The 114,393-nt window shown below is 33.3% G+C and overlaps 7 protein-coding genes, 1 non-coding gene and 1 pseudogene across 10 annotated transcripts; 3 read left to right on the forward strand and 6 right to left on the reverse strand.

Moving 5' to 3' along the window:
* Positions 1-4,935: 4,935 nt before the first annotated feature.
* Positions 4,936-10,675, forward strand: LOC110642257 (DNA-damage-repair/toleration protein DRT111, chloroplastic-like; annotated as a pseudogene).
* A 1,051-nt stretch (positions 10,676-11,726) lies between these two features.
* LOC110642254 (BES1/BZR1 homolog protein 2) lies at positions 11,727-13,028 on the reverse strand. Of its 2 annotated transcripts, none has more exons than XM_021794237.2 (2): positions 12,406-13,028; positions 11,727-12,309 (listed from the first exon to the last, which is right to left on the reverse strand). In XM_021794237.2, exons 1-2 carry the CDS (start codon positions 12,622-12,624, stop codon positions 11,839-11,841), a joined length of 690 nt encoding a protein of 229 aa, XP_021649929.2. In that variant the 5' UTR covers positions 12,625-13,028; the 3' UTR covers positions 11,727-11,838. The 2 variants fall into 2 exon arrangements, with proteins under 2 accessions (XP_021649929.2, XP_057995599.1); XM_058139616.1 differs by having other exon boundaries at positions 12,402-12,531.
* An 816-nt stretch (positions 13,029-13,844) lies between these two features.
* On the reverse strand, positions 13,845-15,565 carry LOC110638734 (kxDL motif-containing protein LO9-177). The gene is made up of 3 exons (XM_021789384.2): positions 15,397-15,565; positions 15,068-15,220; positions 13,845-14,201 (listed from the first exon to the last, which is right to left on the reverse strand). Exons 1-3 carry the CDS (start codon positions 15,510-15,512, stop codon positions 14,093-14,095), a joined length of 378 nt encoding a protein of 125 aa, XP_021645076.2. The 5' UTR covers positions 15,513-15,565; the 3' UTR covers positions 13,845-14,092.
* A 175-nt stretch (positions 15,566-15,740) lies between these two features.
* On the reverse strand, positions 15,741-15,812 carry TRNAW-CCA (transfer RNA tryptophan (anticodon CCA)). The gene has a single exon. It is a non-coding gene; the product is annotated as a tRNA-Trp (tRNA).
* A 6,188-nt stretch (positions 15,813-22,000) lies between these two features.
* Positions 22,001-30,152, reverse strand: LOC110638738 (homeobox-leucine zipper protein ATHB-14). The gene is made up of 18 exons (XM_021789411.2): positions 29,056-30,152; positions 26,847-27,006; positions 26,567-26,682; positions 26,386-26,476; positions 26,197-26,292; positions 26,005-26,118; positions 25,793-25,876; positions 25,535-25,690; positions 25,369-25,443; positions 25,177-25,283; positions 24,774-24,963; positions 24,395-24,583; positions 24,209-24,289; positions 23,982-24,116; positions 23,389-23,714; positions 22,828-22,939; positions 22,567-22,716; positions 22,001-22,281 (listed from the first exon to the last, which is right to left on the reverse strand). The coding sequence occupies exons 1-18, from the start codon at positions 29,268-29,270 to the stop codon at positions 22,135-22,137; spliced, it is 2,544 nt and encodes an 847-aa protein (XP_021645103.2). The 5' UTR covers positions 29,271-30,152; the 3' UTR covers positions 22,001-22,134.
* Positions 30,153-46,784: 16,632 nt separating this feature from the next.
* LOC110638735 (nuclear transcription factor Y subunit A-7) lies at positions 46,785-61,811 on the reverse strand. Its single transcript, XM_021789405.2, is given in 9 exon segments — positions 46,785-47,427; positions 48,314-48,478; positions 48,586-48,690; positions 56,057-56,202; positions 57,078-57,105; positions 57,108-57,141; positions 58,433-58,488; positions 58,704-58,834; positions 61,689-61,811. Coding segments are annotated over 7 exon segments (717 nt in total). The 5' UTR covers positions 58,483-58,488; positions 58,704-58,834; positions 61,689-61,811; the 3' UTR covers positions 46,785-47,238.
* An 8,498-nt stretch (positions 61,812-70,309) lies between these two features.
* LOC110638737 (ferredoxin--NADP reductase, root-type isozyme, chloroplastic) lies at positions 70,310-78,094 on the forward strand. Its single transcript, XM_021789410.2, has 5 exons — positions 70,310-70,544; positions 70,739-70,795; positions 72,565-72,897; positions 73,383-73,602; positions 77,260-78,094. The coding sequence occupies exons 1-5, from the start codon at positions 70,518-70,520 to the stop codon at positions 77,757-77,759; spliced, it is 1,137 nt and encodes a 378-aa protein (XP_021645102.2). The 5' UTR covers positions 70,310-70,517; the 3' UTR covers positions 77,760-78,094.
* Positions 78,095-79,428: 1,334 nt separating this feature from the next.
* LOC110638736 (probable ADP-ribosylation factor GTPase-activating protein AGD13) lies at positions 79,429-85,218 on the forward strand. 2 transcript variants are annotated; one of them, XM_021789409.2, is made up of 9 exons: positions 79,429-79,694; positions 80,138-80,227; positions 80,868-80,949; positions 81,045-81,120; positions 82,044-82,207; positions 82,483-82,618; positions 82,953-83,072; positions 83,556-83,651; positions 84,827-85,218. In XM_021789409.2, the coding sequence occupies exons 2-9, from the start codon at positions 80,191-80,193 to the stop codon at positions 85,106-85,108; spliced, it is 993 nt and encodes a 330-aa protein (XP_021645101.1). In that variant the 5' UTR covers positions 79,429-79,694; positions 80,138-80,190; the 3' UTR covers positions 85,109-85,218. The 2 variants fall into 2 exon arrangements, with proteins under 2 accessions (XP_021645101.1, XP_021645100.1); XM_021789408.2 differs by having other exon boundaries at positions 79,558-79,694; positions 80,138-80,235.
* Positions 85,219-87,134: 1,916 nt separating this feature from the next.
* LOC110638742 (uncharacterized) lies at positions 87,135-88,092 on the reverse strand. Its single transcript, XM_021789414.2, has one exon. The coding sequence runs from the start codon at positions 87,769-87,771 to the stop codon at positions 87,355-87,357; it is 417 nt and encodes a 138-aa protein (XP_021645106.2). The 5' UTR covers positions 87,772-88,092; the 3' UTR covers positions 87,135-87,354.
* Between the last annotated feature and the right edge of the window lie 26,301 nt (positions 88,093-114,393).

The raw sequence follows: 114,393 nt of genomic DNA on the forward strand, positions 1-114,393 counted from the left end.
TAATAAAATATTAAATTAATAAAATAAGAATTTTACTTTTGCTTTTTATAAAAACAATAAACTAATAGAATTCAAATTTTTTTATGATAATTTATCTTATTTTTAGAATTAATTTTTATATTTAAATTTTTAATTACTAATTCAAAATATCTAATAAATGTAATTTCTGAATTATTTTTGAATAATCAATAATTTAAAATTATAAATATAATATTAAAATTATAATTTTCAATTATTAGTTTTAATCTTTTAATTGATCGAATAAATTAAATAGCAAAGAAAATTTTATTTTGCTAATTTAAATAAAAATATATTGTATAAAATAATAAATTATTTATTAAAAAAATGTAAATTTTTTATATATAACAAGAATATAGTATAAAAATAAAAAAAAATTAATTTTATCAAATAATAAATTATTGCAATAATTTTAAATTTATAATTATTTTTAACAATTTTTTATTTTCTAAAATCATTATATCTTTACTTTATTATTAACGATGTTAATGACATTTTTCTCAATGTAACAAACCGATTCAGCGTAGACATTCTCACTATACCTAGTCCTTCTTATGTACACTTTTAACATTATTATTATTATTATTATTATTATTATTATTATTATTATTATTATTATTGTTATACTAAAATCCATGATATTTTTACTGTTATTAAGAAATAGTAAAAAGACATCTTTATCCCACATCTTTTATCTTACCTGCTGGCTACCACGTGACAAAATCTAGAGCAAGAATTCATTGCAGTTGGCTGGGTTTTGTCATTGAAAGACACTTTTACAATTTTTTTTTCTAATTTTTAACTAATTAAATTTATTTAATATTTAAAAATATAATTTAAATAAAATTTAATTAAATTATAAACTGAATAGCGAAAATAGTATTTTACTCTTTATCCTTTTTGTGTTAATTTTTAATTTTTTTTTCTTTCCTTTTGCTTTTTTATATAATTAAACTTATTCAATATACACTTAAAAAAATTATTTAAAATTTTTCAAATAATTCAAAAAATATAATTAAATTATAAATTGAATACAAAAGATATTTTTATTTTTTCATAAATAAACAATTTAAAAAATGAAATTATAAAATACAACAATTATAATAAATTAAAAATAATTTATATTAATGTCATTCAAAAAATATTGCAATATATATATATATATATATATATATATATAAAGTATTAGTCAATCAATCGCAGCTATTTATATCTATCGAAAACTCAATTTTATGTTACAGTATTGTAAATTTTTCATTAAAAACGTGTTTGGATAGGTGGAAAAAAGAGAAAAAGAAAAATAAGTAGAGAAAAATAATTTTGAAAATACATTTTTTTTATTGTTTAGATAAGAGAAGGAAGATAAGTTTTATTTTCTTTTAGTTATTTTCTGTTTAAATTTGAGAGAAAATAAGATATTAAAGAAAAAAATTAGATTATAATATCAACTTTTACTTTTTTAAATTTATTTTCTACTCATCTAAACACAATAAAAAAAATAAAAAATAATTTCTTTCTTTTATTTTATTTCTTCTCTTAAAATTTATCCAAACATAATGTAAGTGTTTTTTTTTCTTATTTTAATCGGTTAAATTCTATCTATTTCTACTATTTTTTCACTATTGAAATTTAAAAATTTATTTTTATTATTTTTAACTTTTAAATAATTACATTTATTTTAATCATTATAGATTATTTCTTAAGAATAAGTACATTAAATAACAATCATACTATAATTATAATGAATATATGAATTGAGACAATTTTTTTTATCAAAACAATTCCTCATAATTATCACTTTAACTTGTTAATTCATAAAATTATAGAATTATAATTTTTTAGACTAGACTATATATGAATATGTTTTACTTAAGTGAAAAATGAAAATAATTAAATAATTTTTTATAATAAATTATAAATAATAATTTTATTTAATATATATGTACATATAAATTTTACTTATTAATAGTATTATAAAAATTTTAATAATAAAAAAATTATATCCGCAGCATCGAACGGATATTTTATTGCTTGTTAACATATAAATTGCCATCTCATGCCAAATAGGCTCATCTTTCCATGGATATTCTTTAACATACTAACATGTTCTCATTTTGTGAGATCAAAGGTAAACATGGTTATTACAAATTTAGAATTCATAATATCACTATACTTATTATCATCTACGAGACATTTCAAAAGACATACACACTCAATGAGCTCCATAAAATGTCTAAAGTATAATACAAGATGACCCAAAATGATCAACCAACCTTAGAGCTCAAAATTTAAAATTTGTCAAATGTTTTATTTCTCGTTTTTTGAAGGGATATATTAAAAAAGGATGAGATGGTAGTCTAATGAGTATAGAAATAACAAAGGGATATAAACAAACTCTTATTTAAATTTTTAGACACATGAGATATAGCATATAAATACACATTACAAATATTAATATTTAAGATAGTCATATCATCAGTAATTCTCATAAGTTATATCATTATTATTTATGTTTTAATAGGCCAGGAACGTAATCAAGGGCTTCAATTAGTCATTTTCTTATTTACTTATGCATTCATAAATTGTCCACAATATTGCGAGTGTAAATGAAGACTACGATCGATTTTTCTTTGACGTAATGTTCAGAGCGTAGACTTTAGCCACCATTAACATTTTTTATATTGTATATAACATTTATCACACCCAGATTTACACATCACATAAGAATTAATCGATCATTCATTATCTACTATATACAGCATAAATACATAATGCAACATCTTCGTGTTCATAGATATAATAAATTATATATAATACTATGCACCTACGTAGCCATCAAAATAATTTTCATGATGCATGGCTATATATGCATATTAAACAGCTTTAAAAAAAATTAAAAATATAGTTTCTACTCACCTAGAAGGAAACTCTTATACTCTATATTTACTTTCTAGTTGAGGTCTATCCTCTTGGTTTAAGTCTCGGAAGTCCTATTTCCTGGCCAACAAGAAACGTATAAAAAGGTTCTTCATTTTATGTTTTTAAACAAAATTTTTTAAAATTATAATTTTGCAGGTAGGCTAACCTTTGGTCGTCAAAGAGTAGTTATTCAGCAGCCAAAGTTTGAATACACTGTTACGTTTTTGCATACATGGCTCGACTGCCAAAAGTTTATATTTCAGGTCCTCAATCCCAATTACTTATTTCTACCCATTCAACAATAGTAGTTTAAGTTTACCTTCAAACTCTTTTATTTTAAATATTTACCTGCAAACTCTTTTTTTTTTTTTAATATCCATGAGTTATTCTTAGTTTTAATTCATTAAAATGGACTTTTAAATATCTTGAATATAAGAATATCTTTAATTAATTGAATTATAAACTTTTCCATTATATTTGGTTCAATTCTACTATAAATTTTGGAATTTATTTAAAAAATTTTACTGTTTAGTAAGACGCAACTTAAAATTCATAATTCAATGGAATTCCATATAATTCATATTTAAAATAATTTAAAAATTAAAATTCATTTATCTTTATTTTCCAAATTACCCTCAAAAATAAAATTAAAAAAATATAATTTTCTATAAAATTTCAAAAAAAATCTTATACCAAATAAATTTATAACAATTAACAAATATAAAAACCAACTAACAACAGTGATAAATATAAAATAGTTTAAAAAATATTGTTGCGTGAGTTTTGTTCAAATTCAATTAATTTTGGTAGAAATTAATTTTAATTATCTCCAATTCCTATAATTGAATTATTATAATTGAATTCTTTTTTTTTTAAATTAAGTACGCAAAATATGAAATTCAATTAAATTCTCCAAATTTTTATGTTTTAGAATTGAAGCAAACAAAGTCTTAAGTTATAAGCTCTTTATCTATTCTTCTTCAACTATATTAATAGAGTTTAATTTAACTATCCATAGTTACAATACAATTAAATAAATTAACCCCTTATTTGGATAATAATTTATCATGATTTTATATTATATGGTGTGATTATATCTATATTTTTTATTTAGATTATTCCTCAAAATGATAGTTCTAAATTATAAATTGATAGTTTTATAACCATTACATCATTACAGATTTTTAAACCACTAAATTGGTAGTTTGAAATTATTTCAAATTTTTAAAATTTTATTTTATACAAAATAAATTATATATATAAAATAATAATAAATTTTTTTAATAATTTTAATATTTATTTTATTATATTATATTAATAAAAAATATTATTAAACAATTTTATATTATATTATTTTTTTAAAACGTTAATGATAAAATTATGTTATATCACTCGGAGGCCGAAATATAATAGGTCTCCACACCTCTCAAAGCTTTTCATCTATATTTTTTTTTTTACACCTCTTAAAGCTTTTCATCTTTTTTTTTTTTTTTAATAAAAGTAGAATAAGAAAAAAAAGTCACCTTTTCCTTTAAAGTTCCTTTAGGACATGTTTAGTATTCATGTATTTTTTTTTAAATATATTAATTAAAAAATAATTAAAATTAAATTTAATTAATTTTAATTATAAAAATATTAAAATAATAAAATAATTTTTTTTAAATTACTTTTCTCAACTATATCTAAAATAATATTTTTATTTAAAAAAAATTTTAAATTATAAAACTCAATTTCAAATTAAGTTTTAATATCAAAGATAGGGCAAATTATAATAATTTATTAATTCAATTTAAAAAATTATATTAAATTAAATAATCTTAAATGGATTTAAAATAAATATTTTTTAGCAGGGATTGAAAATAAACTTAAATTGAAATAAATATAAGATATCAAGGGAAAATTTATTTATTTTTTTAAAAATAGCTATTAAATTTAATTAAAATTAAATAAAATCAAAATAGAATCTAGACTGAAATCAAAATTAGGACCGTTAATCGGATCCTTAAACTTGGAACTAGAACTGCAATGTGGGCGGCCCTGCAGATGGCCTATCATCGGCTTGAGTCTCGAGCTTCATCAGGACTCCAGGACTAAACCTTCTCCTGCCAGTTCTTCTCAATTATTCTTTCAAATTTCGAATAAATATCACAAATTTAGCATATTCACTCCATTTTTTCCCCAATTACGAAATTTCTATTTGATAATTCCACTACCAAGCAGTGGAACCGCCGCGTGGCAAAATGTTAGGTGGTTTGTACGGAGATCTCCCTTGGGCAGAGGAGGATAAATCTACTACCAATTCCTCCACGGGGTGGTCGGGCAGCATCTTGATGGCGCCGGCGACCCTCCGTAAACCATCTGCAGCTTTGGCGACGCCGCAGACCATTCTAAAGTCCTAAAACAAGATGAAAGCCCAAAATTTTGCATCCAAAACCATAATGTCCCCAGCGGTGGCGCCAGTTCCCACGGTGCTTCCGGATGAGCATGCGCAACCTGCGTTCGTGGGGTCACTTTTGTGGTAATCGAGGAGTATGAACCGTTAAGGCTGAATGATTATGAAGAGTATAGGAGAGAGAGAAGAAGAGGAAAGCATTTGAGGCCGAGAGAATGAGGGAACTTGAGAGGAGGAGGCAAGAGTAAGAGGAGAGGGAAAGCAGGGAGGTAGCGAAGAGAGGGAGAGGGAAAGAGAGAGGGACAAGAATATTTCAGGAGAAGAGGCTTAGAGGAGGCGCGTGGTCATGGGCAATGCTGTCCCAAGGTCACCTTCAAACCCAAGTAACTGAGATGGATTTAATGTCGGGACGTCAGAAACTGGCGGGTAGGGAGTTGGTGCGTTTGGACAAATGACTGCTGCACAGAGGATGATGGCAAAGATGGGTTGGAAGGAGGGACAAGGGCTTGGCAAACAGGAGCAGGGGATTACAACACCATGATGGCAAAGAAGACTGATCGTAGAGCTGGAGTGATCGTGAATGTCAGTGAGAGAAAGACAGAGAAGAAGGTGAATAGTGTGAATTTCAATGGACCAGCTACTCGGGTTTTGATGCTCAGGAACATGGTATGTATGCATTTAGTTTTCTTTGGTGTGCAGTTGTTTGAATACTATAATTGCTGCTTGTGGGGTGGTCATATGAAAACCCATCTCATCTAAATGGTGGGAATTAGGATTACTGTAACAATATGCAAGGAGTATGCATGTTATGAGGAAACTATAATGAAAGGAAACTAATTGAAACATAGTAATATTTTTGCAATTTCTAGCCCCTTATTAATCTGTTTCATGATATTTTTGTCAATTTTGTTCTTTTGTAACGACGCAGCCTGAAGCTCACAGGAAAGAACTCAATCACATACAAGAGTGAAAATTGAGGGAAAATCTCTACTGGAAATTTTAATTATTAAATCTGAAAAACTAACTCAAATACATAGAATAAATAGGTTCAGATAAACCTAAATAAAGTCTAGATAAAATAGGAAGATAACTTATCCTAATAAAATAGGAAAACTAAAAACAATCCTAAATAGAATAGGAAACTAAAATGGAATAGGAAAACACTAGAATAAAATCCTAATTAGAATAGGAAACATTAAAACTGAAAAATGCAGCTCTGCATCAAGTAAGCACCAAAGTGTATTTGGTATTTGAATCAGCACTTCAGCAGTTGTTATTGTTGTTGCAGTTTTAGGTAGTTCACTGATATCAGGTATAGTGTTCATCTGGTGAAGTAAACATTAGGGACTTGCCTAGCTTCCTTTATTGTGTTCGTGTCGGGGCTTAAGTAGTCAGGTGATTCAATAGAGGTGCATAATGGTTATTATTGCTTCTTTTTTTTTTTTTGGTAATGGTTGAATGGAACAGCACAAGATTGTGGTAAATTCAGCTATTTATGTGAATTGGTTATTGGTAATTAATGATATTGTTGCTGCAGTGTTCACTCAGATTTGGTATAGTATTCACCAGGTAAAGTAAACATTAGGACATTGCCTAGATTTTTGGTTTTTATTTTTTATTTTTTGTGTCAAGGATTAAGTAGGTAAGTATTTCTTGAAAGGTATATGGTGGCTTTTTTTTCAATTGTTTTTTGTGGTTAGCTTTAGTGCAAGTCTGCAAGAGTGCTATATATTTCAGCTATTTACACGAGCTGGTCAGTAAGTATTGATGCTTATGATAATCTTAATTAAGTTTTGGTGTTGCCATCAGCTAGCTTGTTCCTTGGTAGGCTATTTATTGCCTATGTCAAGGCTTAAGTGGATAACCAATTTGAATCATTCGTTATAACTGCTGAAAATGTTTCATTATTTGGGTACAAGTTCAGTCGTCATTTGAGAAAAGCTTTTCCTTCTCAACTTTAAATAATTTCTAAAAACTTGTAGGGAATCTGATGTCATTGTTTCAGAGAAAAATGGAATTGAGGATTGATCAAATGAGTGGTTAGCTTTTGATCTTGTTTAATTATGACAAATCGGTTATGCGTTTGAGAGTAAGCATGGCCACAGTCTGATTCTAGGTCGGTAAAACTGGACTGATGGATTCTGATTCCCAATGGTACCGGTTCATTGTCGGTCCAAGCTGGGTGTTCAGGGTTTAGTCCAGTTTGTTTCCAGTTTAGGGTATGGTTTGGTTCCAAGCTGACCGAAATTATTTCTTAAAATGCATAGATGAAATTAAAAAAAATAAAATCAAAGGACATATATTATTAATTATAGGAATTTTTTTACATGTATGATTTAATTACAAAGATAGCAAAAAGACATATATTTGCAAATAAAAGGGAAAAAAATTACGTGGTGTTTTTTACATGTAGGAACTTTAAATGGAAATATTGGAAAAATTTTTAAAATTTAATTGGGCTTGATCTTAATTTTTGATAATTAAAATACCCAAGTATCCTCTTGGAAGTAAATGAATCAAAACCCTCCTAGTTTTATCACATTCATAAGAATCTCTAATTTACCTTAATCTTTATTTCATCCCTGTTATATCTTGACTTGTAAAGTCATCATCGATAATTGCAATTTATTTTGAGGAAAAAAAGGTTTAAAATTGACAGAATGGCAAATTCGTAAATTTGTCAAAAATATAAAGCAACAACAGTCATGGGTGTGGAAGGCTGGAAGGCCTCTTCCGAGTGTTCCATGTGGCATATGCAGGTAAGGCCACCTTTTAAAAAAAAAAAAATCTTGGTCAAATCAAGTTGGACTGTTGGGTTCTGTCCAATTCACAGTTCATTGAAGGGGAGACTGAGCCTGATCTTTGGAGGCGGCAGTTCCACGCTGGTTCAGAACCATGGACAGGTTAACAGGCCTGGGTCTGATCTGTCTGGTCTCGGTCCCAAACTGGCCCTTGGCCATGTTTACTTGAGAGTGCTTAGGAATTATTGCTTAACTATTTTTATGTTCTTCTTAAGCTATAATCGAGCTGGTGGTCAGCTGTAATATTTCTTGAACTGAAAAGCTTAAATTCATCGGATGAGACATCAATGAGTTCTAATATAAAGATTGGACAGCAATCTTTTTAGATCCTGTGATTTCTGCATCCTTGATTAGTGTCACCATTTCTTTCAAGCTGAACTAGCCATTGGCCATTGTGGAAAACCATAGATCACAAATTAGAGGCCATCCATTGACTGATTATGACTCTTCTTCACCCTGAAACTCTTTAATGCCTCTGCTAAAGCTAGTGTGGATTGGTAAATATTTGAAAGATTGATCATATGTCTACACTTCGATGGATAAAATATATACTGTTAAATATGGTTTGTTTTTATCTAGGGTTGGTAGGAAACAGAAAAATGTGACTCAACCATTTTAATTTGGTTCGGTCTCTTCCTCTCATTCAGATGCTCTCGCCTCCCTCTCCCAACCCTTCCTTGTAATTATCGCGGCCTGGCCTCCATTAATTCACTATCACACACACTAGCATATCTATCGGCTCTTGTGCCTCTTTCTCCTTCCTCTCTCCCTGTTGCCTATCCTAGTGGAAGCGAAAGCTGCAGACCTGTTTAGGAATCTTTTTATGGGCGGGATCGCTCCTTGAGTCCTTGTTCAGGTTCTTGGCAGGTCTTATCTCTCCTTTCTTTCCCTAACGCATGTGCGCTTCTCACCTCTCTCACTATCATTCTGCTGTTCTTCAACTGGGTTACTTATTTTTCTAATTTAATCCATGTATCAGAATTTGATGGGCTTGGGGATGAATTTTAGAGCAATAGGGAATCTTGTTGTTTTTAAATCAAGAAATTGATTTAGAATTGGTTTTCGAGAGTCTTTATTTTATTTATCAGGGATTCAAAAAGATGATTTTTTTGAATTGCGGTTCTTTGAATTCTCTTTTGGTTTATGTTGGCAGTAGTAGAGAAGGCTTCCTTCATTTCATTAACAATTGGAGGTATAATCTTCAAAAAAACTCGACCTATGATTCTTTTATTGAAATATGGGGTTTTTTTAGGAATTTATTTTATATTGTTGATTGTTTTTCAGTACTTTGACCATCTTTTAAACTTAAAAAATGAAAAACCAGAATTTTGGGATAAGAAAATTTATTTGGGTACCAATTAGTGATAATTTGTTTGTTTGATTGTCGAGAATTGATGAAATAAAGGGTTGGGTTTATGGAGCTTGAATTAAGGTTCCAAATCTCTGTTTCCTCAAGCAACTAGATAAGAAAGAAACTGTGATTAATGCTAGGATATCTAGCTTAAGTGATGGTTATTGTGATTGAAAAGCCGATGGACCGAATCAAACTGAATTATTTGAGTTCAATTTGGTTAGTCTCTTTAATTTGGTTCAATATCTCACAAAATAAACTTCGGTTATTTGTGTTTTTTCTTTCTTTTTTTTTTTTTGGCTCAGAGCCAAACCAACTGATCGCACACCCCTAGTTTGGCTTCCTTCCCAGCTAAGTTGAGACTCACTGATAAAACTTTGTTGCATGATTAGCAAGTTGGTTTCTCTTTTGGTGCCTTGATTGTTCTAATGGTAATAAAAATTGATTTATGATCTATTTTCTGCCCTTCATTATATGAATTTATTTAACCATTGAGTTGGATTTTTCAACATAATTTCCATTTGAGTTTCTTACGCTTGCTTGATCATCAATGATAAATAACAATGTATGATAGGCATTTTATTGTCTTAAAAATTAAATGTTGTTTTTCTTCTTGGCGTTTGATGAAGAAATGGGAGTAGAGAATTTTTGACAATTGCTCTCTGTCAGATGGGTCCTGGTGAGGTAGATGATGAGCCATAAGAGGAAGTTGGATCTGAGTTTGCATTGCATGGGTCAGTTACTCGGGTTCTCATATTTGAGATAACAGAACCAAACTTCCCCAGTGATGAGGCAATAAGAATTTTTGTGCGGTTTTAGAGATCAGAAGAAACAAAAGCGTTGATCAATCTTGATGGTCTGTTCTTTGGAGGCAATGTGGTTTGTTCAACTTTCTATGATGAGGAAAAGTTCAGTAAGAACAAATTGGCTCCCATGGCAGGTGTAATCCCAGGTTTTTGACATGTTTGTTTCAATAGTTTTGCCAAGTTTCCTTTACAAGGGATAAAACCAGTTTACTAATGTGAAGAAGTAAGGTGTGTTGTAAGTGCTGCTAACGAAATTAACCATTTCTTACATGAGTGAACAAACACATGATCAAATGGTGGATTATCAAGTTGAAGATTTGGTGTTCCCCCCATGGATTTGCTGTGAAGTTTTAAGTTGTAGCTGCAGTTGGTCAGCTTTCTTTCTTACGTCCAGATATTTAACAATTTGCGGATTTTTGATAACTTGGGCCATTCTTACATTTAGTTTCTTATCTATTTTTTTAAACCCAATTAATTCAGTGCTAAGATTGCGAAAAATAAATAGTATATAGAAAACGTTTTTCATGAAAAATATTTTTTAAGAATTTTTTTGTCTTGTGTTCACTTTTTAATAAAATTAAAAAATAAAGTCATTTTTTTAAAAATAGTTTAATTTTTTATTACATTAAAAAAATATTTTACATTGACCCATTATTTTCTATGTTAATTCATTTTTTTAAATTAAAAAATATAAAAAATATGTTTTTTGGTGTACTAAACGGAGTCTAAATATAAAAATTTCTCAAATCTTAATCACCAAATTTATATGAATTATGGATAATTACAAAAGTATAGGCGACAAAACAATAGACTAAAAGTGCAAAAAGCAAATTTATGTATTAACTGAATTAAAACAATCATGTCATATTAATTTTTATTTTAAAGAAAAAATATATATTTCATGTATAATACTTTTTAAATAAATCTTTTATAGCACTTTTAAAAATATATTTACACTATAATTATTTCTAATTATTCATATTACAAAGTGCTCATATTTTTACAATTAATATATTGTATAATAACAAAATGATGTGTTTAATAATAATAATAATAATAATAATAATAATAATAATAATAAAAGTTTTTTTTAAATGAATGTTAAAATTACAAATTAATTAATTTGTGTTTTCAGTTTTTACTATGAAAATAGTGTTACAAAAAATAAAAATTATTTAATGCTTTTATATTTTTTTTCTATTCATTTATTTTTATTTTATAATTTGATTTTCTAATAAAAGTAATTATATTTGCAAAAATGTAATATATAAAAATATTATTATGAATTTCAATAAAAAAAATAATTATAGAAGTGAAAAAACTTAATGATCTCTTTCTCTTTAAGAAAATAGCCTTAATTTGGTGTCAATAACTATATGTAGAAGAGTGTAATATGTTGTGCAAGATGAAAAATAGTCTTTAAGGCAAAAAAATAAAAATAAAAATAAAAATAAATATTTATAAACCAATTGAAAATAAGAAATGAAAAACATTTAAATATATGTATATATGTAAACCTTGGTTAGATGAGGGCAAATTCGGAATTCAAAATTATCCAAACTTCTGCAGAGGTGATCCCACAGGCGTGTTCTGGTTAGATGCCCTCGCCTCTTGCATGTACGTCCCTTGCTGCTGCTGCTGCTGACTTTGACCGGCCACCTTCATTCCACCTCGGGCCTCCATGGTGGACGGTTGGTTGAGCCCACCAGCTGTGAGTCCTCTGTACATGTAGAATGCAAGAGGGATATCAACATCACCACCAAAGCCATCACTGCAAATATAAGCAGAGGAGGTAGCGGTGGCGGTGGTGGTGGTAGTGGGCTCTCCATAGTTATTGTTGTTACTGCTACTGCCAGTCAACATCATGGTGGGATCAATCCGGCGAGGGGATGCAGTGGTTGAGCACTCTCCAGCTCCTCCTCCCACAAAGACAGTGCTACTGGTGGTGGGTGTTGCGGTGGTGCTAGTAGTAACATTATGTGGAAATGGAATGGCACCACAAGTTGGGCAGCGGTTCAGAAGCTTCGAAAAACAAAGCAAACAGAATTATATATACACATAAAAAACAAGATAATTAACCAAGTAGCGAGCAGCCAAAAGCGATGGGTACGTACGTACCTTATAGCGGTAGGTGGTGCCATCAGGTTCAACAACCCAGCCAGCCTCTTTGGCGAGCTCCCGGAGGACTTCATTGATATCAGAGCGAGGAGAGAGGTGGTAACCACCATGTCTACGAAGGCCATGGAAGATCTTGGTGGTGATAGCCCTTCTTTGTCTCTCTCTAAGTTTGGTTTTCTCCTTCTCACTCTCACTCCTTGTTGATGAGCCCCCCACCATTTTTGTTCTCTCTCTGTCTCTCTCCTTTGCTTCTTGTATGTGGGCATAGTACTGCAGGTTTGTTTATATATGTTTTTCGCATGATAAAGAAAGGAGGGCAATTGCATGAGAGAGAGAGTGAGCGAGAGAACGCGTGACTCCAAGACTTTAACAAGGAAGAAAGAGGAAGCAAGAAGTAGAAGAAGATGGCACTGTACGTTCATGGCTCAGAAAAGGACTTGACTGCCTATGACACACACCCACTTCGATAATTGGATCCCTCTCTCTGTCTTTGCTTTTCAGAGATTAAATTCTTAAAGCAAATTTTCTTTCAAGAACAACCCAATTTGCAACTCTAAATAAAACTTTTCTTCTCCAATTAATGCATTTGGTAATGTAGGAGAAATAAAATTTTTATACAATTAACTTAGTTAAATTGCGGAAAGAATTTATTAAACTAAATTATTTTTATAAAAATTATTTTAGTTTATAAGTGAATTTGTTGTTTACGTTGTTTACTGGAATTCAAGTCTTGGGACCAGACTATAAAATGAAAATTTCCTTCTTAAATTCTAAGAAACTAATTTAATGAGTTGTGCAAAAATTTAACTAGTGACATCATTAAAAAAAAAAGAAAGATTGCTTGCTTTTCTTGGGATTGCTTGAGCCATATGTTGGTGTAATGTACATCTCCAGTTTGCGACAGATAGATAGAAGGCCTAATTTTATCCCTTGTTCTAAAAAATCTTCCTCCAAGAAGAGGTATCACAAGAACGTTACAATGCATCGGAATCTCAAAAATGCATATATGCCTAAACCCATTTGGGCCTCAAAAATTCTCTAGAAATGCACTTCAACAAAAGGTGCCCCAAATTCATGGCAAAAAGCAGTAGAAACCAAAATAAAGTGCCTCAAATTCATCAATTTCTACAAACTTTGAAGCCACTTTGCATGAATTTGAAACCACAAATAAAATTCCCCCCAACAAAAAATTGATCAACTCTGCCAGTCGGTTGAATTGATGGAAAGGCAACCACTACACAGCATACACCGTAGGGCTTAAAATCTATTTCAAAAATGAAACAAAATAGATGCTCATGAGGATATGAGTGTCGCAAGCAGGCAGGATAAATGCCACACAGCAAACAATAGAAAGGATGATAAAATTTTGCTCAAAGCAAAACAAAGATACAATGGGATGGTTTTGCCCTGTAGCTAGGGGAAAACCTGCAAATACACAGTGGGCAATAGAGCCTAATTCTCATTTTCCATAATTGCGTTTAACAGATACAACCATCGTCCAGGCAAATGGCAATGCATCTCATGCATACTGACTAAACATTTTATGTTCCTTGTGCTCCCAACATTTCTCAATAATAATAATAATAATAATAATAATAGACATAATAAATTTTCAATCTAGTGTGCTCTCCTGAAGTTTCCCATCACTGAGGACACCATTAACAAATGTATGTGGAAACATTAAATGCTATCGAGTACAAGGCATTTCAAGGTTAGGTCTTCCATCGAGTACTTCTTGTGTCGATTCATCTGGAAATGCATCTGGGTAGGTAGCCAAAATTTTAGCCTTCATGCTCCTACAAAGAAAAGCAAAAGAAGAAGGATCATCCTCCAAATGACAACAAATTCAAGTCTCAAAAGATAAGAGTTAAATAGGACTACAACTAAACTACACACATAAGAACATCTTGATAGAAGAAGTGCGAGAACTTGAGTCTCCACTCTCTACTTCCCATAAATCTTCTCCTTGCCACATCATGGAGTTTTACAGATTTCTATCCTAGGTAGGCCAAAACAGTTTTAGTTACCTAGAAGAAAGGTTTCTAGCGTGCCTTGTCAGTCCAGATACACCACAGAACAGAACAAGAGATACTGAGAAAACTTTGAAATTACATTCTTCAATCTCATATTTACTGGGGTCTCCAAACAATACACAGAATACATCACTGATCACTCGAATGTGCAATCCAAATGATGTTATTTTCATCAATGGACTCACTTTATTCAGCAATTCTGAGATTCTTAAATTAGTTTTCAGATAATTCTAACTAACTAATGCTGCAACAGAACAATAATTTAGAATATTATTTACATCCAATCTGTCTCTCTCTGTTTCTATTGTGTGAGCACCTAGCTTCTTTTTTTTTTTCCCCACCTCTATCTTCCTTCAATTCTGCTGTCGCTGCAGCTCCGCAATTGCACATCAAGGTTGCCACCAACTTTCCATTTTCAATACTCATTCAAACCCACTGCATAAATCTCTAACCTTGGCTATTAAAATTAGACCATTTCAAACTGCCAATTAAATGCATAACCTAGTTGTTGCTAGAAATTCCCAATAGCCAGACAAGAATGTTTGCAGAGTAAGCCAAGTAATAATACATTCAAGACAACAACAATTACAATAATAATTGACCAGAAGCAAGAGCAGAACCCAAAATACCTTAACTTCTGAAATATGTAGTCGAGGTCAGACTTCATAGACCTCAAGAGACGAGTATTTCTTGAAAAATCACTCGAAACCTCAGCGAAGCAGTGCTCAGAGTACTGGTTAAAATGAGACAAGACAGCGTTACTATCCTGCAACCTTCCCAATCTGCAATTTGAGCACCAAAGATTATCAAAATACAACACATACTTGCAAAAATCACAACAATTCAATAGCAATCTAATTACGGAGTCTGTTTAAGCATCTGAATTGAAAGCCTACAACGAAACCAACGAATTGCAGAGAAAAAAAAATTAGAGAAGCAAAGAGATAGATTTGTGTACATGAGGTGCTGCAATTGCTTGAGGGAATCCAAATCTTCCTCATTGATTAGGGTTTTGAACTCTGCTGATACATCTTTTGAAGCCTCTCTCATCGCCTCTTTCTCCGATTGCTCCATCGCGACTCTGTACACAAACACCGATACAATGCACAGGACGGGAAGAAGGAGATGAAGATGACACGTAGCATGAATGAAAAGTAAGCCTTTGGGCCTGGTACTGGGCCTGTACCTTGGGCCAATCTTGACTTCAGAAACATGAAACTTGGACTTCGTTTTGGGCCTTCGCAGTAAACGATTGTTCGGTTCTTAAAAAATAATTAGTTGAGAAAAAAGTTAAGCGGGATTTGAACCCGACGTGAATCGAACACGCAACCTTCTGATCTGGAGTCAGACGCGCTACCATTGCGCCACGGATCCACTGCTTACGTCTCCGAAGAAAAATAAATATAAATAATTAATGAATATAAAAATATAATAGATTTAATATTAATGGAATTTGAAATTAGCCTCTTAAATTAAAAAAAAAAAATTATTCCATCCCATTAATATTCCATGTGTATATAAATATTTAACTAGTAATTTTGTACATAATTTTAACTTATTTTAAATGCTTTTAATTCTCTAATGATATTTTAATATTAATTTATTAAATATATAAACTCTTTTTTAAAATTTTCAAGATTTTTTGTATAAATTTTTTATATGTTTTATGATATAATATTTCTATTTTTTATGTATATTATTTAATTACATAAAATTAGGATTAAAAATATTCCGCTCAATTCCTTATTGTACTTTAATTTTACATACAGAACAACTATAGACTATAGTTACAATAATTATAAGCAAATAATTAAAGGAACTAGTGTAAACCTTGTGCCATAATCTTTACATCATCCTCGTTAATTATGAAGTTGATTAGTTGTGTAATATGATTAAAATATAATAATATAATTAGCAAATAAAAACTGATAATTTTAATTAAATTGTTAATTACTTCCTGCATTTGTTTTTATCTATTGTATTAATTTTTTTTCAAATAATCAGTCGCATTTGAATTTTTCTGTTGCTTAAAATTATTTATCATATTTAAAAAATTGAAGAATATTAATTTTTTTAATTTTATTTTTTATCTCAACTAAATATAATAAATATACAAAGATTAATTACGTAAATTAAAATGTAATTTAGTATTATTAATATATTTTTATAAAAAAAATTAATTTTTTTTAATTATTATATAAAATTTAAATGTGATAAATAAAAATAATTTTAATAATTATATATATATATATATATATTGAAAATAGGAAAAAGAGAGACCAAGGACGAAAGAATCTTGACAGCAAATTTCCAATAGGAACAAGTTCTAAGTTGTAAATCCCCAAAAATTCAAATCTTAAATTCATCCAACACAAAATCTAAAAACAACAACTCTCTATTCTCTAACCCCAAAAATTTCCCTGCAAAGATATGCCATTGCTGATACCCCAGTCCCCACCACCTTAAAACCCCTAAACCCTACAGTTTCCCCATACCTTCCTCCTCGTCAACAGCGACATGCAAAATATATAAAACCCATTAAATATTCCCGGTGCCATGATTCCCTCTCTGCAGACAACTTCCATCGAAACAGAAACCTCTCAAAACCCTAAATCTCTCCCTTTTATCCATGCACAAAACGAGAAAAACTCCAAAGCACCAGTCAAAAACCCTTAAAGAGTCGAGAGTTTCTCAGGCCATGATAGTCTATATGTCCTCGCCTTGCCTATAGCTACTGGGAAATCCCACGGCCTGAAACCTAGAAAAGATCCCTTCGTTTTTACTACACTACACACGCAACGAGAAAACAAAACCAAAAACTCTATATCCGACTAGCCAGTAGTCGCTAGGTTTTCTATTTTACCAGGCTTATGCAATCAATCGGTTAAACAAATGGGTAAATTAACATTTGATCTTTTTTCAATTAAATAATTTAATTTCTAAAATTTTATTTTATTAATAAAATAATTTATATATCTAAACTTTAAATATTCGTTTTATGCATTACTTCCTATGTTCCATAAAAATATATTTATTTTTATTTTCATACAAATTAAGAAAATATAATTAAAATAATAAATTTTATTTAATATTTTCCAATTAACTCAAATTACAATCCTATTTAAACAAATCTCCAATGCATTACAATTCATTTGAAATTCACAATCACATTTCACAAAGTCACACAATTCTAAATCTACAAATAAAGAGAGAATCTCTTTTAATTTATTAAATCAATTCAATTCATTTTTCTATTAAAATAAAAATATGCTAGGCAGCATTCTTGTCTATCTTTTTGAAGGAACTTGAATCACAATTATCTTTTAAAAAACTACCCCATGCACATCATTGCTCATTGTCGATACGTATTAATTATTATTTTTTTTTTATTTTTAATCAAACTGTACATATTTTTCAATTTTTTTTCTCGTCATAAATTAATTAAATATTTCTATTACATAATCCAAAAGCTTAAAATTTGATTAGAATATGTCAAATGTTCAAATTGAATCCTATTTGCTACTTTTATTTTGTAAAAAATAATTTATTTATAAAAATATTTTTTATTATTTATTTGTAATATTAAATTAATAATATGTGTTTATGTAATATATATATATATATATATATATATATATATATATATATATATATATATATATATAAGTGTTCTCATAATTTCTTTAAAAACTACTTAATTTTTTATTAATAAAATATTTTCTATTAACTTATTTTCTTATCTAAATATTAAAAAATAAAAAAAAAATTTTAGAAAAATATTTCTATGAAACAAAGGGAGCCCTAAATTTTGATCCAAAAGTCAATTAGAATCTCATGCTTGTTTTCAAATCAATTAGACCATCAAACTCTTAGCCTTTATTTGAATTGAGAGAAACAGAAATTTAATTTAAATTTAATTTTAACTTTTTTAAATTCTCTTATTTTTATATAAATAAAAAAGAGAAAAAGGAAAATTTTCATTTCTCAATTCATTGTAATTAACTCAAAATATTTCTCTCTAAAATAGAAAAATGAAGGAAAATGAGTGTTATTTATATTTAAATACATAAATGCCATTTTGCAATATGATAGACATAAAAAAAATAATATAACAATTATTTTCTCTTTTATTTTAAGAGATAAATTATATTTCTTTTAAATTCTAATAATTTATGCAAATAATATAAATAAAATATCTCTTCTATTCTCTTAAGGATCCAAATAAAGGATTAGAATTTCAGCAATTACACTTAAATTCTCAAATTAAGTCAAACGATTATATGTGATATTAACTCCCCGTAACATTTGTCAAAATTGAGAAGCTTGAAACCATTGCCTTCACCAAAAAGCCACAACCCTCTCGCCCTCACCTTACTGCCGTCTTCCCATCTCCTTCCTCCTGTCTCATGAGCTCAAAAACCAACACAACCACCACCACCCAATTTTAAAATACAAGTGCTAAGATTAGAGGATCAATAGTTTTATGAGACAGACGATGTGAAACGACTCACGAGAAAGAATTATTCTGATATCTCATTCAAAACTCAAGTCTAACCTTACTCTTAAATTCAAGATGATGTGAGGTAAGAAAAAAAAATTATTAATAACTCTAATGATTGAAAATCATAGAATTTAATGGTTTAATTAACTGAAAAATGTATGAAGTCCTAATTAATTATAAATAGAAAAACTTATATATAATTGAATTTTATCTATTTTATAAATCTTCTTATATATACAATGTTTTGACGATTAAGTGAATTTAAAAAAAAGGGATAAAAGCACGCTCATGCTCATCTGAATCTTTGAGACTGGAAAAGGCAAATTTTTTTAGTCAGAGTAAAGTTTAAGCATGAAATGAAATGATACTACAATCCACTAAAGTCGAAACCTAACCATAAAGAACTCCACGCGAGCCAGGAGAACCCTTCTTTATTATTGTCTTTTCTTTTTATTTATTTATTTTGGCTTTACTGCACCTTAAAAGATGGATGTAATTAATATTACAATTAAAAAAAAAAAAAAAACAGAGAGGTGCCAAAGGAACACGAGGCTCGAAGATTAGCACAGCGAGAGAGAGAGAGAGAGAGAGAGAGAGAGAGAGCCTTTAAAACGACTCGAATTTCAAACGCTGAAAAGGGCATACCCTATGACATCTCTATTCTTAGGCCTGTACCCTATGCTCTTTGTGGGGTCCATTTTTCACATCATCTTCGGTTTTATATCACGGCTATGCTTGGTATGTGACTCGCATGTCATCTCATCATGTTCCATATATACCATCCACAATATGTCTCCATACGGTGTGTATTTGTACGGTTTTTGTCCGTATGTGAGTGCTGTAAAACGTGCACTGTGCAGGTGGGACCCTAATTTAACAGCGTTATGATTTTGTTTTTGGCAGGTTCTTATGGAAATTTAATTATTTTTATTCAATGATAAATAAACATACATTCGATAATTAAAATAAATAAAATATGATAAAAATAAATTAATTATAAAAAAAAAATTATCTTTACTCTTCTTAAAGGAATGGTATAGATGCCCATTGTAATCTTTTAATTATATCATATTCGAAAATTATATAAACAAATTTTAGATATATGATAGTTATTATACTCATAGATTGACATATTGCCTCAATAATGACACATTTTTTATACCCAACTTAATTATGCATGCAAAGTTGATACAATTATGACATATAATTAATGAATTAATAATAATAGCCTTTTAATAAAATTTATTGGCAAAATATTCAATTTAATCCCTTTATTTTTTAGAAAAGTTTAATTTAATTTTTTGTCTAAATTCACCTAAAAGTTTTAATTTAAACTTAATTTAACTTAAAAATTAAAATTTATGAGCTAAATTTATTAATTTTTAATTTTAATCAAAATAAAAAAATTCAATTTATTAATTTTTAAATTAAATTGAATAAAAAATTAAAAATATATTAAATTAAACTTCATGTAATTAAGTTTTAAGTCAAAATTTATTATGATAATCCTTTACACATGCTCAATTGACAGATTTTTAATTTCATTTTAATTTTTTGAGAATATTAAGGTTAAAATTTCCATTTCAAAATAAAAGAAATGAGTATATATATATATATATATATATATATATAAAAGAAAAAGGATACTGAGTGATTTAAGCAAAGACGAGGGCATTTTAGGAAACAAAAAATCTAAAAATATGATCCCACGGGTCAGGCCAGAATTTGGATGGTAGCAAGAGCAAGTAATTATCAGCTTACGACAATGTCGTACAAGAGGAGCACCAAAGACGACGACGTACAAGCAAAAAAGTCTTGCATATTTGAGGAGAATGATGGTGACGTGGGCCGTAATGGCATCACCCTGCTTAGACTTTTTAATCGTAGCTAGGGAGGGATGGGCCTGACGAGTGACGTTGCATTAGATTCCACTGGTTCCTCTTCCTCAGCAATGACGCATCTCATCAACATAAATAACGATTCCTCCTCTCTAGTATTGTGGTCCCATCCTTTTGTTTTAACTGCGGCATAAAAATTACTTTGTTTTCTTCCATGGGGTATGCAAAACGACACCGTTTCTCTTCTTAAAATTTTTCAATTTTCTCCATCGACACTCGGGTAAGCTTATAATTTTTTTTTTTTTCAAAGATTTGGTTTGTTATTGTTAAATAAAAATATAAGAATTTCTCACTAATGGTTACTCCTTTTTCTTTTTCTGTTGTCATAATTAGTTACTAGCACGTGGAGATTTTGTCATTGAAACATTTGACTTACTCTTTAACATTTTTTGTTGAAATTAAAAGAAATTTATTGTACAATCAAGTCCATGTCTTAATGAGAAGGGAGTCTCACAAGCAATCAAGCAACATGCAACTCATAAGTCACAACCATACCCTTGATATTCCTCCATGATGGATTTTAGTTGCATTGTTTGTACTTGGGAAAGTACTAAAGTAGTTCCCATCGAACTAGAAAACAGATAATCACAAGAGAGAGAGAGGCGAAAAGGGTAGCTTTACTTGTCTATGCTGAATTGTGATTCACTGAAAGATCATTCATTTAAAGATCATCCCTAATAATTGCAGAGCAATAGGCTCCTTTAATGGCACAAGGGTTACTGTGGTCTTAAATGCTGACAATATGGCCAGGCCACTAGGGCTTTATGCATTTGCAAAAAATAATTATGTACCAACTACAATTAATAATGACAAGAAATAGTTTTCAACTTGTAACCAGTTCTGCTCAAGTATTGACCAGGGAACATATAACACTTTCACTGATAAAGACGAGCAAAAACACCATGATAACCTATCAAGAATATTACCATACATTATTGGGGATGTGAATACGACCCATTAAGAAATCAATCATCCAGCAGTAAAGAGTCGATGAGCTAGTTAAATAAAACAAAGCCAACAACCATAACGGGTGGGTCCCTCTTCTACCACCTACAATCACCAATCTTCCATTTTTTATTTAGATTTCACCAGTCTCACCAAAAGACACTTTGATGGGTAGAGATGGAGAGTGGAACCACACCCATCATGCAAATAAATCACCATGCACATAAAGACAAATTCATTCATGATATCCAGTCAATACTACATTCAAATGTCATAGTTTCATAGGTACTAAATAGAAGGAAACATATAACTTAAATAGATAGTCAAGTTCTCTAGGTATTTTTCTTAATAATCACACAAAAGACCAGTTCATGAACATGAAGGCAAGGCAGTGGTTGGAATCATCATCATTGAGTACTTTCCATGCGATGGCTTGGTCATAGGAGACTGGCCTCCCCATGCTGGACACACATACTCCAGCTGGTAGATATGCAAATCCCTGAATTCATAATAGCAAAATGTCAATGCCATTTCCCTGCAAACCTAGCCATGCAACTTTGAAGATTTGACATTCATGACAAGCAGAAATGATTGCCAAAATGAAAGAAAGAACAAAAGCTACATGTAAATAAATAATTTTAGTCTGGATTCAGGATCTAACTGGTGTGTAAACAAAAGAACCTTAACTTGGTTTCCAGATGTACAAAAGTCAGGTTGAGTAAATTCCGGATCCACTTAAGAATCTAATTAAAGATGTTGATGACTGGATGTTGAAAATTTTTACCTGTTGCATGATCTTAGAGAACTCTGAGCAGAGAATCTTCCGGCCTGCTTCATCAAGAATCTTGTCAAGCATAATATCTTGAAGTGCTACAAGAGTTGTTTCAAGCAAGTCGAGTCCAGCCTGGTTTGCAAAAGTGAAGACTGGAGATGCCTGCAATTGTATTTTTGGTGATTAACATTTATTTTACTTGCACAAAGAATGATCATAAGATCAGGACATGAACATCCTCTAACTAGTTGAAAAAAAAAAGTGCAAAATTACATTGGTTTTCAGGGAACAACACATAATTGCATCTGAATGGTGCCAAAGTTGCTTCAACAAAGCATCACCAGCTTGGGAGTCAACCTGAAAGAGGTCTCCCCCAGTGTGGATCCTGCAACACAATACCATAATCAGCAGACCTAACAATAAGCAAGGAAAATAAAGGGGAAATAAATAAAGAAGAATAGAAAACCAATCAGGAAGAGGAAATGAAGAAGAAACATTAATCCAGGACACAATGCCTTGGCCATTTTACTTGAAAGGAAAATATCAAATGTTGGCACCCCTCCCCTCAAACCCAAAAAAAAAAAAAAAATCTTTCAAGTTTTCCTCTATAAATGGCCAACCTCCATACAATAATGCAGAACATCTTCAATGGTCATTACTTCCAAAATTGGTAAAGAGTCGAATGACTTGTCACTAGTAGTCATAAAGTCATTAAACAGCCTTTCAAACAAATGAAAGATCAACCACAACTAAGCAAAACTTCAGGTCTATCTTTTTTTCCTACATTACACTTAAGGATAAATTATAATGTTCAAAGGAATAATATTGTCATACCTGTAGCTTCGGTAAATCCATCGTGCCAAAGTAAGAGCCTCAGGAGAGCCAGCAAGGGACTTTGGCCCTGGGTGGGAGCTAAGCCATGAAGGGGAAATAGCCATTGCAACCCTTTGAACAGACCCCACAACACTACGCACGTACTGGCGAGCCATAGCAGCCACATTGTCTCTCAAGTGGTTCTCAAAAGTAAATTGGAATGCAATTGTCAGGACTGACCTAAGGTTACAATTATTGGCGTCGGCTTCACTAGACGGACGTGCACCACCAGCACCTACTTCAAGCGTAGAGGCCAAATCTAATGTACGAGTTGCAGCAGGCCCATCCTACATCAAAATCAAATACAATAAAAGAAGTATCAGCAAAGAGGATCATGACCTAATAGCAATGAAAATTAGTCCATTTCTTAGCATGCAACACTTTCTAGAACTTATCACCAAGCTATAGCTTAAGAAGAATATGTGCACAACATCACTTTTTTCATTTTTAAACTCTTCATGAACAATGTCAAAAGAATCATTGATTACATTGTGTGTAGCTTCCATATTAATTTTTAATCAGTGAACACGGACTAAGATTAAAGGTCACCCAACTGTTTTAGGATCTAATGGTATGACACGAAAACCAGATGGCAACAGAGGAGCATCGTCAGCAAAAGATTCATCAATAGGTGCAAAGACAAGCTGGGCACAGGCACCAACAGCATTTTCATCAACTCCACTGCAAAGCTGTCAAAATGAAATTTTGTAAAAATATAATTAGTAAAACAGATGCCCAAAGGATAAAAAAGATTCACCAATTTGTTGGCTAGTAAACTAACCTGCAACAGGTACATATCCCGTGCCAAAGCTACATCTTCAGGAGAGAAGGCATGGCCCTCCAGCCGAACTACCTCCAAGAACTACATGTGAGGAAAATCCAAAATGTAATTGGTATTATATCAATATGTTTTGAGCATGTGACAAAAGAAAACAGAGATATATGAATTAGTTTAGAAAGTCATCACCTCCTCATGCTCCACAGTATAGGCAAGTGGTAAAATGACCTGGCTACAGGGGAAGCCACCAGGTCTTGCACAGGGAACAGCATAAGGACTAGCTTTGAGACATGCAGCAGAATAGGTATCCACCCCATAGTCAGCCCACTCTGATCGATGTTCCCTCAGAAAACGAACAAGCAGAGCAGGGGGGACATTCTGCATACCAACATGAACAGTAATTATTAACATACAACAGTCAATTATAAAGAAATCAATAATGCAATTGTGAAAGTAAAGCTTCATAACTGGCTAAGCAATATGCAGAAAGAAGGGCATATTTAGTGATATTTGGGCACATCACAAACGTAATGAACCCAGAATTATCTGCTTAATTCCTAGGAAGTACCTGCAGCAACATTGATGCCTTTGCACACAGCACCCCTCCTCCAAAAGTTGGGAACATTGACGCATTATATTGAGACCCCAGAATTTTATTTGGAGATGAATTTATGACAATGGTAACATCCTCCACACCATCACCACCAAGAAGTGACCAACCATCATCTGCAAATCCATTGACAGCATCATTGAAACCCCTGAAATCCAATTACAGAAACAAAATAATTAGAGACAAGGGAAGAGATGGGATTGACACAAGCTCAAGGACTACCCAACTCCAGGCTCCTATATTCCAATACAAGAGAGAATTAGCCATTAAAAGGAAAAGTCTAAAATAGAGATAATAAAATTTCCTAGTTGACCATTCAAACAACTGGCACATTCTAAACCGCATACTCGATAGGCCTTACCTACAGAGCCTCTGACTAAATGTTCTTAAAACAGCAGGCTGTCGACCACCACCATATTGAATTTCTCCACTAGTCTCTTGTGCTATTTGTCGTACATGCCGCAAGGCCTGCATGAATAGAATACCAAGATAAAAATAAACATAATTGACTCAATCAAAGGAGGAATAATTCAAGTCATAACGTAGTTCTTACGGCCATGGTCATTTTCTGAGCAAGAATTTTTGATGATTCATACAGGGGTCTAAGAACTTCAGGTACGCTCCAAGCCTAACATAAAAATCACATATTATAAGATAATTTGAAAAGTAAATACATCAAAACTAGAACACTGGAAAACTTGATCGTCTATGATTCTCACATCTAAATCAACATGATCAACAATGTGAATGATGGAGCCACCACCCTCACAAGGTCGAATTAGATGGCCACTAGGAAGCATTTCAGCTCTTACAAAGCTTGAAGCAGGAGGTCCAGTTGGGCCACCAGTAGCAATAGTTAATGACCTCTCGCATATCTGCATAATTTTGAGACAATACCTTTAATCAATTGTAAGCCTCAAAAACATTGAACTAAGAAAAAAATTATGTGAAAAGGAGGGAACCACAAAATGACTTACGACGAGACTGCCATCTTCCAAAGTTGTAGTGTATCTCACTGTCCAAAAGTCACGTGCTGCAGCCAAGGTTGTTGGTGCATAAGTCTGGTGGGGAAAAAAAAAAAAAAAACCAAAGAGATCAAAATGATGCACAATATACAGTACAAAATTAGAAGGTCAAAGACTCAAAAGGCCACAACTATGTATATTTTATTGTTTAAAAATCCACAAACCTGCATGTACATGAGCTCAATTGTGCCCCCATTTCCCGTGGGAATTACACTCAATACATCCAGGCATCGACAGTCACGAAACCAAGATGGACGATCTTTGAGGATTTCGGCAACCTATGGGAACACACTCATCATGTGCTTTACAACAAAACTAGCACTGTATACTTGATTAGTTGAGAGAGAGATAGATACCTTCGTGGGCTCTAGACTCACGAGGCCACAGGCTCGTGCTGCAACCCCACTACAATTGCGGGAAACAGCAACGATGCCAATAGAATCCGGACCAGGCTACAAAGGTATCAATAAGAAAGTAACACCTTAAATTAGAAACAAGGAGAAATTAAGCATCACAAATAATATGAAACCTTCACGAGTTGTTACCTTCATCCCAATCATCTGGACCCAGTCGACAGCAGTTCCAGTAGCCTTAGAAAGGAACTCTGCCAGGGTCTCCTCAGCTATTGCAAGAAGACTAACAAACAATACAAGGTTTAGAAGCTACTTGAATAAATTGAGACATGCAACATATTGTAAAATGGGTTAAAAAAAGTTGATTACTTACCCAGCTGGGTTGTTCGCGTCCCGTTGGGGATGCTGAGGTGTTGGGTTTTGCTGCTGTTGTTGCTGACCACTAACGACCACAGACTCACAGCTATTGTCTGTGGTCGTTGCTGAAGGCTGATTAGAATCCAACAGAATTTTTATTTTGGAGTGTAATATAAGGAAAATCATAAATGAATTGATATTAGATAGAATGTAGGGCATACGGGACATTTTTTCTTGAGTAGAGAACACATAAAACCTAAAGAACAGAGCTAGTTAATAAAGGTGAACAAGCTTACATTCTGCAGTTGTTGGCGCATGTATCCATTCTCATAAACTAACTGCGTGACCTGCTTCTGTAACCGGTCATTCTCTTCCATCAACAGCTTGTTCATGGCAGTCAGCTTCCTATTTACCGTCTGGAGACGGGAAGCTTCCTTCCTCTGCTTTTCACGGCATCTGCATGATGAAGGAATATCACTCAAAACACCAATCTTCTTTCTCAAATATCCATACACCAAACACAAGACAATTCAATAACAAATGTAGAAACAATCAGAAATTGGCCAATTTCACTTTCCAATATGTTAACATTTTACAACATATATTATTTATGATTTAAATAGAGGGCTTCTGCGGCATTGTTTTCTGCAAAGCGACAGAAAATATCCTAGTGAAAGAGAAGGAGAGAGGGGGGGGGGGGGGTGCGGGCGCGGCGGAACATGGAGACATGAAAACAAATGAATGTCAGAAACTTAACAAAAGACTAACTGCAACCTGGAGTCAAGTTAAGATAGTTTTATTCTGCCATTCATTTACTTTTGAGTCATAAGTACTTAGGATTTGGAGAATACCATATGATAACAAATGAGATAACAAACAAGAAAGGAAAATATCATGCCATTAATCTGAAAATGATTAAGAAAGAAAATTGTGACTCGTAATGGGTACAAAGAGAAGCAAAGCTATTTCAAACACACCGACAAAACATTAACACCATTTAAATGTTAATCAAAACTCACATCCAAGATATCTAAAAATTCTTCAAGCTCAGTAATCAAAGTTTGTCAAACCAATCCTTAAAAAAGAGACAAATGATAATTGTATCATTAAGTTTATATGTTTAGACACACATTTTATTGACTCAACAAAAATGTATATCAAAAATAGGCCATTTTGAATGTTAAATAATTCCATCTTTAGTTGAAAACAAACACCTAATTTATCATATTACTAAAGATGAATGACTGAAAAAAATAACAAAATGGAGAAGAGGTAAAAACCTATTGACCTTAGTCAACAGAGATTCATTTCTTGATCTTCATCAGTAAGAGGATTTATTTAAAAAAAAAAAAAAAAGCTTTCTTCCTTTGTAATTTGAAAAAAAAAAAGATATTAGACGAAAACAAGTGAAAGAATGGAAAAATGTGTATGGGTTACCAAAAGTAACTTGTTTAGTTGTCATCATCATCCACACAGTATAGGTGTAATCCATTTTGAGTGAAAGCACCCATCTGATTTAAAAACGCAAAAAATTTGGGGAAGTAACTGAAATAAATAAAGTTGCACTCTAACATCTTCTGCTGAAACATAAATATGTATACTCAGAAGCAGATAAGTAAGATCACCAGTAAGGCAAAAATATAGCCATCAAAAGCTAAAATGATTAGCCATCGTTATCTTCCATTTACTGGAAATTTACAGAGTAAATAAAAACCCTTCAAGGAATCATTCAAAAGAGACAATAATAACAATTAACAAATACATTACACAAGCCATTTACTAAAACAAAAGCTATTTCCTCCAAACAAAGTACAAGAGGTTGAAAAGAAGGAAAGGAAACCAACTCATCACTCTTCAGGGGGAAAAAAAAACTTAAAAAGTTTAATCTCAGCAAATCCATGAGGTCGTACCGTTTAAACTACTAAGAATAAAGTTGAAAATTCCAAAAACCAAGAGAAATGAAGAAATATTAAACAAAAGAGAGAAACTGACTTTTTCTTTTCAAAATTCTTTTTCTTTTCAAAATTTTTACTTTTCTTGAAAGAGATAAACTCAAAGGAGGAGGAGAAAGAAGAAGAAATCCAAAAGAAGGCGGCCACAATTTTCCAAAACCCACAATAGACCATATGTGTTTCTAAATACGAAGGCACACTAAATTTTCTTCCAATCCAAACACAGCCGCTCCTCTTAGTTTTTGCAATAAAAAAGCTGATTTGACTAATAACACAAAATTAACTAGGGAAAAACAAATTACCCAGTTTGCAAAGCCTAGGGGGGGAAATTCCTCATTCTCCTAAAATGTAAACTTACAAGGCACAAGTATGAAGTATTGTAATATGATACAAATACAACTCATTGATCGAAAAAAAAAACATTTTATTAACTGCAAAAAAGAAAACGGAGGTGGAACATATGAGAGAGAGAGAGAGAGAGAGAGAGAGAGAGAGAGATATCTGTGGTCTTGTTGTTCTGTACTTGTTGAACATGCACACAAAGTGTATTTACCTGCGGTTTTGAAACCACACTTTGATCTGTTTGGGCTCAATGTTGGAGAGGATAGGACACTCTCTGATGAGCTGCTGCCTTCTCAAAGAACTAGGCTTTGGGCATTCTGTGTACACCCTCTCCAATGCCTCCACTTGCTCAGGTGTATACCTCACATACTTGCTTGTGTCCATCTGCTTATTATTTCCTTCCTTATTGTGCATAGAAAGTGCCATATATACGCCCAGCCCAAAAAAAAAAAAAGGAACACCTGAAAGATTGAAAAGGCCAAAAAACAACAGACCCAGAAAGTGTTTTTGGGTGCTTAGCCTATCAATAACAACAAATAACCGAAAAAAAAAAAAAACAAAGTTGTGTTTTTGGGTTTTAAGGCAGTGAGAAAATGAGCTCAGTTTTTCTGGACAGATGATGGTGTTGAGTTTGGTTCTTGATTATCTTCTTCTTTACTGTTGATGTTGGTGGTATCAGGCAGGCTCTCTCCTCCAAGAGAGCCTCCTCTCTCCTTCATCAGAATGAGAATGATGGTTGAAGGTTTGTTTTCTCTGTGTATCTCACTCACTCTCTCACTCTTTATCTGAAAAAACCATGCTTTAGAATGAGCTTGAATAGGGGTCCTGAAGTCTTTTATCTGAGACGCCAATCTCGAGAATCTTATTTCTTGCTTGTTATTAGAGAAAGAGAAAGAAAAAGGAACAGAAAATAAAACAGAGAAAACCAAACCAAACGCAATAGGAAGACACAGGCTTTTGAGTGCTAGTATAGATAGCATAGAAAAGCAAAGCAAACAGAAACAAACACAACAGCCAATGATAAATGAAAAAAGCCAAAATGGATTGTAATTCAAACTTTTTCTTTTCTTGGTTTTTCTTTCTCTAAATCAAAAGCAAAATTATCTGGAAAAAAAAAACAAAGGGAAAAATGAAAAAGAAAAGAAGAGAATAAATGAGGGGCAGGCAGACAGGCAGATGGGTTTTGATATCTTTTAACCTGACGATTGCAGAGACGTTTTTTGACGAATGGAGTTATGCTCTTCTCTCTCTCTCTCTCTCTCTCTCTCTCATGAGATTATAAAGAAAAATTCTTTTTTAAAAAATCAAACAGTACTGATCACTGCTACTGTGCATAGCCTTTGTAGCCCTTCCAAGTTTCCACTGCGACTATGTATCTATGATGATGGATGGATGGATGGATGGATGGATACATGGAATGTGATTAGCTGTGAGCATCATCATGCATTGGATGAGAGGCGTGAAGAAAGAGAAGGAAACGAAAGGAAACGGAGGAAATGGACAAAAGATTGCACTGCCATTATTATTATTTAACAGAAAACTCTGAGTTCACCGAGTTGGCCGAGATTGACCCGGAATTCGGATCTCCCTTTACTTGTGCTTGGAGCTCCGTCAGCAAATCAACACATTTGCAATTTGAAAAGAGAGAAAAAAAAATAATTATATATATATATATATATATATAAGAGTAGAATATCATCAACATAAATGAGTGTACTATATAAAATAAACTCAAATATTCAAATTATAGATTTTTAAAACAGTAAGAGTGCTACTTTAAGTCAAAATGGTAAAACAATCCATTAGTATTGAGCGTTAAGAATATAAAATGTCATTTTAGGCTTATCTGCAATGGCGTATGAAGTAAAATCTCAATACCTGATGCCAATCTAATTTATATACTAACTGAGTACTTCTAATTCATAAATCGACTTTTGAATTAGGCTCAAAGGCTTAAGTAGTATGAGAGGGTGAAGGGCGTATGGAGCAAAGATCTCACGTCGCTTGAATACCTAGCTCATTTACTAACTGAGCACTTCTAACTCACAAGTTGACCTTTAAATTAGCCCCAAAGGCTTAAGAGGTGTGAAGAAACAACTAAACACCAGACTCACTAGCTACAAATATACTGTGAATACTAGTAGTGTGTAGGATTAATTCTCCAAGCCTTCTAAAAATCCATTGAAAAAAAATATATAGTAAGAGATTCAATATCCTAAATAAAAATAGAGATGCATCTAAAACCTTAGAGCAAAACCAAAAAAAAAGCTGATAAAAAAATAATTGAAGATTCAAGGGAGAGAGAGAGGAAGGGGGAGGGATAATTTTACATTTTACATCTAAAACTAAAAAATCTAATTTGTAAAAAAACATTAACTCGTTCAATTGAAAAAATTGAAGATTTATTGATAAAATTCATTTGAATAGTTATAAAACTAAACAAAATCAAGTAAATAAATTGAAGATTCAAGGGAGAGAGAAGAAAGGGGAGAGAGGGAGAGAGATATAAGTTGTATTTTTTCAGTCATTTAGATGTTTAGGTTTTAAAAACGATATTATTTTTTTTATCAAATCATCTGAATAAAAAAAAAAATGAAGACTCACTCGACATATTTAACCTATGATGAGTCAAATGATTGACTGAGTACTTGATCAATGCGATGAATTTTTTACTATATTTGGTGCTAGATGGGTTTTGATGTTGAACCTAACAATTTAAATAGCTAGTTTATAATTTTTTCAATTTAACCGATCGAATTGAGCTGAATTTTAAAACCATGATTTTAAGAGAGCCTATTTTGTAAGAATTCAATGCTTCAAAATTTCAAGATAATTAAAAAATAACTCACTTCAAGAGCCTATTTTTAATAGCAGCTTAAAAAAATAAAAGATAATTTAATACACATAAATTAACTTTTATAATTATTTAAACTACTCTTAATATTATAAAGAATATTTATTTTTTTTATGAGAGATGAAATATTATTTTTGTGTATATTAAAAATATTTTATAATCATCTAAGAAGAGAAGAAAAAGGATTTAAATATAAAAAAATATGTATTTAAAAATATACCTCTATTACCTAATTTTGTAAATATTATTTGTATTCTTTTGTAACCTAATTAGTTTCATATAACCCTTTTCTTTACTATTCTAATTAATTCTATCAAACATTTAATCCATATATAACTATTCTTTTAATGAGCTATATGAATATTTTTCATTTTATAATATTATATTAATAAAAATATAATATATATGTAATCATTGCATAAAGTAAAAAACACACGTCTCATTTTTCTTATGAATAATTTTTTTTTTAAAGAAAAAATCATCCATTAGAAAAGGGGCACTGAACAATGGCCCCCTTTTAATGGGCCACCAATTGAGCATTAAATTGTAATAAATAATTAATTAAATCATAATTAAATGACGACTAATTATAGATTTAGATATATAAGAGAATCTTTGCGTCGATTCAATGCCACCTCAGTGATTGATGCATTTTTTATTTGTCATTTAACAAAACTATTGTACTACTTAATATGTCCTTTTTAACAATTTTAAAAATATTTTAATTTTTCTTAAAAAAAATCTCATTTTAGGTTTTTTTTTAGATGCAACAAAAGTTATATTACAATGCTCCAGGGGCATCTTTACAGCAAGCTAATTGAAGAGGATGAGGAATGATAATTAGCCAATTACAAGGCAAAGGATTATGCTTACAAAGCTTAGCAAGAACATGGGTAGCCCCATTTGCAGGCCTCTTCACATCAGAAAAGTTTATCCTTCTAAACAAAGGAGCAAGCTCGGATTTTCCCATGGAGCATTCCTGCTATGATATGTCAAGGCTTTGATAAGCATAAGAGAATTCGATTCCAACACTATATTAGTGCACCCCATATCATAAGCTAGACGAGTTCCCTCCAACACAGCTGCAGCCTCTCCACTCAATGGGGAAGAATATCTAACTCTCTTAACACTAACATCAATAACTCTACCTGTCCAATCTCTAGCAATAGCAGCAACAAATGAGAAGGAAGAGGAATCAATCCAAGCAACATCACAATTGAACTTGATAAAACCCCTGACAGGTTTATACCATAACATTGGAGTGGATTGCATAGCAAGCGATTGATTTCTGAAGGAGAACCTACCCTCCACTTCCATCTCTTGAATTGTACTATTGATTCTCATCACAATAGAATGAGGGTTAGGAGTACAAGAATCAAAAAACAACCTTGTTCCTCTCCTTCTATATTTGCCAACTTGTAATGGCTGCATACTTCAAAGGATCTTGAGAAAAGGAGTCAGTAGTAACCTCTGAAAACATTCTACTCTACCACTCTACTGTTGATGAAAAGCCAACAAGATTTGGTTTGTAACTGCAAGGGCTAAGGAACCAAGCTGCCCTCGCATGATCACACCAGAAGATAGTGTGTTCTAAAGACTCCTCCTCCTTTTAACAAATTGGGCATAAGGGATCAATAGGCAGACCTCGCCTTCTAAGATTTAGCCAAATTGGGAGAGCATAATGCATAGTCCTCCAAATAAAATGCTTAATCTTTGGTTGCAGGTCTAGTTTCCAAATGCTTTTCCATACCTGAGCTCGAGTATGAATGGATGCTCTCAGCTGAGAATTGTGAAGAGCCATGGTTTCTTTAAGAAGCAGTTGATACCCTAATCTTACAATATATTTCCCATGTTGATCAAAGTGCCAATATATTTCCCATGTTGTTCAAAATGCCACACTATGTGGTCCTCATGTCCTTTGGGGCCAATAGGATAGAAGTGATTGCACTTGCCACATCTTGACTGAATAAACCATTGATCACATCTATCTTCCATTTTAGCCTTCTGTGATCAATCAAATGTGACACAAGATTAATGTTAGTAGGGCAATTATGAAGCCAAAAACTCTAAATTAGGGAATAGAAGGAATCTAGGGTTCATCCCAAGTCAATGTTTTACACCAATCTCCAATATTGAAATGGTACCCTTCCTTTAAAATTTTTCTACTTGCAAGAAGGCTTTGCCAAATCCATGAAGCATTACGAGGTTTTTGAGCTTGGCAAAAGGAATTATGTGGAAAGTATAATCCTTTGAGGATTTGAGCCCATTGACTGGTAGGAATATTCAAAAGACGCTAGCATTGCTTAGCTAGGCATGAAAAATTAAATTTCCCAAAATCTTAAAAACCCATCCCTTCTAAAGCTTTTAGGGCAGGTTGCTTTAATCCAACTAACCCAACACATCTTCTTCTCTTTATCTTTCTTTCCCCACCAAAAACTCAAATATAACTATTCAAGATAGAGCACAAGATTTTAGGAAATTTAAAGAGAGCCATGGAATAAGAGGGGATAACACTAAGCACTGATTTGATAAGTACCTCTCTTCCTGCTTGGGAGAGAAGCTTTTGCTCCCAGGATTGCGTTTTCGCCATAATTCCATCCTTCACAAAATCAAGGACTTGACATTTTGATCGTCCCCACAACGAAGGGAGACCTAAGTATTTCTCTGACTTATCCGTTTCCTACATACTTATTAATTGTAAAATCTCTCTCTTCAAATTGAAAGGAGCCTTCTTGCTGAATTAGATGCTAGATTTGTGAAGATTTATTTTTTGACTCGTCACTAGTGAATACTTAACTAGAATATTTTTAAGGATATGAGCTTCTTGGTGGGATGCATAAACAAACAGCAAAGAATCATATGCAAACAAAATATTAGTAATTCTTGGAGTGCTCCTTGCCAACTTAATTACTTTCAAACTCCCCTCCCTAGCTTCTTTTAGAATAAGATAGGATAATGCTTGGGACACAAAAAGGAATAAGTATAACGAGAGAGGGTCGCCTTGGCGGAGGCCCCTCAATGGGGTAAAAGCTTCAGTAAGCCGGCCATTGATTAAACTTGAGTAGGAAATTGTAGTTATGCACTAGATTACCCCAATGCACCCATCTAGGATTTTCCCATAATTCATATGAGCCCTTTGTAGAAAACCCCAATCAACTTGATCATAGGCTTTATGGGGATCTAATTTAATGGCCATGTAGTGATCCTTTGATTGAGAGCAATGAAAATAGTGGAATGCTTCATGTGCTACTATAATATTCTCCTGGATTGCCCTATTGGGGATTGTAATGACCCAACCTATGGTTCGGATCGGCACTAGGACCTGGGCTAGTCTAAAGCCCCCGAGACTTATAGTAAGCCTAACTATTCCTTAACCCAATCCTAAGGCCCATTTTAAGCCCAATTTCAAGAATTCAATTGGATAGAGTCTGGCCATAACATGGACTATATAATGGGGAGTTTTTGACACGCCAGACCTGTAAGCACAATATATAATCATTTGGGGAGCTCAGCTCACCCTCCACATACTCATAATATTATAAAATCCAATGGGAGCTCAGGTCCCTCATCCATTCCAGTCATGCATGAATTTAATGTTCTTACAGATTCAACATGATATTATATTACAGTCCCCAAATTAATTAAAATACTCATAATACATGTAGAGTCTAAAATTTAGCTAAATTGTACAAAATATATTAGATATTACTAATTGACCTACGAAGAAGAGAAGCAAGTTAGTCACAACAAGTAATCCTCCTGTAGTATGAAAAAATAAGGTGAACAGGAGTGAGCGTTCGACTCAGAGAGTAAAATACTAATTTTAACTATAATTTCTATAGTTACCTAGAGCTAATGTATCCTAAGGAGTGGAATACAACACCATCAAAATTTTCATACACATCACATCATAACAGTAAAAAAATAATTTGGAGCACTCATATACCCAATAATGTTCAAACAGTACATATATGGGAGTTGATCCCCTATACAACTCTCTTAATCGAACCTCTGCCAGTGAGTGTCACTCAAACCGGACTTTCGCTTGATAAACCAAATGCGAGCCCAAGCGAGATCATCTCGAGTCGTGCGTACCCCGACTTATCCACAAAAAGACCGAGTCCCAGCGAGTGTCTCTCAAGCTGCATCTACCCGTCCTATCCATATCTAATATCACATATCACATGCACGCCAATGCACACACACTGTTCCAAATTACCATCAACAACATCCATGATACTTCATCAATTAAGAATGAAATATAAAACATGCTTAGGGTTTAACTACATAGATACATATTTATAATTGATGCATGGGCATGCTTAAACATATAATAATATTGAAATTATAATTAAAATTAATATTTTACTCACAGACTTGAACCGAGATCACTGCGGCGGCAAGACGGAGGAGGAAGGCGGTCCCGGCTCACCTGACAATTTCATTGTAATTATTTAATATATTTGACTCAATACAAGTTTAGAAAAGACCAAAGACACCCTAAGTGGTGTTGAAAATTCGGCAAAGTCTCCCTTATACCTAGGACTTACTAACCTGCAAAAGGGCTCAAAATACACTTCTATATCCACAAGTCACACATCCACGACTCAATCATATCACATGGCCCCTCCTGGGCCCATCCAAATAGTCAATAACCATAATTTAAAAAATTATAATTTAATCCCTACAATTAACCCTTTTGCAAAAACTGCCCAAATGAGCTCTAAAAATTTTAAAATTTTGCCCTGCGGTCCTTAGCAATATTATTAAGCTAATGCAAATGGAATTATAATTTTCTAACCTACCACGAATAATTTATAGATTTTTAATGGAAATCAGGCACTAGATAATTAAGAAAAAGTAGAGTTCAGGTTTACCTATACCAATTTCGACCTTGGGGACGCCCCCGAAATGTCTGAAAATGATGGGATAGTCTATAATTTTGATCCAATTCTAAAACTTTTTTGGTAGCCTGCTTGCCCGGCCCGAAATTACAGACTTGAGCAACTGTTGAATTTCCAAAATTTGAAGGTATCTACGTGAAGCCCACAACATGAAAGTTAGTATATAATTTTTACGAAATTTTCTAAACTCATTTAATGTTCGGTAAAATACTGTGAAGTTTTGCTGGACCCACCAGAAGACGGTGTTGAAAAAATTCGAAATGGATATTGCTGCGAAGCTCTCATCGAGTGGAGCACTCTGGTTCTCTCGGATTTTTTGTGAAGTTTACGGTTTTCGAGAAATTTAGCCCAAAAGTCAAAATGGGCTAAAACTTCCCGAGCAAAAATTGGATACGATGGAGTTTTGTGTTCTTAGTTTCTATGGAAAGCTCTTGAGGTGTAGATGTGTTTTGGAACAATACCCGATCCAATAGGTGGCCAGATCAGCCGTAATTGACCTGGGAAGATGAAGAGTTGCACACGCGAAGGGGGAACTTTGGTGCAACTTTCCAGCCAGCTGGGGCTTCGGCCAGCGACGGGGAGGCGTCCTGAAGGTGCGCTGGCGATCAAGGAAGGCTGGGGTGGTGGCTGGTCGGCGAGGGGAGGAGGGAGGAGAGAGAAAACAGAGAGAGAATAAAGGGTGTCGGGCGCGCGAGGGAGAAGAGGAAAGAAAAAGAAAAGGCAGGTTTGATTTGACAGGTCCGACTCGGTTCTGTTCGATTCAGTCTGTTCGATTTATGATACCCAAAATTAAATTTTTATTCTGCCTTAGGATCAAAAACGATACTCAAAAATTTCGAAAAAATTCTAGAAAACTCGGAAAAATATTTAGGGTCTAAATATATTTTTAATTTTACCACGTGATCTTTAAATAAATTTTTAAAAATCATCAAAGTTTTATATTGTCGAAAAATCGAACTTGATTTTAAAAATTTGAAAAATTTTAAATAATTTCTCAAAATTTAAATAAAATAAAATATTAATAGCTGCCCATAAAATAATTAATTTAAAAATTAGGGGTGTTACAAGGATGAATGCCGCCTGATTTTGCAAAATAAGAGAATTCATCCATGGTTTCAAAAGATTAACCATAATTTTTGACACCACTTTGCAGCAGAAATTACATAGACTTATTAGTCTGCATTGATCAACTGAATCAGGGCTTTTATATTTAGGAATAAGAACAATATTCATTCTATTCATTTCTTTAGACATAAACCCTCTATCAAAAAAGCTTCTAATAGCACAGCATACATCTTGACTAATAACATTCTAACTATTTTGGTAGAATATATCAGAAAAACCATCTGGACCCGAAGCCTTCAAACCCTTTAACCCAAACACTACATCATGAATTTCAAGATCACTGATAGGTGCCAAAAGATGGTCATTAATCTGTTGAGTAACAAGAATTGGAAAAAGATCGATAACTGTGCTAGGATTAGTGTAGGTCTTTCAATTCAGTGGTCCTGCATTCTATTATTTTAATATATTCTTTATAAAATCTTAGGAATGAGCTGTTTACGTAAAATATTTATGAAGAAGAACAAATTCACAATTTCAAGCTTTATGAAAACTATTATTAATTATAACTATTTGAATTATAATTAAAATGCTATTTTTTTTAAAGAAGGGATATTTCATTGATAGTAGATAGAATATAATAACAAAAAATTACATACCAATATATTATATTTTTATATAAATAATATTAATTATTTATATAGAATTTATTTAACGATTTTGATTGAATTAACAAAGTATAGCATGATATCAGGATAATAATGGGTCAGAATTTTGTGGGTATCTGATTTAATCGAATTTTAATAAAATGAATTTGAGTTTAAAATTTAATACATATGATAGGTTCAAATTTTACATATTGAGTATCTATTACCTATACCTATTTATATAAATATTTAATTAAATATAAAATATATATATTTTAATAATATTTATAATTTTTTATATTATTTATTTATATAAAATAAAATTAAAATATTTTATAAAATTATTAAATTTTTAAAATATAAATTATTAATAAAAATAATTTTTATATAAAATTTTAATTAAAACATATAAAATTAAATAGAATCATATACTTCTCAGGTAATAATTAAATTTGAAATGTATTAAGTAGTTAAGAATAAATTTTAATTAAATTTAGAATATATTTAACTCTTAAAAATATTAATCAAATTTAAATTTTAATAGAGTAATTTTTACGAATACTTTACCCATTGCCACTCTCATATTACATTACATAAAACTTGTATTAAACTGAACAGTGGAAAAGCATTGAATCATTCGTTATGGCGAGTTACTGTGTAACATTTCATTTTGTTTGAGATCTTTTTACAAGTCTAATCGTCTTTTTAATAAATAAATTTGCAATAAAGCTGGTTGTATGTGCTGTTAAAAATCCAACTAAATTCTATAAAGTAAAAAAAAATATAAAATTACAAAACACTAACAAAAGTCATATCATAGAATATAAATAATGAATTAATAATCTCATTGCAAGTGCGGTTTGTTGACTTTATGTTGATTAAAAATAGTTAACACGTTTTGATAAGCATAATTAATTAATGGACCATCGAGAGATTAAGATTAAGATTAAGATTAAGATTACGTTATTTAGTGAAAAAACCATTATAGATTGGGATGCGTACAAGCTGTGACAAACTTAAAGAAAAGGTAATTTATGAGTTTTCTCTTGCTTTACCGCTGGTGGGTGATGCTGTTCTTGCATCCCTGTGAGTATGAGTATGTGAGTTGATTTGGGTAACCTTTTTGATACTTAAGGTTAAGGTTAAATATGTATGATTTAATTTAAAGGTAATAATTATAATATTAATTTTTTAAATAATTTTATCAATTTATTTAATTAGAAGTAATAAGCATGAAGCTAGCATGCATAGTTAATATATTAAATATATTTTAATTATATTTTTTTGAATGTATTTTATTTAAAGGACAAAAGACATTAGAATTTAATTTCATATTTAAATCAATCTATGTTTACTTTTATTTTTTTCCCTCAAAATTTAAAATTTAAATCAGAACATGCCTTTAATTTTCTATTATATATCAAATCATATTATTTTTTTATTTAACAAGATTTAAATTTGAAAAATTATTATTTTAAAAGTAATTTTAATATTACGTGTTGGTTTTATTCTAATAAAATATATTCTTTTTTTTATCTTTTTTTTTTTAATTATTAATCAAGTGAATTGAGATTGAAAACTTGAATCTGAATCTATGGGATCAAGTATTATATATATCTTCGATTATTATACCAAATCATTCGGCGTTTTCATCCTCCAAATTAAAGAAGTGGGTGATGGGTATATTCATGGATTAAAAATAATGATATAAAGAAGTGGCACTTAATGCATTCGGTAGACATATATGAATCTAAAGTAGTTTGAGCCAATAAAATGTGCTTATTATAATTCAAAGCAAAGTAAGAGAGAAGACACACAGCTATAAAACACTGCTTGCTTTTACGTGTCTAAGCTTTCATTCTCCATATATATATATATATATATATATATATATATATATATATAATTAGGAACTTGTATATTATCTGAAAATTAATTCTTTTAATTATTTGCAATATATAAGCAACATATTGAAGAGGGTATTTTTATGTAAAAGTCATTGAGCAGACAGAGTTGAGGTTACTTTTAATATTATATGCCGTGTCCTAATGAGCTTAGCTTTGTCCTTGCTTTTATAGCCCTCCGCATGCCAATGTGGCTTTTTTACGTAGTGTATACTAATTAGGGTTTCAAGATTAGGGTTAGATTATCACTATTTGAATTTTTTATTTTTCATTGATGAATTAAACACATAAAACAATAGTATTATAACTGTTAGTAATTCAGTGATTATATACTTGTATAAAACTAAAATTCAAATATCATTATGTTATTTAAAGAAAGTTCTGATATATTGAAAGAAAAATTAGGTTTTGAAACCTAAAAAATTAGGATGTAAACCCTTAAATTGAACTTTGTTGTTAAGGTAGACAAGTGCCAACCAACCACTCCTTTAAGGAGCCAATTGAGAGTGTTTCCCACCTAGCTTCATCCCTTCACTTATAAGAATTCAGGATAGAGAAAGAAAGAGAGAAGCGGAAAGCTATGAAAGAGTGTTTTAGAGCTTTGGATGCTTTATGAGGGAAAAAAAGATAGAAAAACACTTTATGGGCAAATGTCAACCTTGTGAAATCTAAAAGTCAATTGCTTTTCTCACCATCATCTATGATATATATAAAATTAATGGCTTATGATGGGAAGCTCTCAAGGAGGAAGGAGTCAATGGCTACACAGACTCACTTGGTGTCTTCTTGTCTCCCTATAGCTGTATGTGTGAATGTGATATGATGAGAGGCTCTTCTCTTCTTTGCTTGTAGTTTTATTTTCATGAACTTTAAAGGCTTTTTACCCTTTCTCTCTTTCTTTCTCTCAGTCTCTCTTCTTTTGGAAGAGACACAAAAATTAGGGGTTTGGAACACTAAAACCCCACCAATGGGACAGTTCACTCACCCAATGTTTCCCATATATCACATTGGTTGATTTTGCAAAATTTCCTCACAAACACAAAATATGTAGGGAGGGAAAGGGGGAGGGAAAGAGTCTCTTTCCATTCCCATCTCCAAAGGGACCCAATTGGGGTTATTGGGTGGAGAAATGAGGTGACCCCATTTTTTGTCATGCACCAAAAGAGAGTTTACACTCCCATAAAAAAAATTTTCTTTTTTGACCCCACCATGCACATTTCTCACTCTAGAATTGTGCGCCTTTGCTTTACTAGCTTTGCTTCCATTTTACACCTCCCTCTCTCTCTCTCTCTCTCTCTCTCTCTCTCGTTCTTGTTCTTGTGAGGTGGTGTTGGGGGTCCATGCATGATAGGAGGTGTAAAGGTAGATAAGGATAGAAAGCAAGAATCCCAGCTCTCATGTGAGGCAAAATCTTGATATCTTTGCTACTAATTATGGCACAATATGTTATACATGCCATGATTAGGAGTGGTATTAAAGTATATGAATTTTTTTTTGTCAAAACCTTATAAAAAGGAAAAAGGGGGAAAAAAGTTTATTAATTTCTTGCATTTGAGTGAGACTCAATATTGATATTAATTAAGGCCTAGCTTTGATGGCATTAATCACCTAGCTATCGACATGACAACATCACCATATGTATATTTATAATTTTCCTTTTCTCATGTGTGAGTGTATATATATGTATATATATATATATATATATATATATATATATATATATATATATATATATATATATATATATATGGAGAGATAATAGAGAGAAAACATCTTTATGTTTATTAATTAGCAGGTGGCGAATGCAAGACACTAAATCTCCATTTTCGACATATTCTCAAGGCTCCATGATAGCTATATATGCTTAATTACCCTTTTTATATTAATTAATATGTAATTAGTTCAGAGAAAGATGGAGCTTGTATGGCTTATAATGAAACATGCATATATTCCAAGCCAAGCTTTATTTTATGGTTGATAAATTAATTATAAGGATTTTGATGTGTCTCTTGCACTCCAGCACAATTGCACCCTTTCAATGCAACTTCTTTTTTTTTTTTTTTTTTTTTTTCATATTTACAATTGGCTCTAACTAGCATCTGAACTCGAAAAATCACATTTCTGGAGACAATTTCAATATCGTTGAGCTATTGATTTTAAAATAAAACTTTTAGTATCAAACAAGAAAATGGGTATCCAAGAATGTATGTATCCTTGGTTGGGTTTTGCTGTTTTTCCTAACCTCTTTGATTTTGATTCTTTAAAATGAGCTTATATGTCAAACATTAAGATATCATGGACTGTTTTGTTGTTTAATCTTTAAAAAAAAAATTAGAAAAAAGGGCTTCTTATTGAAGAAGACTTAATTGCTTTATGTTTAATTAGTTTCCTTGTACAAGGGAATTTTTTTTTTTTTTAATTTTTTTGAAACCTATCATGATCTCAACTTCTTGCTTGATTTTATTTGACTAATTAGTAATTTTAATAATTAAATATTTATTTCAAAATTAAAAAAAAAAATGAAAATTCAGATTTTGACAATCTCTTTAATTGTTTGTAAAAAAACTTATAGCCGGTTTGGTTTTTCTAGTTTTGTTCTAATATACTGTTGCTGCATTTTTCATGATTTAAGTCGATGTTGGCTCTCCTACACAAGAAAAGTCAACAGCTCAGATTGTGGCCCAACAGAATGGGAACTCGACTGAAGGGTCAATTTCATCCATTTTAGTTTCAGTTCAATCTGAATTGAAGTAATTAAATGGTTAAAACAAAATTTTATTTTTCTTTTAAAAAATAGTAAATCAAATTGGATTAAGACTACTTTGTTTGGCAAATATATATTTTCTTAAAAAATATTTTTATATTTTTAAAGTTTGAAATATTTAAAAAATATTTAATAAAAAATATTTTATTTTATCATTTTTAAGGAAAAAGATTTCCTAATAAAGAGGAAGTGATAAGATGGGAAATCATTTATACATTATATAGATTTCATTTGTTTTGTAAAAAATATCTTTTAAAAAAATATTTTTTACTTTTTTTAATATTTGAGATAATTAGTAAATAAGTTAATGAATAATGTTTTTTTAATTAAAGAAAAAATAAATTATTTTTAAAAATTAAAATCCATGAATTATGAATATTTTTCATATATAAATTACTTTTTATAAAATAAATAGACCGATAAATAACTTCTTATTAAAATGATTTTAATTCAATTGGAACCCATAAACCACTAATTATTTTCAATTCAGTTTCGAGCTCAACCCAAATCTTGATAAAGACTATGTTAATTTTTATAAGATACCTCAAAAAACAGACAAACATGTGATGGTTTTGAGGTTTGGTGGATATATATATATATATTAACAATATTTTTTTTTTTAAATAAAAAGAGAGAACGAACATAACGACTCTGAAATACCATTATTTTTAATGTTATTTTACTTATTTCATGTGAAATTTTGCTCTTCTTTTAGAACTAAGGCTACTACGGTGATGCTTATCATTATTGGTCTCTTATCTCCATTTAGCTTTGGATAGAATTTATTGCCTAATTGGAATTGCATTCCCAAATATCTCGACTCGTAGACAGTACCTTTATAATGCAATAGTATTTTGGGGAATAGGTTTTGATAATGATTCTTTCGTAGGTTTACCTATGAAAACCTTGTTATGATTTTTCCTTATTCTCTAAAAGATAAGGTTTAGTGGACTTTTTGTGATATTGCCTACGACGAACCGCTCACATCATCACGAAATATTTTAAGTTGATATTTTTTATCGAAGGTGCACACGTATACACACGGATCCAGATAAATGACACGTTCTTTTGTAAAACTATAATAATTTTATTAAGGCACATTAATTCTTATTAGTCCACACGCATATCCATCCACGATTGATGTAGGATCCCGAAAGACCACGCTAACAGATGGGTATGTCTGCAGTGTTTTTATCACAGATACAAGCACATTTTCTCACCCCTTAGCGTTTTACTTTTTCATATGAGGTAGACACACACAGTACTCTGAGTTGATCACTTGATAAGCGCTATGTAACACACACTGAACAGTTAACAAATCCCAGACAGTCTCATCCCTTGAATTATTGTCTCAATTTGGTAGAAATATACTTCACATCCTTTGAATTTTTGTCTCAATTTGGTAGAAATATACTTTAAGATCATTACTTAAAAGAAAAACTTGTAATATACACCGAATATGTAGAGAAAATAGCTTCTCTATTTAGATATTGTTCCCATGAAACTCACATGCAATTAATTCGAGAGGCAACAAACACAATGAATGAGCCTTTTCCATTTAAAGATAGTGCTTCCATGAAGCTCACATGTAATTAATTTGAGGCAACACTTATATAATTGGGTGATATACTCAAACTTCATTATATTATTTCAGAACAAAATAAATTCGAGTGTCAAATAGATGAAGTAGAAAATATAATATATATATATATATATATTTTGTGGGTAAAGAAGTAGTTTGGATTTGGGATTTTTTTTTTTTTTTTTCTTTTAGTAGGGGATTGAGAAGGTGAAGATTCTAACATATATTTACTAAGTGCATAATGTGTTTTTCACCATTAAATCAAGTCAGGCTATATTTGGATTTGAGAATTTGTTAAAAGTTAGTATAAATAGATAAATTTTGGCGATGGGGGTGTTTAGAGACAATGAGAATGTGAACAAAAGCCATAGCTACATAGCACATCACCTTGTCCAATAGCCAACAACCCAATTCCTCCAAAAAATGAAAGGTGAAAAAAGATCGTGAGGGTCCTAAAAGGGGAGAAATTTAAACCCATTGTTGGAAACTTATGGCAAATCGAAATGATTCAATGGTTGAAAAATATGGTGAATGAGATCATGTAAAACAAAACAAGGTAATAGTGATGCGTTGAATTTTAAGATTCCACACCTAGCTATTTGATGAACAGATAATTGAAACATATCATATTGTTTGAATGTCCCATTACTCTAAATCATTTGACATTGGTCAACAGTAAAAAGCCACTTTATTGACTTCATTTTCAATTCCCACCAACCAATTATAATTAGTCCATGCTAATCTGTAAATGTTGTTGTCAAAATTCAGTTTCAATTTAAATTAAAATCATATTAATTAATTGATTTCTGCTATTATTAGGGTTGAATAATCAGAATGTTAATGATATTATTACTAGGTATAATCTTTTTTAATGAATCAATATAACTTTAACATGTTTTGATTAAATAACAATTTTTTTTATAATACATCATTAATTAAATCATTAATTAGTTTGGAGGTAAAATGTCTGAGATGGAGGATTTTGTTTTATTTTTCTTTTTAGAGAACTTATCCATGCAAGAACATAGCAAACAACGTGTTTGGCACATGGTTTTGAAAAAGTAAAATAAAAATGCTTTTCTTGTCAGTGACTTTACAAAAGCCTTCACTAGCAATTGTTGAGACGTCTTTCACAAACACATTATCGGATATCCAACACAAAAGATTAATTAAAACCAAGCAAATGGAGAAAATAAACCCTTTTCATTTGTTGATTTCCCTGTTTTGTCTTTTCAGATAAAGGCTAGGTGTTTCAACTCTCAACAATTATCACAATTGTTTAGTAACTTCATTGATCAACCCATTTAAAGTTTCAAATTCCACTATCTCTATCCATTTTCCATTTCAAATTTAAATCTTAGTTGATACCAATTTTTTTCTTTTCTTTTTTTTTTCTTTTTTTTTTTTTTTAAGGAAAAGGCGGTGATTTATCACAGTTTCTTGTATCTGCCCAGTTATACTTCTCAACTCGAAGAAAATTCAAGTTCCCGGTCACAAGTGACAAACAAGGGATTTATGCTAAAAATGGATTCACAATTTCGCAATAACCCAATGAGGATCAGGATAGGCTTATCAGAGAAAAACTGAAGATTGTGCAGGGGCATTCATTTGCATGCTGAAGTGACCATAGCTTCTGGAAATCTAGAAATAATACCCATGGAATCAGCTCTGTGCTTTCTCTTTCACTGCCTCAGCAATCATAGATGATGAAATTGATGTAGTAATAGGGTGGCATTGCAAATTCCTATATTGGATCGGCAGCTCAATGGTAGAGTGTCTCATTCGATAAATAGTCAAACAGTTGAACCTCATCATCGTTCCCCTTCCCTTTAAACATTTCCGAAGTAAAAAAAAAGTATATTAAAAAAAAAAGAAATAGATACACATAGAACTTGTAGAGCAGCCGTTCAAATTTTAAATGGTGGGCTCTCTTGCAGGTTTTAAAGAGCCCACGCTCAACTCTTCTGCAGTCCTAACTTTTAAGCTGACTGATTTAGGACTGTAAACTAATCAAAAGCTTCAAACTAGCAAAGTTTAGTTTACTTGCAGTCGTAGGCTCAAAACCTAACAACAATAACATGACTCAACAGGAGGAGGAGAGTAATAACTAGAAAGGATAAGTTCAAATGAAAGGAGGATGCATTGCTGAATGTGTCAGTTCAATTTTTTTGCTGTGCAATGCAAACATGCTGCCATGACAAATATAGCGCAACACTGCCAGTATTAATCAAACCATCCATCTTATTTGAAAAGTTGACAATAATAAGTAATCAAAGGGCTAATACTAAATAGAAACAGCCAACCTAATTTCACTAAGCTAATGAAGAACAATCAACTCAACCAATTAACACAGCTCCAACTCTTTGTTAGAAAAAGAACTAGCTTGACCACATTCTTGAAAGCAAAGAAATGCCCACACACAAAACCTAACCATCACTCCCCTCATGGAAAGATGAAAAAACTACAAATAAAACCACTGTTGCAAAGACAACTATTCATGCCCCTTAATTACACTACCTCCATCTTTGCAACCTCCCTACAAACCAATTACTAGAAAAAGCTATACAAACTAATGGCTTGTATGTGAAGAACAAGAGTGAAGCAATACTGACTATTAGGGGATGGCCCTCCTGGAAGATCTGTGGTCCCAGTGTGTGCCCCACCAACTAGCTTTATATCAAGACTTGCTATCCGACAAAGCAATATCATTTTTATCAGAGTTAAGATTGATATTGGATTGTGATTTGTCACTTGGTGAATCTTCTTTCTCTTGTTGATTCCCATTCTTCTTGGAATTGAGAAACCGACCCCCCAATCCTCTAGCTCTTCTCAATGCATGTAGATGTCGAGATTCATGCAAGTATGACTGCAAGATTAGTATGAATTGTGAGTCATGAAAGGTCCAACACAAAATGAACTTGGAATGCAGAAGTCTATTCAACATGCAAAGTAAACAAATTTGAAGTTTTCCAGATTGATTGTAAACTAGCAAAATCATATAACAGATCATTCAGGGTAATTCAAGGAACACACTTAATTATTACTGACATAATAAGAAATTTAACATGGAAAATTTATCAACCTCAAGCTTTGATAAGGTGGATAACGATGTAGCGGAATTCATATGGTAGTGGAACAGCATTACACTATTCATATTACTATGGTATTTTAGTGTTTTTTGTTTATTGAGATGGTATGCATTATAATGGATTCTGGGTCTAAATCAAGTCTATTTACATTTTCAATGCTAATAAATATCTTAATTAATCTAATAGCCAAATAGATCTTTGTTCAAGTATCAAAAATCTGGAGCCCAAAAAGTTCAAAGTTGTATGAATAGTTAAATTCCTATACTTGTAACGCTTTTGCCTTTTTCCTGGTAATTACGCTTCTTTTGGAGTTGTGATGCAATTGTAACCATGGAAATTGTGAAGCTTTCTTCATAGGAGTGAGTCCTAAAGCCTACTAATATGAGGCTAGCTGTCCACTAACATCAATCGATCAAGTTTTTCCACTTGACATTCCACAGCACCAACATTCAGATAATGCTTGGAAATTATTCCGGTGGCCTAGACAAGCTTAACTTTGAAAAGTTCAAGCAAGAAAGGACAAACATATTCTAATAGAATGAGGATGCACCAGAATTAATAAGAGATAAAGCAGAGATAGACAAGCCCCTTACCAATCCGCTAAACCAAACATAACATCAAAAATGAGCAGCAGATATTTGCTCTCGAAAGGTCAAAATGTACCTTCCGAGATTTGATGACCTTGTTTTCTGATTCAGCTTTTGCACGGGATTGTCGACGTCTTAAGATGCCATGATATTGTTTGGCATTGACAAATACAGGTTCCTCAACTGCCTCTGATGGCAAAGGAACTCCAGCTTGCTGAATTCCCATTAACTGAAGATGGACCTGAAGCCAGTAGTTATTAAATAATTGTAAGATAAATGTCTGTAAGAGTTTACCAGTTTCACAAAGAACCAAGGTTCATGCATGTGTCATAAAAAAGAATAAATTACCATTGGTTGTCCACCATAGGGCTGTGGAGGATATGGCTGAGCATCATAGGGAGCAAAAATGCTTCTATAGTATGGATCCGAGTATGGGTAAGCTGCTGCTGCCGCCTTCAATTCCACCAGCCACGCATGGAAGTTAGTATGTGAAAGTGCCCAACTATTATGTGGTAAGAACAAATATAGAATTAAAATTTTTAATCTAGTTGCAGGAGAATTTCACCATCCAAAGGAAGGTAACCTTCAACATGAAGATTATAGAAGCCAATGAAGGATGGCACTGGGTCTCCCCATTAGGTGGGTGAGACGGGATGGGGAATGGCTGCCTGCCCTCACTGCGCCCCATTGCCAAAAGCAAAGGGACAGATCAAAACACTGCTGACTGCCCTCAAAATCAAGCGTGTAGTCCATGTGTCAAGTGAGCTATTATGTTCATGCTGGTTTGTTACATCCATGTACTTGTTTATTATTAGCAAAACAACAGGGAAATGTAACTCAGAAGGCACAAAACATCTATAAGACCAAAGACCATTAAATTATTTTCACCATAGTCATATATGAAAGTCTAAAGCTCCCCTTAAAACAAAGACTTCAGTTTGGCAAGCAATACGTAATAACATTAATAGTAATAAGCTACAAGAGTGGAGACCTGATGAGGCATTCCCATGTTTTTATAGTGGAGAGATCATGCATATCCATTCTTGTATTGTTATGTTTCATTAAGTATCTGAAGAAAAAACTTTCGCCATTTCTAGTGAAAAGTGGGTTTGCCCACTTTAAGAATTATAGTTGTTTCATTTGAAGGGTTACAAGACGAAGGAGGGAAAGGATTGTCTGGATAGCGTGAAATTTGGGTGTTTTGAAGAGTTTGTTTGGAGCATAATGCAAGAGTTTTCAGGAACATCTTTGCTATGCTATTACTTAGAGTTGAAAAAGGCATCCATGTTGTCTATCTGGTGTTCAGCATTTAGTTTTTTTAATAGGGATCTCTCCAGTAGATAATTAGATATATTGCAAGGTTGGAAAGTCCCTTTGTTTTGATAATAAACTTATGTTTTCGCTCTTAGCTTTTTCTTAGGAGGAAGTCTTTCCTCCTTGTACTCTATTTCCTCTCTAGCACTATTTATACAAACATTATTTTATCAAAAAAATATTTGAGCATAATCAAATTTGGAACTTTCTGGAACAACTGATAAAGTTTATTTCTTTATTCTCCAGAATTTTAATCTCTTGTACTAAGATCCATAAACCATATAATTCTTCCCTTAACGATCCTCTGAACAAACATCTTTGTAGAGGTTGTTGTATGCTGAAAGATGGTATTTCATTTGACTTGAATCCCACAGAAAAAGAGATGAGCCTAAAAAATTACCAAGCTTATTTATCTAATTTCTGGTTTTCTTCCTACAAATGGACATAGAAGTTGCACCAAAGCTCCAGAAATACACTAACATCCAAACAACTTTATTCGAGCAACTAGTGGTCCGACATCTTTTTGAAGATGTAGCTCTAAACCAGGTAGAAATCAGAATGAAAGGAAAATTATTTATATAGTAAATCTCAAATAGTTTGAATTTAATGTACAGTTGAGTTTGGTTGAGTGAATTTGTTATGAAAAGTCAATCACTATATTATTTCTTTGTATATTCTGTATTCCTATTTAGGATTTCTTATTTAGGATTTCTTCCTAATTAGTAGAACACAATTATAGGAATCAATTGTATATATATACCCATGTACAGATTAATTGAAATTAAGGAGAATCATCTCTTTCTACATGGTATCAGAGCAGGTCATCTATCTAGGGTGACTATTTGTTCTCACCACCCAGCTCAGGAGAGACCTTGGCCGCCGACCGGCCGTTTCGACTCCGATCAACATCGCCGGCGTCGCCTCAACCCCCTCATTCCACCACTGTGTGCTGTTGCCTGATCCAGTATACCATTAAAGGACTTCTGAGGTTTGGCTCTCAGATCCTATTTTGGTATTTGCTTGATTTGTGATTTTGGGTTATTTTGCTGCTGTAAGCACTTTGGATTAGCGTTTCGGTTAGTTTTCTTTGTCTCAACAAATGGCAGACAATAAGAATGTTATTTCTGATGTGATTCCGGTGATGACTAAGATCACGGAACACAAACTTAATGGTTCGAATTACCTGGAGTGGAGTAAGACTGTTAGGGTCTATTTGCGTAGCATTGATAAGGATGATCACCTTACTAAAGATCCACCTACGGATGATACATAACAAACTTGGCTAAGGGAGGATGCTCGGTTGTTTTTGCAGCTTCGAAACTCAATTCACAGCGAGGTAATTAGTTTAATTAATCACTGTAAATTTGTTAAGGAAATGATGAATTACTTAGATTTTCTGTATTCTGATAAAGGGAATATCTCCCGTATTTATGATGTTTGTAAGGCATTCTACTATGCTGAGAAAGAGAATAAGTCTCTCACGGCTTATTTTATGGATTTTAAACGGGTATATAAGGAACTTAATGTATTGTTGCCTTTTAATCCTGATGTTAAAGTTCAGCAAGCCCAACGGGAGCAACTGGCTGTTATGAGTTTTCTTGCAGGCCTTCCTTCAGAGTATGAGATTGCTAAATCTCAGATTCTCTCCAGTTCTGAGATTTTCTCTTTGCATGAAACGTTCACACGGGTCCTTCGTACAGAGAGTACCCAATCTTCACAGCCTGCCAGTAGTGCTCTTATTAGCCGTAATCCAAATGGACAACAAGGTAATAGAAGAGGAAGTTGAGGAGGAATTACAGGCAACAGAAGTAATCAACGTAATGGAGAGGCTAGTCCTAATCAGGACTCAAGAGGAGTCATTTATTATTATTGCCATGAGCCTGGCCATACAAAATATAATTATCTGCAACTTTAGATGAAAAATCAACGATCACAGATGACAAATATGGCAGCAGAGGATTCTACAGTATCTTCCTTTGAGAAAACTATTTTGGTATCTGCAGAGGATTTTGCACAGTTTTCTCAGTATCAGGCATCTCTAAAGCCGACCAGTTCCCCTGTCACTACGATCGCTGAGTCAGGTAAATCCACTACATGCCTTGTGTCTTCCTCATCCAAATGGGTTATTGATTCTGGTGCGACAGATCACATGACAAGTAATTCTAGTCTTCTATCTGCTTTTCAGTTTAATCTCACTTCCTCTACTGTTACTTTAGCTGATGGTTCTACTTCTTGTGTCATGGGTTCTGAAACTGCGAATCCGACTTCGTCAATTTCTTTGTCATCTATTTTGTGTCTACCAAAATTCTCTTTTAATCTACTTTCTGTTAGTAAACTTGCTCGTACCTTAAATTGCTCTGTTTCCTTTTTTCCTGACCAGTGTTTGTTTCAGGATCTTACGACGAAGCAGATTATTGGTAGAGGACGTGAGTTAGGTGGTCTCTACATTCTGAAAAATCATGTACCGCGGTCGCTTGTTTGCTCCAGTACCTTAACACCTCTTGAAGCTCATTGTAGATTGGGTCATCCTACTTTGTCTACCATGAAAAAGCTATGTCCTCAGTTTCAGTCTTTATCAGTACTAGAATGTGAATCGTGTCAGTTTGCAAAACATCATCGTTTGCCTTCTGTGTCTAGAGTCAATAAACGGGCTTCATCCCCTTTTGAGTTAGTTCATTCTGATGTTTGGGGTTCTTGTTCTGTTACTTCTAAAACTGAATTTCGTTATTTTGTTACTTTTGTTGATGATTATTCTCGTGTTACCTGGTTATATTTAATGAAGAATCGTTCTAATTGTTTTCTATCTTTTGTGCCTTGTGTAATGAAATCAAAACTCAATTTAATATTTAAGTGCGTATATTAAGAAGTGACAATGCCAAAGAATACTTTTCAGCACAATTTCAGTCTTATATGACACAAAATGGCATTCTTCATCAATCTTCCTGTATGGATACCCCATCCCAAAATGGCGTGGCCGAAAGAAAAAATCGGCATCTTCTTCAGGTAACTCGTGCTCTTCTTTTTCAAATGAAAATTCCTAAACACTTTTGGGCGGATGCAGTTTCTACAGCATGTTTTTTTATCAATCGTATATCGTCTTCTGTCTTTAATGGGGATATTCCTTATATTGCTTTGTTTCCTACAAAATCTTTGTTCCCTGTTGAACCCCGTATTTTTTGTTGTACCTGTTTTGTGCGTGATGTTCGTCCACAGGTTACTAAATTGGATCCAAAGTCTCTCAAATGTGTCTTCCTTGAGTACTCTCGGCTGCAAAAAGGGTATCGCTGTTTCTCTCCTATTCTTAATCGTTATCTTGTTTTTGCAGATGTCACATTTTTTTAGTCCACTTCATTTTTTCTTCAATCATCTGTGAATGAGAGTCAGGGGGAGGAGGATGATCTCTTAATATATACTGTCCAACCAACATCTAGTCCTCTCCAACAGCCTGTTCCTTCTGTCTCTAGACCTACTCGACCTCCCGTTGTTCATGTTTATTCCAGGAGATTGGAGATTCCTGACTCAGATCCTCCACCAGCTACTTCGTTAGGAGATCCTGTACCTCATACTGATTATGATTCTGATCTAGACTTACCCATTACTCTTCGTAAAGATAAATGTTCATGTACTTACCCTATCTCTTCTTTTGTTTCTTATAATCAATTGTCTTCTTGTTCTCGATGTTTTGTTACTTCTTTAAACTCTGTTCCTATCCCTAATACTGTTGGTGAGGCACTGTCTCATCCTGGCTGGTGTGCTGCTATGAAAGAGGAAATGAAGGCTTTAGATACTAATGGTACATGAGAACTGTTGCCTTTGCCCACTGGTAAGAAAGCTATTAGTTGCAAATGGGTATTTACAGTAAAGGTAAATCCCGATGGTTCTGTGGCTAGGTTAAAAGCACGCCTCGTAGCAAAAGGATATGCTCAGACATATGGGGTTGATTACTCTGACACTTTTTCTCCTGTAGCTAAACTTACTTTTGTTCGCTTGTTTATCTCTTTAGCAGCTACATATGATTGGCCCCTGCACCAATTGAATATCAAGAATGCTTTCCTTCATGGTGATCTTCAAGAGGAAGTGTATATGGAGCAACCACCTGGGTTTGTTGCTCAGGGGGAGTTGGGTAACGTTTGTAGGCTTCGGAAATCTCTTTATGGCTTGAAACAAAGTCCTAGGGCCTGGTTTTGGAGATTCAGTGAAGCAGTACAGGAATTTGGTATGCAAAAGAGCAAGTGTGATCACTCAGTATTTTATAGGCAATCTGAGGCTGGTCTAATTCTCCTGGTAGTCTATGTGAATGACATTATCATCACTGAAAGTGACTCTGCAAGTATTTCATCTCTTAAAACCTTCCTCCAAACCCAGTTTCGAACCAAAGACTTGGGATTGTTAAAGTATTTCTTGGGTATTGAAGTTATGAGAAGTAAGAAGGGTATTTTCTTGTCTCAAAGAAAATATGTCCTCGATTTATTGACAGAGACAGGAAAATTAGGTGCTAAGCCTTGTAGTGCACAAATAGCTCCAAATTTATAACTGTTAGCAGGGGATAGTGAGTTGTTTGAAGATCCAGAGAGATACAGGAGATTGGTAGGAAAATTGAACTACCTTACAGTTACTCGTCCTGACATTGCTTATGCCGTTAGTGTGGTAAGTCAGTTTATGTATTCCCCAACTGTTGCCTATTGAGAAGCCTTGGGACAAATCTTGTGTTATCTGAAGAGCGCTCCAAAAAGAGGTTTGTTATATGGTAATCATGGCATTTGAATGTTGAATATTTTTCAGATGCTGACTGGGCTGGATCTAAAATTGATAGGAGGTCAACTACTGGATATTGCGTTTTTGTTGGAGGAAATTTAGTGTCTTGGAGAAGCAAGAAGCAGAGTGTAGTTTCTCGATCTAGTGCTAAATCCGAATACAGAGCCATGGCACAATCAGTATGTGAGGTAATGTGGATACTTCAATTACTAGATGAGACAGGTTTTAAGACCTCTCTGCCTGCGAAATTGTGGTGTGATAATCAAGCTGCTCTCCATATTGCTTCTAATCCAGTGTTTCATGAGTAGACCAAACATATTGAGATTGATTGTCACTTTGTTCGTGAAAAGATTCAACAACAGATCATCTCAACAGGACACATCAAAACTAAAGAGCAGTTAGGAGATATTTTCACAAAAGCTCAGAATGGAGTTAGGATTGACTACATTTGTAACAAGTTGGGCATGATTAACATCTATGCTCCAACTTGAGGGGGAGTGTTATGGAAAGTCAATCACTGTATTATTTCTTTGTATATTCTGTATTCTATATTCCTATTTAGTATTTCTTATTTAGGATTTCTTCCTAATTAGTAGAACACAGTTATAGGAATCAATTGTATATATATATACCCATGTACAGATTAATTGAAATTAAGTAGAATCATCTCTTTCTACAGAATTCACTAAAAAAATGTTATATGGTAAATGATAATGAATGACTAAAGATAAGTTGAGGGGGCAAACATAGGCAATAAAGAAGCATGATTATTCATAATTTTTCTTGAACAGGGCTCAATACCATCCAATATGAGCAGCATAATCACTACTGATAACATTCAGACTATAGAAGGCAATTTAGCATTTCAATTTTCAACAAGCATCACTGCCTCCACAACCAAGGCAACAAGTAAAACTACTATTCTGTTACTGTCATCAGCACAGGTATCAATACTTTGACATTCAGAAACCGGTGCGAATTGAAGGGACAGCTACTAAGAGAAAAGTACACCTTACAAACAAAAACTGTTATAACCTTTTCTAAACACAAATATGTGCTCATAGACTACTCGTACCCACAGTTGTAGTTACTCTGACTTCTCACTTTACCCAAAAGTGCCACATCAGATGGGATACTTGTACAGGGGTAGGACAATTCAGCACTTAAAATTTAGGAGAAAACCTATGAAGATTTTGGAAAATTGGAGTGTCTAACCCCAGCATGTACTTGCAACAGATACTTGTACTCCAGTTCATGCACATAGGACCTAATTACCTAAAGTTAAAAAAAATGATGGACCTCATGTTAAATAAGGGTGACAAAATAAAGAGACATAGTACATACTACAGAAAGCAATTCAAACTGTCAAGTGGCAAACTCATTTTCAAAATTTAAAAGTAAATTCAATTAATCACAAATAGATGCATAGCTATATGCACAATAACATATGAAAGAATTGCTTTAATCATCTGGCTGGCACTAGCATCTACAGCTAGAATTCTTTTGCATACCAGGTTAACCCAGTCAAAGTATTGTATCATTAAATTGATTGCTGGTGTAGACTTGATCATAATAAGAATAAATTGTCTTGAAAATTTAAGTTATTATTTTCAAGCTGTTTAGGAAAACATATAAGAAACCAACAAATCAATATGTATAAAAACAAAGATGAAATAACAGAGTATTCTTTCACATACACCCACGGACACAAAACAATAATCAAAATAGTTTGTCCAGGATATATATATACCATTGCGTGCCCTGAACCAAGTTGCAGACTTGTTGCATACTGAATATTTGTGTTCGACATCCCAGGGTGCACCAGTGCAGCTGCAGGAGATGAAGACAGAATCTGAGATTCTGAGTGTTTCTGCTGCTCATTCGTCTCACTATTATCTGGACAACAGTCTTCATAAGTATCATATTGTTAAGGACGAAAAGTATGATGGACACCATACACAGTGACAAATAAATTAAGTTGCCTAATAGAGACTGTCAAATCATCTAGTAAGTGCAAGATCTTCCTAGGTGAAAATTAATTTAAGCTACCCAATAGAGACCATCAAATCATCTGGTAAGTGCAAGATCCTCCTAGGTGAGGATTAAATTAAGCTGCCTTATAGAGACCAGCAAATTATCTAGTGAGTACAAGATCCTCCTAGGTGGCCTGTCCAACCACAAGAAGAGCTAATCACAAAGAACGAAAATATGCATAGGGTCAACCTCATTGAGAACCACAAAGTAAGCAATTAATGATATTTCAGATATGTCACAGTCAAAACTCAAGTTCAGCTTTCTAATATAAGCATCAAGATTTTATCCAAAAATGAAAAGGGTCAATCACACTAAAATGCTTTTATGAAATATCAAATCACCAGAAAATTCCCATTACCAAATATCTCAACTGTTGATTTCTTGATTATTACAACAAAATTCCCTCCACTTCGGAATCTACTTTCCTCCCAAATTTAGTGGGCGTCTCACACTCTCATTTTTATTTAAATTGCAAAAACTGAAGAATTCCTACACATGAATGTAATTGCACCAAGATTCTGTTCTCATAAGAGCGTGGCTCTAGCTTAGGCAAGTAATTCCATGAGAACAAAAAATTGAAACAGATCTTTTTCCAAATAAAATCATTATAATATTACATAAAAACAAGTTAAGTTCCAATTCATCATCACAAAGGAAAACAAATGCATGCACACTCTCTAATACAGTTACCATTAAAACACTTATTTGATCAACAGTTACAACCAAAAAAAAAATACCTGAAAGATCATGCATGGAAGAAGTCATGAGGCTATTATGCACACAGAATCCCCAGTATCAGATCTGGCAGGGCAATTAAAATAATCAGGTCAATTTGACACCATAGAATTCAATGAGATGCTAGTCAAATGATACCCAAGCATACCAAAGCTACAAAAATATTTCAATGATTCATGAGAATTGAAAAAGCTTTATGCATGTGTGACAATCCTGAATCTAAAATTAACAATACTGGAAGAAGCTGAAATCCAGAACCATAAAACAAAACAATGGAAAGAACAAAGGGAAGGAGGAGGAAGAGGAAGAGAATTCCCTTCACATTGCTTACCAAAAAGTAAAAAGAAAAAAAAAAACATGCATTGGAATGAACAAGTCAGCATCAAATTACAGTACATCCATAACTAGCCATTGCCTATGCTTCAACTTTCAAATACTCCATGTGTGATCTCTTTTTTTTTTTTCAAGCTTAAACAAGAATATAACATCACTTCTATTTATTAAGATAAATAAACTTGGCCAAATATTTTTTTAGAATTAACTGCACACTCACTAATCTGCATTAAAACAATTTTCCTAAATACATGTAGATTCACAATATGTAAATGGAGTGGCCTCCTAAAATTTCATTTGCTATTGTGCAGCTTAATATTCAACTAAGAAACTAAATGAATTGATACAATAGATATAATTTTTTTTCCCATGCCTATGGTACCTTTGCAATTTTGCAATCATGGCAGCCCTGAGAAACTTCTTCATTTTCAATAATGAAGATTCATCATTTAAAGAACAAAAAAGAGGAGCCTTTTCTGAACTCACATTTTTCTATCAGTCAAAACTTCTTTGTGCAAATGTGTGATGCATGAATGATTTAGTCACAAACATCAACAATAAGTAGGCAATTTATGCTCGACATGTGAATATTTGCCTCTACCCAACCTAAATTGGATGGGTTTTTCATGCCCTGTCAAGAGGCAAGAGCAAGGGCCAGTATTTCAACTCACGCATGTTCTGTTCAAGTTAGAATCAAGTATTAGCATAGCCCAAACTTGACTCATATTTCAGAAAATACATATAGAATTTTTAAAACTTATATTTTTTTTTTCAATTCCCAAGTATAACATACCTCTCCCCTGTGGACATTTATATTTTAAACAAGTCCAGAAGGATTTTCTATTCTTAATTTTATGCATGTTGATAATTTTGTTAAATAGATTTGGTTATATGTGCATTCTAAAGTTATATATATATAGTTCTTAATTTGTTAGAATCTGCGTGCATAATTGGAAAGAGACACAGAATAGTTTTGAGTGGCTAGACAGTTCATTTGTTTGTTCTTTTTTTTTTTTTTTCCTACCTGCCTTGTTCCACCCAAGGGTGGGCACGCTTCAGGTATGAGTGGGTCATTTCTAGCTGCAAAAAGGAGTAAGCAATGATATATCCACGCTATATCTAACCCTCTTACACAGCTTTGAAAAAAAATTAAAGGTCATTGAGCCTACTTTTAACTTCAATTAGTAGTTTAACATAAAACATCACTAGACATGGATTATATGCTTTCCAAATATTTTTATGTCAGTAACTAAATATTCCAGCATGCATTATAAACAAATGCCTATTCCACTCACAAGGTATCCTCCCTCCAGAATTCTGCACCTTCTGCATATGGTATATTCTGCAGTCTGCACTACTGATAAACAATGCTTAAATTAAGCTAATCAATGACTTCAATCCCCTTGGGATATGAGTGAATCAAGCGCTAATCAAATAGTGATAAAATCATAAATAAGCAATCAATAAAATAAAATACTATTAAAATAAACAATCATGCAACTAGAGATAAATTAAAGGTTATTCTACGATTTCTTCGTAAACCATTTTGAAATTGCAAAGATGAGAAGGCACACATAAAAAAATGACTATGAAAATAGAGAGGAAAAAAGAGCCCACTAACTATTCGGTTAATTCTAAAGATGAGCCACAACAACAAGGACAACAATATGGTTAAAAAATATATTGAGATACCAAGCGAGAAATGATCTTTCAATCAGCAAATCATCTTGTTTAAATTAGTAGTGCTCCACCCCTATTCTATTCACTATGTCACATATCAAATTCTACCTTTTCTACAAAATATATAGGCAAACAAGAGACTAGGCCTGTTTACTTTCCATTTTCTAAGAAAAATAAAGTTTTCAATTTCCATGGAAAACACGTTCACCTTTCAATAATAAAAAAATTTCTAATTCTAAAATATATATATATATATATATATATCTTTCATGATTAAAAAAAAAATTATAAAATAAATTTAGAAAGTTATTTTACTTTTTAAAAACTTTTAATATGTTATTCATTTATTTTATACTAATATGATTACTTTTTATCAACTCAACTCTACTCAACTCAACTCAACTAAGACTTTATCCCAAAAATTTAGGGTCGACTACATTGATTCGCTTTCTCCACTCTAAACGATTTTAAGTTAAATACTCAGAAATTTGTAATGCTTCTAGGTCATGTTGTACTACTCTCCTCCAACTCAATTTAGGTCTACCCTTTTTTTTCTTTCTATCCTCTAACCTAATGATTATTTTTTATCATTGTAAATAAATATTTTCTTAAATAATTATTCAATTTTAGTTATGTAAAAGTTATAGTATAATTTTAATTATAGACAAGTCATTGTTTTCCAAATGTAAAACAGGATTTGTTATTTTAAAAAAATATTGGAAAACAACTTAAAATTGTTTTCTAAATCTTAATTAAATTTTGGAAAACTGAAAAACTAGTTTTTTAGTTCTGCACTTGAAAAACTAGCACATATGAACACGAACCTTTGTTTTCTAGTTTTCTTTTAAAATTTTTCTAGGAAACAATTTCAGTTTTCCACAAGTGAACAAGCCCTAAGTTAACCGTCTTCACTTCTTATGACAATAGCAACAAAAAAATTAAAAAAAAAAAGGCCTTTTTTGGGGGAAAGGGAAAGAAAAAAGCATCTTATGTTGCATGGTGGCTTTGATTTAGGTACTACCAAAACTTAAATTTGGACATGGATTAACATTATTTTAATTATAGTTCATTTGAAAAAGCAAGAGCAGATATGTCATAGTCAGACCAGCTTTAGAGAGAAACCTATCAACTGGAAGTGTCATAGTTAAAAAAAAAAAAGTTAGATATCTAAGTTTCATCTGCCAAAGCTTCTTCCCACAAAATGTGTGCGCGTACGCGCGTGTGTGTGTGTCAAGGCACATCCTTCTTTTTTTTTTTCTCCATTTTACAATAAAAAAAAAAATTCATGACTAGAATTTTGTGTAATGAGATCTAAGCACGGCACAACGTTTAGTAGGACTGGACTCATTGCATGTGGATCAGCGATACTTTTCGCATTGAAAGAAGGGCAACAACATTGCACAGCATTTTTTTAAAGCATCAAATAATTATAAACCAGTCCCTGGCTAGAAAAGGAGTACATCTTTTCTTCTCATCAGGAGATAATAAGGAAGCAAATGTAATATGCAATTTGGAAGGGATATACCATCATAATACCACAAAAACCTGGAGATAAGAGAAGAAATAAGAAACCTCTAAAAGAAGACATTTTGTTCTACTGTACACGCTATAATTTTGTTTGCACTAATTTCAACCTTGAGGACAAGGTTGACTTCAAATACAATTAGAGTTTAAGAAACATTTTATTCAGAATCCTAAAAACTGAATCAAATTTCATCGTTGATGTCTTTTGTACCACTGAATCCATAACAGGAAGGATAACAGCTACAAAGAATCATAACTTTCAGGCATAACAACAATTAAATTTTGAAATCATTTATAATATGTGGCGTGGAATGTGCAACTGCAAACGTAGTCAAATAACTGAATTAGATCACAAACTTTTTAAGTCAGTTTCACCCAAACTTTATAGATATAATAGATTCATAAACAACCAAAAATCCCAAATCAGTAAATGGCAATAATGAAAATAAATCAATAATGTCAAAGGCTCGAAACAAGCTCAAAACACCAAAATTCACTCACACAAACTGCTCAATAAATTCATGCAGCAACATGATTGTCAATTCAATTAATATACATGCCAAAAAATCCACTTTTAAACTTGACTAACCCCCATTTTGGAACAAATTTTACAAGAATTCAATACAATTCAATTGATCTCTTTTGGGTTAATTTTCATTTTTTTTAACTTAAAAAAAAAATCATTTCAAAAGATCAACTGAAAAAGAAAAGAGCGAATGCTCATGTAGCAATGAGGAACAACAAATCGCAAAACATTTTCAAATCATTTCCAATTCCTCCAATCATCAAGTAATCCACAGAAAACAATTCAACCTAAATCACACACATATCTGTATAGTTGCCGTTGCCGAGGCAATTAAAAGGAGAAAAAGAATCCAAAACTTCCAATGCTTTGAAAACATTTTCTTGGCAATCAAATAGTTAATTCGAACGCACAGAAGCAGCAGCAGCAAAGAAACAGATTTCAAATTAAGATAGATTGGAAAGGAAGTTCTCGATTCCATGCAACAGAAGATATTGAAAAGGAGGGAAAGAGAGGGAAAGCAAAAATTAGGGTTTCGAAAATCGAAACTTACCGACAGAGAAAAGAAAATGAGGTTAGCCTTCGCAGAGAAAGCTTTCGTTATACAACAGTCTGTTTTCAGTCTGGGGAAACGAGAAATTTTACATAAATGGAATCTCCTGAGCTCCCCCTCTACTCCACTGCAACCTCTGCTTTTATTATTATTATTATTATTATTATTATTTTCTAAGGAGTTTTATTTCTAAGGCCAAAAGGTATAAATAAGCACGTGAAAAATACTCAAAAATAGAATTAATTCCTTAAAGGAAATTTGGGCACAAGTGGATCTCAAATTTTTAAAATGAAAATTTTAAGCATCTAAACTAACGAAAATCGTGCAATTAAGACCAATTTTGAGCCACGTGATAAGGTCATTTAACACTGTTAAAAATAGAGTTTCTTCCCCTACAATTTGTATTAATTATATTAATTAATTAGGGACTTTATTAATTATAAATAGAATAACTTATATTAATTAGGGACTTTAATGTTTCATTTTAAAAATTTCAAAGGTTCAATTGCGCTTAAACATTGTTTAAGGGCTTAATTGTATTTCTAAGTATGCTTCAATAAATTATTTGTACTTCTGGTCTATTTCTAATCATTTATTTGTATTTTTTTTAATGGAAATTATAATATCACATTACTAGACTTCTTTCGTAATATGTTATTTATTTAATTAATAGGTTTTTTTTTAATTCAGATCACAATATATTAAATTTTGTAAAGCATATTAATATTAATATATTATACACTATTTTTATATGTATTAAAAAATTTTAAAGAGAGGAGAGTTACAAATTTTGAATTCTTATTTCTTATAAATTTTTCTTATTCTTTATAATAAGTTTTATAAATTAACTAACAATTTAAATATTATATTTAAGAGACTTTTTGAAATTTTAATTTTGCATTTTAGATTTCAAATAGATTATTTTCTTTCTCAAATTTTAGTCGTAAAATTATCAAATTATTAATTCAATAAAACCAAAGACTATATAATGATATTATAAATTAGATTTTTAAAATATTAAGCTAAAAATTTTTTAAATATATAAATGTTATAAAGTACTATCATTATAGTTTGGGTAAATTAATATGATGTATTTGGGTTCTTACATTATTTATAATTTTATCTCTATATTTTATAAAATCAACTATTTAGTCTTTTATATTTGCTTTTATTAACTAATAGGCCCGTCCTTTTTTCTTTTTTTTTTTTTTGTCTATTTTATCATTAGTCAACACTCTAAAATACAATCTAATGAGAAATAATATTTTATAACTATTATTTAACCCTTAACTCTCTTAATATTATGAATGAATTATTATTTAATCCATATATATTACTATTATTTATAGTTTAATACCATTCTTTTTTCTCTCCATCTTCTTTCTTTATCTCTCTATCTATTTGTGTCTCTCTTGCCCTATTTATGCTTTTCTCCATCTAAACACCATATTTTCAAGTCATTGTCTCTCCTTATATGTCACGACCAAATTCTATGCGCCAGATTTACACTAGGACTTGGACTAGTATAAAGCCCCCCGAGACTTATAGTAAGTCTTATTATCCCCAAAACTATAACTAATATCAAAATCAAGGCCCAACATGGTAACAAAAATAAAATGAAATATTATAAATTTATTTTGGGTCAATTCAACTCGATTTCTATTAGGAAACTAAAACTAGGGGAGCTCAGCTCAACCTTCATATCCATCATGTACAAACTATTTAATCTCATAAATTTTTCTATTAATTAATACAATATATACATAAACCAATGTCACAACGGAGCTCTAGTTAATAAACAGATAAATAAATAAAATAGACAAAATAAACTTTTAAACTAAGAAGCACAACTTGCATAGGAAAATACTGGTTAGACTCGAATAAATAAACTCGTTCCTCCTGCAACCTGGAAAAAATATTTAAATAGGAATGAGAGTTTGACTCAGAGAGTTTAGATATTGATCATAATTACAACTTATATAACTATCTAAAACTAGTGCAAACCTATCATGAAATGCACATCTATCACATATAACAATAATTGATCCAATATTTGCACGATAAGTTAATTTAGAACTACTCACGCACTAAGTGCATCACATCAATACATGTATGAGAACTGATCCCTTATACAGCTCTCTTAATCTAATACTTGCCAGCGAGATCAACTCAAGCTGGACATTTACTTAATAATCCAAGTTCGGGGGTCAGTGAGATCAATTTAAAGTCGTACTCACCCCGACTTATCCATATATAAGGATTAGGTCCCAAAGAGTCGAGCTCCAGCTACAACTACCCATCCTATCCATATTCATATCCACACCATACCCATGCCAACACACACATAGAGTTCAAAATTATCCTTAGGGCAGCAATCACAAATAATAACAATAATTAAATATGTAGCAACCAAAATTTCCATAATATATTAACTATATAAGTGTATAATTAAATATTTATAAAATATATAAACATACCAGATATATATAATTAATATTGAAATTACAAAAATAATTAATATTTAACTCACAGACTGATCGACCCGATTGCAGCTGGTCTAGCTGGAAGGAGAAGAAAGGCTAGCCGGTACAGATTTTTTAGATAGATACACTGACCTCTATCAAATTTACTGACATAATTAATTAATTAATTAATTAAAATCAAAGAAGTAAGAATAATTTTTTAAGATCTTGCCAAAATTTCGACAGAGTTTCCCCCATAACTAGAACTAACCATCTTGCAAGAAAATGCAACATCAACAATACATAGGGCCTCAGACCCACAATAATAATTATAATGCCTATCTGGGGCCTACAAGGATCATAATTTAGGTCAAATCCTCCAAACTCCAACTCGGATCCCTAATTTTTTTATAGTCCAAATATTTATTTTTAGCCCTTTAAAAATTATAAAAATATTATTAGAGGTCCTCACATCGTCCTTATATTAATTAAAGTCATTTTACTAAAATTTTCTAAGTCAGGAATATCTTACAGATTTAATCGGTTAGTTTAAATAAATGACAAACTATACAATTTAAGTTAGGGACTTCATTTACAAATTCTGATGCCTGGAACGCGTCTGGAACGTTTGAAAATGTTAAGAATGACTGTAAACATGACCTCTTTCCGGAACAGCTCGTCGGACACTTAGACCAGGCTGAAAACTCTATCTTGAGTGCCTGTGAGCTATCACCGATCCGATTGTATCTAAACGAATTATATAAATTGTTAATAATTATCATATAATTATATTTAATTTAGGGGCATAGAAAAGGGTAAAAAATCTCACTAAGCGATTTGAACCATTTGTTGGCGTCTAATTGGAGCGAGGTCAATCCCATCTCGAAAGTTTAGTCATGCTGAGTTAATCGGTGGTCTCCGATTATCAATCCTATGGTCGGATCGTTGGAAATCTGATAAGAAAAACTAAAAAAAACTCATTTCTCTCTCATTTGTTCTCTTTCTTCTGACCACCAAATCAAGCTCCGTTGGTTGGAAAAGAAAGATGGCCATAAAATATATAAACATACCAGATATATATAATTAATACTGAAATTACAAAAATAATCAATATTTAACTCACAAACTGATCGATCCAATTGCAGCTGGTATAGCTGGAAGGAGAAGAAAGGCTAGCCAGTACAGATTTTTTAGATAGACACACTGACCTCTATCAAATTTACTGACATAATTAATTAATTAATTAAAATCAAAGAAGTAAGAATAATTTTTTAAGATATTGCCAAAATTTTGGCAGAGTTTCCCCCATAACTAGAACTAACCATCTTGCAAGAAAATGCAACATCAACAATACATAGGGCCTCAGACCCACAATAATAATTATAATGCCTATCTGAAGCCTACAAGGATCCTAATTTAGGTCAAATCCTCCAAACTCCAACTCGGATCCCTAATTTTTTTATAGTCCAAATATTTATTTCTAGCACTTTAAAAATTATAAAAATATTATTAGAGGTCCTCACATCATCCTTATATTAATTAAAGTCATTTTACTAAATTTTTCTAAGTCAGGAATATCTTACAGATTTAATCGGTTAATGACAAACTATACAATTTGAGTTAGGGACTTCATTTACAAATTCTGATGCCTGGAACGCATCCGGAACGTTTGAAAATGTTAAAAATGACTGTAAACATGACCTCTTTCCGGAACAGCTCATCGGACACTTAGACCAGGCTGAAAACTCGATCTTGAGTGCCTGTAAGCTATCACCGATCCTATTGTATCTAAACGAAGTATATAAATTGTTAATAATTATCATATAATTATATTTAATTTAGGGGCATCGAAAATGGTTAAAAATCTCACTAAGCGATCTGAACCATTTATTGGCGTCTAATTGGAGCGAGGTCAATCCCATCTCGAAAGTTTAGTCATGCTGAGTTAATTAATGGTCTTCGATTATCAATCCTATGGTTGGATCATTAGAAATCTAATCAGAAAAACTTAAAAAAACTCATTTCTCTCTCCTTTGTTTTCTTTCTTCTGACCACCAAATCAAGCTCCGTTGGTTGGAAAAGAAAGATGGCCATGAGAGGAAGCCGTTGCCATTGGAATCACGTCCATCCAATGTCGAACGGCACCAAAACTAGTGCCTAAAGTTAGCTACCACGTCTCTCTCTCTCTCTCTTTTCCATTTTCACACTGCTGCTGCATTTCTGGCCGTCTATTAAGGCTGCTAGAGGGTCACGGGTCACTATGGGTTTAGTCTAGGTGGCTCGCAGGTAGTGATGGTAGTTGGCAGAGCAAAAACGGAGAGAGAAATGGAGTTAATAGGAAAAAAAAACAAAGGGGGGAGGAGATATTGTTTCGAAATTCGCTTTCTCTCTCTCTCTTCTTTTTTTTTTAAGTTTTTGTCAAATCTGCCGGTGTACTGCATATATACTGTTTAAGGCACACTTTTCCTGCATAACAAATTTCAAGGCACACTTTTACACTTCTTCTTTTAATTTTATTATTTAATTATTTAATAATATTAAAATAAGTTTGATAGACAAATATCCTAAATACTTTATTAATAAATAAAAAATTATAATTTCAAAGTAATTACAATAAAATTATCATTTATTTTTTATATAGATTTAAATTAACAATATTTAAATAATAATATTAGTAATAATCAAATTAATAACTAAATTAAACTTAGAACTAAAATTAACAATAATGAAATAATATACTTTATTACTTTATTTAATATTAATCTTTAAAACCAATCATTTAAATTAAAATTGAATCTATTAAATAATTCATAAAATATATTTAAAATAAACTAACATCAATATATATATATATATTAGAAAATTATATATTAGTTATATAATATTAAAATAATATTTATATATCATCAAAATTTTATAAAATTTATATTTTGAAATTCAAGTTATTACATTATATTTTGAGAAATTTCAAAGAATCTAAACCACATAGTAGAATTGCTCAAATTAAAAAAAAAACTACAAAATTCCAAAAAAAAATTTAATTTTCCAATAAATTACATATTTCAACCAACAAAAACATAAACGTATTTGTAAAACATCTGAAAAACATTAATCTCAGACTTAATTTATTGAAAGCAAAATTATATATATGTGTGTGTGCAATTTTTTAAGCTACTTCTTGGATGAACCAAAAGAAAAGATTGTAACTATCAAATTTGTGCATGGCAGTCCAAATTTTAATTTAGGAGAGATTTTGGGAAACAATTGAAATTGCTATCATCCATTGGCAATGTTGTCACCGCCTTCGGAAACCTCTTCTATTGTTGCCATTTTATCTTCCATTGTTCCTACTTAACCTCCCTCACCATCGCACACTAATTCGATTGCTTTGCCTCTGCCATCGAAAACCAAATCCATTGATTCAACTCTGCCTGAGACTAACTAAACCTATGTTTAGCATCCACCATCGTCGAATTCTACAAATGGCTCAATGTCATCAAGTTTACTATAGCCATCGAATGTCTAAGGGGGCACTTGTGAGGGCTCTGTCAATAACAGTGTTCATTGGTATGCGCATTTTCTTCATTTGTTACATGAGGAAGAAAAATGAGACACTTAATTTTAGATGTTTTTTCCATGGCCAGCTTCCAACAATTATAATGAAATCATAAATGCGAATTACGTGTGGTTAGAAGACGAACAGTTTCTACGACAACAAAGAAATCAGGATCGTCGGATGAGAGTAGCGTGGATTCGGGCAGAAGAAAGTAGCTGGTAGGAAATGGAGGGAGAGCAAATATGATCCAGTAGTTTAAAGGTCAGACGTGTCAGAAAGCGGATGGGATTGAGCGTGACCACTGACCCTTGAGTTCAGTGTTGGGTAGTGGTACGGATCTGGTGCAGGTGGGTCCAGGGTAATGGAAGGATTATGATTGGAGGTTTGGAGTCTTCCAGTACTTTCTCCCATGAAAAACCTGTCTGTTTTCTACAGATCCAATGGATGTGGGCTCAAATCTAGTGGGCTGGGCTACATATGTGGAAAACATTATTTAATATAATATTTTATTTTAAATAGAATATTATTTCATAAATTAGAGAGTCCTATTAATAAGAAATTCAATCACTCTTATAGTCTCATTTTTCTTTAATTATTATAATATAAATTAATTTTCACCTTAGTATTAAGATTTTATTTTATTTATTAAAGAAGTCAAGCCTTCATTGATGAATAGATGGCTGCTCACTAAAAATAACAAATGATGAGAGGCAGAACCTCTTTTTTGACTCTTCCTGCAGGATTCATGGAACTTGTGAAAATTTCAAGTCATTCTTTCCATTCCCATCATTTATGTGTTTGTTATTTATAAAATTAATTTTAGGTTCATATTTTTTGAACACGTTTGAAACAAAATTGAGGTTAAAGAAAAAATTAAATAATTTATAAGAAAAATGACGTTCTGTTTTAGAAAAGGAATCATTTTTATTTTTAAATTTTAATAATTTTATGAAAAAGTGAAAATTACCAATTTAACATTATAATATTTTTATGAAAAATATTTTTTTAAAAATTATTTTTCATATAAAAATTATTTCTCACAAAATAAATGAAATCTTATTATTTAAATTTTATTACATAAAAATTAATTTGGAATGATTATTTTTTATTAATAATTTTAGTAAAAATATTTCCTTTGAAATAAAAATAAAATAGATATAAACTAAAAAAAATTAAATAAATAATTATTTGATGATTAAACAGATATTCGGCAGACTCAATTTAGTTAAACTGAATCGAACACTCTTCTAGCTTGTCTTTCATTTGGTCCAATATTTACTTAGAGCCTGTTTAGATTAACTGTTGAATACAATTGATAGCTGTTACTGTTAGCTGATAGCTGTTACTGTTAGCTGATAACTGTTTTATATTAAGTGTTTGGTAAAATTATAATTAGCTGTTGCTGTTAATATGTGAAATGACTAATAAAGGTATATATCATATAATTTATTTAATTATTTAAATAAATATAAAATTATAAATTTATTACATTATATTATTTATTTTATTATTAAATTAAATATATAATTATTAAATTAATATATTATATTATTTAAATAAATATATAATTATTAATCTTTTATATTATATTATTTTATTATTGAAATAAGAAAATAATTATTTTTTAAGATAATTAAATAATTTTAAAAATATAAATAAAATTATAAAATAATTATTATTGTTAATAGAAAATTTTATAATTAATTTTAAGATTTTGGATATAAATAAATATTTTATATTTTATGTTATTAATAAAAAATATTTTAACAAAGTTAAAATACGTTAATTAAAATGTTAAAATTATAAATAAAAAAATAAAAATATTAATAATATTAATTTTTAAGTTAAATAAAAAAATAATATGATCAAAATAAAAAATAAAATCAAATCAGCTATCAGCTGATGAGAAATAAATTTCTAAAAATAGAAATGATACAAATCAAATTGATGAAAGATCATATCGCTTATCCTTCACTACTGCTTTATTTTTTTAAGTTTGTCAAACACCATAATTTATCTATTTAAATATCTATCAGCTATCAACTACACTCAACAGATAAATCAAACATACTCTTACACGTTAATGATTGCCATTACCAAAATGTCCCTCTTCTCTTTAGCTTTCCACTTTGAAATATTCTGCCATTTTGTTTTCAAATTTGAATCCATTCAACGTTTGTTTTGTTGTCTGTGTTGGACCATCGTTTGTATGAAAAAAAATTGGACCATCAACATGATCCATCATTAAGCTGAATATTATCATTTAAAATTTAATTAAATTTAATCAATATCAATAATTATATTATTATTTAGCCATCACAATTATAATTAGCAAATTTTTTTTAAAAAAATATATCTAAATTTGCACAAAATTTTTATATTTTAACTTAACCTAGAATTATTTTTTTAATGGGAAGAACTTGACTTAGACTTACTGTTGTAAAAAATTTAAATTTATATGAGAATAAATAAATATTTATATTTTAATTTATGTATTTATTATATATATGTTAAATATTTTTTTATAAATTACACTATAAATATATTTGACATAGTTATTTTTTTGAAGAAAAAAAAATGGTGAATATTAAAAAAAAAAAAGAAAAGAAAGGAAGAAAGCAGCCCAACACATGTCCTCTCTGCTCTTCAAAAGGATCACACTCCCAGCAGTCAACTGGTCCCAGTTCCTGTTCTCCTTGTTCGCTCGCATGATCCAATCTTAAACTATAAATCAACTAAACAACAATTTTTTTTTAAACGTCTGCTCTCTCTCTCTCTCTCTCTCTCTCTCTCTCTCTCTCTGATCTGATCATGGCCCATTCGGCAGCAGTCTCGCAGGTCAAGCCCATGCCTTAAACTCTCTGATTTTGTCGAAAGTTACTTTCTGTTTGGTTGAAGGGAAATGATTTTAATGATTATGTGTTTGTTACCCTTTACTTCCTTTCCTTGCAACCATAGCTAGTTGTGTTTGGAACCCACTTGGCTGATTACGTATTGGAGATTGATTCTTAATAATGTTGATTTTTTTGCAGGTTTCTTTTGCTGCTCCTGTTGGAAGCAATTCCACTCTGCGAAGAGCGGTTCTCAAGGTAATTAGTTCATTTGATCATAGTTGGAAGATTTGGGTTGTGATACTCATTTCAATTTTTCCTCCTTCAGCAACAGCAATTGCTATTTGTTTTTTCCATAGGAAATTTTTTTTGTTTGAACTTTGAACTGCGATGAAAGTTGGAACCTTTGCCTTTTAATAATGTAATCAAATGATTCAAAATTTGGACTTGTAAGCTTGACTGGACCCACTATTGCAAGTACCAGAACTTATTGTTCGTGTTGATTTTTTTTTTTAATTTTAATCTTTAGTACCGATGCCCGTATCACCATGTCACATTTCATGCTTCCCTCATGTTGATAGGGTCTAATGTCCTGCACTAAACTGTAGTTTATGCGTTGAATGTTCATATATTCCTTACATATGAGTCTTTGAAATAGTTTGATGGTTGCTGTTAGAGACAGTAAATCAAGTTTGTAGGTTGCTGCTTTGATTTAATGCTAGCTGCATTCCAAATTCTAAGATGTGTGTTGCCTTGATCCTGAAATGGAATGAAGCTGGAATTCTAGAAAAGAACTCCACTCTATGCTGTTGTTTTGTATGTAAGGAAAAGGATCCAACACCTTGATTAGGTGCAAATGAAATCATTCAAGTATAATTTTTTAAAACTACTCTTGAGCACTGTAATGGAATTGGAATGGTATTTTTGAGTATTTTATTTTCATTTATTTTTCATTTCTGGGATGAACAAAACAAGCAAGCTCATTCTATTTTTTTGCTTGTTTCTTTTTAATTTTTTGGAAGGTGGGGAGGGGTAGCTGAAGTTGGAATGGTTTGAAAAAAATGAAATTTTAATTATATTGTTAATTGACTGACAAAATTGATTTGTGGGAGACCTTTATTAGTAATTATCAAAACTTTAGGCCTAATAGAAGGGGGAAAAGGGGAAAACTGAATGAGCCCCCTTTTATGCCTTTGCTCAGGACATTTTATCTGGGTTTTGGGATTTTGGCTTTAGAGCTTCTTTTTCACTGTTTTCTTTTTCTTCTGAATAAATGTTTAAATTACAGCTGTTAATTTATATATAGATTGCGTTGAATGATGGTCTTTTATTTCTTGAACATGTCTAAACTATTTCTTGGGACCTTTGGATATCAAGCTGCACTGCTTCTTCTTCTTTTTTTTTTTTTTTTTTTTTTTTTGTGTTTGTGTGTGTGTGTGCGTGTAGTGTGTGTGTGGATTCTGTTTGAATGCAATCACTTTATGAAATTTAAACAGATAAGTTCTTTAACTGCTTCTGCATTCTGCACCTTTTTAGTTGTCTGTCAACCACTGTAAAATCCTCTTTTAATTAAAGCTGCTTTCCCTAGTGAAATTGCTTTCACAAGGAGAAGCTAGATTTACTTGAGAGATCCCAATCAAAGATATGCTGTACCAGTGATTAATCTATTTCCTTAATATCCCAGGAAGAAATAAGTGTGTGGATTCATTTTCTTCGTTTGATACAGTATCTTCTTGACTATGTTCAACTATATGATAAGAATGGAAAAGATCATTTGTTGAGTTTTTATATGAGTAATAGTAATTTGCTTTTGAATCTTTGATACATCTTTATTTTTGTTGCTTTTCTCGGTGCATCTTGGTGCAATTCTTAAACTGATGTACTAACCAAGCGGCCCGGGGGGGGGGGGTGGGTGGTGTGGGTTTTGTGGTGCGGTGGTGGGGTATGGGGGATAGTCACCAAGTCTATCTTATGTTGTGTGTGTACTAAATTAGTTCTCTGGAAATTTACACTTGTTTTTGTTGCAGCCACAAAGTATAAGCTTCAGTGATAAATCATGGGCCTTTTCATTAGCTTTGGACTTGAAATCAAGGAATGCTCAATTGCAAAATCGTTACATAATATGCATGTCAGTGCAACAAGCCAGCAGATCTAAGGTTGCAGTTTCACCTTTGGAACTTGAAGATGCCAAAGAACCTCCTTTGAATTTATGCAAGCCCAAGGAACCTTACACCGCAACCATTGTCTCTGTTGAGAGGCTTGTAGGGCCAAAAGCTCCTGGAGAGACCTGCCATATTGTGATTGATCATGGTGGTAATGTTCCTTACTGGGAAGGACAAAGTTACGGTGTTATCCCTCCTGTAAGTTAAATCATTTATCATTCCTTACTCTTTATATACAGTGCTTCTCTTTTATAGTCATGCTTAGCTTTTTGCTCTTAATTGGTCACTTCCTTTTCTGGTGGCATTAGCCAGGGGATATAAAGGACTTTTAATGCTCAAAAGCTCTTTTTAGTCTTTATTGGATGGATGAAAATTGACCAGGGGAAAATTTGCATTCCATATGCTCTTCTTATCAGCATTGTTATCCAATTTGTTTTCCTCACTAGATCACTGCAGCCTTTCTTGTCAACTATTGGTCTCCAGTTTTTGTGGTTGAGGATTTTTGTTTTTTAATTCTGATCTAGTTTTGGTGTCCAATCTTGCCAAAGTGTGGTCAAAACCTGCTGCCTTAATCCTCATCTGTTTCCTAGTTTGTGTTGGCATTTTGATGTGCAAATTATGATATTACTTGTACTGAATTTTCACAGCTGATTTTACTAATTGAACATCTGTTTGAATCTCAGGGTGAAAACCCAAAGAAGCCGGGGGCACCTCACAATGTACGTCTCTATTCAATAGCGTCTACCAGGTACGGAGACAATTGTGATGGCAAGACAGCTACTTTATGTGTTCGTCGTGCTCTCTATTATGATCCTGAGACTGGAAAGGAGGACCCCTCAAAGAGCGGTATATGCAGCAATTTCCTTTGCAACTCAAAGCCTGGGGATAAGGTTCAGATCACTGGTATGGCCCTACTAATGTTTTGGAAAGACTACAAGAATCACTAAAACTCAACTACTCAACTCAACTAAGCCTTTATCCCAAAAATTTGGGGTCGGCTATATGGATTCGCTTTCTCCACTCTGAATGATTTTGGGTTAAATCCTCAGAAATGTGTAATGCTTCTAGGTCATGTTGTACTATTCTCCTCCAGGTCAATTTAGGTCTACCCATTTTTTTCTTTCTATCCTCTAACCTAACGTGCTCTACTTGTCTAACTGGAGCCTCCGTATATCTACGCTTCACATGATCAAACCACCTCAATCTCCCTTCTCTTAACTTATCTTCAATTGGCACTACTCCTACCTTTTCTCTAATATTCTCATTACGGATTTTATCTAGTCTAGTATGGCCACTCATCCACCTTAACATTCTCATCTCTGCAACTCTTATCTTAGATGCATACGACTCTTTCAGTGTCCAACACTCACTACCATATAACATAGCCGGTCGTATGGCTGTACGGTAAAATTTTCCTTTCAATTTATTGGGAATCTTACGATCATATAAAACTCCCATGGCACGTCTCCACTTCAACCATCCGGTTTTAATCCTATGACTAACATCCTCCTCACATCCCCCATCTACTTGAAACACTGAGCCTAGATATTTAAATTGATTACTTTGGGACAGTACCACTCCATTCAAACTAACTCCTTCACTATCATCAGTTTGGCCTTTAGTGAACTTGCAATGCATGTATTCTGTTTTCGTTCTACTTAACTTAAAACTCTTTAACTCTAGAGTACTTCTCCAAAGTTCTAGCTTTCTATTGACTCCTTTTCGTGTCTCATCTATCAGAACAATATCATCCGCAAACATCATGCACCAAGGAATACTCTCTTGTATATGTTTCGTCAGTTCATTTAAAACTAATGTAAAAAGGTTAGGGTTTATGGCTGATCCTTGGTGTAATCCAATTGAGATCGGAAAATCTCTTGTGTCCCCTCCCACTGTGCGCATAATAGTAGTTGCTCCTTCATACATATCTTTCAATACTTGTATGTACCTAATAGATACCCTTTTTTGTTCTAACACATTCCATAAGACCTCTCTTGGAACACTATCATAAGCCTTCTCCAAATCAATAAAAACCATGTGTAGATCTTTCTTCACATCTCTATATTTCTCCATCAAGCTTCTAATGAGAAAGATCGCTTCCATAGTTGAACGACTGCGCATGAAACCAAATTGATTGAGAGATATAGAAGTATAATGACGTAGTCGATGCTCCACAACTTTCTCCCACAACTTCATAGTATGGCTCATGAGTTTAATTCCCCTATAGTTTGAGCAACTTTGTATGTCTCCCTTATTTTTTAAAAATAGGTACTAAAATACTCTTCCTCCATTCATCAAGCATTTTCTTTGAGTTTAGAATTTTTTAAATAATTTAGTTAACCATGCCACTCCCATATCTCCCAAATACTTCCACACTTCAATTGGTATTTCATCGGGTCCACAGGCTTTATCCGCTTTCATTCTCTTAAGTGCTTCCTTTACTTCTAAAGATCTAATCCTTCTAGTATAATTCACATTCTTTTCTATTGTTCTATAATCTATATTCACGCTATTACCATTTTGAGTATTATTAAAGAGATCTTTAAAATAATTTCTCTATCTTTCTTTAATGTCCTCATCTTTCACCAATACTTTTCCTTCTTTATCCTTAATGCACCTAACTTGATTGAGATTTTGACATTTCTTTTCTCTCCTCCTTGCTAATCTATAAATATCTTTCTCCCCTTCTTTAGTTTTAAGTTTCTCATATAACTTTTCAAAAGCCTGTGCTCTTGCTTGACTAACTGCCTTTTTTACCTCTTTCTTTGCTATCTTGTACTGTTCATATGCCTCATTATTATCACATTTAGGTAATTTCTTATACCATCCCTTTTTCTCTTCACTGCCTTTTGTACTTCCTCATTCCACCACCATCTCTCTTTTGAGGGTGGTCCATGTCCTTTAGACTCTCCAAGTACTTTTCTAGTTACTTCTCTAATCTTTGATGCCATCTGTATCCACATATCATTGGCCTCCATATCCAGCTTCCATACTTCGGACTCGAGAAGCTCATTTTTGAACTTCACTTGCTTTACTCCTTTGAACTCCCACCACTTTGTTCGAGCTACACTATTTCTTCTGACCTTACTTGAATTGTTCCTAAACTTGACATCCAAGACCACCAACCGATGTTGACTTGTTAAAGCCTCTCCTGGAATGACCTTGCAATCCTTGCATAGAGCTCTATTTGTCTTCCTGGTTAAGAGTAAGTCAATTTGGCTTCTATGTTGCCCACTTTTGAAAGTCACTAAATGTGACTCTCTTTTTATAAAGTAGGTATTTGCTAGTATTAGGTCGTATGCCATAGCAAAATCCAGGATGCTTTTTCCCTCCTCATTTTGACTGCCAAAACCAAAACCTCCATGAACATTCTCATAACCTTGTCTATCACTTCCTACATGTCCATTCAAATCTCCACCAATGAAAACATTCTCTTCATCCGGTATGCTTTGCATTAAATCATACATATCTTCCCAAAACCTTTATTTACTCTCACTGTCTAGTCCTATTTGTGGGGGCATAAGCACTAACTATATTTATTGTTTCTCCTTCTAGTACTAGCTTTACTAGTATAATTCTATCTCCTACTCTTTTCACAGCTATTACTGCGTCTTTCAATGTCCTGTCTATGATTATGCCCACTCCGTTCTTGTTTCTCTCCTTTCCGGTAAACCACAGTTTGTACCCTGAATTACCCACTTTCTTACTTTTCTCTCATACTCATTTAGTCTCCTGAATGCAAGCAATATTCACCATTCTCTTTTTCAAGGTATCCACAAGCTCCATTAATTTTCCTGTAAGTGATCCAACATTCCAAGTACCAACACTTATCCTCTTTTTATCCTGCTCCTTCCTAATTGGTCTCCTTCTATGATATCTTCTATTGTTTTCTATGTCTATCTTGTGTTCTGTTCCACTATTTATTCTACTATCTGTCCTATGGACTAACTTCTTTACCCACACCCGTCCATGATGTGGGAACCCTTGCTCACTTAACACCACACCCGGGCGCCGGCATGGCGCGTCGCTTTCGGTGAACGCCCTACATCCTTGCATATTTCTCACTACACCCGGGCTCCGATGTAGCGCGTCGTTAGTAGAGGACGCCCCAATGTTTATATAATTTGAATCCATATCATAGAGTGTGACAAAATTTTTACGCTGGTTGTTTCCTACCGCAACCCTTCTCCTTTATCCGAGCTTGGGACCGGCTAAGCGCAAACTACTTAGGCGGAGTTACAAGAATCACTAAATTGTCCATAATATTATATTTTAGTTATCTAATTGTTTACGTTGCGTGTTGTATTGTTACATTTAGTCTGGATTTTACCTTTCTATTCTAGCTAATGAATCAATCAGAATGTGTATGTGATGCTTAATTCTCGCCACTCTACATATATGAGCAAATGGTTCAGCCAGGAATGTGTTTGTTTAGGATTTAAAATATAGTGCATATATTGGGGGGGATGGATGTGGTGTGTGCGTCAGGTGTAGCAATCTGTGGTGTTTTCTTCTTTATATTTTTCTTTTCGCCCTATTTAGCACTGTAATATTTGGCAGGACCCTCTGGCAAGATAATGCTTTTGCCTGAAGACAACCCTAATGCCACCCACATAATGATTGCTACTGGTACTGGTGTGGCTCCTTTTAGAGGCTACCTCCATCGTATGTTCACAGAGGATGTCCCTACATTCAAGTTTGGTGGTCTCGCTTGGCTTTTCCTTGGGGTAGCGAACACTGACAGTCTCCTCTATGATGATGAATTCACGAAGTTTCTTCAAGACTACCCAGGCCACTTCCGCTATGACAAGGCACTTAGCAGAGAACAAAAGAACAGGAGCGGAGGAAAGATGTATGTGCAGGACAAAATTGAGGAATACAGCGATGAAATCTTCAAACTCTTGGATGGTGGAGCTCACATCTACTTCTGTGGGCTCAAGGGAATGATGCCCGGAATCCAAGATACACTGAAGAGAGTCGCAGAGCAGAGAGGAGAAAGCTGGGAGCAGAAGCTTTCACAGCTCAAGAAGAACAAGCAATGGCATGTGGAGGTGTATTGATTTGCATATTGTTAACCTCATTCTCATCTTTCTTGGGGCAAAAAGCAGCAGGCCGTTCCTCCTCAGCGAATGCTGCATTTTACAATTGTTATTTGGTCAGCTTTGCATAAACTCAGATAAGCCCTTTAAATTCATCTGTATTATTAAATAATCAAATGATTCTCTTGACCATAACAGATGAAGAATCCTTTTGGGTTTATAATTGTTAAAGATTCATGTATTAGCAGTGTCCAGTGAACTGGTGTTGTCTTTGCCTTCACTGGCATAGCCACCTTTCATGCAAATGCAACGGTAGGTGAAGATCACCTTAGACAATCCAGCTCCCTGTTCTTGCATATGCGTGTTTTGTTGGGTACTAAAGATATGGAGGCCTCCTCTCTCAGCCTCTTGTACTGATGTCCAAGTCTAAATCCTTCATTATCCAGCACTAAAAAATGCAATCTCACAAGACTGTCCCGTCTTCATTGGAATTCTTCATATAATCATTATTTTCTTTCAATATATTTCATTGGCATAATTTTTTAATTTTAGTTGTTATATATATATATATATATATTCCTTTAACTTGGAAAAACAAAATCTAGCCCACAAAAATTTCTTAACGAACAAATAACATTCAAAACATGGATGAAATGGTGAAGTTATTATATAGCTTGAATTGTTCAATTCTAAATTCGAAGATTTTTCTCACTATTTTTTACGCAAGTCCATTTCTCTTGGTTTTGAAAATTGCTTCTTTTTAGAATTTAAATTTAAAAACCTCCATGAAAATCCCTTTTCTTTTTTTTTTTTTTTTCTTAATTTTTGCTTTATAAAAATCATTTTGTCCAACGCGATTGTATAGCCATCTAATCAAGAATCGACACATCACTAAAATAATAACGGTGCAACTATAAAATATTTTAAATTTCATTACAAAATATGATTTTCTGTTTTTTTTTTATTAGTTGAGTGTATAAAATAATTTATTAAAAATTTTCCTTTTATAATCAACAAAATTTCTTTCCTCTCTTCGCTTTGTCTTTGATTATTCGCCATATTTTTTGAAAAACAATTTCTTTTGCTTATTGAGGTCACGGTCTTTAAAGCTTTCAAACATTTTTAAAAAAAATTATATTACTTTTAAACAATAAAAAAATTTAAAAATTTAAAAATTAAAAAAAGAAAACTTTACTTCTTACTATATCTTCCCCTAAACAGAATGTATGACATGAGGCTCTCTCTAGAAGTTGATTTCCTCTCTATAACAATTTTTTTTTTTTAACTTTCTAATCTAAAAGAAAAAAAAAATGTTTAATGGTCAAATTAAAGAATTTTAAATTATAAGGACAATAATATTAATTAGAAGTTGGTCAACAAACAAAGCGTGAAAGGAAGAAGAGATTGGACAATATTAATTATCTAGAAAGGGCATTTGTCCACATATTGCTTTCATATTGTTATTGTAATGTACTATCTATATACCTTTGCAAATATACTACTACGTATGAGTCAAGCCAAGCACATTAATGCTTCAATATGCACATGAAATTTCAATTTTCATTACCTAGTTTTTTTTAATTGAATAATTTTATTTTTATAAAAAATATTATAAATTAATTAAAAAATATATATTTAAAATGGCATGGAGGGTATAGGGTAGGCCAAATCTCATATTAATGTAATTTAAAGGCAGGAAATTACAATGGAAGGAATCTTAACGTCCATAGCTTTTATCAATTATATAAAAATCACGTACCTTTCATCGCCTTCTTATAATTAATTATAAATGCTCTCGATAATTTCTCCTCTGGAGGTTGCAGCTCTTCACTTTCTCTCTCTCTCTCTCTCTCTCTCTCTCTCTCTCTTTATCTGCACCTCTACAACCAAGGAACAATCTTTCTCTCTGGAAGAAAAAGGATTTGGATTTCAAGTCAGATTTCAATTTGATTGCTGGTGAATTCCAATTCCTTCTTTTTCTTATTTATATCTCTCTTTCACTCAATTTCTCCTTTTTTTTTTTTTTCTTGTGTTATCTGTTTTTGCGTATTCTTTTTTCATCTTTCAATTCTTCCTACCGCTTTACAATATGTTTTGTGCATGCAAATCTACGATTTGTGATTGTTTCGCAATGTATATTTATTTTATAATTATAAATCAATCATTCGATTGAAAGTCGTTCTCCATTTATTGATTTTGATTTGTGATGTGGATTTTCTGTTTGGATGCTGAGAAACCGAATGAAAACGATAAATAAAATATAATGATTATTGGGTTCTTGGCCAGAAGACACAGTTCTTGATTATGTGTAAAATTATTTTTTGTTTTTATATATATATGTATATTTTTTTTTTATTTTTTTGCGTTCTCACTTTTACATGGAGTCTTTTTTTTGGCAGACAACTAGGCGGAGACAGGCTTTGTTGGATGATATTTTGTTGTCAGCAAAGCGATGAGCCGCTCGTCAGACCTTCAGGGGCCTGCCTCTGGTATGCTAGTGAGTTTGATGGCACAAGAAATAATGATAGTTCTAATAATCATCAGCCTTAATTATAGTAAATCTGATTTAAACTTTTTCTTGGGGAACTGTTCTAGCTGCGAATTCTCAATTTAGAAGATTTTATGAGCAAACTTGTGAATTTTTAGCTAGGATTTTGCTTGTAGGATTTCGTCAGGGATCATCATGTGAAGGCATAGTGTTATAGTTGGGTGTTCTGCAAAAGGAAAATAAGTCTTTTTAAGGCTCTAATGATCGTTCACAAATTTTATAGCAAAAATATGCTGTTCGGTAATCAATCATATCATTGGAGAATCTGTTCAATGGACACGGAATGGATCATATTTAAGGCAATAAGTTGGTCAACTTTTTGCGGCTTTCCCATCTGCATTCGATGCAATATTGCAACAAATGTTGTGTGCACTAGATTAAGGAAGTAAAGACCTATAGAAACTTAAAATCATTTTTGTCATCCTTGCTCCTTTTCTTTGTTCCTGTTTACCTCAGCCTCCAACGCCTTTGAGTGAAAATAAAAAATTAAGACAATGCTTTGTCATTTATAGCTTCTATTCATTTGACTTCATTGCTTATTATTCACATATCCACATTCTTTTTTAATTTTTACTTTGCAGGTAAAAGAAGATTAAAAGAATTATTGCAACAAAGTGATAATCGCTTCTGTGCTGATTGTGGTGCTCCAGATCCTAAATGGGCGTAAGTTCAATGTCTTTAAATTCATACTAGTAGAGTTGGTGTTTTGACATCCCAGTGAAAACAACCCTATGGCTAAAGTTAACCTTTATCTTCAGGTCTGCAAATATTGGAGTTTTCATATGCTTAAAATGTTGTGGTGTGCACAGAAGCCTCGGTACTCATGTATCAAAGGTAACAATCAGATGCTGCCTCCATTTTAGTTATCTAAATTATAGTTTTGCCTCATTGTTGGAATCATAACGGGCAGATGGTTGTGTTTACATGCATGTCATAGAAAATCAACTGGTGGTTGAATTATCAGAGCTAATTCATTATGTTTTGCACTAACTTGCATATTTGTAGAAGATTCACTGATCTCAAGCTATTAAAACATGCAGAAGCACATCTTGATCCAGGAGATAATGTAAATAATGCAATAATGTTCCGTTTCATTCATTTTGCTACTCTCATATTCTTAATTTTGGATAGCAAAATAAAATTTATTGGAAAACGGAGGAGAGTACAGCCTGGAGGATAAGTATCCACCTAAATCAAATAACCAAAAAGCATAAACGAAAAAAACCTGAAACTTAAAAAAATAAAATAAAATAAAAGATCCCTTCCAATCAAGCTGAATAGCACTTAGGGAAGCTCCTTCGGAACTTGGAAGCCTCTGAAGCAGAGGCTACATAAAACTTCTTCAATTTTTATTGGTTGCAAGGGATAGACCAAAATGTTCAATATTGAGCCATTTATGAAAGCATTTATCGGTCAATTGTGGCCTAAAAGGTTTATAGTATCGTTTTGAAATTTCTATTATTGCTATTATTATTTTATTTCATCTTTTTTTTTGGAGAGCTTGTAGGGTGTATTATATGGAAAGGTTAAGGCACTCAATCAATTATATTCCTAGTCCTAAATGTTGTGTACTTGCAGATGTGTTGAAGTTATTGAAGTGATGCCTATATGATGCTTGTAACTTTTATGTGTGTGTGTGTGTGTGTGTGTGTTGTTTTTGTCTTTGTGTTTTTCAGTATAATGATTCTTTCTTAAATAGTTAAACTGTATAAATTTATGATTCCTCTCTTGGGGCATTGTTAATCTGGACTGTTTAGGTTTTATCTGTGACATTGGACGAATGGTCTGATGATGAAATTGATGCCATGGTTGAAGTTGGAGGAAACTCCGCTGCTAATGCAATATATGAGGCCTTTATACCTGAAGGAGTTTCAAAGCTGCGACCAGATGCAAATCATGGCGAGCGTATGAAATTCATCAGGTTAGAAAAGATTTGGTTGTGGATTTATGTATGAAAACCAGTGTTTAAAGTATTGATACCTCCTACTGGCCTTCAAACTAAAATATACTACTGTACCTATTATGTATATGTTTGTGCTTTTACTTTAATTACTGTATTACTTGTGTGGTCAATTTGAGATGTAAGCCACCATTACTGCAGCATGGATCTTCCCTGGGTGCTACCAAAATGCAGTTGTTTCATCAATCATGCCTTGGGCATTAAGTGATCCCTTAATTATTTCAATTTTCATGTAGGTCTAAGTATGAGCTTCAAGAATTCTTGAAACCTAGTTTGCGGATTACATCGGGGAAACCTACCATTTCTGTTCAATCAAGTTTTTCTAGGAAGATTTTGGATAGTTTTCGAATTACAAGTGCATCACAGAAAATGGTATTTTCTTTCCTCTTTTTTTTTTTTTTAATTTTAGTTTCCATACTTTTCCTATCAATAGAGTTTCATATTATTAATGATGGGGTGACAAACTTGTCTGCCAAAGTGTAAATTTATGCACTTCGTAGTTCATATGCATCAGATAGGTCCTTTTAGCTTGAAATTTCTGTATGGAAGTTTACCATCTGGAAGATATTCAAAGTGCTATTATTCACTGGGTACTGAATCATTTATGGTAGTTTGACACTAGTAATGACAAGGTTGGGAAAAAAAAATTACTATCCATATATTGGTACTCTGACTCTGAATAACTGTCTGATATTGAAATTTGCAGGAGGAAGGGATGGTGGAATTTATTGGATTGTTGAAGATCAAAATTAAAAATGGTACAAATTTAGCTATCAGAGATATGATGTCAAGTGATCCGTATGTGGTTCTCACTCTTGGGAAACAGGTTAGCCACTTTTTTTTTTTTCCTTTTTTCTTTTTTTATCTTTCTATTTTAAAAGTCCTTGGTTTAGACAAGGTTCCTTTTTTTTTTTTTATTTGGAGCTGGGTTTAGAGAAGGTTCATAATGGATTTTTTAATTGTGATCTCATGCTGATGTTTGGCACATACTGTGTTATTTCCATTTAGCCATTTTCTTTCTTGTTCATACATAGGTGTAAAATGACCATTTATCATTTGATTAATGGTTGATAACATGGATGCATGACCAGTTAGAGATTTGCTAAAGTTTGGCAGTGTGGAAGTATTTACGTCTTTATTTGATGTAGACACTTTGTTTTCGCCTAGTGGAGTTGCATATGCATTCTGATGTTTTAGTTTTTATTGATAGAACAGATAATTTAAATTCTCAAGAAACAAGTGAAGATGGTTGCTGATCATGTTAATTGGTGCTTTTTACTGATGATAGAGTGGTTTTTGATGTTATTAGACGGTTCAAACAACTGTAGTAAGGAGCAACTTGAATCCAGTTTGGAATGAGGAACTCATGCTGTCAGTTCCACAGGATTTTGGGCCTGTAAAGTTGGTAAGCTTGGTTAGCCGTTTTATGATGTTACAAAAATTGTTCTTCATATCCAGTTGCATATAGAAATTACAAGACTAAAAGTTTTTTCCCTGCTTTATTAATGATGAACACAGTCACTCTATGTAGCTGATTTAGAACCCTGGATTTTCACTTTTCATGTCTATAACAACCTTTATTTCATAGCTGAATCGGGGGTCATTTTTATAGTCCGTTCCTGAACTTCATACTGCGTTGCACTTTTACCTCTTAACTTCAGTTTGTCACTAAAAATTCTTGAATTAATTTTGTTTCACAAAAATCTCTTTAACCTGCTATAGCATGTTTTTATATTAAAAAAAAAATAAAATAAAATTATGTTTTTACCTCTTTTTGTCAGACATTCAAAAAACATCGGCCGTTTCAATCACTATATGGATCTATTACAAAAATACCAGTTACATCACAGCGATTACTTCTAGGAAAGGAGAATTTACCCTTCATTGGAAAGTGTTCAAACTATATTTGTAGACGTCGCACCATAACTTAAAGGGATTTTTTAATCTGAAAACTTGCTATTGTAGGTTAGAGAGATTTTTTGTGAAACAAAATTAAAGTTTAGGGATTTTTTAGAAATAAAGTTAAGGCACAGAAGTGAAGTATGGCGCAAAATTCAGGGACAAACTATAAAAATTACCTTAGAATCTGTAATATACTATGAGAAATAAAATTGAGATACTAAATTACCTTGAACCCTAAAATATCAAATAAGAACACACTGTTTCCTTATTAGAACATATCTTCTAAATACAAGAAAATCCACAATTAGTACACTTAAAATGATTCTTGAATTCTTTGTGGGCTGCTACGCTAGGTTGTGCACTTCTCAATCAAATGTTTTCTGTATGATTGGCGTGCTCTTTTTTTAAAAGAAAGAAGAATTGTTGTCACTTTGTTTTTCAGAGATTATTGATGTGTGTAAGGCTGTGAGCACCATTTAGAAACTTGGCATATACCACTTGATTAAAGGGAACTTGGATATATTCATATCAATTCAAATGATGAAGTTACTAAATTAATTAACTGCAATCAATTGTAATTAGGAGTACATGTGAACTGCACATCTATCTCTTCGGCTGAGCTAAAGCTGGCAAAGGTCATGGGCTATATGTTTGATCTATCACATTTCCATGTTGCAGGAAGTTTTCGATCATGACACATTTTCAGCTGATGACATAATGGGAGAAGCAGAGCTGGATATCCAGCCCTTGATAACGGCAGCCATGGCGTTCGGGGACCCAGAAATGTTTGGAAACATGCAGATTGGAAAATGGTTGAAATCACATGACAATGCCTTGATAGATGATAGCATAATTAACATTGTGGATGGGAAGGTGAAACAGGAGGTCTCACTCAAGCTCCAGAATGTTGAATGTGGGGAATTAGAACTAGAACTTGAGTGGATACCTCTTGACCAATAAGTACATATTAAAAGCTATTGTTTATCCTTCCTTCCCCCATTTAATAAGAATCTGTAACGTTGATTTGGGTTAATTATATGGACTGGCAACACATACTTGTCTTCTTTCAATTGTATTCATTTCTTTTTCTTATTTTTCTCCTCTTCTGTCCCTATATATTTTATGAGATGCAATTAATTCTGAATATTACCCAACCAGCTGGAAAGGAAAAGTTTATTTAATTTTTCTTTTTTTTATGACCAAGGGCTTGAACTTTTATGACATTTCGAATCCAATAAAGTTGAAGAAACAAAAGATGAGCTGAATTTTCCTTTTATTTCCTGGACTTTTTTCTTTGAAAGACCCATTATGTTCTTCCCAATTTCAAAGCTTTGAATAAGATTTACTTAACATTTATTATCATTTATGACAGGTTTCGAATTATATATCTTATTTATAAATTCAACAATTTGATTATCCTAATAAGAATGATTCAATCCATATATAAATAGACCTCTCAACGACCAATCATGTATATATATGAAGCCTAATCAATCAATGTACTAGTCTAATTTTCCTTAATTAGGGATTGGTTTTGGTTTTGAAAAAGTCCTCAAAACTCCTCATCATCACTCATTACCCTCTGGTGATGCATTCATTAGGTAAAATGCATTAATTAGATAGTTCCCCATCTCTAGAGAAGGCAACAAATTGATGATAGAATTGGAACTGAATTTCATGGACTGGTAGGGTCACAGTCAGAGCACATGAAAAAGCTAGCTGGCTTGCCTTTTTGACACACTTGCAATTCAAGATAAGGAAATATTTAATTAAAATGAGTAATATTATAGAGATAAGTAAATGCAATCAATAATAGAACATTAGTTTTTTTAATGGGTGTAAATATATATCAATTAAAATTTATTTATTGCATTGTTTTGCCTATTAAGATTTATAAATTCATCCATCAGTATGAAAATCTATAATTTTAATAACAAATGTATCAACTTATCCACAAAAATATTTTTATTAAGATACATCTAATATAAATTTAAATTCGTATAAAAATAAATTTAATTAATATAAATTAAATATTTATATTAAAATATGTATAGAATTAATTAAAATTTATATATATAATGTATAATCTAATAGTGAATATACTTATCCTCAAGCTTGAGCTATACATAGACACACTTTTTGATGTAACATTATCTGAAAACCCAACCTAACCGAATCTAATCCACAAGCAACCATTAGCTCAAAGCAAGGGTTGATCTGGATCAAACAAATACCAGCCGACAAAGACAATGAAGTTGCTTTTTGCTGTGGTTTTCCATGAGAGAGGAAAGGAGCCTTCATTAATCATTCCTTCCAAAATAGTTTTAAATTTCATTAAAATCCATGTGGGGGATTTTGTAGCATTTATAATGAACAGTTGGGATCACGCTCTTTTCTGTCATCTTATTAATACTATAATGGACATATCTTTCTTCTCTTCTGAGAGAAATACTATTAAATTAAGCAATTATAAACTCCTATATTATATGCTTTTGACTTTTGATAAAGTAAGCATGAAAACTTCATATCATATATTTAATCTTTTCACTCTGCATTTGTTTAATATATAATTATCTAAATCGGATCATGTAATTTAATTTTTAATAAATTAATAACTCATATTAATTTTATTTAAAAAAATTTAATTCAATCTTCACATAATTATATTTGATTTATATTTTTTTAAATAATTTTTAAAAAATAAAATAATTAATTAAAAATAAATTAATTAAATTAAATTCTTATAAAATTTTAGATTTTAAACAGGAAAAGAAGATAATAATATCTTTAGTATTTTGTTTTTTAATTAAAATTTAATTAATGATAAAAGTGTTTAATTTCTTATTAGTTGAACATATTTTTCACAATATTTTAAGGAAAAATATCAATGATCCCATTAATGATTTAAATATTTAAGAGAATAAAAGTATTGATATTAAATCTGAAGATTATCAATCCTTGATTAAAAAAAATTATATGCAGTTAATTTCAACTTAATCAACCTCTAATAGGAAAAGAAAAAAAAAACAAAAATATATAAAAATACTACAGCAAGTGCTATGCACGCATTCAAGCCAAGGGAAGAAATTTGGGTTCAAATCAAACACATAACAAAAATATTTTAAAAATAAAAAAATGAAAAAAAGGGAGAGTATAATAATAATAAAAATAAAACAAATCTCAAAAAAGCACAACTGCTTTACTCACTAGTGATTGGATTTACTGTTATCTGAGGACGATGTCGTTTGCTTTTTATACTTGACAACGTAGATGAAAGCGGAAGCCACTAGCAGCGCCGCACCTGTGATCCCACACGCGAGGCTGGCCACGAAAAGCACGTGCCTCAAGCGATCTCCACCTTCACCGCCGGCATTTCCACCTTTAACACCGCTCCACCACGTCGTGTCGTTAGAATTCATTGCTTTCGGCAATGCAACGTTGGATGATTTCGAAGTTGGCGACGATGAAGCTCCGAAGAATTCCTTCATTTCCGGCGGCATTTTCTGCCCCTCAGGTGGCGCGCTCTGGTTGTCCAGCCCGTGGTAGGACGGCCGTAATTCCCTGGCTCTACAGTCTCCAACAATCATGATCATGATCGCGATCAGCGGCAAATATGAAACCATTTCCACCTCTCAGGGGAACAGAAAAACGATGTCGTTTCTTCTCTCTGTGTCTCACACCTACAGGTGCGTACTATTTATATAGCTTTGATGGTTTTGAACTTGATCCAGAAGGAGCAAGCAAGTAACCGTTGCTTCGTCTCCTTGGGATTTTAACGTCGGTTGATAAAGAAAACGGTGGCGTTTTGGTGTCTGGTCTAGCCTTGAGTCTCTTGACTGATACAGTAGAAAGAGAGAGGCGATGATAAGAGTGATTTATTATTGTCGGGAAGGAGCTTCACAAGAATTCCACTCCTTGCCGCTTGTTTTCTTTGTCTGCCATGCTATGCTATGCCTAGTCTATATATAATGGCAATAATTTTATTTCTATAAATTATTTTTTTTAAAACGGCAACGTTTAATTAATACTTTTAAAAGTGAATAATTATTTTATTTTTGTTTGTTGTATGAATTGGAATCTCATAGTTTATGTGGCAGTTAGAGCTTGAATATCTATCAGAAAACTTTTGTTAAAAAAAAAAAAAAGGTAGAGAATTAGATTCAAAGTGAATCCAACAACAATTAGTGAACCCTTTTATCTTTTAAGCTGAAGTGTTAATCAATAATCATTTTGCTTGCTTAATTAAGATTTGGGTGGGATTGGTTTGGTTTTCGATGTGTACTTTGTGACCTCTCCTGTCATTTCCTTCCACTTGACGAAATCTTTCCCTTCGATTTACCTGCAATATTAAATAAATAAATAAAATTTAATTTAAAAAGAAATCAATACTAGAAATAGGCTAAAGTTTTTCTTTAAAAAGAATAAATATATATATATATAAAATAATAATATCATCTTATTTAAATTTTAATATTTTATTAAACATAATTTAAAACTTTAATATCATATTACGAAAGATATAATGTTTGTTCATGTCCCATTATTAATATTTAACTTTCCAATATGGAATGGTTAATTTCGATTTGAACATTAATTGATAAATTAAATACTCTAATTAAAATGGTTTAATATAAATTGTACTAATATAGCGCCATTTACATGTATATTCTAAAAAACATTACTTATTCTATGAATACTAGTCAATTTGCAATGAACGTTACACGTTGAATTTATTAAGATATATTTTTTTTTATCTGTTACACGGTTGATGAAAGATTAATTTTTAATAATAATATTACATCTATAGATCTTAATCTATATTTTAACGATAATAAATAATTAGTGTGCTACTAATTTATTTTAAAAGTATTTGTATTAAAATTATAGGTCTCATGTTTAAAATTGAGAAATTACTTTAAATCAAAATTGAGAGAAGTAAGAAATTAAAGCAAAGATTAAAGAGACACTATAATGCAAATTTTTCTTTTATTTTGTGAATCTCAATTGATTGGTTATGATGGCTCAGTTTATGTCTCTCTAAATTTCTTAGTATCTCTATTTTTAACTTTTTCTTGATCAAAGGGATTAAAATGAAATTTTTGCTTTTGATAAATGCAAATTTATTTTTAAAAAGTATTTTTATTAAAAAATTTATCAAATTAGTTTTTAAATTGTTTAAAAGGATCGAAAATTCGAGTTTGTGTCAAAAAGTTATGAGTTTTCAACTTTTTCTTGACTAAGGGGTAATAAAATGAAATTTTCACTTTAGAGAAATGTAAATTTATTTTTGAAAGTGATTTCATTAAAAATTTTATCAAATTAGCTTTTCAACACTTCAAACGGATTGAAAATCCGTGTTCGGATCAAAAAGTTATGAATTTTTAAAGTCTAAGTGCTCTTTTGAGCTTTTTTTGTTTATAAAGCACTTCGGCAGCTGAAGTTCACTATTTAAAATGATGGTTTTTTAGTTTTTAAAGTCTAAGTGTCTTTTTTGTTCAGATAGCACTTTGATAGCAGAAAATGAAATTTTTGACAGCCGAAGTTCACTTTTTAAATGATATTTTTTGGCATTTCAACCTTCAGCAGCCGAAGTAAAGAACTTCGGCAATCGAACTTTGATTCTTGCAACTCGATAAAACAAGGTTTTGGGTGATTGAACAGCTATATTTGCATTTAATCACCACCAATGATCTTTTCTTGTCAAAACCATAAATAGAGATCATTTATTATTAGAAGAAAAAAAAACAATAATTATTTCTTTGAGAATTTATTATATTCAAGAGATTTTTTCCCCTTCTCTCTTTAGAACTTGAATTGCCATAATTGATTATTGAAAATTTGATATTTTAAGCTGTAATTTCTTTGTTCTGAGAGTTAGTTTAAGTTAGTTGTGAATGTTTATTATTACTTGAGTGTGATAAAGTTTTAGATAGCTTTTGAGTGTAAAGAAATTTGTAAAAGAGCAAGAGTTTGCTCTTGTGATGATTGTAAGGGGTTTATTCTTCACCCAAATAAGAATTTTAGTAGAATTAACTCTCAAAAAGAGTATTGAGGAGAGGACGTAAGCTTGAGATAGCCGAAAGTCTATAAATTTCTTGTATTCATTCTTCTTTTCTTTCTTTTTTGTGCTTATTCTCAAAATTCCTTCTTAGCTTTTAAAATTTTTAATTAACACCAAATTCATCCTCCTTTTTTATTGCTACAGGGGACAACAAATAATAAGTGTGTAAAGTGAGACATTCCCATATCATCGATTTCACAAATTAAACACTTAATCAATATACAAGATGTAGTACACAATCACAACTATATTAGACCCGCTTAAATCAAATTATATACTATATAAAACAATATATAAATTCGCATAAAATGGCCAATGCCATCTGTAATTAGATGCATATATTTGGTCATAAGTTCAATAAAATGAATAGATTTTTCTAACTGTTACTTTTTTTTTTATAAAACAATTTATTTTTTTTTTAATTTGGGCCACTCTTTTGAGTTTTTACTATCTAAATAATGCAACAAAAGATATTATTTATTAATTAATGCAAAATATAAATTATTTACTATGGTAGGTGGGATATTAAAAATACCAATTAGAATGGTATTTTTTTTTTTACTATAAGTACGCTTATATGTTAAACACGAAAAATAAGGAAAATAAATGCAAGAAGCATGCTAGAAAAATAAAAATAAATAAATAAATAAAAACACGTATGTTAGAAAACGATTTCTCAACTGTCATTTTACAGTAATTTGTCCAATGAAAATAAGGGACGGTTTTCAAATGGCTTTTTCAATTTTTTTGTAAATGTCATTAAAAATGCTATTTCAATTTTTTTTTCAGTTTTTCTAACAATAAAATAAGCATTAAAAAATATAAAAAATTAACTATTATAAACTCGACTTTGCACGAAAATAAGTTTAATAAATTTTAAATTAAATATTTATATTTAGACTCATACATTTATTATATACAATTTAATTAATTTTATATAATTCTTAATATAAATATTTAATTTAATAATTATAAAAATCATTCTCATATAAGGTTAAATTTATATTAGATGCATTCAAATAATAATTAAATAACGATTTTACTCACTCACCTTTTAAAAAAAATTTATATTTTTCATTAAATTGAAAAATAATTTTTTTTCATTATTCTACTATTAAACACCACTTCTACATGGTAAGGGTAAGTGGGTGATGCTAAAAACAATTGGAATAAAATTGGTGCTTGAACACCATATGGCCTTTTATTATTCTTCACAAAATCATTCAATCCCCACCACGAGCATTCTCATAGCTAGACCCGCCTCATGATCCATTCTATGATCTTCCCACCCATCAACTGCAAGCCAAGGGGATGTGGGAGTTGCCATTTCCATTTCGATATATATTTTTGGGGTTTGTCTGTTAAATTTGAAGAGAATACTAATCAAATTACATATTAATTCATTTTAATATAGATTTATATAAGTAGTTAGATTATTTCACATATCAAAATAATTAACTAAGTAAATGTTACAATATAATTACTTATATTGACTTTTTCATTTTAATATTCTCCCGATGTAGTAGGATCTATAATCCCAATAATTTATTAAGGATCTATAATCCCAATAATTTATTAATACACAATGCAAATTCAGCTAAAAAAAAAGTAAAATTCTAAATGCATTTTATATACAAGTAAAATAATCTCTTTTTTATTATTATTTTCAATCTCCCAAATGTAGTTAGAAAGGACAATATGATAGGAATTTTATGTTATCCCACTTTTTTTTTTTTATTAATTCTCATATTTTAAATTAAAAAATTAATTCTTTTATTTAAAAAAATGATTTAAAAAAATAAAAATTATGCAAACATGATTATGTGAAAATATAATTATTTTTTTTTATAAATGATTTATTAAAAAAAAAACTTGATATCCAAAACAAATGTATTTCTTTTTCACATGATCAGTTTATCATGTTGTGTTGCTGAGCCTAACATCAAAATTATCATGACCTGATTTTACAAGCTAGACTGGCACTAGGACCTGAGTCGGTATAAAGTCTTCGAGATCCATAGTAAGACTCACTATTCCCAAACCTTTAACTAGGACAAAAATCAAGGCCCAACATGCAAACAAAATAAAAATAAAATATTATAAATTTATTAGGCCAACCCAACCCGATAACTGTCAGAAATCCACTACTAGGGGAGTACAGCTCAACTTTGATACAAAACTTGTATAAACCATTTAATATCATTAGTTAATACAATATATTTTATAAACCAATGTCACAGCGGAGTTCTCGTAATTTAACAAATAATAAAAATTATTAAACTAAGAAGCACCACAATCTGCAGAGGAAATTGCAGGTTATACTCGAAAAATAAACTCGCCCCTTTTACAACTTGAGGAAAATATTGAACATGAATGAGCGTTCGACTCAGAAAGTTTAGATATTGATTATATATGGAATTTCTATAACTATCTAAAATTACTGCAATCCTATCATGAAATACACATCCATCATATATAACAATAATTCATTTAATATTTGTACGAGAAGAAAATTTGGAGCTACTTATGCACTTAGTATGTCACATCAATACATATATAGGGGCTGATCCTTTATACAGCTCTCTTAATCCAATACTTGCCAGCGAGGTCAACTTAAGTCGAACTTTCACTTAATAATCCAAGTGCGAGGGCCAACGAGATCAACTCAAAGCCGTGCTCATCCTGACTTATCCATATATAAGGATCGGGTCCCAGCGAGTCAAGCTCCAGCCGTGACTACCCATCCTACCTATATCTATATCTCCACCATGCTCACTTTAACACACACACAGAGCTCCAATTTATCTTCAAGATACATCCATAAACAAAATTCAATAACATATGTAACAAAGGAGTGTGCCTAGCATTTATCTAATTATATACATCCATATGAGTGATTGCATAAGCATGTCTTGAATATAATTTAATAATATTGAAATTACAAATAAAATCAGTATCAAACTCATAAACTAATTGATCCAATTGCAACTGGTTCAACTAGAGAGAAGAAAGGCTAATTGACACTGATCACCTATACAGACACCTTAATCTCTATCAATTTAGTGGAAGAATTAATCAATTTATTTAATTAAAGAAGTAAAAATAATTTTTAGGGTCTTGCCGAAATTTTGGCAGAGTCTCCTCTATAACTGAATCTAACCCCCTTCAAGAAAAACTCAACAACAGTAGCACACAAGGCCTCAAGCCCACAATAGTAATTATAATGCTCATCTGGGGCCCATAAGAAATCCAATCTAGGTCCAATCTTTCAAACTCCAGCTCGAGTCCCTAACTCCTCTACAGTCCAAAAAATTATTTTCAGCACTTCAAAAATTATGAAAAATATTCTTGGAGGTCTTCCACATTGTTCTTGTATTAATTAAAATTATTTTACTTCATTTTACTAGGTCTAGAATATTTTACAGATTTAACCAACTAACTAAATCAAGGCACAAATTACATAATTTGAGTTAGGGACTATCTTTGCAAATTCTGAAAATGCTGGGATTGACTATAAACACAACCCCTTTTTGGGACAACTCTCTGGACACCCAGACTAGATCGAAAACTCGATCCCAAGTATATGTGAGTTATCGCCGATCCGATCACACTTAAATGAAGCTCATAAATTGTTAATAATTATCATATAATTATATTTAATTTACAGGTATTGAAAAAGATTGAAAATCTCATCAAATGATCTGGACCGTCCGATTATCGCCTTTTCCAAACGGTATCCGATCGGAGCGGGTTTGATCGCATCTCGAAGGTTTCATCGCCTTGTTCTCAATGGTGGTTTTGGATTGCTGATCCAACTGTCGGATCATCGAGAAACTCGCCAGAAAACCTTGGAGAGATCCATTTTCTCTCTTATGGGTTCTCTCTCCTCTGGCCACCATTGGAGCTGCTGCTGGTCGAAAGATGAAGCCCACGGGTCGTTGAAGCAGTTGCCACCTTCCTTTTGCCATAACATCGTCAGAGATGGCCGGAATCACAACTTGAAACTCGCACGCATCCTTCTTTCCTTCCGCAGTGTTTCACGACTAGTCCTCATCGTTCTTGCCACCTAGGGTGCTGGCTGCCATCACCTGAGGTCAGAAGATGTGCTGGCTAGCGATGATTTGGCCCCTGGCCAGAGAGTTAGAGAGAGAGAGAGAGAGAGAGAGAGAGAGAGAGAGATAAGGGTGGGGGAAGGAAGAAGTCGGGGAGAGAGAAGAAGGGGGTCTGTTGCAGTTTTTTTGAAATTTCTCTTTTTTATTTTACTTTTAATTACCCTTTTATTCCTTGAACTTTTTAAATATATTCAAGTAGATCCAAAATTCTTTTATTATATTTAAATTAAATAAAACTTTGGTAATAATAATAATAATACTCTAAAGAAATTTAATTATTTTTACATTTAATATAATTTAATCCTAAATAACTCTAATTGATTTTGATAGTGGCAATATTACAAATAACAATTTAAAATAATAACAGTAACAATAATACATGTAAAATACTATTCATAAAATAAAATAAATATAAAAATATTATTATTATAAAAATATTAATTTAACACCATGAATAAAATAGCAATAAATTAATTGTCTAATTAATAATATATATATATATATATATATATATATATATATATATATATATATATATATATACATGTTGTTACAAAAATGAAATATCAACTTTAATTGCCCTCCTATATATATATAATACCAATGTAATGAAAACTTTTTCCTTTTTGTCGCAAGGTATTTTGCGGTCGCCTGGATGAAGCTCTTCACCGAAGTGGAAAAAGTGAGGACCCGCCACTTTAATTTTAAGGGAAATTAAAGAAAACCATTTGTGAAAGTAAATAAAAAAAAACAACAACTTCGAAAACAGAGATTCTAGGTTCGGGGTCCATAAACGGGTGGAGAAGGTGTTAGGCACCCCACCTCGTCCCTCAATGAGAGTAAGCAGATTTAACATTGTACTCTTTATAAATTGAAATTGGTAATTTGGGGGGTTGGGGGACGATGTTATTCCTTCATAAGGGAAAAGGAACATTTGATATTTCACTATTCAGGGCTACTTAAGAACATGAGTATGAGATAACCCTTAGTAAGTAAGTGTCAGATAGCAGATTTTGTCTAAGGGTTATTTTATATATTGAAGTCGTGGTGTTTTAATTCAGGTTTTAGTTAAAAGAATTCGAGTAAGGACTCTCTCCCAATCCCTTGATGTATTTAATTTAAGCGGGAGATTTCGGGTAAGAACTCTCCCCTTGATGTATTTAATTTAAGTGGGAGATTTCGGATAAGAACTCTCCTCCGATCTCCGTATGTTTTATTAAAATTTTGGCTGAGAATCAGGTAAGAACTCTCCCCCGATCTATTAAAGTATGTTCGTTAAATATTTAAGTGAAGGATCTCGAATAAGAACTCTCCTCCGATCTCCACATATTTTGTTAAAATTTTGGTTGAGAATTAGGTAAGAAATCTCCCCCGATCTGTTAGAGTATTTAGTTTGAAGTTTTTCAGCGAAGGATTCTCGGATAAGAACTTTCCTCTGATCTCTTGGAATATTTGATTTAAAATTTTAAGCGAAGGATTTCGGATAAGAACTCTCCTCCGATCTCCATGTTTTAATTAAATGAGAATCAGGTAAGAACTCTCCCCCAATCTCTTAGAATATTTGGTTTAAAATTTTAAGTGAAAGATCTCGGATAAAAACTCTCCTCCGATCTCTATGTTTTATTTAAATGAGAATCAGGTAAGAAATCTTCCTCGATCTCTTAGAGTATTCGGTTTAAAGTTTTAAGTGAAGGATATCAGATAAAAACTCTCATTCGATCTCTTGAAATATTTGATTTAAAATTTTAAGCGAAGGGTATCGGATAAGAACTCTCCTCCGATCTCCATGTTTTATTTAAATGACAATCAGGTAAGAACTCTCCCCCAATCTCTTAGAATATTTGGTTTAAAATTTTAAGTGAAAGATCTCGGATAAGAACTCTCCTCCGATCTCTATGTTTTATTTAAATAAGAATCAGGTAAGAAATCTTCCTCGATCTCTTAGAGTATTCGGTTTAAAGTTTTAAGTGAAGGATATCGGATAAAAACTCTCCTTCGATCTCTTGAAATATTTGATTTAAAATTTTAAGCGAAGGATATCGGATAAGAACTCTCATCCGATCTCCATGTTTTATTTAAATGATAATCAGGTAAGAACTCTCTCCCAATCTCTTAGAATATTTGGTTTAAAATTTTAAGTGAAGGATCTCGGATAAGAACTCTCCTCCGATCTTAATGTTTTATTTAAATGAGAATCAAGTAAGAACTCTCCCCCAATCTCTTAGAGTATTCGGTTCAAAATTTTAAGCGAAGAATCTCGGATAAGAACTCTCCTCCGATCTCCATGTTTTATTTAAATGAGAATCACGTAAGAACTCTCCCCTGATCTCTTAGAGTGTTTGTTATGATTGCATATCGTAAGGACCTTGGACTAAGGATTTTGGAGCCTGAAGGAGCCAGAAACCTGTACAATGCTTTTCTTAACCCATTGATGCCTTATAACTCGGCTCTGATTATGAAGAGAGTTGATTGAAAGTTATTTTAATCCCTCTGTGCTTTCTGATCTCTATTTTTTTCGCTCTCCCTATATTGACCCTCTCCTTTTCCGATCTCTCTAGTATCAGGTCCCTTCTCATTCCCCGATCTCTCCCATTCTAGATCTTTTCTTGTTATCTGACCTACCTTGGTCAAAGCAATTAATTCTTCAGTTATCAATGCATACGCTTCGGTTTCTGCATGCAATAAATGCTTAAGCCCTATATATATACACCAACGAGAAATCCCCTTCATACTTCACTTCTCCTCCTTCAGTTTCTCCATTTCTCCAATTTTAGTTTTTCCGGCAATATTTCTTATTATGGTGATTGCTTTTGATCTTTTTTCGTTTGTTATCTTCGCCCTTTGCCTGAAATTTACGATCCCGGTGATCAGAAAACCATGAGGACAACATCTAATGACAATGAGGGAATCAGACTAATTTACCGATCAAGATCGAAAGTGACGATCGTACCGATCTCAAATCGGTCTATCGATGTAATCGGTGAACCGATCTCGGGCAAGAGGACTTCTAATTTCAATCTTAATGTTAGTGACCACCTCTTGAAGTTCATTTGGCCCCTGACCACATCGAGCATCCCGACTGTAGCCCGGTTCTAGTCGATGACATCGACAATGACTCTGCTCACCATCATAAGAGTCATAGTCACCCTATCTGAGCTGCACATCTATCCAATACTTGTGGCTGGCTTTCTAATCAAATACATCTTTTGATTCAGCCACAAGACTAGGCTTTGACGTAGGCTATTATTAGGTAAGATGTAGTGCTGATCTTTAGAGATCGCCCAAATGATGTAATCCAATATTTAAAGATTTCCCCAATAATGTAATCCGATCTCTTGAGATCGCCCAGATGATATGATCCGATCTTTTGCAAATGAAATGATATTTTATTTGAAGATTTTTATTTTATTGGTTATTTTTTCGATCTCTGATATGTATGTCCGATCTAATCTCTAAACGAATAGCCATTAGTCGATCCATGATTTAGGAAGTTTGTTCGATCCGAAGACCTCTGCTAACCGATCTCATTTATTTGATTGAGTACTTGATTGTTTGAACATATTAGAACATTAAACTTTAAAGCAACTATTAATCTAAGTATAAGAGATCGGAAAGAAATCACTCGTAAGCATGAGATCGGACTAAGCCATGACCAAACATCGGGTAAAACTTTAGAACATTAGAATTGGAAAGATTTAATTTGAATTCTTGAGGTCAGGATCATCATTAGATCGGACAGAAACCTTAACTTTATTTTAAGGAATATCTAGAACATTCAGGTGAGAAGCCTGATCCTAACATTAGCTAAATGAATTTCTATAATATTTGTAAAGAGAGATCAGAGGCAAGACTGGATGGTTCGGAGACCCGACACTGATTCGAACCCTTCTGATAAGAGATTGAAAAATAATTAACTAAGTGTGGGATCGGTTTATTTCATGATCGAGCAATCGATGTGTTCGGAAAAGTCATTTGTGATCGAAGGACGTCGGCTAGGAGTCGATTTTAAAGTCCCTTGACTTCGGTGATAGGCCAAAATATAGTGTCGACAGCTGCCCCTCTTTACATAATTTCTATTGAAGGGAATAAAATTTTTCCGTATAGGAATTACGTAAAGATTCAGACTCATATTTTGGGCGTTCAGAGTATGGAAAATTAGAATGCCGAGAATTAAAATCAATCTTGGATCTAGGAACAAAAGGTTGAGGGCAGGAAATTAAAAAGCTGGAAATTAAAAATCAACTTAGATCAAGGAACCAGAGGTTGATGATGTGAAAATTGAAATCAACTTAGATCAAGGAACCAGAGGTTGATAAGGAATCAGAGGTTGTTATCAAGAATTTAAAATGCTTAAAATTAAAATCAACTTAGATCAAGGAACTAAAGGTTGATGACAAGAAATTAAAATGCTTAAAATTAAAATCAATTTGGATCAAGGAACCAGAAGTTGATAGCAAGAAATTAAAATGCTGAAAATTAAAATAAACTTAGATCAAGGAACCAAAGGTTGATGACAGGAAATTAAAATGCTTAAAATTAAAATCAACTTGGATCAAGGAACCAGAGGTTGATAGCAGGAAATTAAAATGCTGAAAATTAAAGTCAACTTAGATCAAGAAACCAAAGGTTGATGACAGAAAATTAAATACTGAAGATTAAAATCAACTTGGATCAAGGAACCAGAGGTTGATAATAAGAAATTTAAAATGCTGAAAATTAAAATCAACTTGGATTAAGGAACCAGAGGTTGTTAACATGAAATTTAAATGCTAAAAATTAAAATCAACTTGGATCAAGGAACCAGAAGTTGATAGCAAGAAATTTAAAATGCTGAAAATTAAAATCAACTTGGATCAAGGAAACAGAGGTTGATAACATGAAATTTAAATGCTGAAAATTAAAATCAACTTAGATCAAGGAACCAGAGGTTGATGACAGGAAATTAAAATGCTGAAACTTAAAATCAACTTGGATCAAGGAACCAGAGGTTGATATCAAGAAATTAAAATGTTGAAAATTAAAATCAACTTGGATCAAAGAACCAAAAGTTGATGACAGGAAATTAAAATGCTTAAAATTAAAATCAACTTGGATCAAGGAACCAGAGGTTGATGACAAGAAAATAAAATGCTGAAAATTAAAATCAACTTGGATCAAGGAACCAGAGGTTGATGACAGAAAATTAAAATGCTTAAAATTAAAATCAACTTAGATCAAGGAACCAGAGGTTGATGATAGGAAATTAAAATGCTTAAAATTAAAATCAACTTGGATTAAAATTAACTTGGATCAAGGAACCAGAGGTTGATAACTGAAAATTAAAGTTAACTTGGATCAAGGAACCAGAGGTTGATAACTGGAAATTAAAGTCAACTTGGATCAAGGAACCAGAGGTTGATAACTGGAAATTAAAGTCAACTTGGATCAAGGAACCAGAGATTGATGACAGAAAATTAAAATGCTTAAAATTAAAATCAACTTAGATCAAGGAACCAGAGGTTGATGATAGGAAATTAAAATGCTTAAAATTAAAATAAACTTGGATTAAAATTAACTTGGATCAAGGAACCAGAGGTTGATAATTGAAAATTAAAGTTAACTTGGATCAAGGAACCAGAGGTTGATAACTAGAAATTAAAGTCAACTTAGATCAAGGAACCAGAGGTTGATAACAAGAAATTAAAATGCTGAAAATTAAAAATCAACTTGGATCAAGGAACCAGAGGTTGATGACAGGAAATTAAATGCTGAAAATTAAAAGCTGGAAATTGAAATCAACTTGGATCAAGGAACTAGAGGTTGATAGCATGAAATTTAAATACTGAAAATTAAAATCAACTTAGATCAAGGAACCAGAGGTTGATGACATGAAATTTAAAATGCTGAAAACTAAAATGCTGACAAAGTAAGGCTAACCTGACCCGAGAAGTTCTTCCGCGTCGAAGTGTACTTAATAGGATCCCGAAGATAAACGATTAATGGAGGATGAGTCCCAAGACTTGACACACAACTTTCCTTTTCTTACTCACTTCACAGGATGCCCTTTCTGTTCTCGACTTCCTTCTTATTTTGCCAAAAGTGCCCTTGCGGGTTTTCACTTTTCCCTCTGCATATTTGACTAGAAGCGCCCTTCTGGGTTTTCAACCCTATTTTTTTTTTTTGGCTATTGATCATTTCCTGCAAATCTCATAGCAAAGTACATAAGGTTATCAATATTTAAATCATAATCTTATGACAAAATTTCAACAGATTAATAGCGCATAAAATAAAGGTATAGAAGAAAGATAACATTAAAGTGTGGTTATATAAGAAAGATAAATCAGAGTGTAAGTAAGAAAGATAAATTAGAGTGAAAGAATGACTTTATTATGGCATGAGAACAAAGGTACAGTTTTAAAAAAAGGTACAAGAATGAATCTCATAAATTCCTTGTAGTCAACTTCGAACTTCCTTAACAGTCATTATTTCAAGTAGTCTTTTGATGAATGTTCATGCCATGGTGTCTTATTTTCTTTCCTGGTCCCGTATTCCCTTCCTTATTTCTCCATTTTCTGGTTCTAAGGGCGCCCTTTCAGGTTTTCGCTCCTAGAATTTTTTTTTTTTTAAGGTGCCTTTTCGGGTTTTCACCCCTTACTCATTTTACAGAAAGCGCTCTTGCGGGTTTTCGCTCCTCTGTCGCACAATCTTGCTAGGAGTGCCCTTTTGAGTTTTCACTTTTTTTTTTTTTGCTCGTTTTTTCAGGGTGCCTTTTCAGGTTTTCACCCTTCACTCATTTTACAGAAAGTGCCCTTGCGGGTTTTCGCCCTTCTTTCGCACATTTTGCTAGGAGCGCCCTTTCGAGTTTTCACTCCTAGGTTTTTTTTTTTTTTTTTTTTAGGCATAATACCTTTTGACAGCGTCGGCATTCATGGGTCTTGGGAATTCTTCGCCGTCCATGTGAGTCAAGATCAGGGAACCACCAGAAAATGCCTTTTTAACTACATAGGGTCCCTCATAAGTTGGCGACCATTTGCCCCTAGTATCATTTTGGTTCAGAAGAATCTTTTTCAAAACCAGATCTCTCGGATAGAATTTGTGCAAGCGAACGCCTTTGTTAAATGCCCTAGCCATTCTTCTTTGGTACAATTGCCCATGACATGCTGCTGCTAGCCTTTTCTCATCCAATAAATTCAATTGGTCCAACCTTGATTGGATCCATTAAGAGTCATCGATTCCTAATTCTTTCAGAATTCTCAGGGAAGGAATTTCTACCTCGATAGGCAAAACAGCCTCCATTCCGTAATCAGTGAGTATGGAGTTGCCCCAGTTGATGTCCTTACGGAGGTTCGGTATGCATGAAGAACGTAGGGAAGCATATCATGCCAATCTCCATAGGTGACGGTCATTTTCCGAATTATTCTCTTAAGATTTTTGTTAGCGGCTTCTACCGCTCCATTTATCTGGGAACGATATGGTGAAGAATTGAGATGTCGGATTTTGTTCTGGTCATATAAACTTCGAACCTTCGGACCATTCAAATTCTTGGCATTGTCAGTGACGATTTCGCTGGGGAGGCCGTGTCGGCAGATGACATTATTTCGGAGAAATTTGAGGAATATATTCTGCGTGATGTGGGCATATGACGTCACTTTGACCCATTTATAAAAGTAGTCAATAGCTACCAAGATGAACCTATGCCCATTGGATGCCTTGGGATTAATGGGACCAATTACGTCGATGCCCCACATTGCAAAAGGCCAAGATGAGACGAGATTGAACAATTGATGAGGCGGAACATTTATCGGATTTACGTAGATTTGACATTTATGACACTTCCAAAAGTACTCGATGCAGTCTTTCTCCATAGTGGTCTAAAAGTATCCCCGTCTCGTGATTTGCTTGGCCATCATATGTCCATTATCGTGAGTTGCACAATTCCTCTCATGAGTCTCGAAAAGGATCCTGCTTGCTTCTTTTGCATTTATGCATCTCAACAATTCATCATTGGAGCTCCTTTTGTACAAAATTTCACCGCTGGAGAAGTTTCCTAAAGCTAATCTCCTTATCATTCTCCTTTCGTTTCTGCTTGCCCCCGGGGGGTATTCCCTGGTTTTGATGTAGACTTGAATATCATGGTACCAGGGTTTGCCATCGATTTCTTCCTCGACCATGAAACAGTAAGCTGGCTCACACCTTGCTTTGATTTGCAATACCTGAGTCGTCTGCCCCTCTTCCATTTGAGCCATGACAGCCAGAGTGGCTAAGGCATCCTCGAATTGATTCTTGTCCCGACTGAGGTGAGTGAAAGAAATTTCTTCAAATTTCTTAATCAATTCCAGTAGGTATTTTTTATACGGGATCAGCTTTGGGTCTTTGGTTTGCCATTCTCCCTTGACTTGATAAATGATCAAGGCCGAATCTCCATACGCCTCTAACTTTCTGACTTTTATTTCGATGGTAGCCTGTAAACCCATCACACAGGCTTCGTATTCCGCGACGTTGTTGGTGCAGTTAAATCTTAACTTGATAGCTATCGGCAAATGTTTTCCGTCAGGGGATACCAATACAGCTCCGATCCCATTACCAGACAAATTGACAGTTTCGTCAAAATACATTTCCCATACATCAGCTGGTTCCTTTTCCTTGCCGCCGACCTCATTAACATGCTCATCAGGGAATTCGAAATTCAAGGCTTCTTAATCTTGGATAGCGTTTTCTGCTAGGAGATCAGCAATTACACTCCATTTTACTGCTTTTCTGGTCATATAGACAATATCATATTGAGAGAGTATGACCTGCCATTTTGCTATCCTCCCTGGCACGAATGGGCTTTCAAATACATACTTGATAGGATCCATCTGGGAGATGAGCCATGTCTTATAATTCAACATGTAGTGTTTAAGCCGATTCACCGTCCAGGCCAACGCGCAACAAGTTTTCTCTAAGAATGAGTACCTTGACTCGCAATCATTGAATTTCTTGCTCAAGTAATAAATAGCCCTCTCCTTTCTACCTTTGTCATCATATTGCCCCAGAACACACCCCATCGAGCTCTATTGAACTGCTATGTACAGAATCAACAGCCTTCCTGCCACCGGAGGGACCAATATTAGCGGATTTGACAGGTACTGTTTAATTTTCTCGAAAGCCTCCTGACAAACTTGGTCCCATTGAGTAGTGTTGTTCTTTCTGAGTAACTTAAAGATGGGCTCAGCTTTAGCAGTGAGGTTGGAAATAAATCTCGAGATGTAGTTCAGCTTCCCCAAGAAACTGTGCACCTCCCTCTCTGTCTTTGAGGATGGCATTTCTTGAATGGCTCGAACTTTGTCTGGATCCACTTATATTCCCTTCTCACTCACTATGAATCCCAATAGCTTTCCAGATCTAGCTCCAAAGACACATTTGGCTGGGTTTAATTTCAGCTGATACTTCCTGAGTCTTTCAAATACTTTCCTCAGCACTTCTACATGACTTTCTCCCTCTCTGGATTTGATGATCATATCATCCACATACACCTCCACTTCTTTGTGCATTATGTTGTGGAATAATGTGACCATAGCGCGTTGGTAGGTAGCTCCAGCATTCTTTAACCCAAATGGTGTGACCCAATAATAGAATACCCCCCACTAAGTGATAAAAGCAGTTTTGTCTTTATTTTCTTCATCCATGGGGATTTGGTTGTACACGGATGCCCCGTCAATGCGCGAACATCTACCCAATCCCGCAGCGTTGTCTACCAGTACATCTATGTGTGGAAGAGGGAAATCATCCTTCAAGCTCACTTTATTGAGATCCCTGTAATCAACACATACCCTGACTCTCCCGTTCTTCTTCATTACTGGGACAACATTAGCTATCCACTGAGGGTACTTGACCACTTTCAAAAATCCAGCATCATACTGCTTTTTGACTTCATTCCTAACTTTGAGCAGGGTGTCAGGATTCATTCTTCTTAACTTCTGCTTTAATGGAATTATCCTGGGAACTAGGGGAATCTTATGTGTCACTATCTGAGGATCCAATCTGGTCATATCGTCGTAGCTCCATGAAAATACATCCAAGAATTCTTTGAGCAAACTGACCATATCTTCTAATTCTCCACTTCCCACAATCTCAAGTTCTCTCTTTATTTCTTCAGTCCCTAGATTTATGGTGTGCGTTTCATCCCCGCAAGGCACCAGGGAAGGTTCGTCTCTTTCATCCCGTTCTTCTATAGGTTCTTCTACAGAATCACTTAAAGTAATGGCAGTTATGGGAGTTTCAAAGTTAACATAAGGAACTTCTGAGTCAATTGAATTATTATGTGTGAATTGGTCAATAGTCCTGGAGAAATGAAATTGGAGTATATTAAAAAAAATGGCTTTCAATGGCAAAAGAAAAAGAGAATTGGACACAAAATGCGCTTAGTTAATTCGTTAATACTTTAATCATAAGAAAAGGGTCCATTTACAGCATTACACTTGTCACTATGGACAAAATGATCAAGTGTTGATAATAAAATGTACTTTACTCGAGATTGAGCACAGGAAGGTCTTCTGCTTCCCAATTATCCAACTCTTGCCCCTCAGCCATTGGGAAGATCAGGGCTTTATATAGGAAGTCTAGTTGTATGACATAAATGGATGGCTCTTCGGGAAATTCTTCACCTTCCTCCAGATTCTCAATGGTCGATTTAGTGAAAACATCTGTGATTTTTGGGACAACTTTCATTTTCCCTATTCTCTGGTCAAACCTTTGATCCCGGAGTGTGTTCCTCATCCAAAATCGCCCATCCATGAGAGCATCCTCCTTATATCCTAAGCCGAAGCGGCTGATCTTCTAAATAGCTGGTATGGGTTCAATAATACCCTGCAACGCAGCGCCTAATCCCTTGCACTTTTCGTATCCGCTCTTAAGCATTACCTTCACGACCATAGCCGTAGCCCCTTCTTCTCTCGGGGTAGCTTCCTGTAGCTCTAGTGCCTGGAAAGAACTTTCCAAGGACTTTTTAGTTGTTTCCACATAAGGGACTGATTACGGCTTAGTGACCAGCATGGCTTCTTCCCCCCTTACTGTGATGATCCTACTGCCCATGATGTATTTAATTCTCTGGTGCAGGGTCGAAGGTACAGCATTTGCTGAATGGATCCAGGGTCTCCCTAGTAGCATGATGTATACAAGTTCAATGTCCATCACCTGAAATGTGACGTTGAAAGTGCATGCCCCGATTTGGAGTGGCAAATTGATGGTCTCCCTAGTAGCATGGTGTATACAAGTTCAATGTCCATCACCTGAAATGTGACGTTAAAAGTGCATGCCCCGATTTGGAGTGGCAAATTGATGTCTCCAAGTACCTCTCTCCTTGTGCCGCCAAAGGCTCTTACCACCATGGCACTTTGGCATATGTTTGATCGATCAACAGGTAATCTCGCCAGGGTGGCATTGGGTAAGACATTAAGAGCAGATCCATTGTCAATCAAGACTTTAGCGACTATGCACCCTTTACATTTGGCTATCACGTGCAAAGCTTTGGTGTGCTTCAAGCCAGCCAGCTCTATCTCCTCTTCCGAGAAAGTGACGAAACTGGATACCTGTATTTGCCCAACTATTTTCTCGAATTGCCCCGGCGTGAGATCAGGGTTTACAAAAGCCTGATCTAGAATCTTTTGTAGGGCTTGGCGATGCACTTCTGAGCTCAAAATCAGTGACAGCAACGAAATCCGGGCAGGCGTCTTCCTCAATTTCTGGACAACATCATATTCACTCTGCTTCATTATTTGAAGCAATAGCTCCTCTTCTCCCCTTGGTTTAGTAGGTTCTCCTTTCTCAACTTTCTCAACCTCCTCCTCCGTGTTCTCTTGTCGCTCTCCCATTTTTGCTTTCCCCTTCTTCTTTTCCCTCTCTTCATTCCCGTAACATCTTCCACTTCGGGTTATAAATTCTACCACTTGCTCTGGCGGGAAGGAATTATTGGTTGTTTTTGGGTTTGATTGGGGAGTAGCATCGTTAAAGGGTCTGGCATAAGTCATTTTAAAGTGCTCGTGAGGAGCAAAGCATGTTTAGGAGGAGTGATTGGTTGAACTTGGGCATGGTTGAGGATAGGAGTTGGAGTGCTGCTGGACGCATCTTGAGTAAATACCTGGAGATTGTAATTCCAAGGTATTGCATGGGTGTTGGTGACTGGGAGTTGAGGCAGGATTCGGATGACTATTATTGGTGGTGGTGGTGTTGGTGCGTTGGGAGTAGAAAAGGTTAATCTGGGATGGGGAGTGGAGGCATTCTGGCCAAACCTGGTTGTGTTCACTTCACCCTCCAACTTCAATCTCCTCTGACATCTAAAAGTTTTGAGTGACAGCATCCTCCGGACTTCTTGTTTGAACTCCTCACAGTTTTACAGCTCGTGGCTAGCCGCTCCTTCGTGATAGGGGCATCCTGTATCATCTTCAGACCCCGGTGTTTAAGGGCAGAGGTAACCTTCCCTCACTGCCATTACAAAAATTTTCTCAAAGTGAGGAATCAATTGATCTACCTCCAAGGTTGACCTTTCTTCTTCGGAGTCTATCATATTCACGCTATTGCCCATGCCATGATTGGGCAATGGGTTTGAAGTGACATTAGGGAGAGAACTGTTTCCTTCAATCTTCAACCACCCATTTCTGATCAGGGCCTGTACTCTTCCCCTAAGAGCCTCACAGTTATCAGTCGAGTGCCCGAGTGCCCCTCCATGATATTCACATCGGGCATTGGTGTCATACCACCTGGGATATGGTGGCTGAATTGGATCAAAGGGGATCAACACTATTTGATTTATACCAAGGAGGTATCGGTATATTTCGCTGAGTAGGAGGGGGAGAGGTGGATCAGGATTTCTCTGCGGTTTAGGATTATTTTGGGGAGAAGGTGGTCTTGGTTGAACAGGTTGAGGAGGCGGTCTGAGTTGGTAAGCTGCTTGCGGTGGATACTGTGGGCGTGGGTGAGGATAATTCGGAAAAGGGGATGGAACGTTAGCTATCGTCGAGCCATGAGCCGGAGGATATGGCCGAAAATTATTCTGAGAAAAAGGAGGTTGGGTTTATTGGGTGATGGAGTGCACATCACGTTCTTTCTTCTTACCAAAGCTGGCAGTTTTCTTTGCAGGATTCTCAGTCAACTCCTGTAATCGTCCTATCCTTAGGTTAGCTTCAATTCTTTCACCGGCTTGGATGATATCTGAAAAGCTGTTGAAGGTATTTCCAATCATCATATTGAAATACGGATCTTTCAATGTCTCAATGAATAGAGAGCAGAGTTCAGTGTCAGTAACCGGAGGATATACCTCCACTACTTTCTCTCTCCATCTCTGGGCATACTCTTTAAAGCTTTCCCTCTCTCTCTACACCAGATTTTGGAGGTTTCTCCTTGTGGGGGTGACGTCACAGTTAAATTTGTATTGTTTCAGGAAAGTGTTGGCCAAATCTTTCCAGGAGCGCAGTTTGCTCCTATCTAGTTGAATGCACCATCTCAGGGCTGCCCTGGAGAGACTCTCGTGGAAGAAGTGGACCAGGAGTCTATCATCTTCCGTAAGGGCGGACATCTTGACGATGTAAGTAGCCAAGTGAATGCGAGGGTCTGAATTCCCGGTGTATTTGTCGAAGTCCAAAACTTTGAATTTGGGTGGCACCACCACATCTGGCACTAATCTTAGTGATGACACATCTACCGAACCATACATATTCAGGCCCTCTATTGCCCTTAATCTTTCTTGAAGAGCAGAAAGCTTCTCATTGTCTCTTGCTCTGCTTTCTCCTACTGTATGAGCTATTCCCCCTGTTGGGAGATAAGGGGCAGGGTGAATTGGAGGGATCGGGATAGAAGGGTGTAGCTCGGCATTTGAGACAGTAGAGTAATAGGGGAAAGGTAAGTCATTATTTAGGAGGGTCGAATTGACAGTGATTGTCAGATTCGACATGGGTGGCTGAAAAGTAAAAGAGGTTGAAGCTTGGTGAGAATCAACCATTGTAGGAAGTGTGGGAGGTAATGGCAAATTTGGTTCTGATGCAAGCTTATTATGGGATATCTCTTTCATCAATTTCATGAGCTCTAAGACTTGATCTCTCAATTCAGAAACTTGTCCCTGTAGGTTCTGGACTTGTTCCTGATCTTCCATTATCTTCTTCGTTCGTGATCTTGTTAAGTACACTCGTCTCGGTTGAACTGCTTATTCGGTCAGGCTTGCTTTGCTTGAAGCAATGTTGATTTCTTGTGGGAAAAATCATTAAATGAATTTCAAATTTTGTTAAAAATTAAAGGTCTTAATTTGGACAAAGCCAGGAATGGGATCTGTAGAAGGATAATTGCATCAATTTTATCATGGCATCGCTCGATAGTCTAACGGTGAATGACTGGATCGAATGCGTGTCTATGATACTTGTCCATATGGCACATTTGTCTTTTTGCATAACCCTAGCGAGGATAGTTCCTACGGGAGTCATACTATTCATTCACAATTTTGCTAAACAATGGCCCAAAGTGATTTTACTAATCGAATAGTTCATACATAGCATTCTTTACATTGGCATAGGCTGAGGGAGATTTTTTAGAATGCAATGACATCTTTTGAGATACTCATAGAGTCTTTCCTCTTGTCTGGCAGGGTTGAATGTTCTCAAGGCATATTTAGATTCTGATAAGAGCTCTTGTTTCCCTCATGCTATCATTCTTTCCAGCTGGTCAACATTTTCTCTCAGCTCTTGATGGAGAGTAGCTTGTCTTTCTTTTTCCTTTCTTTCCTTAGCACACTCCTTCAAAATATCATTGATAAGCTGTGCTTGCTCTTTTAGTTCAAGCTTCTTCTTTTTGCCCTCTTGTTTATAGTTTTCCATGAGTATCTCTTGATATTTCATTTTCTCTTGCAATTCGTCATTCCGAACTCTTGCCTCCCTTATTGCGCCTTAGAGGGAGATCTTTTCCCTTTCCCATCGTGTTTCTTGTTTCTCAAATTCCGCCTTTTCTGTTGTTGCTTCTTTCCTAAGCCTTTTTACCTCCCTTTTGGGGATTTGCTATTGGTCCTCCAACTTCCTTATCCGTTCTAGTAATTGATAGTTCTCGATATCTGATCTTCGTAGAGAACTGACCAAATGAGCATTAGCTTCTTCTAAAAGAATGTTTTGACAGGGGATGCTACCTTTAGGTTCTGTTGGCTCGGCAGTTGGGTATCCTTGATCCTTGCTAGCCCTCCATCTAAGGTAATCTTTTGTGGCACCTGGCCCTTTAGGCAATCTTTCAATCATAATGATGCTCTCCCAGGATTTGCGAAATACTTTCAATTCTTCCTCACTGCCGAGCTCATGATGGAAATGAACTTGATGGTATTCTTCAACATTGAGCGTGGATTGGGTTGAACCGAACTGCCTCATTACCAAAGCCGGGGCGTAACTCGAGTATCCAGTCACTCTGATCAAAGATACTGAATGATTATTCCCTGTAATGAACAAAATAGGTTAACCCAATATCCACAATTTCCTCCAGCAGTAGTTGTGATTGTTGAAGCTTAGAATCCGCTCTTGCCATTGTAGCTCATTCTTTGGACTGATTACTAATCTAGCCACTTTCTCAATAAGAGGCTGGTCAAGATACCAAGTTAACCCCTTAGTCTCCACAGGACACATGTGACTGAGGATCTAGAGGTGTAACAATTGAGAACAACACTTAATAGTTCCCTTGCCTTATCGTCGATAATAAGTAAGAGTCAATAGGGTATCTGCAAGGATTACCGGTATTGGGTTGACCTTTTGCTTTTCTACTGCCCAGAATACTTCCGTAACACTGTAGGTTATAATTCCTAAATGCCCGGGAAATAAGATTAGGTCGTAAATCCCCAAAGCTAATGTCATCGAAGCTTATTCCCATTGTCTGTTTTGAATGTACAGATCCAAATGTTTTTTTATGTAAGTCCAATACCACCCACGTGTGTTTCCTTTGACAGTTTCTCTTACTTTTGCTTCCTCTACGGAGACCCCCAATATATGTGTGAACCGTTTCCAAGTATGCCTATGCTCGAGGTGTAGGTAGATCTGATTCTGTGCCACATAAGGGATCTCTAGTAGCGCTTGATATTCTTCCATAGTGGGGGTCGTATCAATGTTGTTGAAGGAAAACACTCTGTACTTAGGATTCCAGATTGACAGCATGGCTTTTAGCGTCGAAACTTGGATTCTGACCCATATCAAGGTCGCAATCCTTCCATATTTTTCCTCAAACTTGCCTTGACGTGATCGGAAAGCGATTTCCAACTACTGGTAGACCCTCAAGACCGGTCATTCTGACTTCGACCTTGCTTGGATCTAATGGAGGTAACAGGCCAGTATCTACCCTGGTGACATCACTTTGTGGGGGCTCTGAACTATGAGGCAGTCCGGACCATGGTCTAGCATTCTGTTCTTGTCTAGGAACTTCTTTCGTCGACTGACTCGAGGATGCCATGTTAAAGTTTCTGTTTATTCCTTTACAGATCCCAATTTTGTAACGCCTGTGGAGAAAACTTGTTAACAGAACAAATTCAGGTAATTTTGAATTATACTGTTGGCATGGCAATATCTACGCATCTGTCAAAGTAGGAAGATGTGTAGACCATTCTAACCGTATGATTCAAAATTACCCTCAAAATTTAAAAAAAAAACATAAGAAAACACAAACAGAGTAGGGTGAGGGCAAGTATGTCCCTTTTGTCCTAAAATAGGGAGAATCCAAGTACCGGGTAAGTGCTATCTAGTGCTATCTAATTGAATGTCCTATCTTACAAGATAGTTTGCTACGGCTTCCAGCTACTATGATGGTTTAGCTCAAGGTCTAATTTTATAAAACCCACAGGTTCCCAAATTGCCCCTACTGTAGACAGTAGAGCTCCATTTCACCACCATGATACTAACGGGAGAATTCCACGGGTATCACAGTAGATGGAATAAGTTTTAATCTGAGAAGAAGCCTTCACGGATACTAACGGGGTAAAACCCACGGGTACAGCTACATGACTCCCTCCTACTTCCCTAAAGGGTAAGAAAGCCCGGGTATAGGGCTGAAGTGTGTGAGGACATTGTGTAAGTAATTGGTGTGTGAAGGGACACATTTACCTCTTCCCTTCATGGGGGATTTTTTTTACATTTCTTTTTGACGAAAGTGGCTGTGGGAGATAAGACCATCAAAATAAGCAAAAAAAATGGTTAAAAAGAATAACAAATCGATATATCAGGATTTTCGAATTTTGCAAATTAAAACGGCCCCCTAATCATGATTTCAATTTATATGAGCATAAAACTAAATCTGTTTTTGGACCTCTAAACCAGGGTATTAAAAATAAATTCCCCAGCGAAGTTGCCAAGCTGTTGCAAGGTATTTTACGGTCGCCTGGACGAAGCTCTTCAACGAAATGGGAAAAGTGAGGAGTCGCCACTTTAATTTTGAGGGAAATTAAAAAAACCATTTGTGAAGGTAAATAAAAAAAACAACCACTTCGAAAACAGATATTCTAGGTTCGGGGTCCGTAAACGGGTAGGGAAGGTGTTAGGCACCCCACCTTGTCCCTCAATGAGAGTAAGCAGATTTAACATTATGCTCTTTACAAATTGAAATTGGTAATTTGGGGGGTTGGGGGACGATGTTATTCCTTCATAAGGGAAAAGGAACATTTGATATTTCACTATTCAGGGTTACTCAAGAACATGAGTACATGAGATAACCCTTAGTGAGAAGTGTTGGATAACATATTTTGTCTAAGGGTTATTTTATATATTGAAGTCATGGTGTTTTAATTCAGGTTTTAGTTAAGAGAATTCGGGTAAGGACTCTCTCCCGATCCCTTGATGTATTTAATTTAAGTGGGAGATTTCGAATAAGAACTCTCCTCCGATCTCCGTATATTTTATTAAAATTTTGGCTGAGAATCAGGTAAGAACTCTCTTTCGATCTCTTAAAGTATGTTCGTTAAATATTTAAGCGAAGGATCTCGGATAAGAACTCTCCTCCGATCTCTACATATTTTGTTAAAATTTTGGTTGAGAATCAGGTAAGAACTCTCCCCCGATCTCTTAGAGTATTCGATTTGAAGTTTTTCAGCGAAGGATTCTCGGATAAGAACTCTCCTCCGATCTCTTATAATATTTGATTTAAAATTTTAAGTGAAGGATCTCGGATAAGAACTCTCCTCCGATCTCCATGTTTTAATTAAATGAGAATCAGTAAGAACTCTCCCTCAATCTCTTAGAATATTTGGTTTAAAATTTTAAGTGAAGGATCTCGGATAAGAACTCTCCTCCGATCTCCATGTTTTATTTAAATGAGAATCAGGTAAGAAATCTTTCTTGATCTCTTAGAGTAATCAGTTTATAGTTTTAAGTGAAGGATCTCAGATAAGAACTCTCCTCCGATCTCTTGGAATATTTGATTTAAAATTTTAAGCGAAGGATCTCGGATAAGAACTCTCCTCCGATCTCCATGTTTTATTTAAATGACAATCAGGTAAGAACTCTCCCCCAATCTCTTAGAATATTTGGTTTAAAATTTTAAGTGAAGGATCTCGGATAAGAACTCTCCTCCGATCTTCATGTTTTATTTAAATGAGAATCAGGTAAGAACTCTCCCCCGATCTCTTAGTGTATTTGGTTCAAAATTTTAAGCGAAGGATCTCGAATAAGAACTTTCCTCCGATCTCCATGTTTTATTTAAATGAGAATCAGGTAAGAACTCTCCCCTGATCTTTTAGAGTGTTTGTTATGATCGCATACCGTAAGGACCTTGGACTAAGGATTCTGGCGCCTGAAGGCGCCAGAAACCCACACAATGCTTTTCTTAACCCACTGATACCTTATAACTAGAGGGTGGATACAAGACCAAACTTTTCACCGATCTCCTATGCGATCGCCTTGTCAGAACTCTTTGGCTGGTGATATCTGATCTCTTTTGGTTACTAGTCCGAGATCCGATCTTATCTCGATTTCCGCTCTATTATGCTATCTCCTAGGCTCGTTTAGTAGCCCGACCTTGTAACTCATTTCTCTAGCCTACTATTCGACCTTTATTACTTTTATTTGTTCGAAAACTTTCACGTTAAGATACTTGTACTAATATTTTTTTTAAGTTACCTACAATTTGCCCACAACCAGAACACCTATTTTTGAAGGAAATGAAAACTAAGAAGAAATAAATAAAGTTTACGAATGAATAGAAGAAGTAAACTCAAGAAATAACTATCGGCCTGAATAATCTACGTTGGGATTTTCAGTGCAACTAAACTTAATGGAAATTTCGAGAATAAAAGCAGAGAAAATAAAACACGAGTATTCGGTAAAGTGACAGTCTAAACACTTACCTGTGGGAGGTTGAGGCTATTGAACTAACTCTGGGACCACAAATATTGTAGAGTTGAAAGTTGATGGTCCAGGGACTAATGTTTACTTCAAAGTAACGAGAACAAGGTCAGAATGCAGTTGAGCTGAAGCGACGGTAACCGGGTCAGAATGAGATCAAGCTTGGAGAATAATATGCTAATGTTAGGGTGATGAAGACAAAACTGAACAAAAAAAATGGTATCGCAGAGTAATGAACAGACTGAAAATGAAGAATTTCAGGGTCTAAAACTCCTTTAATGGAGATACTTAAGAAAACTGATTTCTGAAGTTTCTTGATTTTATGAAAGCTTAGAAAGGCAAAGTAGCAAGACTGAATAAGATTTCAGAGTCTTTCCACTATAATCTCCACCACCTTTTTTTTTGTCCGTCCCTTCTACAGTATTACATACAGGTATTTATAGGGAACGGGTGCTCTTAATGAAGGGTCAGGATCTCCGCAGGGGAGACGGAGGGTTTAGTTTTAAAGGGACATGATCCGATGTCTGAGAATTAAAGAGAATCAAAATGGACGGCTGGGATCCTATTCAGAATATCTGTCCTTTCTCTTCTTAATCCAACGGCTCAGGGTCTTGCCTTACAAGATGGATCAGAAATTGGGAATAAAAAGTCTTTGGACACAATAAATCGCTTTTTGATCCAAGGGCTCCGGGTCCATCCTTACAAGTATGATCAACGACGGAGATCAAGGTGTACAGGACTGTCATAACTGTTTTAGCGTCTGTCAGCTAGGTG

This window comes from Hevea brasiliensis, chromosome 17, assembly GCF_030052815.1.
Source record: "Hevea brasiliensis isolate MT/VB/25A 57/8 chromosome 17, ASM3005281v1, whole genome shotgun sequence".
Taxonomy (NCBI): Eukaryota; Viridiplantae; Streptophyta; class Magnoliopsida; order Malpighiales; family Euphorbiaceae; genus Hevea; species Hevea brasiliensis.

What these genes read in the sequence shown, in the direction of transcription:
- LOC110638738 (XM_021789411.2), bottom strand. Translation starts at nt 29,270, where the DNA reads ATGGCACTTTCTATGCACAATAAGGAAGGAAATAATAAGCAGATGGAC. An exon ending in TCCAGATGATTGGGATGAAG is followed by an intron (nt 26,293 to 26,385) that starts GTAACAACTCGT and finishes ATACCTTTGTAG; the next exon opens with CCTGGTCCGGATTCTATTGG. An exon ending in TCTCTAAGATCATGCAACAG is followed by an intron (nt 22,282 to 22,566) that starts GTAAAAATTTTC and finishes TTATGAATTCAG; the next exon opens with GGATTTGCATATCTACCAGC.
- LOC110642254 (XM_021794237.2), bottom strand. Translation starts at nt 12,624, where the DNA reads ATGGTGGGGGGCTCATCAACAAGGAGTGAGAGTGAGAAGGAGAAAACC. An exon ending in GCACCACCTACCGCTATAAG is followed by an intron (nt 12,310 to 12,405) that starts GTACGTACGTAC and finishes TGTTTTTCGAAG; the next exon opens with CTTCTGAACCGCTGCCCAAC.
- LOC110638742 (XM_021789414.2), bottom strand. Translation starts at nt 87,771, where the DNA reads ATGGTTTCATATTTGCCGCTGATCGCGATCATGATCATGATTGTTGGA.
- LOC110638737 (XM_021789410.2), top strand. Translation starts at nt 70,518, where the DNA reads ATGGCCCATTCGGCAGCAGTCTCGCAG. An exon ending in ATTCGGCAGCAGTCTCGCAG is followed by an intron (nt 70,545 to 70,738) that starts GTCAAGCCCATG and finishes ATTTTTTTGCAG; the next exon opens with GTTTCTTTTGCTGCTCCTGT. An exon ending in GTTACGGTGTTATCCCTCCT is followed by an intron (nt 72,898 to 73,382) that starts GTAAGTTAAATC and finishes TTTGAATCTCAG; the next exon opens with GGTGAAAACCCAAAGAAGCC.
- LOC110638734 (XM_021789384.2), bottom strand. Translation starts at nt 15,512, where the DNA reads ATGGAGCAATCGGAGAAAGAGGCGATGAGAGAGGCTTCAAAAGATGTA. An exon ending in AAGCAATTGCAGCACCTCAT is followed by an intron (nt 15,221 to 15,396) that starts GTACACAAATCT and finishes CTCAAATTGCAG; the next exon opens with ATTGGGAAGGTTGCAGGATA. An exon ending in TACATATTTCAGAAGTTAAG is followed by an intron (nt 14,202 to 15,067) that starts GTATTTTGGGTT and finishes TTTTCTTTGTAG; the next exon opens with GAGCATGAAGGCTAAAATTT.
- LOC110638736 (XM_021789408.2), top strand. Translation starts at nt 80,166, where the DNA reads ATGATATTTTGTTGTCAGCAAAGCGATGAGCCGCTCGTCAGACCTTCA. An exon ending in GCTCCAGATCCTAAATGGGC is followed by an intron (nt 80,950 to 81,044) that starts GTAAGTTCAATG and finishes CTTTATCTTCAG; the next exon opens with GTCTGCAAATATTGGAGTTT. An exon ending in TTCTCACTCTTGGGAAACAG is followed by an intron (nt 83,073 to 83,555) that starts GTTAGCCACTTT and finishes TGATGTTATTAG; the next exon opens with ACGGTTCAAACAACTGTAGT.